This window comes from Cryptomeria japonica, chromosome 4 (genome assembly GCF_030272615.1).
Source record: "Cryptomeria japonica chromosome 4, Sugi_1.0, whole genome shotgun sequence".
Classification (NCBI taxonomy): Eukaryota; Viridiplantae; Streptophyta; class Pinopsida; order Cupressales; family Cupressaceae; genus Cryptomeria; species Cryptomeria japonica.
The window spans coordinates 722,887,254-723,031,432 of record NC_081408.1 but is presented as its reverse complement, the minus strand read 5'-3'; the positions used below and the strand labels follow the sequence as shown (position 1 = coordinate 723,031,432).

Sequence of the window (144,179 nt, the reverse complement as noted above, 5' to 3'; positions counted from 1 at the left end):
GAATCTCATGAGAGGTGAGATTGGGAAAAGTTGGAAAAAGAAGAAGAAGGGAGAGAGATATTTTGACTAGAGTTGGGACTTGGTAGGAGACTAGTGTCTTGACCTCATACATCAGAATTCTCTTTCCTTACCCTCAAAAGAATAATGGGGGAAGAGGAAGGACATTTCCTCCTTCTACCAACAACTGTCCAAGCTATGCTATCATATAACACCCCATTACAAGGGGGAACAAGAGGTGACCACCAGCGGGAGGATCAACAACAGCTGAAGGAGGGGCTACAAGGTTACAGGTGTTGGCATATGTGTAGAGTTGGTTGACATGATGATATTGTATGTTGTCATTGATATCAATATGTTGAAGTATGAACCGGTATATTGAAAAAAGCAAGTTGGCAAGAGAACCGGTATGATGGTATGAAGTGAACCGATATGATGATGTGAACCAGTATGATGATGTGAACTGGTATATGTGAAAAGGTGAACTGGTATATGTGAAAAGGTGAACCGGTCTGTTGGAATGTGAACCGGTATATGCAAAGTTTGTATCAAGGTTTCATTTGATATGACTACCAGCTGGTAGTCTCGGCTTCAGGGTTTCCGGTTGACGCATTCCAAGTCTGTGTGATTCGACCGATGATATCCTGTGATGAGTTAGCATTGAAATGAAGATTAGATCATGTTGCCACATCAACCTTGTGCGCATGAAGGATTTCCTTGAGGATCTTGCATGAAGAAGATTGATTCTATCTACCTCGGGAATGTGCGAAGTCTCAGTAAATAGTGGAGAGCGCGTGATGGGTTATTAGCTTCCAAAAGCGGCAAAGAATGAGCGATGGAGAACGTCTTGAGATGTGTTCAAGATTGTTTCACCCTATGCAATGTGACAGAACTGTAAGGATTGGACCGACTGTATTGTTAACCTAGATGCTTAGGGTTTTAATTTTTGGCTACCGACCTAATTGTTGTCTATAAGGTCGATGATGATTTGCATGGTGAAGTTGTTGGCAAATGTTATGTGTGTATCCAAGCGAAGAGATACTTGATTCTTTCCAGACCAGTGCAGTGAGTAGAGATCTGCAGAGTGTGATTGCAGATGTATAGGAACTGAAGTGGATATGCCTTGGCATTAAGTGATGTTATTAGATCAATGCTTTACCTGTTGACTTCTAACCATTTCAGCAGTTTGAAAATCCCTTTACCAGGTAGCTTTAACATGCTTTTTGTAAATCCTTTAATAGGGTGACTCAAAATCATTGAGTTCTTCAAATCCTCTTGTGAGGTAACCTTTAACAGGGTTCTAACCTTTAACAGGGTATTTAGCCATCCCTTAACCGGGTGATCCCTAGCAGGATCGGTTCCTAGCAGAACCTGTTGTAAAGTCCTTAACCAGACTAGGCTCCTAACAGAGCGGACTTCAGAAGAGTTCAAAGAACAACTTGTGGGTATTCATCCCCACCGTGGTTTTTTCCAATTGGGTTTCCACGTGAAAAATCAATGTGTTATGTGTGATGCTTTTCATGTGATGTCTTAGTGTTTTCTGTTAAGTGGTAAAGCATGTTGATCCAGTGGTCATTATATTCCTGATGATGTATTACTTGCTTATGCATATGGGTGAAGTGGAAATGAGATATTAGGTTGTGTGGAGATCTAAGTGTTACCGGTTTATGTCTTTCACAGTCTCACTGTGTTTTACCGGTAGTGCCCTGATTTAGATTGGTGATGTTGTTTACTAGTTAGTGTAGTCTTTGCAGTCAAAGTGGTTTAAGGAAGTTTTTGTCTATACTAATTCACCCCCCCTCTTAGTTTTAGTTGAGTATTTACTGCTCATCATTATTCATCAATAGGGCCTATCATTGAGCACCAAAGAAGATGAAAGTTGTAAGGGAATAGCTTGTGTGGCTAGATATGGAATGGGACTAGGTTTTAGCTACATGACAAAGAAACAAATCCTAGAAACTATAAAGAAAACCCTATTTTTTTCATAAGCACCATCAACACTATTGATATATCCTATATTTATTGCTACACATGGTTTTTATCCTAATAATGATCAAATTCCATGATTATATTTTGCATAATAGTTGTCACTGAGATTTATTTAAGCCTCAATGCCAACTACTTAAATTTTCCTCCACATCAAGGCAAGGGTGTGGTAGAGTATGTGATAGGGATGCATATTATTGCATAGATTGAAATCCTCCTACATATGGGAAATTGGTTGGTGATAGGATGCCCAAAATATCTCCCTCACTCACCAATATTGTTGATCATGTATTTATTGCTTCCCAAAGGAAATTAGTCAATAGCATTATTGATATTTCTTCACAAACTTAGATGATATCTTGATATCAAGTGGGGCAATACTTGATGAGGCACATATGTAGGTTGTCTATATCATGCAGACCACCATCAACTCACTCAAATCACTATCATGTTGTTGTTATCTCATATTCAGATGATCTTAACCATATTATAGATGATGGTCAAATTCATATGTTGACACACCTTTTGTCTTAGGACCTAATGAGGGCTTGTTGAGTGATATCATTACAATAGGGCATCCCTTTGTTAGATGTTGGTAGAAATGTAGATAACATCCTTGCAAATTCTAAGAGCCCAACACTTGACCCATAATATTTCGATACATATCTTAGAGGTAGACCCTCTACTGGGTAGGAGTTGCATACTAGAGCTACTCTCCTCTACAGTCTATGGAACTTGGTCCATTCATAGAGTAGCTTCCAAATACTATTAGTTTCATAAAGTCACTTTCTTTAGAATTTAGCCATATCACCTTCACAATCCATTACACACATATATTGATGAGAGATATTCAATAGAGGTAGATTCTATTGTGCATACAACAAGGACTTATGTGTCTACTTATGTATATTGGGCTAGAGATGATGTTCCTCTTAGTGCAACTACTACATAAGAATACATATTTTTTAAAGATTTTTCAGTCAACGTATTATATAAAATTTAAATTATGTTCTTTAATATCATAATTAAATTATGTTTGAATTTTTTTTTTATGTATACCTGCACACATGTCTAGGTTGAGATAGTGGGCATTATTCCTAGTTTGAGCATAGAGCATGTATCCATGCATTCTTCACTTGACAATAGTATACAAGTGAGATAAGTTATGTTATATATACATGTAGGCTATAAATATATATGTGCTATATGTATTCCATAAATTGTGTACATTTTGTAGGGCTCAATTCATCAATTAGAGTATGATTCTCCATTAGCGGGTCACACAACTAGGATTCATGTTGATGACCAAAACATCTAGTTAATATTATTGTGCACAAAATGCATTTATTTTATGTTTATATTTGACATGGAAATTTATAATTTATATTAGACTTATGGCACATATATCCACATTTGGTTAAGTTTGATAAATGACAAAACATGGACATCTACATGTAATTCAAATTTGATGTATGAGCATGTACAAAATTTTATATTTAATGTTTATATTATAGGTGACATGTTTATATTTGAAATATGGATTTTGATCTATTTTTTCAATTCACAATTTTTTTATATAAATGACACATGTGCATAAATAAATTCAAATATAACAAGTTATAAACAAATATATTTAAATCCTCGATCTCATTTTTTATAACTTTTAACAGGTCAACTTTATGTAATGAGCATAATTTGTTATTTAAATTTATAACTTAAATACATCTTTATTCTTTCTTAATATTGATTGCAATGATAAGTTTTGTCTAACGAGGTTAAAAAAATCATTTTGGCCCCATTTTCTCTATGACATGTAATTTTGAGGCCTGCAACATGACAATTGTAATGATTCTTTATGTGTCTTTGGCTTGGATGATGATATGGAAGATAAGATTATAACTCCCTTGTTACTTGTTAGAAAAAATGAATCCCTTGTACGAACATTTCTCACAAAATTATCACGAATTCTTTCAACAATTGGGATAACAAAGATATTGAATAAATATATGACATCAAGGATTTTATTATTTGTAACCCATTTACTATCTATGCCAGGGACTCTCCTAAATACACAAAGGAAAACACCTTAGATTTCCAGCTTTGTTCTTTCATAAATTAATGGGAATTGCAGATTTAAAGCCATACTTTAAATGCTTTAACCAAACGATTTGTCGTCATAGAGTTTTGAAACGAAAAGTACCATAAGGCACATGGAGATGAAGAATATGATGACATCTATGAAAGATAAATTTTAAGGCATTTTTTTTTAATTACCCATGCCTATAGAGCTTAATAAGAATGGTTGAGAAGGCTAAGGTAGGAAGGCAAATACCTATAGAGTTAAAATCAAATATTTGGAGCCATGCGTCATACATAAGGGTATAGCTAGAGAACTGAATGAGGATCGAGTTACAACCAATATTTTGTGCTTAAACCAAGAAAAATGAAGTCCTTAATGAGTGAGAATTATTTCAATATTAATTTCAAGCAATAAATCGATGGTAATTAGTACTTATAGGTATTCTTGCATGCATTAAATTGAGATTTATTTTCCCTCTTGCATAAAATCTGATCTAGTCCATGAATTTCCCTATAAATATCTTTTATAGAAGATGGGTTGTCTAACATGAAGCACAACATAGCCTCAAAAATCTTCTCCCTGTTTATTTTTGTAGTCTCTAGGTACATTTATTCGCTACATCCAAGTTTTTCCCTCTTTGTAGTAGCAATTGATAGTGTGTTTACATATAGAACCTCATCTTTTTGTACTTTCTTACCATTTTTTCTTATCTCCATAATTTATTTATTTTCTCGTAGTTTACTTTGGTTTATTTTCTTTTATAGATGTAATTTGTTTTCTTCTATTAGTTGATATTTATTTTGAGTTATCTTCTTTTGATCCTATTATATCTCATCTCCCCACTTTAATAATTCATTGTACTATAACAATCTCCTCTAAGCTTGATCTTTTGTATTTTGGATTTTTGTAGTGACCATTGTTCTACTTCCCTTTTTTGTTTGCTCATGTGTAATAGGGATTTGGTAGAAGATTTTATTAGTGACTCTAAAGTTTGGGGTATAGTTTATAGTAGTTTCCTTGCCACCATGTTTTTGTAATAGGTTAGATTCTTGTTTTCTTTTCCCTCTATCTATTAATTTATATTATGAAGATTTATTTTAAAGTTATCATTCACCCAAATTTTTTCTTTTTCTAGAAGTCCTTATTTTATTTACATATGTTTTAGCCCATTGGACTCAATCTTTCAAAATCTCTAGTAATCTTCACTTTTTCTCTATTATTTCTTCTTTAGTGTTTTATTAGTGTTGATTGTAATGGAAGGTATGGATTCATTTTACCTTGTATCCTATTTGACTTTTCCTTATTTTTAGTTCATTCCCTTGTGTGTTTTTATCAAAAAACCCTCTACATGTGTCAAATCTCCTATCTTTTGGATCCTTAGATATAACTAGAATATTTTAGTTAGTAGCACAACATTTTATTCATTAGGTAAGGGAGACACCTAAGAAGTCTTGGGTTCAACATATTCTAATTATTTATAGTTATTTTCTACTATGAAGCTTAATTTATTCTTGTATTTCCTAACTATCATGTAGAAAATTCTTCCTCTTTTTTTTGTTTGAATATTTGTGAAGCATTCATTAAAAATATTCATCTAATTCATTTCTACTAGAAAGGATCTTATATGAGTGATAATCTAAATCTCTACTAATCTACTTCTTCCCAAACTATAACCCCAACCCCAAGTAATCTTTGCATAAATTATAATGACATACAATGAAGGAACCATACCAAAATTCTAAAAGGAAGAAAAGGTGCACAAAAGGCTTCCTAAAACTAATATAGTGGGAAAGATAGCATAGATTTTCTTTACAAATCTTAACACATTCATACAGAGATAATAAAAATGCAAATAGAATACCACAATGAATACACAATATACATAGTGAAAACCCTTTTAGCATAAAAACCCTACACTCTAAAAGTGTAATTATTTGTATTTCTAGTAAACTTAGCATTTACAATATAATATTGTGCCTAGGCTTCTTCAACAAGAGTATTCAATTAAAAAACCCACAATCTAGATTAATTCCAATAGCATCACACTTCATTTGGAAAACATAAGATGCATAATGATGTCCAAGACAAATTTATATAGAGAAATACAACAAAGGAGGAAGCTTCTTGATGTAGAAGCATCCTTGGTTCTTGGCAATCTTGCATCAACCAAAAATATTTTCTTTATTTCTTGCTTTCTGTTTTGCAGTTTCAATATTTCTTTATGTGTTTCTTTGCATTTGCACACCGGACCTTGCGGAGCTGGATTTTGCTTGTGGACATGTTCATCTACCTTATCCTAAGTCCGTGGGACGTTTGGATCTTTTTCTGACAAGTTATCACTTCCAGAATCTAGGATAGTTTTCTAGCTTAGAGCACTGGAACTGCTCGGACCTATTTGCTAATGGATAATCTTGTGGATCTTTCTCGTAGCTTATGGAGCCTAATTTCATTGCTTCTAACGTTCCTTGGCTTGTGGTCAACCTTCCCTTGGGTTTGCACATCATTCTATGTTGTTTTTACAAGAATTCTCTTGATGGAGGCCGACCTAGCTGTTTTTCACGTTACACCTTCTTCATCAGCAATTGTTTTCATCTTAGGTTGACGCGAATCATACTAAAGCCATGGATATCCTATAAATCAATGTAATTAAGCATATGGAAGCCAAATATTTAGATAGATAAGAATAATCATAGGATTAGGAGGTCTGGATTTGGCTGACATTCTTGCTTGAGCATGGATCCTATATTTTGAGCATGTTGTATTCAAGATTGTGTGCCCAATCTTGTAAGCCCACATGTTGTTGACCAATTGTAATTGAATTCATGATATAATATAATTCAGATTCTGTAGGGCCTCCATGTTGATTTGTTTGTGTTGTGTTTCATTTGATGCACGGTCCAGGCCGTTCTCTTTGAGGACTTATTCTTTCCATGACTGCACCAAGTGGTATTAGAGCGAGTTTTCATTTCGGAGATTGCGGAATCCTGAAAGGATTTTTTGTGGGGTAGCGGTTGAGAATCTGACCTGCAGCTGCAGAGGGCTTGCATGAAGATGACTCGAAGAAATTTTAGAGGTGGTGGAGTGCATGGAAATGCAGACCCCGTTGTGATGGAAATGTTGAGAGGAATTGCAGCCCGATTGGAAGCTCTTGAAATGACCCAGAGAAGAGGTCGATACGTTGAAGATGTGAGCGATGAAGAAGAAGTGGGAGTGGGAGAAGTTGGAGAAAATTCATCAGCAAACGATCCAGATGAAGAGAGGTTCATAAGAGCCTTGATAAGAGTGAATACCAGACCGTATTTTAACCCACCAGATTATGATGACAAGTTAGATTCAGATGAATTGCTTGATTGGATTATGGAGATGGAAAAGTATTTTAATTTTGAGAACACTGCAGAATATAGGAAGGTTAAATATTCTTGTACTAAGTTGAAAGGACATGTGTCTCTTTGGTGGTAACACTTGTAGGTAGATAGATAGAGAGGAGGTAAAGAGAACAAATCTTGGGAGCGGATGGTTAACAAGTTGAAATCAAAGTTCACGCCTGTCGATTATCAAGTGAATTCGTTCTGGAAGTTGCAGAACCTGAAGCAGAAAGAGTCTAGTGTGAAGGAGTATACTGAAGCAATTTACAAGTTGAATATCAGATCTAGACATACTGATGATGAGATTGAACAAGATGCTAGATACCTGAATGGGTTGCAGATGTCTATACAGGATGAACTCAGTTTAATCAAGTTGTAGAGTGTTGAGGAAGCTTATCAATATGCCTTGAAGGCGGAAGAGAAGCCGAACAAAAGACATGAGCCAAAACAAAGAGGTAGAGGAGGAAGAGGACCTGGTGCGGATCAGAACAAAGAAAAGGAAGCTAGAAGAGATGGTAGTTCATACCGGAAGGATGACATAAAATTTTACCGAAGAAGAGAGCCTGATGGTTACCAGAATGAGGGTTATGAAAAGGGAGATGAAAGATAGGATAAAAGTTTGTTTAGAGGAACCCGCTTTAAGTGCGGAGGAGAAGGACATCATGCTTTTGAATGTAAGAAGGTAGATAAGGATAGAAGAGCAGCATTGGTGGAAGAAGAACCTACTGGATTAGCTAACAGATTGAAAGATGGAGAATTATTGGTGATGAGGAGAGCATTGTGCCACACCGAAGATGATCAGGAGCCCTTGTAGAGGAGGAATTTGTTCAAAATAAGATGTAAGGTAGCCAATAAGTGTTGTAAAGTTATAGTTGATAGTGGTAGTTCAGATAACCTTGTTTTAGAGGAGATGGTGAATAAGATGAAATTGGAGAGATTGAAGCACCCTAAGCCTTATTAGATCTAGCATGGATTCAGTATGATCATAAGATACTGGTAAGTGAACAATGTTTGGTAAAATTGAAGATTGAATCTTATCATGATGGAGTTTTGTGTGATATTATGCCTATGGATATATGTCGTATCTTGTTGGGTAGACCTTGGCAGTATGATAGATAGGCAATACATAATGGAAGGAAGAACATATACACTATTGTTGCAAATGGGATGAAGCAGACCTTGTTGCCCTTGGAGGAGCCATTTAAGAGTGAAGTTTGTACAAGTGCTAGGATTTGTTTGGTGAATGAGAGGAAATTCTTGGATGGGATGAGACATGAGAATGTGTGTTTTGATTTAGTTCCTAAGAAGACTGAAGATCCAGAGAATGAAGAAGAACAATTGGAGGAGATAAAGGAATTGCTGACAAAATATGGAGACATCATGTTGGATAATGTACCTGATGGATTACCACCTGTGAGAAGTATCAGTCATTGCATGGACCTGATTCCCGGAGCTAGTTTTCCTAATAAAGCAACACACTAGATGACACCAATAGAAAATAAGGAGTTAAATAGACAAGTATAGGAGTTGTTGAAGAAAGGTTTGACCAGATAAAGTTTGAGCCCTTGTGCAGTTCCAAAAATGTTAGCACCTAAGAAAAATAGAGAATGGAGGATGTGCACTGACTCTAGAGAAATAAATAAGATCACAGTGAAGTACACATTTCCCTTGCCTAGGATGGATGACATAATGGATTGTTTAAGTGGATCCAAATACTACACAAATATAGACTTGAAGAGTGGATACTATCAGATCAAAATTAGTGAAGGAGATGAGTGGAAGACAACATTCAAGACAAATGAAGGACTGTATGAATGGTTGGTGATGCCTTTTGGACTGACTAATGCATCGATTACTTTCATGAGGTTGATGGATGAGGTATTGAATAAATTCTTGGTTAAGTTTTTTATTGTGTACTTAGATGGCATCTTAATTTTCAGTAAGACAAAAGAAGAACATATGTTGCATTTGAGACAAGTTTTGCAGAGGTTGGGAAGAGAGAAGTTGTTGATAAAAATTAAGAAGTGTAGTTTCATGAAGGAGGAGTTAGTCTATTTTGGATTTGTGATATCTGTGGATGGATTGAAGATGTATCGTGAAAAGGTAAGAGCAATTGTTGAATGGCCTACACTAGAAAGAATTGGGGAGGTAAGATCATTTCATGGATTGACTAGTTTCTACCGAAAGTTCATTAGAAATTTTAGTTCAATTTGTAGTCCTATGACAAAAGCAATGAGGGAGATAGAAAGGATTTTAAGTGGACATATGGAGAAAATAGGAGTTTTGAGTTGTTGAAGCAGAAGGTGATAGGGAAGCTTGTGTTGGCTTTAACATATTTTAGCAAAGTATTTCAAGTAGATTGTGATGCCAGTGGGAATGCAATTGGAGTAGTGTTAAGCCGAGAAGGAATATCGGTAGCTTATTTCAGTGAGAAATTGAATGATGCGAGAAGGAGATATTCAATGTATGATCAAGAGTTTATGCCATAATTCAAGCATTGAAGAAGTGGAGACATTATTTGTTACCTAAGGAGTTTGTGTTGTATACCGATCATTAAGCTTTGCAACACTTGAACAATCAAGGTAAGTTGAATCAAAGACATATGAGATGGGTGGATTTATTGTAGAGTTATACCTTTGTTTTGAACCATAGAAGTGGTAAGTCAAATAAAGTTATTGATGCCCTAAGTAGAAGGAGGAACTTGTTGATAGAGATGAGAGTGGAAGTATTGGGTTTTGAGGAATTGAAGAATTTGTATCAAGATGACCCAAATTTTGCAACACCTTGGAAAGCTTGTAGAGAACTGGTTATGGTGGACTTGAGCAATTGGATAGATTATTTCATTCAAGATGAGATGTTGTTAAGAGGAACTCAATTGTGTATACCTAGGAGCTCCATGAGGGAGAATCTGATAAAGGAGAAGCATAGTGGAGGATTAGCAGGACACTTTGGTGTTGATAAGATAATAGCCTTGGTTAGCGAGATTTACTTTTGGTCTTGGATTCATAAGGATGTCAAGAAACTTGTGTAGAGCTATATAATTTGTCAACTTGCAAAAGGTAACAATCGAAATATTGGATTGTATAAGACTTTGATAGTTCCAGAGAGACCTTGGGAGGACATAAGCATGTATTTTATACTTGGATTGCCTAAGACACATAGTAAATGATTCTATATTTGTGGTGGTGGTGGATAGATCCTCAAAGATGGCATATTTCATACCCTATAAGAAGACAATAGATGCAATGCATATAGTTGACATATTCTTCAAAGAGGTGGTGAGACTACATGGATTACCTAAGAGCATAGTTTCTGACAGAGACACTAAGTTTGTTGGATATTTTTGGAGGACACTTTGGAAAAAGCTGAAGATAGATTTGAAATTCAATTCTACTTTTCACCCATTGACTGATGGACAGACAAAATTAGTAAACAAGAGTTTGGGAAATTTATTGAGATGTTTAGTTGGAGAGAAAACTGAAAGTTGGGACTTGATCCTTGCATAAGCAAAGTTTGCCTACAACAATTTAGTGAACAAGAGTATTGGAAGAACACCCTTTAAGATTGTTATTGAAATACACCCTAGAGGCATATCAAAGTTGAGAGACATCAGTATTGAGGATTATTTTGGCATTGCATGAAGATTGCATTGATGAAGTATAATGTTGTCATTGATGTCAATTGCAACCGGTAATGAAGATGTATTGCAATGAGTAATGATGCAGTAATGCAACCGGTAGTAAAGAAGTGAAGGCAAGTGATATTATTGAAGTTGAGCTCAATCGGTAACCCTAACCTATTGAGAAGAAGACCCTAACTGGTGAAGTTTGGAGAATCGGTTATGATGATCTATGACCGAATGGCGATCAGAGATGAAGATGCCACATATGCATGATGCACGTGATGAGTTTCAAAGTGGATTTAGCGTGTAGAGATAATTGTTTATCTTGGGAAAGATCAAATGCATAACATGAAGTAAAAAACGGGTGATGAGCTACAAGATCCAATGTGCAGTTATCCAGGAGTGGTTGAAGTTGTCTAAAACAATGTGTAGTTGATTACTATGTAATCTAATGGTCTAGATTGAACCAACATGTTTATAATCTCTATGAGATATGTAGGTTTTGTGTTGTGTTAGTGACCTATTGTATTTGCTTATAAGTCTGATGATTTGTTTCAATGATGTGTTGGTAAATTTGGTTAAGTGTGATTGTTGTCGAACTAGAAGGTGTGTCTGCAGAATGTTGTGAAGGCAGATAGGAGCAGAAAATGATTTGATTAAGCAAGGTAGTGCTATTTCCAGATCAACAAAGAACCTGTTGTTCTATAATCATTACAACAATTAAATCCCCTAACCGAGTAAGTTGTAATAGGATTGGTGTTGTTGAAATCCTCTAACAAGGTGATCCATTAGCTTGGATTTGAAATCCTCCTTTGAGTTTACCTTTAACAGGGTATTGTAGTCAATCCCTTAATTGGGTGGTCCTTAACCAGATCTATTCTTAACAGGACATTATTATATAAGCTTCTCACATGGCTTGGCTCCTAATAGGGAAAAATTCAGAAGAGTTCAGAATACTTGTGGGTATTCATCCCTGCCGTGGTTTTTCCCATTTGGGTTTCCACCTGAAAAATCATTGTGTCAAGTGGTGAATGATTTTGTGGATGTGTTTTGATATGGTTGATATGAATGACTGGTAAATAAACTTAGATATATTTAGATGATCAGAAATGATCTGAAATGAGTTATTATTGGTATTAAGTGAAGTGGTTTAATGTTTTGGTTAAATGGTATTTGAGTATCAAATCTGTTGTATTGTATCATTGATGTTTTGATCAACCGATAAAGTTTGACAATGCAATTGCAGTTTTTGATTCAGACACTAAATCGGTTAAGTTTAGTGATTTGATTCCGAGTTGAAAGTTTGTTTGGTGAAAGCTTAGTTTATTTTCTATCTACCGATTCACACCCCCCCCCTCTCAATAGTTGACCAGATCCTTATAGTTTCATCATATTATCAATTGGTATCAGTGATATCTAGGTCCTCTTGATTTTAAGCCTAATAGCTTTAGGAAAAGATCTAGGAGAACATGACGAAGAAATAAGGTCCAAAGTTTAATAGAGAAAATTACATAATCTGGAGTGATAGGATGAAGATCTATATCAAGAGCTTAGGAAGTCAATATTGGGAACATGTTGTTACTAAATATAACTTGCCTAGTGGGATTTTGTCAAATGATCAAAAGAAGGATCAACAGGAGAACAATCAAGCATTGGAGGCCATCATCAGCTCCTTGTCCGATTCAAAGTATTTTGATGTTCATGGATTGAAGACTGCATATGAAGTTTCAAAAAAACTGGAAGATATCTATAGTGGTGATAAGCATGTTAAGATTGCCAAGGAAGAGAGTCTTAGAGGTAAATTTGATGATATGCAGATGGCTGAAGGAGAAAACACTCAACAATATGGTCAGAGGATCAAGGAGATAGTCGAAGAAATCAAAAGTGTTGGAGGTACAATGGAGGATACCACAATGGTTAGCAAGGTGTTGAGAACCCTTCTACCCATCTATGTTATCCGAGTTGCAGCCATTCAAGAACTTAAATCTATTGATAAGACTAAGGTAACTCTTGACTCTATCATTGGTAAATTGATTGCTTTTGAATTAAAAGGTTTTGATGGAAGTGTTCAAAGATCAGAATCTGCATTTAAAGCCTCAATCTCAACCCCACCGGTAAGGAAAAGTAGAGAAGTGAGCTACGGTCATGAGTCTAGATCCAGTAGAGAGGTAGATGATGAAGATAGTCTGATAGAGCTTGAAGCATTGTTGGCCAAGCGGTTACCCAGAGGTACCAGTAAGTACAAAGGTAAAATACCATTGAAATGTTTTTCATGTAACTAGATTGGACATATTGCTGCTAATTGTCCAAATGGAGATAATGAGGGAAAATGAGAGAAGTATAGGAAGTATAAAGGCAAAGGTAAAAGAAATTTTAATTATTGATGAAGAATCTGAGGAAGATGCAAATGAGGACATTGTCTTTGTTGCTATCAAAGAAGAGATATCAGATCAGAAGGCATTGGTCTCTCACTTAGACAATTCAAATGACTAGATTATAGACAATGGTTGTTCACACCACATGACCGATGACCAGAGTAAGTTTCTTACTTTGAAAGAATTTGATGGAGGTGTTGTGAGATTTGGAAATGACTCTCCCTGCATGGTGAAAGGGAAAGGATCCATCTCTTTGAAGGGTAAGAGTAGTGAAGATGATGTCTACTGGGTTGAAGGTCTGAAACATAATCTTTTGAGTGTTGCTCAACTCAATGACAAAGGTTACCCACTGGAATTCAAGAATGGAGTGTGCAAGATTTATGGAAGCAAAGGTGAATTGATTGCAACTGACAAAGAGACAAGAGGTAACTTGTTTCACCTAAACTCTAAAGTCAATAGTTGTTTGATTACAAAAATTGAAGATAGTTGACTTTGGCATCAAATATTTTGTCACATAAACTTTGATAACATTGTAAGAGTCAGTAAGTTAAAATCTGTAAAAGGTTTGCCACAGTTGGACAAACCAGTGAATGCTTTGTGCAAGGAATGTCAGTTAGGCAAAATGACATCCTCAACCTTCAAGAGCAAATCTTTTTTCAGTTGAACATTTGCTAGATTTGGTTCATACTGAACTATGTGGACCAATGAGGACTAGGAGTATTCAAGGTGATCGGGACTTCATGATTTTTACCAATGACTTCTCAAGGATGATGTGGGTCACATTCTTGAAAGATAAGACATAAGCATTGAGAAAGTTTAAGGCATTCTGAGCCTTGGTTGAAAATGAAAGTGGAAGAAAGCTTAAGTCTTTAAGAACTGATCAAGGTGGTGAATTTACTTCAGAGGAATTCACTATATACTGTAAAAATAATGGAATTAAGAGGCAACTTTCTGCACCTAGGACACCACAGCAGAACGGTATTGCAGAAAGGAACAACCAGTCAGTTGTTGAAGCTGCTAGGACTATGCTAGTTCAAGGAGGTGTAGCTAAGACATTCTGGAGAGAGGTTGTCAGCACAACTGTTTATACAATGAACCATATATTGTTTAAAAGAGGTAAGGACAAAACACCCTATGAATGCTAGTATGGTAGATCACCTAATGTCAGTTACTTTAAAATATTTGGCAACATATGTTTTATCAAAATAGGTGATTATATTGGTAAGTTTGATGCCAAGAGTGATGAAGGCATATTTCTTGGTTACTCCAGCAAGAGCAAAGCTTACAAGTATTATAACAACTGGACTAAGAAGATCATTGAAAGTATCAATTTCTGAGTTGATGATTTTCCTGAGAAATCAAAACAAACCAACAAGGAGAAGGAAGAAGAAGAACCTTACACACTGTTTTTGAAACCGGAACCAGTAAAACCAGAAGTTGGAGAACAAAACAGAGAAGCCCCGATTCAATCAGAACAGAAAGGTCTAGCAGAAGATGAAGAAAGTGAAGAAGAACCTAAACACCAAGATCATGTTATTCCAAGGTATGTTAGACTCAATCATAGCCCCGATCAGATTATTGGAGACATGAATGTAGGTGTGTTAACTAGAAGAGGGATAAGAGAAAACTCTTGTATGATCTCCACCATTGAGCCTAGAACAATAAAAGAAGTCTTTGGAGATGAAAATTAGATCAAGGCAATGGAAGAAGAAATTGACCAGATAGAGAAGAACGATACTTGGTCATTGGTACCCAGACTAGAGAACAAGAATGTAATATGTAAAAAATGGGTATTCAGAAACAAACTGAATGAAGATGGACTAGTGGTCAGAAATAAAGCTAGACTGGTATGCAAAGGACATGCACAGGAGGAAGGTGAAGACTATGGTGAGACATTCACACTAGTAGCAAGATTGGAAGGAGTAAGGACTCTACTTGCATTTGTAGCATACAAAGGATTCAAGGTTTATCAAATGGATGTTAAATCAGCATTCCTAAATGGAATATTAGAAGAGGAAGTTTACATAGAACAACCATATGGTTATGCTTTGACTGGAGAAAAGGATATGGTGTGCAAATTACATAAAGCACTTTATGGATTGAAGCAAGCACCTAGAGAATGGTATGAAAGATTGCACTCTCACTTAGTGAAGATAGGTTTTCAAAGAACCAGTGAAGACAATAACATATATCTCAAGACGGAAGGAGATAAGATACTGGTATGCGAGGTATTTGTGGATGATATCATTTTTTGAGGTCATGATGACATGTGTCATGATTTTTCTAATGAAATGAAGAATGAGTTTGAGATGTCACTGGTAGGTGAGATAAAGAATTTCATAGGTTTGCAAATCCAAATGAAGGAAGGTATTTTCATCACACAGTCCAAGTATGTGAAGGAAATGTTAAGAAATTTTGGAATGGGAGACTGTAAACCACTTGGAACACCAATGGTTACAGGTTGTAAAATGTCAAAGGAGGATGATTCTGCACCGGTTGATGAAAATGAGTACAGATCCATGATAGATAAACTACATTATGTTGTCCACAACATACTAGACATTTCTCATGCAGTAGGATTGGTTGCCAGATTTAAGAAAAGTCTGAAGGAGACACACATGGTTGCAACCAAAAGAATTTTAGATACCTGAAAGGCACAATTGATTATGGATTATGGTATCCATATGCATGAGACTTTGATTTAAAAGTCTATACAAAAGTAGAATGGGTAGGCAATTTTGATGACATGAAGAGTACAACTGGAGTGGTGTTTTTTCTTGGAGGCAGACTAGTGTCTTGGAGCAACAAGAAACAAAGTTGTATCTCTCAATCAACTACAGAAGTTGAATATGTTGCAACTTACATGAATTGTACCCAAGCAATTGGATGAAACACATTTTGGAAGGTTTCAAGTTGAAGATATCGGATCTGGTAAGAATTTTCCGTGATAACACAAGTGCTATAAACATTTCTAAGAACCCAGTGTTGCATGCTAGAACAAAGCATATTGAGTTGAAGTATCATTTCCTGAGAGAAAAAGTGCAAAGAAAGGATGTGTCACTAGAGCATGTATCTACTAAAGAACAACTAGCAAATATCTTTGCTAAACCTCTACCTAAGGCTACATTTGAATATCTTAGAGGTAAGTTAGGGGTTGTACCCCTACATGAAGTCAATTAAGAAGATGTGGAAGACACCAGCCCCGGAGCCTATTGAAAATATTGAAGAAGGATTGGTGTAGAGTGGAGCTACTCCACAGGGGAGAAACTAATTGCAGATCGGTGAAGCATGCATGAGAACCATAATGGTTTACCTTCACTTTGGCATTACCATCAAAGGGGGAGAAGAACTGTATATGATTGATAGCCAGTTACCAACTGAAGATATGAAGATATAGTTGAAGGACTGAATATGATTGGAAAATGTAAACCAAGATTCCTATACCTATGTATGCGCTTTACTCTCAATCACGACAATCAATTGGTATTGATATTTGTATTACCATCAATGCCAAAGGGGAAGAATGTTGGCATTGCATGAAGATTGCATTGATGAAGTATAGTGTTGTCATTCATGTCAATTACAACCGATAATGAAGATATGTTGCAACCGGTAATGATGTAGTAATGCAACCGGTAGTAAAGCAGTGAAGGCAAGCGGTATTATTGAAGTTGAGCTCAACTGGTAACCCTAACCCATTAAGAAGCAGACCCTAACTGATGAATTTTGGAGAATTGGTTGTGATGATCTATGACTGAATGGTGATCAGAGATGAAGATGCCACGTATGCATGATGCACGTGATTAGTTTCAAAGTGGATTTGGCACGTAGAGATAACTATTTATCTTTGGAAAGATCAAATACATAGCATGAAGTAAAAAATGTGTGATGAGCTACAAGATCCAATGTGCAGTGATCTAGGAGCGATTGAAGTTGTCTAGAAAAATGTGTAGTTGATTACCATGTAATCAAACGGTCTAGATTGAACTGGCATGTTTGTAATCTCTATGACATCTGTAGCTTTTGTGTTGTTCTACCGACCTATTGCATTTTCTTATAGGGTCGATGATTTGTTTCAATGATGTGTTGGCAAATTTGGTTAAGTGTGATTGTTGCCGAACCAGAAGGTGTGTCTGCAGAATGTTGTGAAGGCAGATAGGAGCATAAAAGGATCTAATTAAGCAAGGTAGTTCTATTTCCATATCAACAAAGAACCTATTGTTCTCTAACCATTACAACAGTTAAATCCCCTAACCGGGTAAGCTTTAACAAGCTTGGTGTTGTTGAAATCCTCTAACAAGGTGATCCATTAGCTTGGATTTGAAATCCTCCTCCGAGGTTACCTTTAACAAGGTATTGTAGTCAATCCTTTAACTAGGTGGTCCTTAACCGGATCTTCTCTTAACAAGGCATTATTGTATAAGCTTCTAGCAGGGCTTGGCTCCTAACAGGGCGAACTTCAGAAGAGTTTAGAATACTTGTGGGTATTCATCCCCACAGTGGTTTTTCCCATTTGGGTTTCCACGTGAAAAGTCATTGTCAAGTGGTGAATGATTTTGTGGATAAATTTTGATATGGTTGATATGAATGACTGGTAAATCAGCTTAGATATATTTAGATGACCAAAAATGATCTGAAATGAGTTATTATTGATATTAAGTGAAGTGGTTTAATTTTTTGGTTAAATGGTATTTGAGTATCAGATCTATTGCATTGTATCATTGATGTTTTGATCAACTGGTAAAGTTTAACAGTGTAGTTGCAGTTTTTGATTCAGAGACTAAACCAGTTAAGTTTAGTGATTTGATTCTGAGTTGAAAGTTTGTTTGGTGAAAGTTTAGTTTATTTTCTATCTACTAATTCACCCTCTCCCCCCTTCTCAATAGTTGACCGGATCTTTATAGTTTCGTCATATTATCAGATAAGAGGAGTGGAGAAGTAGAAGTGTTTGGAGAACATATGAAGACAATACCTACTTAGGTCAAGCAACATTTGGAGTACGTGGACAACAAGTATAAGGAGAAGGTAGATGAAAAGAGGAGACATAAGGAGTTTGAAGTAGGAGATGAAGTGATGGTGTATCTGAGAAAAGAAAAATTCCTAGTTGGTACCTATAATAAGTTGAAGATGAGGAAGTTCGGACCTTGTAAAATCTTGAGGAAATTTAGTTCTGGAAATGCATATGAAGTGAAGTTACCTGATACCTTGGGTATTTCACCTATATTCAACATTGCAGACCTTCATCAATATCATGAGGCAAAATTTAGTGAAGATAGTGCAGCAAACCTGGAGAAACATATGCCCCAGAGGGTACCAGACTAGATTGAAGACATTTGGATAGTAGAAATGGGCGCAACACCCGAGGCAAATAATACATAGATTATCTTGTGAAGTGGAAGGGAAGACCGATAGAAGACTCATCATGGATTTATCAGGTAGAGGTAGACCGTCTTGGTTTTCCTCTGACCCCTACAAAGTGAGGGACTCACTTTTTTTCATCAACCCTAGATGTCTGATGCAGAAGCATCCCTAGTTCTTGGCAATCTTGCATCAACCAAAAATATTTTCTTTCTGTCTTGCTTTCTATTTTGTAGTTTCAGTATTCTTTTATGTGTTTCTTTTCATTTGCACATCGGACCTTACAGAGATGGATTATGCTTGTGGACATGTTCATCTACCTTATCCTAACTCTGTGAGACATTTGGATCTTTTTTTGATAAGTTATCGCTTCCAAAATCTGGGATAGTTTTCTGGCTCAAAGCATCGAAACCACTTGGACCTATTTGCTAATGGAGAATCTTCCATCTTTCCTATAGCTTGCAGAGCCTAATTTCGTTGCTTCCAATGTTTGTTATCTTGTGGCCGACCTTCCCTTGGGTCCACACATCATTCTATGCTATTTTCAAAGGAATTTTCTTGGTAGAGGCTGACCTAGCTATTTTTCACGTTACACCTTCTTCATCGACAATTGTTTTCATCTTGGGCCGACACATATCATCCTATAGCCACGAATATCATATAAACCAATGTAACTAAGCATATGGAAGACAAATCTTTAGATAAAGAAGAATAATTAGAGGATTAGGAGGTCCAAAGTTGGCTCACATTTTTGCTTGAGCTTGGATATTGTATTTTGAGCATGTTTTATTCAGGCCTGCGTGCTGAATCTTGTAAGCCCACATGTTACAGACCAATTGTAATTGAATTCATGATATAATATAATTTAGATTCTGCATTGCCTCCATCACGTTGAGTTGTTTGTGTTGTGTTTCATTTGTTGCATGGTCCAAAGTGTTCTCTTTGAAAACTTACTCTTGTCGTGACTACACCACTTCTAAACCAAGCCAAAAGAGACGGGAATCCAAATGACTCCTAATTTAAACTTCCAAAGTTGGGCATCCAAAATTTTCTATATGTAGGTATGAAAAATGCTCTTACAAATGTTATAGTTGTCATAAAAAATATCATATCTGATAACACTTATAGTTGTAAGATAATCCGTCATATTTAACTATTAGTAGCTAATCATTACTCAACTTGGGGCCCACCTTCTCCATGCAAAGGTGTCTCTAAACACTTGTCCATTCTATCATAGAATTTTCATAAGTTGTCATAGGTAGGTATGTAGATTATGTCATAAATTTGTCATTACATGACACATGACACCTACTTAACAATAATCCAAGATCCTCTAAGCGGGATTCCTACTTCCTCATGTGAGGACAAAAATCTCCATGTCACCTTCCCAGTAGGATGACAACTCCCACAAGATGACGAAATAAAATGTACAAATAAAAATGTCTAGTAGGCTCATAAATTAAATCAAATATTAAATAAATAAATCCAATTACCAATATTAGGACTTGCAAAGGTTGAGACACCTTAATCCCAATAAATTCATGAAGACTTTTTATGTTCTTGATGATGGTATCCATTAATTGCTACTATATAGTGTCCTTGCATAAATCAAATTATTTACAATGAACCGCCATCTCGTAAGTTGACATAATTATGATGTTAGCAGTTGAGTCTTCTTTGTTTATATAATATAATTTATACATGATTCCCTTTCTGGCATAATATTACCCCTACATCCTTAATTTGACTAACAATTGTATTCTACCCTCATATGTTGCTCCAATTATTGATGTTACATATTTTCTTTTGATTTTCTTCTTTGAGGCTAGTTCTACTTTGTCTAAAAGACCTACCATCACCTTTATAGCGTCATTTGTGATTTGATAGGGTCCATTAAACAATAAATCTTTATGAATTATACTAATCTAGATCTAGCTATGTTCATCCTTGAAGTTGAACAATATAACCAAACATCTAATTTCATCTCTCCTACCTATTTATACTATCGTAAGTACTCCTTTGTGTTATCATTATATTTTATCCTTCTTAATGTTTCCCTCTAGACTTCAAATCATAAATGGTCCATCTTAGTAAGATTGATGTGAATGTATTTTCCAATGTCTAATGCATATAATAACACTTATAAAAATAGAGAAAGCTCCTTGTGGATTTAATTTCATCTTCTATAGGTAGTCCTTGTATTTAGGCATTGAGATATTAAAGATTAAGTGCCTAATATGATATAATTAAATACACATCATGCTAAATAAAATTAAGTTCCTAAATAAAATAGTTGTTTCCTACTATGCTACAAACTTACAAAGATGCAAACCTACAATTAGATCTCAAAAACATAATTTCCTTCTCTTTGTATCTTTTCTTCATTTGATATCACGTCCTTTTGTCTTGAATATGAATACATAATTTTATTTTTGCTTGTCCTTTTATTTTCCATCTCCTCTTTAAAAAAGTATGTGCCAAAAATCCCAAAAATGCCTATACATTTTTTTCAAATATTCAAAGGTGAAAAAATCTAAAAAATTTGAATATATATTTTTTCTTTTGCAATAAATTGAGTTCTATTTATACAAATTTTGATTTTAATTTTTTTTTGGGTTATCTTTAGTGCCTTCATTCAAAAAGCCATAAATATTTTATTACTTTTCAGTTAGAATCAGTTTTGAAAGGCATCTTCAAGTGAAGGTGATTGGAAGGTCCTTCAAACAGAGGCCCTTGGATTTCCTTTTCTACCTTAGTGTTCATATTTTCATCAAAATTTTATGTTTCAATCCTTGGGTTGGTCTAGCAAATGGAATCAATATGACAAGATAATTGACAAGATCATAAACACTCAAAATAAGCTTTCCAACAAGTATGATTTTGAATATATTTAATTTGATTAGTATAATTATTTTCTAATTTCTAATGAACATAATTTTTTATAGGATTGTCAAGGTCATTGTTCCACACAAGTGGAAAAATAGTAAAATAGATTAAAAATATATACATGCGTTAGTTTGGATGTATACAAAAAAAAAAAGATACGCTATGGAATAAATATATGTCTAATTTATAATTCTTCCCATTTCAAAATATAATAAAAAGTAAAATATTAAAAAAAAATTATGAAAAAATATATGTGCATTAGATACTAGTATTATTCCTCTTTTTTTAAAATGTGTTATGGAATAAATGTCACCTTTCAAAAATGTTATTGACTATAAAAAAAACAAGATACTGAAATTTATGTAAAAAAATCATGAATAATTTTTATTTAAAAAAAAATAATCTACATACAAAATTTGAAATATCACTAATTCACATAATCTTAAAACTCTTAAAAGTTGAATTGTTATATATAAAAAAAGGTAAATTTTTGATTAAAAATTCATATTCTAATATTCTACTTTGACTAAAAAGTAGGACACACTATTCCGAAATCACCTTAATCACAATTTAGAAGTTTTTTCTATGGATTTTACACCCCTAGTGCTCAACAAACTACCTAGCTTTAGGGAGTCAAGACTTACAACTCCATACACCAACATGTGGGAGCACATACGACATTTAGATATATTTAGTTTAGCACAATACAGATCAAACAAATGGTCATGTCTATACCACATTTTATTAACCATACAAAATTAAGACGACACCATATGTATGAGTTCAATGCTGGTTACACTCACGTCCACATGTAAAGTATTCCACAAGCTTTTGACATCTATTGGCATATTTTTCAAGCCTAGTTGACAACCCCTATGGATAAATAGTTAGCATGTACAAAGTGTGAGTAGAGAAGTTCATTGCAACAACGGATACATGCATGTCATTACAAACATTTATTAATGAAATATAGTCACATTACAAAGTTTTTTGGTCTTCTTGAAAGTGTATACGCCTACTAGTCTAGAGTCTAATATGCATATTCTAAAAATTCTATAAAATATTACATTAGTTTGTAGGTTTATCTTTTAATCTTCTTGGGATTCAAATAATTGACATCTAAATAAGAAAACGTTTATTCTCAAAATATTTTCATTTTTATTCATCAAATAAAATAATTGCATTCCTAGTTAAAAATTTGATAAACCTTGTGAACACTGAGAACAAAGGAACAAATGCATTTGTACTTGTGGTTATAGAAGAAGCACAAGATCTACTTAATGTGGCTTTAGAAATATAACACCAATATTTTTTTGTAAAATTTTATAATTTAACTGTTAAGCATACTGATATACTGAGAAGGGGTGAACCAATATATGCTAGATATCAACTTCAAATGCAATTCATCACTAGGAACATTATTGAACCTTACTTTATCATTAGAGAAGCTAAATAAATGATAAACACAATCACACATCAACACATGGGAACACCAAATATATGTGGAAACCTAAAAGGAAAAAAAAAAACCATGGTGATAATAGTTGCTTGGATCTACTACGCAAATCCAATCTCACAATAAATATATCAAAGAAATTACAATATGAAGTAGGCACCAACCTACCAAAGACACCAATCCCTTGTTACATTGTAGGCATCAACATGTAGTAGACACTAATCCTCTAACCCAATATTTGAGCACCAACTCAACATATAAGACACCAACCTCAAATACAACAAGACATAAAAAATAAATGTTATGCATACCTTCAAAATTCAACCTTTGTCTGATCGGATATGCCTCAGAACACTCACTTAGTGTGTATATGATTCGCTCCTTGATTTTCACACTTAAATGTATCTTTGCTCTAGTCAGCTTGCACGACCTTTGCCACATCTGCCATACATACACACTTGAAATGAACCTAGATTAAAAATATGTGCATTATAATATTAATTACTTTTATATGTTAGCCTAGAACAAAATTACAATATCCGCAAGTCGGACACAAATAAATTCCTTAATTCAATCATCATGAAATGTGTAATTAGATCGATCAAATGCCAACACATTATACTAGAAGTATGAACATGCTATGTGTTACCCAACATGGAATCAATTAGTCCCAAATTATCTTCAAACACTTCCTCTAGTTGGCACACATTAAAATCCTCTGGTGCATTTAGCCAGAACATCAACACAGTCAACCAACACTATGAACATTCTATCATCTGTAACTTTCCATTTGCTTGACCAAATCCACTAAAACATTGGAATATGATACTTCATATGTATTTTTACTTTACTACCAAACCGTAAGCCATAACTCACAACTATGGTAGAATGTGGAGCCAAACATCATGACAATGCAATTAAGTGCACATATTGCTTCTAAGCAACAAACCTCAAAAAACCTAGAACAAATACTTCCAAACAACAACACATGTGCTAGACAGTTAGAAGAAACTAATTTGGGAGCATAATGATAACAATAAGATAGCTAAACATGCTTGTATATAGGTCCATCACCCTTGTTTTGCTACTTATTTTAATAAAAAACAATAAGATAGCTAAACATACTTGACTCTGCTCTAATACAACATGACAATAATTGCAATCTTCAGAATGTCTTGACATCAATGACAACATAGACTACACTTTTGACATGAATGACAATACTATGCTCAACATTACTCAACTTGAACCAATATTGCTAAATATTGACCAACCAACCGCAACACATCATCAAAATCCTTTAAAAATATAAATTAATTTCAGATTCTAGTCTTCAAGGACAAAATTGGTAGTATAGTTTTAGATAACTAGATTTGACAAATCAAGTCCTTTGTTTCCATCAAAAAGTTTAGTAACAAAAAAATGTCATTTGCAGCATTAAAAAGTTGATCACAATCCACCACTAGTGGAAAATACCTAGTGCACAATGGGGTAGAGAACACAATCCTATTCAAACCGAGAATGAATTTTTTAACACTTGCAAGATGAGTATTATCCTCTTAGTTATTATGAGGATGGATATATAAAGTTTTAACTTTTTGCATCAACATAGGGAGTAGACCATGGAGTCTTACACCAATGAGTTTCATTAGTACTCTACAAGTCCATTTGATAAAATGGTGTAAAAAATCTAAGTGCTTATATCAATGCACTTTCACCTCTTATCAATGTTAAGATGGAATTCTCTACAATAGATACTTTAGGTCAATCATTTCCCTTGATGCATGCAAAACTAAAGTAAAGGCAAAGATGACGTAAAAATATATATCTCCATGCAAAAGAAAAGTTATGCAAGAAAATATGCTAAACTAAAGACTACAAAATTATTTTTTACTATCATCACCTAACCCTCAATCCTCCAAGATTTTTGGACCAAACAAGGATAAAGGAAAGTGGCCATAAAATTCACAATGTTGTAACCACCATCATTCTTGCTCTCATAGTGACATTGACTAGTATGGATGACAAACTCTTGTTGCACAAGCCACACCAAATCATGTCGATGACAAGGTGACTAATCAATAATTTTAGTGATTCAACTTAAAACGCTATCTAATACATTTAGAGAACACAAATGATTAAATTTCACATGAAGTATTGGGTCAATTGTAAATTTACACATGTCATCATTGACAATGGTAGCCAAAAGAACATCATCACATAAATTATAGTGCAATGCCTTGATCTCCACACCATTGCTCATTTAGCTAACTACTCTTTAGGATGGCTATAACATGGCAAGGAAATACAAGTCACCAATGCACAATTAATTGTGTCATTAAAGGTAATATGATATTCACTTGGGAGTTTACAATATATTTTCTTGGCATATCATTTGTCTATGATCATGAGGGTATTTGCAATGAAAATCACAATGTTGGAGAATGCACATTGACAAATAATATTCTAAATTACACGAAATTCCATTCTTGTTGGAGTTTTATATGGTCTTAATTTTGAGGTCCAAATGCATCATACATGAAACATCAACATTGAAAAGTTTTGTAAGCCAAGAGATAACTAGTATACTAGTCTCCCAATTGAGGGTCAAAACCTAGCATTTCTAAACTAACTCTAAGTAGAGATGAAAAGAGATAGATGGAAATATACTAGAAGAAAAATATAAAAATTATAAAAGGCCATGAGCTAAGAATAGGCATCATTCTATTATACATGACCAAAGCTTTGAAGCGCACCATGTAAATGTCAATAAAAAAATCACACAACACAAACTTGCATTAGATGACCTAAAATATACAGAAAGGGAATTTTGTTTTTGGAATAATATCCTAATAGATTGCATAGCTTGAATAATAAATAGTATATATGCGTACAAAGTGAAGAATCGGCTACTAAGAAACATACATTGAGGCTCCCATGGAGCCAAATAACAAAAGAGTAGAGAAAATAAAATGATAAAGCAAACAATAGCTTGCGCAAGTAGCAGAGTTGGCTTGGATCGTGAGTTTTCTCCCCATTGGTCTTGGGTTCGACTCTGAGGCCCGAGATTACCTGATGCATGTGGTTATTGATGACGATGAAAATAATTTTGTTATAATGAACAAATGTTTTTACATTTTGCAAATCACACATATACTTCCAAAAGAGAAGAGAGAAAGAGGATGAAAAAGTAGAAGAAAAGAGAGGGAAAAGAAACCCATTGTAGATATTATTGTTGCCTTCATTAATTTGTAAGAGCCTTCTTTAATTTTATTTTTTTTAATCTATGTTAACTCTCTTCTCAAAATATATAAACAATGAAATAATAGATATTTTTAACAAATAACTAATATCATACTTGGTGCTGCTACTTGGTAGAGGGATGCTACAGCTGATCACTTGACTATCTTTGCTTCTGATTCTGATTCAGTTGGCTCTTCTCAAGAGGATGAGATCTCCTCCTGAGATGAAGTGCCTCTTACTGTTGTTGATACAGTTGTCGATATCACTGTTGTGGCCTTTCTATCCTTGTGGATTCAACTCCAGTTGCTACTATTCTGTTGTCTTGTTCTTCTCCTATTGATATTGTTGTTTTTGCTCCTGATGTTGTCCCTCTGCAACAACCTGTTGTGGTTCTGCAATAGCCTATTGCAGTTCTGCAGCACCACTCGGTTGGCACTAATAATTGTAACCCTACAGGGTCCTCCCCATTGGATCTCTCTCTTGATGGTCCTAATGACAGTATAGCCTGGACTGTGGTTTGCTGCAGGTGGAAGGGGAAGTCCTCCCCCATCCCCCAAACTCCTCCTTGTGAAGGCTCAGGGGTCTCCCCCCTTCCTTAAGGTGGGTTTGGGCAGTTGTTGATTTGACAGGTTTTTTTCCTTTTCACCTGTCTGACCTTGTGTTTTTGGGGCTTACTTCCTTGTTTTGTTGTATCTCTTACTACCCAAGGGTTGTTGTATTAAGGGTCAACACCCTTGTTCTTGTTGCTTTCTTAATCAAAAACTAATATCATACATCCCCACATTATCTCCTCTGTGAAAATATCTTTCTTATTTAAGTTATTCACGTACATTTTTCACCTTGCATGAATGATTATTTTATTTATCGATGACAAGCAAAATAAAAAAAATTCACTTGTACGTTTACCTTGAAATATTTCCAAGTTGCACTTTAGCTTTTGCCATTTGAAAATATTTCACATTCTCATGAAACATATCCACCACCTCTTACCTCTTACATTTTAATATATTCCTACATTTGATATAATCTTTTTGGTATGATGCAAATTTGATAGCGTGATAGATAATTCAATATGTTTGCACTACACAACCTTATAAAATTGTGTAGCTTTCTTACATGCCAATTTTTATTTAAGCTTTGTCCTTAGCTTTTCACATATGACTTGGTCACTTAACTAGATTGCATGTAACAAGGCAATGTTCAAGTGGACTCGTGCATAATAGTGCACCTGTGATTAACCAAAATATTGTTTAAATGTTATGTTCTCGTGTTGGCACTTCCAAACATTGCACTCTCATTTGAGATATGTACATATGAATCAAAATATGTTCCCCATGATCTACTACTTCAACATGGTGATCCATTTACCTATCACATAGAAACATTCAATGATTGTGTGTATCATTATTCTATTTACAAGAAGGAAATCTAGACAATAGTGTAGACTATCAAGCAATGGCATCAACATATCTCAACATAGAGAGTATTATTCACTCTAATCATCCACCACTTCAATTTCTATGCACAAAATAAAGTAAAACATATAAGGCATATGAAATAGATAATATATTTACAGCAATTTAAGTATCACAAGAAGTTTGTAGATTGTCTTAGCCAACTATCGATTCATGCACTTACCACCATATTGGAGCTCCATGGCTACATTCCTCTTATTGAGGATCATTGTACTTAGCAAAATAAGGATATTGTGTCAACCATTCAACATGTTGATGCAAGGTACATTCATGGGATATTTTTATATTTTCAATGGAATTCTTTACGAGTTTAGACATATGTGTCCCTATCAACAAACTCCTAGTAATGATTGATTTGAGAAGCACCTTATTCCAAAATAACAATTCATTTGACATTTCCAAAATAAATTTTGCACTTCAATAGCATTTCTTTTAGCCTCACATGCACACAAACATTGAGTGCTACCTCATGTCTTGCATATCATGTTGCATTGTAAATCCTTCAAATAAGATCTTGGGGTTCTATACTCCTCTAACAATACAGATCAATGTGGATTTTCCCAATGGCCTATCAACCACCAAATGCCAAAATGACTATCTTTTCTAGTTGACAGATTCTCTAAATGGCAATAATAATCACTTCCAGGAAGACAATTATAACACTCAAGAGGGCACACATCCTTTTCAAACGTGTTTGGCTTCATTTAAGGCTTCCAACCTCCATATCTTTGATAATGACCCCCAATTTAATGGTAAATCCTCTTGGCCATGTTAGACACAACTTTTCACCCATGGATTCATGGGAAGACAAAGGTGGTGTTTCATACATTGGTTTATCTTCTTTAAATTCATAATAGTGCACATCCACATACATGAGATGCTAGTATACCTTTCATCCAACATACTTACAACAAAACACTACACAAATATATAAGATAGTCCTTTCTAAACATGTCTTGGGTTCCAACTAGAGTCACTCCTTGACATATCATGTGCACTAACAATGTTTTTAGGAAAATAAATATAGCTCGACGATTCATCAAATGAACTCAAGACCTTCATCAACATGTCCGACAAAGTCTTCAATTCTAAAAAAAATATAAAGATTGCCATGACAGCTATCATGCACCAAAGTTGGCAACAAATTTTGTAGTCCATATTGCAATATTATACCCTTGTGTTGTACTTTGTACACCATACCATGCATAAAAATTGAGAATGCTTTCATTTTTCAAATTCCATAGTATTTGGGTCTACATCCCATTTTCAAAGCTACTCAAGCTGTACTTCCCTCCACTTTTAGTGTCAAGATAATCACAATATCCAACAAATTTGGACCATACACATCATTCTAGTGGTAAAGGATTTCATCATTGACATAGCTACAACTAGAAGTAGTTCAAGCAATTATCAACTATTTTTTATAGTCAAGACTAGGCAATAAGCTAGCCAAGCAATACGATGCAACTTGGAATAACTTTGCATGCTACACTTAGTTTTAAGGCAATGGATACCATTGCTTCTCAAGAAGGGGTAGATGATCCAAGCACACAACTTTAGTCTCACACATTCATTCAATTTGTGTGCTTGTGTTTACTCAACACACACCAAGCAACCACCATACAATTTTGCACATGACCTATCCACATGTTGCTTACCGCACAAATCCTATGCATATTTGCACAACTTTGTTTCCCCATATATTTTAGTCTAGCACATGGAAGCACACACATACATTTTGACATGTCCAATCCAACACCTTGTGTCCAACACATTATTGCACCTACACCATATGGTTTATCAACCATACATGATTGACACTTGGCATCAAATGAGTTCAACTTGTCACACTCTTGTCCATGTGTAGAGAATTCCATACACTTTTCACATTTGTTAGTGCATTGTTATAGGCCTCATTGGTGGTCCTTCTGTACAAATAGTTGTCATGCAAAGGTACCAACAAAGAAGTTCATATTAGCAATGGCTATGTTGTTCGTATCAGCAATGGCTATGTTGATGATATGTAAATATCATTATACAAATCTTCTTTCATGCAATATATTAACATTACAAAGTTTTCCACTCTTCTTGAATGTGCATGCACCTACTAGTCTAGAGTCTAATATGCATATTACACAAGTTTTGTAGGTTATACTCTAATTTGTAGGTTTTTTCTCTAATCCTCTTGAGGTTCAAATAATTGATCATCCCAATGGAATGTCCCATGTTCATCTGATTATAAATTATCCCTTAATTTCTTAAGTTAGGGATCCTTTGGCCAAAATTGGTATATTGTTCTCTAGTCCAAGTACCCTATAGTGTAAAATTTTGCAGTTCTAAAGTCTTATGTACCTCAATGTCTAAGTACATGTAAGGTCTATTATCTTTTCCATGTTGTGAATGGCTTCATAGCAAGGAATTTTTGGGGATGGGAGATTCATCTCTACAATCACATTGTTTGCTTATTATTTCTAATGGTGCAAATGTCAAAAAAATTCATTAATAATATGTGGGGTTGTTTGTTTACCTATCAATCACTAGCTTTGCAAATCTAGTTCGTTTTAGGTATGAGTTCCTTCAAATGCATCTCCCTTTGGGGAGATTAACTTGGCATTCATTCTTAATCACCTTTTAATATGATTTTTGTCTCTTGGATTAACACTCGCGTATGTTCTTATTTATCCCACTTAAAGATGGCTCACTTCACTCTTTCTAATGATTCTCCCGCCCTTGCTGGTTTGAATGTGTTGGCTCCCTCTGTGGGAGGATTCTACAACCCCCCCTCTTGTGTGTGCCGCAGTTGGTACCATCATCGACAGTGGAAGTTCTGCAGTTTGCATGGGTGCAAACGCTATTCTCATTTCCCAATTCGCTATTCCTCCTGCATCCACACACTCGGCGCTGGGTAGATGTCCCCCTCCTATCATTGGTGCATTTGCCCCGGTTGTGGGTGGTGTGGATGCCCTTCCTAAGGGGGTTGTTGCCATGGATGCTTGGGCTAATTGTGCCTCTCCTCTATCTAGTGATGCTGCTACTGATGGCGACCTTGTTGTGGGTGCTAATGCCTTGCACAGACCTCCTTTTGCTGGCAAGCGTAGATTTGCTCATGTGGTCAGATCTGCTGCCCAGCCCTCCTTTCGTCCTCTTCCTTGTGCCAAGTCCTCCCTTGTGGTGGTTTGTGGACAGGATGTTGTGGACAACATTGGTTTCTATCAATGTTGTGCTTTGGTTTTTAATGCAACCTCCTTGAGTTAAAGCTATATATCAACCTTCTACATGTAGTTATTACATTTGTATTAGCTTAGCTCAATTTCCTCATCTTCTTCATATTAAGTTCTCCTTACTGGCCAGATTGGGACTAATTATCTTTCTTACCCTCCTGATGCAATGCACTTAGCAGCAGCTTGCAATTAGGTTGAGTGCTGACTTACAAGTGACTGTTTTTACGGGCTTCATTTATTGGTAATCTGGTCACATTAAAATAACTTGACATAGATTTCACATTCTGTGGGATGTTTGATGAACCATGCTTGGCTGTGAGATCTTTTCAACATCTAGAAAACTTATTCAAGACACGATACAGAATTGAGCTACTATGTTATCTCTGCCATGTGCAAAATTATAATTATGAGCTTCTAACACTAATCAAATACATATTAAAGGACAAATTGCAGGAGTGGCTATCAATTAAAGACCCGACCAAGTTCATTAATATCTATAAATTGTTTTTCTTGACTTGAATCATCTAGCATTAACTACAGCACTGTCAATGAGCTCAGTATCTGCATCATTCTCTGCAGCCCCATTAGCGTCACACATCCTTTCATTAGGGATGCTAGCAGCTTTGGGTATGAGACCCAACACTTTGAACATTAGTTGATCAGCATCAAAATCATTATTAGGAGTGGTCAACAACTTCTCCCCTGTAAAAATGGAATTTGCCCCTGCTAAAAAGCATAGTGCTTGCTCTGGCATGGAGAAACGAACACGCCCAGCAGACAACCGCACCATGGCCTTTGGCATCACAATACGCGCTGTTGCTATCATGCGAATCATTTCCCATATTTCAACTGGCTGTAAAAGGATATATTTTACTTGTCATTAATCATAAACATTTAAGCCTCTTACCATCATCTTCATCCTAATAATTGAAGTAAAAAATAGAACAGTTTAAGAATGAACTGGCAACTAAAATTGGAAAAAACAATTACCTTTTGATCCTGAAGAGGTGTTCCTTTAACTGCTAGTAATGCATTTATAGGTACGCTCTCTGGGTGCTCTGGAAGTGTTGCTAAGGTATGTAGCAATCCAACACGATCTTCTGCTGCTTCTCCCAATCCTATTATTCCTCCTGTCAAGTTAAGTGAAATAGTACAGGTGTCAGAATTTTTACTCTTACCAAGTGGATTCTACATCAGGAGATTTCAAAAAAAATTGCATCACATGCTAATCCATATTAATGGCTGTGGCAATAAGCATGGTAGTAGCTTCAGGTGTAGCATAGCTGTGGCATCCATAGAATGTTGTAAAGGAAGGATCGATGAATGGTAAAATTGGTTGCTTAAGTAAAAGATAAATGACACATACATATTGTTAATAAAATACAAGCAGTCTTCTGTTTAATAAAGCAGAGTTTGTGCCATCCATCGATCTCTAAACTACTAGAACTTTGTGTAAAATTGAAACATGCATTTTTTTTACTACAAATAAATACTCCACGTCATTATAAAAATAATACGGTTAAGCTCAATATGAACAAAACAAGAAACCAGGAGTTTCTTGAAATCAAAAAAATATTTATTGCAAAAATGGCACTGTTATATTTTAATACATACGAAGTAAGTTTTAGCGGTCTCCTTGCCAATCTGTAAACAAGAGTGGAAATTCCACTTCACTGGTCATCAATTACAGATTTTATCTATCCATGTGTTGTTCCAATTTCTATGCTCAATTAAACAACACAAACTTGAATCTAGATGTTATTGAACCTCTCTAATGGTTGTCATCTACTACATTTACATGCTATACAACCCTTCACATAAATAAAAACATGCTCTGAACATTGTATGCCTTCTTGCTATGCCATAAATGTGCTTTGTGATTTAGGAGTCGACTGAATGCTTCCTCCCATTTCATTGCAAATCAAAATGAATAATATCTAGACAATTGCAAATATCCTCTGAAATATAGTGGAGAAGTGGTTAACATCAATTCACCAGCTTGCAATGTGCACATTCAATTAGCTGGTTCAAACTCCCAGGAATGCTCATTCTAAGCGCCAACGACTATTAAATTGGATAACAAAGGGCAAAAACATCTCCCTTTACCTCTAAGGAAATAACTTGCACCTTAAGACATGTTCTGAGCTTGGATGCCAAATTGTGAGAATATAGTCAAGAGCGCCTTCCCAATGCTTCCTCAATCTCAATTTCATGCAAATAGGTGATTCTAAAACCACCCCACTGGTTTTCAAACCACCACTAATGCAAATGAAATCAACACTTCATTTCTCAATTTGTCCTCTATCTTCCAAAAGCCATAACTTTTGCATACAAACTTGAAATGAGGTGCCCTTTTTTCAGGTACATAGTTTTTTGAGAGGAATTTAAACATGTAAAAAATATCCTGCTATCAATGTCATCAAAGTACTATTTATGCCCTTGCAATACAACTATTTTTTTATGAGGCCAAATAATGGCGAACCACTCCAAACATTCAGTGAACTAAAATGATTGACCTTGATGATGACCCAAGCCCATTTACGGATCACTTGCACAACCTCAAGATGATGGGGTGTACCTAGTGATCTATAATAAAACATGAAAAACTACATATAAGTGCACTAACAAGATGATGTACTAATAATATCTTTGCAAAGAATAAAGAGAGCTAGTTATAATCTTATAAAGGACTGCCTGAAGTCTTATCGTAATCATTGGTAAGCACAACTAATGCAGGAGCATCTTAGGGTCTAAACCTCAGCCATCAACATCAACCAAAAATATTTTTTTATTAAAAAATGTGGATTTTTGTGGTCTAACTTTGTTTTTCTATGCAAACAAACAAGGCAATCTCTACACTTCAAATGTTTTCCCTCTCACTTGGACATCCCCTTTGGTTGGAATCTTTTGAAAGGCCCCACTTAACACTTGTAAATGCTCAGGACTCCCCATGAATGTTGAAGAGTATCAATTTCTCATTAGGATCCTTGTGATGGTCAGCCACTTTGCATGCCAACAACTTTGAATGGCATGCCCATGTATGGGGTGGTTACAAATCAATGAAAGCTTGCATGCATGATCTTTTTCATCTTAACTAGGTAGAGGTTACACTTGACTTTTATCTCTATATTAATCCTTTATGAATAGCACCACATTTGGAGGAAGCATGGAGGGAGTTACAAAGTTGACTCCTTGACTTCAAACCTTGAACCCCTTGAAAGAATGAAGCCACATTTGGAGAGAGATTCATTCAGGGTTACATTGTTGACAACTTAACTAGAATCTTCTCGCCAGGAACCATATTTGAAGAGGTTATAAAAAGAGAAGGGAGCTGAGCATGGTTAGCTTTCCCAGTGATTTTCCTGCAGATTGAAAGTGGGTAAAGGCCTTTAAAGAGTTTGTTTGCAAAGTGGGGTCTCAAGGATGGAATTTTGGATGTGTTGATTGAAGATTGTGAAAGCTTGTGTACTAGGGTTTCTAGTTTTTCATCTAGAACTTGCATAGTGTTTTATATTTCAACTTTGATATCCATGGGGGTGTTATAATCAGTTGGTGATTAAGTTTTGTCAAGGGAAATGCTGTCCAATTTTCCCCGTAGAGATATAAATTTCTTAACTTAAAGTACTCGAAAACAGCACTTTCCTATTTGTCTTCAAATTAGAGTGTTAAGTGTAGGTTTTTATTTTGCTAGTGGATACTTATTTTTCTACTATCTAGGTTTCCCCTGCACTTTTTAATTAAGCTTGCCTAGGTTAATGAACTGAATATCAATGAGAGTGGTGTGAGGTATCAGCATCTTCCAAGGGAGTTACATTTACTATTCTTTGATAGTTTGGGTGTACTCTCTCTATTGGTTGTATTGCCACCTCCACCCTCTCACTTGGTCAATATAAATTGCTCTCCTTGCTTATAATTGCATCTTGTAGCTTCATGCTATTATGCTTTTCTAATGCTATTTTGCTTCTTGAGCGTTTTCCTTACTCTCTTGAAGACTACGTAATGTTATTCTGATTTCTTTAATCATATGTATTTATAGTTTTATAGTTGATATTTCTTGCAGTAGATCTTGGGTTATCATTTGTTTTGCAGATTTTAACATAGTATTAGAGCATTTGATGTTGGGTTAGATCATTTAGTTCCATATTTATATTTGGGAGATTTGAGGTGGGGAGGGGGGCTAATTTGCTTGCTTGTAGGTTTCCTAAAAGCCCAACTCTTGCATTTTCAAATTATTTGGAGAATAAAAATGTTTGACGAAAACTTTTTAGCCTCTAGGATTTTGAACTTATGTTTTTGAAATTTGCGCGATGCAACTTTTTGCTAAATCTTGCTAGCTTTTTCAGCTATTCCATCTCATCTAGTAGGCTCAACAAAGTCAAGTTTGGCTTTTGTTTCATCACGATTCGAGATTAGGGAGCCAATTTGTAAACAAGATTTGAATGGTGCAACTGACATGTTACTCATTTTGGAGGCATTTTGAAGTCAAATGTACCTTATTATTGCGCCCAAAAGGCCTAAAAACCCCTATTTCTATATAAAACTTCTCAATTTTTCTGTAGGTGTTTCTGGGGCAAAAAAAATTCTTGGCAATGCCGTACGGCCCTATGTAGTTGTATCGTACAATTGCTCACACGACCACCACCACCATAGCAGCAATGATTAGGCAACAATAGCCACCATTGACACCAACAACAACAACACTAACCACCAAGCCCTGCCACTACACAACCTATAGGCAGCAAATACTTGTTGTGCCACCAATAGCAGCCACTGCCACCCGAGCAACACCCTTTAGATCAGCTACACCATTCACCACTTTGCCCCAAGAATATACTAAGAATATTCCTCTGTAAAACCACCAGTTTTGCAAAAAGATTGTTTTCTTTTTTAAATGATGGTATTCTCGTATGAATGTGGTGTGCAAAAAGGAAGTTCTGTTTTTGAAAACGGTGGTATTCTTGTATGAATGTGGTTTCGAGCCAACCTAATGGCAATTTTGGGATTTTCATATCAAGGAGGAATATTTTAGCAAATCTAAAGTTTTCTGATGGATGATGCTATGCTGACGTTAGCATTATCTTCCCCCCAATCTACCCACTCTCCAATGCAATTTTGATTTTAGCGATCCATTTTCGAGAGGCTTGTTCTCAGCCATATGAAGACCTTTGTTAGGGCCAATTTTTAGAAGTCAGTAGAATTTTGTGCTCTTCATAATGGTGTTATTGGTTTTTTGATTTGATGCTTCAATTTTCTATAAATTGAAGATTCTTCCTAAATTCCCTGCATAGTTCCTATTTTGGGAACTTCTAAGGGCCATAATTTGTGCATATGGACTCTTTTTTGGGCACTTTTTTTTAGATTGCGTATTTTTCTACATACTCCAAACTGATACCCTCAAATTGTTCTCATATTTTTTACTAAAATTGTAGCTTTAGTATTCTTGCCCATTTTGGGTCTTGTAAGAGTCTAAAATCTTGCATTATAAATCACCGTAATCATTAAGTGTGACACATTGTACTTGTTGGGGTGATCATTTCAATAATTAGTAACAAGGGGCTTATACACAGGTATTTTGCAATAATGAATTGAGATAAAGTTCCATTTTGGGGAGGTTTTACATCGTGGATTTTGATATTAAATTACATCCTTCTATAGTCAGACTAAATTCAGAATACTATTTGTCCTAGAAACAAAGGGTAGTGAATGATTGCATTATGTAGGATCTATTGCCCTGTCTCCATGGACTTGTTCTTGAGCCAAGTGACCATGAATGAAAATATGCATAGTTTAACAACAATGACATGGACTATCGACTAATATGTCTCACTTTTTCTAAGGATACTCTACATCACATTGACTATCTAAGTGTCCTTGTATTCTGCTATACATGCTACTCTTGATACCCCATTTACAGTTGAGGACATCTCTCATATACCTATTGCTACTTTAGAGTTTAGAGCCACTTCATTGAGGGATTCTAGTAACTCTTTGCAATAGGGTTCTTCGTGTCTATAGGATCCACTTCATTGGGAGATCTAATTACCAAACATTGCACATCTATTTGTGGCCTTTCACCTTTCAAATCTTGGTGACACTATTGAGGATATTTGTCTTCTCTTTGATGATAGCTCACATCGAGTTGCATCATCTCCCATTCTAGACTCACTTGTTCTCTCTCCATAGTATCATATTACTCACTTGACACATCCTGAATCACATTGGTCTAGGTCTCACTTCAATGGTCACTGTTCTTGCATCTCATAATACATACATTCAATTCAAAATTAGTATAGAGAAACATGAACTGCTTCCAAATCCATTCTACACTCCACTTGAATGGAAATTTGGTAATTTGACAACTTCATAATTCTTTCTTCCAAAAGGTAGATGTATCATTTGTTGTAGAAGGACCTACTACAACATTCACCATAGGGCATTCTACGCTGATCTTCTCTATCTTCTTTGTGGAGGGGCACATGCACTGTATCTTGCAAGGATTCTAGGATACTCACTTTTGGGGACCTATCTTGTCCTCCTTTGCATACCTTTGTTAGGATGGAGTTTTGTCTTGCAAGAGGCTTCATCTTCTTAGAGGGCTACCTAGTCCTTCATTACTCTTGAGCTCTTTTCTCTCTCTATTTGGGGGAGGCTATATTCTCTTTTCTTTAGGGGGTGGAGGTGTCATGTCCCCTCCTTGATTGTTATATATATTTTAAATGAAGCAATTATTATTATTAATTAATATAATAATTACCAACGAATGAGTATTGGAAATTTATTTATTTATTACATATTATTAATTAATATTTATTACAAATAATATTCATGAAATATTCAAATAAAAATAAATTAATATTATAAACATAATTTATAATATATAAATTATAAACATAATTTACATATAATTAATTGTACAACACAATTTACATATTTAAAATAATAAATATATAATTTATATATATTTATATATCAATCACCGAATTCAAATAAATTAATGAAATGCAGCAATCTGTTGTGAAGAGACACGGTTAGGGAAAGAAATGTCTCTTACACATTCAAGGGATGCAACCATTTGGATTACAAGATATATAATATGAATCGAATCCCATTTTGAAGGGGGGCATCATGGAAAAAAGAAACGGATATAAGTTCAGTTTATAATATCAACGATCATCCTTGTAGGAGCAGAATATTATTTGACTGGCAGATTCCTATTATAAAAACATTCATTCATAAAGAGAAGGGAAAGTAAGACATGGAGAATACGGAAGAAAAGTAAATTTTAAGGAGAAGGAATAGGTGGTCAGGAAAAGGCATCGAACAATAAGGAAAGAAAGTGGTGATCGATGGATATAATCAGGTTGCTGTATATTGCTGCCATTGGTATGTTTTATTTACGAATTGTTATAGTAGCGATGCTTCTTTCTGAGAACTGTTCTGCAGTTATATTATTACGCAGTTATACATTTATAAGTGTCTGAAAAATTATATATATATATATAATGTCTTGATCAGAAAATAATAATATTAGATTGTAAAATCAGAAAGAACTCTTAAATAAACATTTAAGAAAATATGAATATATTATTCATTCTTGCTATTACTATCAATATTTAAGAAGATAGGATTGAGTTGTTTCCAAGGGAGAACAGTTATAAGGCTAGAAGCAGTAAAACATCCTTGTTCTTGGTGGTATGTACGGTGATGTGCTTAATATGAAGATGTAGAACTTAATAATAATATATATATAGAAAATAATATAATGATTATAATTATTATAATATTTTATAAGAACTGTTTTGCAGTAAAATATATATGATAATACTAACTGAAAATAAAATAGATATATATATAGACATAGTAATTTGAATGAACATTTACTGATTGAACTGTGGAATATCACTGACTGGATTCATGTTAAGATAGTTTTGTCTCCTAATCAATTTAGTTTATGCCATAAGTATGTTGAGATGGATTAATTATGGCTAAAATAGGCCTAAACTTAGTAGGGGACATTACAGGAGGTGCAGGGTTTCTTCTCTTTGGGGGGATTTTTATGTATGCAGGTACCTCACTAAGCTTCATTTGTTAGGAGTCAGGACCCATCTTTTCACCCACCCAAGATACACTAAAGGAGGGGTGTTAGTGTAGGTCTTCATTTTCTTATTATTTAAGTTTCTCCTACACTTTTCATTTTAAGCTTGCTTAGATTAATAAAGTGAGTACCAATGTGAGTGGTGTGAGGTGTTGGCATCTTCCATGGCAAATACATCTATTATTTTTCGATACTTTTGATGTGCTCTCCCTATTGGTTGTATTTATCACCTCCTCCCTTTCACTTAGTCTATATAAACTCACTCTACTTGCATCTTGTAGCTTCATGTTGTTATTCCTTCCTAATGCTATTTTGCTTCTTAAAAATTTGCATTATTCTCTTGGAGACTAACTCTGTAATGCTCTTTTGATTCATTTAATAATCTGTATTTACAGTTTTAACTTTTCTAGTTTCTATTTCTCACACTAGATCTTGAGTTATCATCTATTCTGCAGATTCTTATAGAGTGATTGAATATCAATCCATTTCTGTCCTAACTCTGTAATTTGGTGTGTTGTGGAGATGGCTATAGCATATGTTGGGTGGTTGGTTGTTGCAATTTCGATCTAGGTTTTAGACCTTGCGAGAAAGTCACCAATTACAATTTACCTTGAGTCTTAGGACCCTTCTCAATCTTATTATTGCATGTTGAGAAGTCTTGCTGCAAGAGAAAGACCAACATTCATTTGGCTCCCTACCCTTGACTGCATCAACTACTCTTTTCCATCCCAATATAACTAATTAGAATTGAGTTCAGATCACTTACTAGTTAAAAATTAAATAAGATAGTCCAAAATTGTTTTAGGCATCAATAGGGAATAAATAGTTGTTGATCTATGATTAGGAACTCTGTAAGGTGTTTGGGCAATGTCTAAGCTTATCTATATGCATATATTCACAGATTAAGCATCATTTGTGTGATATGAATGCAAAATATTTCATAATATATATTACTCTAAGCATCCAATCAGTAGTTTAAAACTCTAAAAGTAACTTTGCATACTTGCAAGCTACCATGCATGAAAAGTTACTCACTGTCAAGTATGCCAAAATTTGCTTATGGCCTGAAACTTAGGGAAAAAGAAAATTTCTTATTCTGATTTATGCTCACATCCTTCAATCCTTGATTTTTTTGCATAGATTTTAGGTGATTTTCCCTCATTTTGAATGATCTTGGACTGATTCAGCATATTTATTGACTGAATTTGAAAGGTATGTAGTTTTTTGGCAGGTTTTGTTATTCTCTCTTTCATTGTTGTGTTCTAGCACTGATGGGATTTCAATCATGTTTTATTTTTTTTGTTTTTCTCCTTTTTGTAGAGCTAGTGTTTACATAACCATCCCCATCCCAGTCCTGGGGACGTTTCAGGGACTTGGGGACGGCCAGGGGACGTTTCCCCCCGTCCCCAAATTGCCAAGAATTTAGAGCGGACGTCTGCCCTAGCTGGGGGCGGCATCTGTATGTCTCGGGGACGGCTCGGGATGGTTGGGACATCCCCAATCCATCCCAGGGACAGCGAGACGTCCCCCACATCTAAGACTATTAAAAAATATTTTTAAAAAAATGTCATATTTTCAATTTTTTATTTTTTATTTTCTAATATGGGCCCCTATTAATTCAAATTGTTATTAAAAAAATTAAAAGGCAACATTAATTAAATTTTAAATTAATTAAAATTTAATTCATATCAAACATTTAAAATTAATTCATATTATAAATAGAAAATATTAAATTGTTAAATTAATTGTTAAACATTTAAAAATTTAAAATTAGTAAATAATAAATTATAAATAGGAAATCAAAATAATAATATATTAATTCATTAGTACTATTTTGATTTTCATATCGTAATTGACAATGAAACTATATGGCAGCAGTGTAGCCTTTGGGCATTTTGACATTTTGTATGTTATTTCTTTAATATCTATTATGATATGCATATTGACAATGTGAATGAATTGAAATTCTGAATTATGAATGCATAATTGCATATCGAGTATTGACAATGTTGTATATTCAGAATTTACATTCTAAAATGTTTTCATAGTATCATACACATGCTATATCCATGTTTTCATATGAATATAATGTATATATGCATGCTATATCCATGTTTTCATATGAATATAATGTATATATGCATGCTTTATCCATGTTTTCATATGAACATTTAGAATTTTCCTATATATTTAAAATTTTCCCTAGATTTCATATAGTCGTCCCTCGCCATCCCCAAATTTGGCAAAAAAATTGCCGTCCTGGAAACGCGTCTCGCCGTCCCCGTCCCGGAACCTCGAGGTAACATAGCAATTTTCTTTTGCATTATTCCTATTTTGCTAGGGTTTCTATTTTCTAACTTTGCAAATAGAGATGGCTTCTACCAGTTACAATTGTAGTGGCAGGACCAAGGACCATGCATGGAGGCATAGCAAATTGGGTATAGAGGCAAGAATGGTAGTGTGCGATTATTGTGACCAAAGGATTAGAGGAGACATCAATTGTCTCAAATAGCACATTACTCAAATCGTTGGCTGAGATGTGCATTTGCGTGATTTGATGGGCCCGAAGCTTACATGGGAAACGAAGAAAGCCATTGATTTGTATGAGTTGAAGAAACTAGAAATGAACATAAAATGTAAGGCAATTGCTCTTGTGATGAATTCTCCTCTAGACTCAATGACTAATGTACTAAGCTCGTGTCTTGGCCCACAGATATAGTGCTTATCTACTAGAGATAGTTCTAACCAAGCACAACAGTACTCACAAGGGTTCTTTGTTCCTCATAATGCTCTTGAAGCACAACCTTCACTCAAAGCTACTATGTGGAACCAAGATAAGCATCATGAGGCAAGGATGGCATGTGCTAATTTTTGGTATTATAACAACATATCATTCCAAATCCATATAGGGAGCCATTGGTGTATACATTGACTATAAAATAAAAATGATTCAAGGCAATTAATCCATATAAATTTAGTGGGCCCTTGTTGAACAAAGCTATGAAAACACATTGAGGTCATGGTAGATGAACAAAAAAGCATTTGGTACAAAAAGGGCTGGACCATTTTGTTTCAATGATGGATGGATTAACTTCCTAGTGGCTTCAAGTGGATCATTGGTACTCCTAAATTCAAATGATGCTTCTTGAAAAGTAAAAAATGTTGAGACTATGTGCAACATGTTGGACAAGGTGGTCATGGAAGTGGATGTAGAGAATGTTGGTCAAGTTGTGACTAACAATGCTACAACATACTTAGCAGCAAAGAGAATTCTTGAAAAACATCTTATCATTTTGTAGAGCCTCCATTCATTACATTGATCTTCTTCTTAAACATATAGGCAAATTTGAATGGGTGAAAATTGTAGTGGAAGAAGCAAGGAACATTACTAAACACATCTGCAACCACTCAAGGGAAAGAAATTTGTGTGATTGAGAGCCACACAATTTGACACCAACTTCATCTCGCTGCCAAGCATTTCAAATCCAATAACATCTCTTATGCAAATGCTTGTGAAAACTACATTGTGGAATCTCCATAGCCAAAAAAGGTCAAGTGTAAAGGTTCATGAAGACCATAATCGTTGTTAGGTTTGCCAAGAGCATAGAAAAGATCCTCAAGTTAACTTTAAACTTAATGTTTAGGAACTTACAAAGTAATCAATTAAAATAACAGTTTTCATTCTAAAAATCCATACTATTTTGTTTTAGGGATGAACACTTTGGTAAGAGTTGTACATTTGGTGGATGGGGTAAAAAACCAATGGGTTATCTCTATAAGATCATGAACAAGGCAAGGAAGTTATTCGACTTTACCATGGGTCAAACAAAAGAAAATAAAAACTCTAGCCTATACTTCACTAGAGATGGAACAAGCAACTTCACCAGCACATACATGCAAAAACCTATTATTTGAATCCCAATTTTTCTTCTTCAAATCCTTCAAAGCCAATAAGGAAGTTTTAAATGGCCTCAACACATACATAGAGAGGATAAGCCCTAACGAAGCCCTTTGAGATACAATTCTTGATGAGTTGTAGATTTCCAAAGATGCAGAGAGGAAATTACTTTGTATCAAGTATATACATTCAAAGGAGTATGACCCAACAACTAAGCCAATAAAAATTCAGAAAACTGAGTCCTTCAAAGGTTAAATTGCAGTTTCAAAGTCACCTGAAAATATAAATATTTTCCTTATACATTTGTGGATGATAGATTGTGATGCAAATAAAAAAAATCTTCGAGCCTTTCCATCCACATTTATGCCAGCCTTGCAGTGCTTCTAGGTGTGATAAATTGGAGCATGTTTAAGGCCATTCACACAAAGAAGTGCAACAGGTTGACCCAAATGTACCTTAGTGATCTCATTTTTCTGTTGTACAATATTCATCAATATGTTGAGCTTTTTGTGAGTCTCGATTCCACATCAATATTTTGGCTTGCCAAGTTTTAATTTTAGAACAATGGATCTAATTGTGCACATGTCAAGTTCTTCATAAAAATAAATGCCAAAACCTAAATGAAAATCAAGGCTGAATCGTCTTTATAGAAATCTGGACTGAAGTTGAAACCAAGGGCTGAATCAGAGCTGAAGAACCTTGTGCCACTCATAAACAAGTAGTGAGTAGAGGTTGCCCGACAACTACCCCTTTCAGAGAACGGAAGTGCAGACCTTGCTGACTGAAGGATCCATGGATAAAGATAATAGCCAAAACACATATCCCTTGGTAATATATCATATCTTGTTTGAGCCTATTCCAATCACACATGGATACATTTTGAAAGGGTAAGCCATAATATGGAACTTTGAAATGTTATTTGAGTTATTTTAAGGTTCAAACTTCATTTCAATTACAAAACTAAAACTGGAAAATCTGTTATGCATCTCTTGACACTAAAGAACATCAAAAATACTATTTTTTCTAGAAAATTAATATCACATATTAACACCATCTCTTATTTTTGGACTTATACTGATCCTCCACTTCAAATAATGTAAGCTGTCTGAGGTCCCATATATGAACCATACCTAATAAATAATCTGCATATGTAAGAGTAACAAACTTATCCAAGCATTACATTTTTATTCTGTGTCCAGAAAAACTTGAACTTGGATGGCTGGCTTTTTAAATTCAAATTGTGTCTCGAAAAAAGTTCATTTATTCCAAATTGCAATGATAATATATTAAATGGGAAAACATAACAAAACAAGAAAATTACAATTAGACTTCATTAGAAATACTCTTTCTTCATTCCAAATCTTAGATATCACTTCCTTGTAATCTCAGATATCATTTTTGCATAGCCTTGAGAGAAAAAATAACGGGAAAAAAACACATGGATATGTTCATGCGTATTACATGTTTGTCAGGAGAATCCCAAAGCATTACTAAGAGAAAGGTAGCATGATGTAAAAACCTGAGCAGACACTTATTCCTGCTTCACGGACAAACTCAAGAGTTTGAAGCCTCTCATCATAAGTTCTGGTTGTTATAATGCTGGGGTAAAATTCTCTTGAAGTGTCCAAGTTATGGTTATAAGCTGTTAGCCCTGCCTTCTTAAGATCTTCTGCTTGTTGCTTCTCTAACATGCCTAAAGTGCAGCATACTTCCATTCCCATACCCCTGACAAACAGTTGTCGAGAAATATTTTAGGCAAGCCTTCACTAAACAAGCATCATATATTCCTTTAAACAACTCCAATTTTATTTGTAGAACAAAAAATCACTAAAACCAGGCAACATTTTCCATATCCATCACTCACGACAGTACAAAGAAATTTGATAAATGGAAATAAAATCTGTGATTATAATGGATATTTTGCACTGAAGGTGAACAGTATAAGTTGTTATCTCTGGCATTGTCTTACATGCATGATTACAGTCAAATCAAGATAACAGATAGTGACGAAGGCATAGTTGCATCAAAGGCATTTTGAAATCTTCATCATTTCACTTTTGACAAATTTATTCTTTTACATAAGATAGTAAGGAAACAAATCCATTATGGTGAAATTTTCATTTCGACAATATAAAGGGTTAAAAGCATGGCCACAGCATTTGTTTTTCACTTGGGATTAGTCATGGATCTCATGACTCATAAGTTAATTTCAACTAGTGTCAAAAAGAGAGGTAAGAAGTCAAGACCAGCCTTGACTCAGATTGAATCAGCAAGACTTGGCTAAACTCGGCATGTTAAAATACAAAAAAAAATATTCACAGTAATTTTTATTATTTTTTATAGACCTAATCATTTTCAAGTTCTAACCAAGTAGGGAGTCAATTTTTACTCTTCAGCTTGTCAAGTCATTCTCAAACCCAATATGTGCCACCATGTTTAGAAGGAGATAAATTTTAAATGCTATCATACAGGCCAAATTTGATTGTGCATATTACTTCCCTGAATTTTAGCTCTTATCTAAAAATAACCATCTTGAATTGCAATTCGGGATCTACGATAAGATAATGTGCAAGGTCAGCACAACCAACCCCATAAAGTTATACATGTAGCCATGCTTAATCAATTCTACCAAGGTGAAATCAACTACATTTATAATTTGTCAAATATAGTACATATGGTATACAAAAAATTGTAATTAGCATTTTGAAATAAGAACATCATTTGGGGTTTTGAATAGAACCTGATTTCTTTTACATAATCAAGAATTTGATTGAAATTTGTCTTCCTACCAACAGTATCCCTCCATGCGGCACCCATGCAGAAACGTGTGCTGCCTGCCTCTTTTGCCTTTAAGTAGAAATTATGATCAATAGGAAAAGGGAATGTAATCAGGTAAGCAATCTCTTGAAAAATGAACAAAAAATGCATAATGCTAAACAAAAGATCAAAGGCACCTAAAATATCGAAACCAATATGATGTTTTAAAACAACCATTATGAAAGCATTCAGGTCTTGCCATAGCTACATAGGACAATCCTATTTAATATAAAAGTATTCATCAACAATGTCCCTTTTAAAACATCCAGAATCTTGGTGGGTCAAATCTCAAAATTATAGAATAGCAAAGCAAAGAGCAAGGACCTTTTCAACTTAAGATAATGTAAGCACACTACCTAGCTATATCTTTATATACAACAGGGCCACACTACCTACCCATCAATAAAAACAACTAACATTGAGTATCTGTTACTTGATCACATGTTCAATAACCATCAAGATTCAAGAAAATACATATGACAAAATGGAATAAAATGTATTTTTTTGATAAATTCCATGAGACGCATAGGTCTATAAAATCATCCTACAAGAGTATGATACAAGAGCCAAACAAAAAGAATGACAGACTCTTAGGAAAGTTGCTACTTTTAGTAGACTAGATCTCTTGAAAGTGACACTTAATCTTGGGACAAAAGTTGCAGCCTTTAGTAGAGTAGATCTCTAGCTACTGATTTCAGTTAGAAGTACCCTGCCTTTACTCATCTCAAGCCCTGAAACAATGCATAAGTGAGTTAACCTTCAGATTGTCTACATACATCTCTAGAATGTTATGGTAACTACTCTGTAATATAGTGTCGCTTCGTCTGAAGTGCCCTTGAGGGGCAGAGTAAGCATTCATCTCACCGCATGGTAGCTTAGGTACTGTCCATCTGTCAGTTTTGCAGCATAATTGATGTGAACTGGTCTCTGTTGTGATGTAATCACACATCGCCCCATTGCAAATGGGGACCCCCACTTTTTTTTGGTAGTCTTAGGAGTCTCGGGTAGTTGGGCAACAATTAGGTCTCTCATGAGGCTAGCTCGGAGTTTTCTCAGCTCTAGTCTTAGGTATTAGATAGGAGTCAAGGTATTCATTCAGCAAGGCTTCACAATGCAACCTTTAGGTCAAGTCAAGACATGAGTTCCATGATAGATGAATAATCCTCAAAGTAAGTATAACATCATAGGGACCAGATGAGGAGGCAATAACCGATCAAGTCTAAGTGGATGATTATAAGTGAAGATGAGATGGATGGAAGGAATACAAGTGGAGTATCAGTTGTTTTCCTTGGATTTCTGAAACGAAATTCAAGGGTGAAACCCTCACCAAAGGCAAAATCCACATCATGAGGAGACACAGTCAAAATGCAATCAGAGATTCCATGACCTCAAGGAATCCACAACTTGCCAAAATCCATGACTTGGTGGAATCCCCGACCTTGAGGTGAAATGAAGGAATTTGTCCACAACTTGCTGGAATCCACGACTTGAACGACTCAATGCTCAAATAAGGTTAGAGGAGAAATGATCAATCAGTCCTTAACCTTCACAAATCCATGACTTCAAGACGAGGTGATCAATCTTTCAAAGGATAGAAATGCATGATTTGAGTGACTTAATACTTAGAGTGGATATGACAAGGAAAACATCGAGTCAGCCTTGCAATAATGCTATCCTTCACTTAGCGAATCCATGACTTGAGGTGGAGATCAAAATTTATCCATAAGGTTCAAGAATCCATGAACTTGATAAATCCATGACCTAAGGGTGGAAGGCAATGATTAATCCATGGAATTCAAAAATCCACGATCATGTGAAATCCATGACTTAGAATTGAGGTGCTTAAGTTTGTCCATGGGAAGCAAAAATACACGAAATTGAAGGGAGAGATCTATCCATAGGATGCTAAAATCCACGCTTAAGTGAAATCCACACCACTTTTAAAGTGTGTGAAGGTGGACTCAAAGATGAAACGTGTAAGGATAGGTCCTGGCCTAAATCAAAACGTGCAGACCTAAACTGAAATGTGTGGACTCAAACATGAAGCGTTTGGATTCAGAAGGCAACGTGAGAGATAAGGTAGACATAAGATGTAACGCGGAGATAAAGTGGTTCTAATTTGAAGCATATGGAGGGATAGGGCAAACAAATGCGGCATGGGCTCATAAGGATCGACCTAAAGGTTAAGACCCAAAACACAAGGCATGTGAAAGGAGAAATAGGGCCGACTTAAGGAATTAGAGTCAAGGAAACATGTGAAGACTTAAGGTGAAACATGGAATGAAGGAAATTCAAGATCAAACATGGGAGATCAATGCAAACAGGGCGACCTCATTTGAAGTAACTTGAATTTGAAAACAAACATGAGATTAGTTTCAGGTCGGCTTAATAGTGAAGGATTGTGACTTAAACACAAGTGCAAATGCCTATATTAGATTGATGAGCATTTCGTTTTCTCATCAATCTAATTCAATCCCTTTGAGAGCAATTGAATTGCAGGTCAAACTACAACCTGAGCAAATTTATCCAACAAGGGCGCCATTGACAGCACTTAGCATTAAGAGAGTGTGAATTCCTCCATCAGCACAAGTAAATTTCAATCGAACTCCTTCAGCATGAAATGAGAATATAAGAACAATCAGATCACAACAGAAAGACATGGAGCAGTCTGTTTATCAGATATTGAAGGTGATTTTTGTAAAGTTTTGAGATGATTTATGACAACTTGAGACGAGTTTCATCATAGCCAATCAAATTGCAAGAATTCAGACTCAAGATGCAAGTTGGTAAAAGGAGAAGGAGACATATGAGCAATTTCCATCTGAAAATGCCTTTCCAGAATTTCAAAGAACATTTCCAGATTATTAAGGATGAAATCAGAACTTGTTAACATTCATTTTTCTGGAAATAAGGCTAGATTTATGTGTTTATAATCAATTCACAATCATGAGTAAGTGTTTTCTCTGTCTTTTCAAGTCTGATGCAAAGGGTAATGCATGGAATGGTGGTGGATGCAAGAGAAGGATATCACAACTCCAATACAAGAATGATAATCAGGACACTCAAGTCAGAGGATGAACATTCGAAATAACAAAAGGATCGGACAAGGGTTTCATTCCAACCGAGCAAGAAACAAATATGTCAATGACGAGGTCAACAGTCAGCATCATCACGACCTCAAAAGGTGCAGCTAGAAGGGAGAACTTCACAAGGAACAATGGAGGACTCAAAATACCAAGATCCAAGCGACTTCAAGATAGAGCAGTGAAGAGGAGGAAATTTTGCAATTACCTTGAATTTCCTTCGGAGATCCAAGATTCAAGACTAGTACACCATCGAGATATTCCTATATCAATACAATGATCAAGGTCAAGGGCAGTCAAGGTGAAGGATTCTAACGTTGAAAGGTGAAACCATCATAAGGTGAATTCCAAAGTATGAAGAAGGATAAGTGAAAGTGATCAAATCAGATAAGATGATGCAATTTGGGAATATCTCTCACCATCATCACATTCATCAAGGAGAGTATCAAGAGATATTGCTCAACCACAAACACTTGTGATGAGTTACAAGGAGTAACCTGGGGTGGGGACAACTCACCTTCATCCACCAATTAAGGTCAACATGCCCAAGTTCAATGAACCTGATTCATTCAAAGATGGAGCAAGTGACACATGTCACTTCATCAAATATTGTTTATCTTACCGAACCTCGATTCCTATTGGTTAGAATTCAATGTTGGACATGTGTCCATTATAATGTAATTTTCTCACTGGCAGAGAATAAGTTAGTTTGTAATCTTTGCCATTGATTTCGATTTGATCCTGGCCATTCATTTGTAAAGAGAAGTCTATAAAAGGGCTTGCTCTCCTCATTTGTAAAAGTTAATAGTTCCGTAATACTTAATAGACAATTAGCAATTAGAAGTAGAAGTAGAAGTAGAGTAGGAGAAGGAAAGAAGGAATTGTTGCCAAGACTTGCTGAATCTAATACAAGTTTTTCATTTGAGTATGGTGGATCTCAATGTCTTGTTTCTTCATGTTGCATGGTTTCTTGTTACTTCTCAAGATTAATTAGAGTTCATTGGTCACGGTGGATGCTTATGAAGATATTGTGAAGAATTCCTTGGTTCATATTTTTTGTAGTTTGCTGATTGTAAGCTGCAGTGTAAAGTTAGCCTGAGCCTAATCATTGTGCTAAGTTCGATTGTGGGTGCTTGTTCAAATTGTGCTAGTATTGGGTATTTAAGTGATGTATTTGCCATATGAAAATCTTTCATTTCCTTAGAAGATTGCATCAAGTCAGCATAGTTGTTGTTACCATGGCGAAGCGAAGCTTGGTTTGAGGGAATTTGTATATATACGTATCATTCATCGTCATCATTGATCTTAGGAGTAGCGTAGTCTTTCTAAACCATTTGCCTCTTTTGTCTTTATTTTCCGAAGTTAAGTTAGTGTCCATGTTCCAACAGAGTTCAAACAAAACGTAAGTCCCCATGTGTTTCTAGCAATATCACATCATATATCACTGAGTCTATCCACAATGTAAAATCAAGACTTGACAGTATAAACCTTCGAGTCATCTCATTTGATCACAAAGATTAGCATTTGAGATGTCTTTGGTCGAGAGAGGATAGAGTACCTTGGTATTTTATTCTCTTGTAATGTCCCTTACTTGGCTCACTTGGAAAGTTGGGACAATTTCCTAGATTCTCCTCCTTACTTTATCAGATACTTATGCATAGATCCAATAATGGAAGATATGCCAAATGTTATGTCTGATATAAAAAATAAAATATGCAACTGATATGTATTACTGGCAGTGGTGTGATTGCAAATATGAATATAACTTTGAGCGATATGCTACTGTCTCAGATTTTGACCTCTAGGCTTGCAACTACAGTTATGGATACGTTGTCTAAAGGTTCCTTTTAATATATGCAATCATGACATGTATTGCTCCTTCTTGACTGTAACGTCTGATTTGCTAATTCTATAGACTGTAAGAGATTGTAATCTTTATACCACTCGCTGGTGATATATTGTCTCCTTTGATGATGTCTTATCTACTTGCACTTGACTGGGCTGTCTGAGATCTCTATATAATAATCAGCATCAGCAAATAGGAATGTATTTACATATAAGTCTAATGGCAGCCTGAAGTAAGCTACGAAATGATCTTCTCAACTTTCTGGAATTCTTGCCCGATATTGTAATCATCAAATATTTCCCATATTATTCCTCCTCCTCAATGAGCATGGGTTTTGTTTTAAATATCTCAAAAATCCAATCGGTTGCATCTCTTCATTTGGAGTAGACATAGCTCTTTCTTTAATCGTGGCTCTTCACAAAAACTAATCGCACCTTTAGTGTGTATTCACGTTATTAATTAAGGACAATTTGCTAAGGTCAATCGTTCATTATGTTAAAGCATAACAATTCAGTTTTGTCATATAAATAACAATGATCAGTTTATTATCACTGCCAATAAACACTAAAGCTGATTATCAGTCTATTGCTGAGGGGACAATCTCTGACACCTGCAGTCTATTTTTAATAATAATTTTTTATTATTTTGCAGGCTACCAATCAGGATGAATGCAGATCTATTAAATATAATTTTTTATTGAATATTTGTTAATAACGGTAAAATTGTTGTCTTAATCATTACTGCTTAATGTAATTATTAATAAAGGCATTAATGAATATTTGATACTAATAAAATGATTAATATGTGATACGTAATATTAATATGAAGGCATATTAGTGATCTGTTTATTGATGGGTTTGATTATTTAATACTAAGGAGGTTCGTTCATATCTTTAATTTGAATGAACAATAAATAATTGATGTATAAGCATATTCAGATAAATCACTATTATTTGATAATATGGGGACATCACTTCTCTGTTCAAGGTGCATAAAAAACACATCAACAGTTTCCATTTGGACCATGAGCATCTTTGTCTTCCATTTAATTTTGGCATAATTCAATTTTTATGGTTGTGTTTTTATCTAGTACAAGTTCCTTTGTCCACATTGAAATCTAATACCTCCCAATAATTTAAAGGGAGTTTATGTTCTTGGTTGTCTTAACAGAGCAGACACATTTTCTAATTGTACTGCCAATGTTTTGAGCTATCTGAGAGCTCATCCTCAGGGCACTGTGGCTAAGATTTAGAACGGAAATCAATTATAAATGCATTATCTTAATTTATTAATGATAGATCGTTTACATGTCACACAAACTTGGACATGTGATGGTGCTTTACAAACACGTCAAAGAAGACCCTCAAAGATTATACATTGATATTTTTAATAGTTTTTAAAACCATTCTCCAATCATCATGAAGCTCGAAGCCATCTGCTAATAGTTTTTCAGGCTGAAACATGAATTGCATGAGTGAGGCACCCATTTCAGCATAGTATAAGGCACTTTCTACTATAATAAAGAGCAATTAATTCACAACATCCAATTCAGTTAATAGAACTCTAAATTAGGACTAAGATCCATACCCTTTTTGCTGCCTGAATAACTTCATCTTTAGTCATAAGTTTTTGTGCTTTCACACCAGTGTCATACCGAGAGGACTGGGGACAATATGAACAATTTTCAGAACACCCCCCTGTCTTGATAGAAAGAAGAGTACATTGCTGCACCTCTCTAAATTTGTGAGAATGCCTATGCACCTGTGCCTGCATGAAGTCAACAATTTTATCCTTAGCTAGATAAATCAAAGCCTTGCAAGAAACAAATGGCACGCAAATAGTCTCACAAGAATGCCATGCCCCACAAAAAAAATTGACCTCCTATTTTCAGTTTTATAAAGATCATTAACCTCTTGACTTGATCTAATAACTACTTTCATAACAAAATAACCAATCAAAATAGGATTGTGTGTACTGCACAAATATTGAGAACAATATATAGAGAACTAATATAATTCTCAAATATTCATGTTCTATAGTAGAAAAATAAACTAGAACAAACTGACTAAAACTAAGATGTCCGTCCTTGGGGAGGAGAAGATCTTAGAAGCGGGAAGTGGATGAATGCTGTTTTGGGGTCCAAATTGCTTTAGGAGATGTACGAGAAAAAAAATAGAATTCGGAGTATAAATCTTCAAGACATGAACCTGCACAGTAATGATCCAGAAAGCCTTTTTATATCTACTTCTCTCAAGATTGCCTCAGCCATCAAGAACTTTTAAAAATCATTCAAAGATCTCATCAAGTCTTATATACCCTGGGCGATCAAATGGTTGAATAGCTGATGTCTAAGAGGATGCTTTGTTGAGCTCCTTGCCAAGAAGAATTCTAAGATTTAATTTACTATACAATGCTTCTTGGGGTCCAAAGGTCTGGAACTGCTTCAAAGCAGTCCAAGAAATCAAATTATGGTTAAACTTGGACTGCCCAGTAAATTTGGGGGATCCTCAGTAAACCAGAGCCATTTTAGAAACCATTTCTCTTCTTCAAGCTCCAAGAGAAGATATATAACCACAGACTTGCAACATCCGAGTTGCTTGGAGATAACCTAGAAGAAATCTCAGCCAAGCTCCACTAAAGACTTACAGACTTCAAACATGAGGAATTTATTGTGCCTTTCAAACAATAGCATATAGATCAAGAAGGGCCTCCAAAAAGGCCAACACCTTCTTTTGGGTCACAACCAACTGCAAGATTACTACATAGAGTGTGCTTGCAAGGAAAGAGTTCCATAGGCCATCAAGATGCAGTCTTTGTATCAGTGCAGAAGAATAAACAGGTAATCTTCTCCTTCACTACTAATGACCAGGAAGTATAGAACAAATTCTTGTGGAAACTTGTTGGATAGCGTGAGGGATCGTAAAAAATAGAATGTTTGCTTGGCACAGAAGACGCAAAGGATGATCTGGAAGGCAGGCCCAAAACCAAATAGCTGCTTGAAAGAAACCACAAAATGTTTGGGAATATTGCTTATCCCATTAGTCAGATATGGGATAGAATTAAATCTTACATTTCAGAAACATGATATTAACAGGAAACAAATATTTCTCTGTCAGTGGTTATTGATTAGACAGCTCCCCTGCCTTCATAGTTCATCCCACCCACACCCCCACTTAGAGTGGTTGGCTGTAGGAGTTAGAATAATAAATCGTAAGGCTAATGGAACCCACCTCCCAATGGGTTCAATAAGCTTAATTTCAGCAGTGCCATAAAGGGGAACCCAGGTGTAAAGTCCCAAATTTTAAAGGTGACAATTAATTAAATTGATTTTTATTAAGTTGTCAAAAATAGATAAAAAATCCAATGATGACTTAATATTAATTAATTTAATTAAATAAACAATAAAATAATATCATAATGTCACTTGATTAAATATATTTCTCCAACAAGCCAGCCTATCTTCTAGATACCTCCTAGATATCTTTGTAAGGGGGTTTTGGGTGATGTATTGGGCATGCTTTAAAATTGATATGATAATTTGTGATTTCTGGAAACGTAAACCTTCAGAAGTTCAGCAGAAGGGTTGGACGAAAACCTGACTCTTCCTGGGAATGGATTCACAACGGAGTCTACATCCTGGGAATGGATTTTCTGTACTTTTTCTAAGTTCAGTAATACTCAGAAATTTATTTCTATTAGCAGAAAAATCAAATCAATAATCTGATTATAAATCTGAGTTTTCTGAAGACATTCTTAGATGCAAATAAAATTCCAAAATTTTGTGTGCCCTAGTTTTGGAAATATAGTTATTTTTCTTTTATCCCTATTTGGGGATATTATAGCAATATTTTACAAGACAGTGACCTCTTCACTCTATGTGTTAAGAATTTGAAGACTGACTATTTACACCACCAAAATCTGATTGTGGTGATACATGGCCAAGGTCAAAGGATGGGCCTGTTGTAATCCACGTTCTAATAAACAGTTCAAAAAGGCAATGCTCAGTATTTTGCAGCATATTAGACCAAAGTGAACTAATGCTTTATGAAAAGAGGAATTTAATGATACTTGTTATCTAACTGATAAAAATACCAAAGATTACCATTTAAGTACCATCAGTTCTCCACGCACATTGCAACAGATTTATTTACGAAATAACAGAAGCCTTGGAGCTCATCGCATGAAGTATGGGAATGTAAGCTGAAAGCCTATAGCATATTTGAGTAACAACAAGGGTATCTGTATATGTTTTCTGATGCCCTAAGAGACTGGAATAATCTTTATGGGCCTTATCTATTTCATTCTCCTGTTGAAGCATCTAGCTCAGATGATTGGGAGAATGCTTTTATTGATTAGCCACACATGATTGATTGAGGATGTTGGTTTTTTGGTGAGAATATGGTGCTTATTCCTTAGAAAGAAGAATATTTGCAATTTATTGTTTACTCCAACTATCTGTTGCCTCATGTTTTGATAAGAGTAAATTATCTTAGAGTTACTCCATAGAGGGGGCTACCACTTCTAAGTTTACCATGAAGGCTAAAATTTGCATCAGTACCCTCCATAGACCTTTTGCACATGCATTTCTTTTACTCTCAACATCTTTTCATTTCTGGTATTAGGTTTCATAATTCATTACAATATACCAAGCATGTTTGTTATGCAACTGTGTCAAAAGCATTTTGTCTCTCTGCTACCTGACTAGAAATTGGAAATCCTTGTAAACCGAGCAGAGGCAACGATAAATTGGTGCTCAGTAACACTAGCAAACAAAAAGCAATCCAAAATGTTTAAGTGAAGCAAGTTATCTTAAAGTAGTTCACAGGGCTCCTTGAGAGAAAAAGAATCAGATACGTAATTTAAGTTATGTTTATTGGACCTTAACCTTGACAGATTTTGTTGACTTGCTGTGTTGCATCACAGCCATGAATAATGGCGAATCGTATGGAGGGATTTGCTTCTCCTGGTTTTCTATTCCAAGATAATCACATGAAAGTTGCACTTCAAAAAAAATTGAATCTTCACCTAAAAACCTCAAGCAGCTATTATTTTGCAAGAGACTTTGAGCAGACATTGCATAAGTGGCTGAGGTAGAAGCTATTGCTGGGAGATTGGAGGGCTACTTTGAAGTAAAATGGTCCCACGAAAGATAAAATGCCCCACCTTGACTACACTTTTCAGGAATTCTACACCCAAAACTTCTTATCCTAATAGACATTCACCACGTGCAGGCTGCTGGTTGGCAGAAATCTTCTTGAAATCTTTGTCCTAGTGCTGCAAACTTTTCTAAAGTTCTGGAGCTCTGGATTTTAATGTTAAGATTATTTGTATTGCCACTATTTGGTTTTGGATATCTCATGGACCACTGCTACAGCAAAAACAGGAGCCATGGTCCCCTCAATGGAACTGTGTTTTGAGAGTTTGCAGTAACAGCTTATGAAAGTTTTAAAAGTTTCATTGCTAAATAGCATGTACATGTGTTTAAGCTTTCTTTCAATAATTTTTCTTTTAAAAAGCTTAAACTAAGTAAAAGCTGATCTTACCCATATTCTTAAAATCACTGTCAAAAAGCAGAAATTTTTATTAGCATGGAGCCATTTTACCGAGAGCACATTGCTCAATTTTCTCAGAAACAAGACTTATTTGATGGTTATAAATTCAAACCCACGTCTCTACTGAAGCATTATTCTATTAAATCATGGTCTGCAGAAGCCTTAAAATTCTTTATAAAAAAAACTGCAAGTGCATCAACTAGCATTCCGACATGGTATTTTGATGTAAATTTACATTTACAAATAACTTAATAACACGTCAAGCAAGCTTAAAGCCTACAATAATAACACGTCAAGCAAGCTTAAAGCCTACAATAAATCTAAATAGAAAAAGGCTTCTGCCAAAAACTGCCTGCTGATTTTAAATTCAAGAGCATAAGTCTCTTCAAAGTGTATCAAGCATTTCTTTGAAGGAACGGTTTGGCTTGGAGACATTACTTTCTGAGAGGAATTTTTCTTTAGGCAATCCAAACATGAACAATTGACCGAGTCCCCGGCATCTTGAAGAACAGATGATTGAAGCTTTCACTTCATAAAAAGCAGATAAGAGACCATAATTTCCTTCAAAAATCTAGGGCTTGCCACTTGTTGTGGGCCTAAATGTACAAGGAAATATCTACAGTCTGCCTGAAAGAGGAATTGTCTCATTCAAGTGCAGCTGCTACAAGTTACCAAAGGACAAAAGGAGAAAATTCCTTTCGATAGATCACTAAATACTAAAAGATTGAACTCAATCTTCTCCATTGCGAAGAATAGGATCCAGTACTGGTAAAGGATCTGTTGGAAGAAGATAAATAGATCCATTGAAGAGAAGTGAAGAGCACAAATTCCTTTGTGGCATATTGAAATGATTATGTTTTCAATTTGGCTAGCAAAATCTTTGATAAGAATTTGTATTTTGGACAATGGAAGAGCTGCTGAAGGAATACAACCAGTTGAACTAGAAGGATCTTGACCTCATGTAGGAGGCTGCACTAAGTTACGATGGTCATCTAGGCTCTAGCAGGGGAGTGGCTAAATTGGATAACTTGGCTAGAGAGAACACAAAGTAGAGGGTGCCAAGGGAGCAAACCATCATGGCTAGCGTGGCATATTGAGATGACTATGTTTTCAATTTGGCTAGCAAAATTCTTGATAAGGATTTGTATTTTTGACAATGGATGAACTACTGAAGGAATACTACCAATTGAACTAGAAGGACCTTGACCTCATGTAGGATAACTTTACTAGAGAGGACACAAAATAGAGTCAGCCATGGGAGCAAGCCATCGTGGCTAGGGTTTCAACCCTTAAATTTCAAACCGTTGAAGAACCACACTATGGCCTTCATGAAATCCAATAAATTAAAACAAATTATGATTGCTCATGAGGGCAGCCTTCTTGTTTGATAGTGCCCTCTATCATCTGGTTTTTAAACAACCAGAGTGAAAGTAAGGCACCAATTCTTGCATAACAAAACCAATAATAGCTGTACCAGTACCTGTGTCCCTGCCCCCAGCTAGGCAAAATTTGACTAAGGAAATCCTACCCCAAGAACTGACATGGAAAGTGTACTGTGTCTTTACTTTTAAGGTCAAAATGGAACAAGAAATGTGAATCTCTCCTTGTGGGCCTTTGAGGCAAGAAGCCTTCTATTGATCTTTAAACAGAAATCCTCTCAGGCAGATACAGATGAGCAAGAGGTGGTACTGGCAAAGGTAAAGACTATTGAAGAAGAGGTTGTCGAGGCAAAGCATACTTAATCAGCACAATGATGTACAAGAAGATATGGTGGTGGATTAACAGACGATGGACATTGAGGATGATGTGGCAACAGGGCCCAGCACAAACTTGGGCTGAAATCACCAGGATGACCTCAATGAAAACAAATGGTTGGCTTAAGGACCCACCTCATCATGGACTCCTCTTGTTTTGTTTTGTTTTTAGTGTATGAGAAGTTTCTTTGTCTATGCTTGGATTTGCTTTTGTATAATCTTGTTGTAAAAGTGTATCTACCCTTTTAAGTTCAGCTATCAAATAGTATAATATTTGACGGTTTGATTCCGGCATTGCAGCTCAGACACATGTCAAGGCTTTTAAAGCCATAGGTACACTTAAAGGTGAGGATCCCTGAAAAAAATCTTCAATTATCCATCCAAAAAAAAAAATTGAGTACAATAACCTAACAGAATAGTAACCTTCACTACGGGCCAAATGTTTAATTATGGATGTTGGAAGCCATAAAAGCAAAAAACTTTTATCAGAAAATTAAGTAACTCACCCAATACTGGGGTACAGTACTATTATTAACTATTTAGGTGTAAATTTTTATTTCCAAGTAAACCGGTTCAAGTACTGAGGGCAATTGGTATGGCATTTAAGCTTTAAGATTAAGAACGATTACCTAAAAACCCTAAAAACTGATTGAATGTTAAAGCATGAACTGTGGGTGCCTTAAAACCTTTAATCAAAAAAGTGTGAGTACCTAACCAAACACCATGGTTGGTATTTGATGTAAATCTAAATTTACAAAACAAAATCGAGTACCAAGGAAAATTGATATGACATTTGAGCTTTAAGATTAAGGACAATAAACAGTGGTGTCCATATACATGATATTATGCCTGACTGAGAAAATCTAAAATATATAATTAAGGACAAAAACTTTATAACCTTAACGTACTTATCAAATGTCATATCACAAACTATGGGAGCTTTAAAAAGTGCATCATCCAGCACTACAGTAATGGCATTTGGTGTAAACTTACAATTGCAATTAAACCAATTTGAGTACCTGAGGACAATTGATATGGCATCTAAACTTTAAGATTAAGGAGAATAACCTAATGACCTTAAATACTGACAAGATGTTACGTTATGGACCTTGGAAGCCACAAAAATCTTGATTCATAATATTCTAAGTGCCTCGCCCAATATTCTGGTGTAAATTTGCATTCTAAACCGATTGGAGTACTGGGCAACTGATATGTGACTTCAGCTTTAGGATTAAGAAAGATAACCTAATAGCCCTCAATTATAGACTTGGACAGCAAAAACTTATTCTTAAAATTGTAAGTGCCTCATGCAACTGTTGTATGCATTTTAGACTAAATTTTAAAATTGCAATCAAACTGACTTGATTACTAACAGCAACTGATATGACATTGGAGCATTCAGATAAGGGACAATAACCTAATAACCTTAGAATACTAACCAAATGGTAAATGATGGACTGTGGAAACCTTGAAATTCGTAATAAATAAAAAAATTGCAAGTGCTTCACCCCAACATGGTGTATGGTGTTTTAGTGTATGTTATATTTACAAGCAGTTGCTATTTTGGTGTAAATTTCCATTTACAACTAACCCAAGTCTAGAACAGAGAACAAATGACGAGAAATTTGAACTCTAAGCTTAAGGACAATGACCTAAAACCCTTATATACCGATGAAATGTTGAATTATGGACTGTGGAAGCACTCTTAATCAAAGAACTTGTTAAATGTCTCACCCAAACATTGAACGGTATTTTGGTGTAAATTTCAATTTACAAGAAAACCGGTTCTAGAACCGACGACATTTGATACTTTGGTGTAGGTAAACAGATTCGAGTATCAAGGAAAACTGAAACAACATTTAAACTTTAAGATTGAGCTTGATAACCTAATAGCATTAAATACTAATCCAATGTGCCTGATCCACATGCGGGCTGAAATGGTAAAAACGAAACGATAAGAAAAACTTACTCCATGGAAAAGCAGGTCCATGAGGGGAGAATCATAAACCGACTGAATCTGTGGCCTTGTCCAGTCATATCTTGGGCCATTTGTGACGGCTTTCTCTGCCTCAATGCTAGCTGCAGATGAAAAATTTAACAATGGAGAAAAAGAAGAAGAAGTATTACTATTAGCGCATGCAATTGTTGATGTACTGCGACATAGTACTGAAGTCGTGGACTGGAACTTCAGAATTGCCTTTATCAGAGCCATTATCTTTTATTTTCTGCTGCAACTGCCGGCAGCCCCGAGGATCGATCCGTTGACCTGCAGAAAAAAAGAGTAAAAGAGAAAACGAAGAGCTCCTGTTTTCCGGAGCTCCCGAAGTAGTGTAATGAGAGGCTAAATGTCATTAAATCCCTGTCCGGAGAGTTTGTAATTTGTTTGTAATGAGAGAAATCTGCATTTGTTGTTATTTGATTGTACCTAGTGTTGTCGTGTTTTGCTTAGCTGCGAATTGTGTGTGTGGGTGGTAGATGAGCTTTCCCAACGACCATGAATTCAATTCCTTAATTTGTTGAGGGGTCGATGGAAAGGATGTGTCTGCATGGAGGTAGAGTGACATTACATTATGGAATGTAAGATATATGAGAATATTCGGTATAATTATATAAATATGTTATAAGTTAGCTTTTTAATGATTTAGTTTGAATAGGAGAAGATGGAAAAAATTGATAAAGTTATGTGACAAAATTTATAATAGAAGAAGTAAAATCAACAAAAAGTTAGAAATCGACAAGAAATCAATGGTGGGGTTGTCATGTGTTTTGGATGGTTTCAATTTCAATCTTTGATTTCTATAGATTGGTTGGTTTCATGAATGTCAATAAAAACTTTCATGTCAATGTCTTTAAAGATGACAAATCTAATTGAGATCTATATCATGTCAATGTCCTTCAAGACAACAAAGGGAAAATAAATAACACTTTAGATTAATTAAATTAATTAATTTAGATATATTAAAATGAATATAGATATATTAAAATGAATATATGGAAATAAAATAAGTGTATTTATTTGAAAATTTAATGTAGGTATGTTGTGATGGATGTTTAGAGGTGATTTGTTCATGTGAAGAAAAATTAAGCTTAATCAAATGAATGCCTTAGAATCTAGAGGATTATTATAAGTTTGTTTAGTTCACTTCTACAATTGTAGAAACAATCTTTGTGATTGTGCATTTTAACTTAGCCCACAACTTTCAACTTTAGTATATAGATTTCAACTCTACCAACTTCTTATATATGTTTTTAAAGTTTGTTTTGGTGTTTGTGATTTGTATTAGCCGATTAATGGTGTTTAGGAACACATTTGGGGAGTTTACTAGGCAATAATTTATTCTCTTTTTGTCACACCCCTAGTAACACTAATTTAATGGCTTTTAATAAATATGGAAGACAATAAGGCATGCATAGTATGCCCTGCATGTCGGTGTAAGCAAATAATGCAGTAATGATGCTCTATGATACTAAATATAGAAGTAGGAATGAGATCTCTTATGTGTCTTCAAATGGATTAGAGATAGTCCTTAAATACAACTATGCAAGGTGCAACTAAAATGTTTCATACATTAATTCAACACACAACAATTACTTTGGAAGGTGTCGATGCAAGTCTATTTTTAAACTTAAATTTTGAATTTATGCTTCCTTTTTGTAAATCACATGATTGACCTAGGTCAATCTTGCAAATTATGGATTTGAACTTAAGTGGAGGATGGGTGAATGAAGGTTAGGGAATGGGAACTAGGAGCGAGTGTAGATGGAATCAAGTAAGGATGAAGTTATATGAGAAGTTTTATGTATAAATCATGTCACATTGACACTAGTCATTGCATATATTTAATAATTAAGTCACAATAAGCCCAAAATAAATGGAAAATGTGCATGTATGCAATTTTCACCATTATATTTTGTCCTAACTTTGACTTGCATATGAACTACTATTAATATTCTTGTCAAAGTAAGAAAACTAATAGATATGAAAGAAAATATCTCAACCTAGAAAATGATACGGATATGGATATCAATACCACTTTTTGGTACATCCACCTTGTGATGAGTGTTTCGTCTTAGAAAACTAGAAAAAATAAAAAACTTAATGAGGAGCATTTGATAAGTATTTAAAATAGGTATGAGTTATCTATGACCAAAAGAAAGAAGTGAGAAGATTGCAATATTATACAACCTAGGTCAAAAGAATTAATAAGTATTGTTTGGAGTAACAAAAGCAATGTGATACCATATGAAATGGCCTTAATTGTACATTGGCTACTACAACCATACTCATGAAAGGAATGTTACTAACCTTATATTCCCCCCCTTAAAAAATTTGCATGCAAATAATCCAATAAACTTAGAAGAAAGGAGAAAAGATATGTAAATGAGGTAAGCCTTGAAAGTTGCAAAAATCATGATAAAATAAATAATGATAGGAACATGGTATCCCTAATTTGGTTCATAAATCAAGTGAAAGTAACAATGAATGTTAGGTCTAGTAAATAAGTGTGAGATGACATCATGATAAGCATGTATAAAGTGTACAATCATCATTAGCATGTTAAAATAAGATATAACCATGGTTAGGATAAACATGTGGTAGTCATAAGATATAATCATAGGATAAACCATGGTTAGCAAAAACATGTGATAGTCATAAGATATAACCATAACAAGAATAAAGGAAAACATGATCATCACAAGAAAAGATCATGTGACTGAAAATATACAACCAAGCATACTAATTGGTGGTAGATGTCATCATGAGAAGTATATAGATCATATAATGTGTAAACATACCATCATCAATATAGAAATATGTTGAATGTTATAGAGGATATATTCTCCAAGTGGGAGATATGCAATACAACATATGAAAATAAGCTAATGTATTTGGGTTGAGCATGGATACTCCAAGATTCAAATATGTGATTATCATCAATCAAATTATTGTCATCTTGATTATGTTCTTTGTAAACACCCTCTAGTAAGTGGCTTTCATTGTAATAGGAAAGTGTTTCCCTAGTAAAGATTGTTGAAATAGGTACAATGTGTGCTTTATCTTTCTTTACATAATGTTCTTGTCTTTTTGGATGTGACTCCATTGTAGTTTATTTTTTATTATCAATGGAATTTTGTTTTGGAACACATCTAGTAGAGTATTTAGAAGATGAAGCAATCAAGTTGTTAAATATTAATCTATTTTCTTTCCTGGAGGATAAGCATGAAATCTTCCTTTCTTTTCTTTTTGTGAAGGATGAGAAATGAAATCTTCTTATTTGTCTTCATGTGAAGGGTAAGAATTAAATTTTTTTTTTCTTCTCTTGTAATTGCATGTGAGAAATAAGGACATTCATTTTCCTCAAGAGGCTCATCAATATCAAAATTTTCTCTCTTAGGAAGGGTTCCAAATGCAATTTATTTTAGGCCTCACCTCTTGTTGTCATATAACTCATCATTGATTCTTCAGTTCTCATCAAAATGTATAGTATTTAATTCATGTTTTTTTTTCCTGAGCACTTATAAAAAAGCTTGTTAGAAGTCTCTATATGTGTATGTGTATGTGTATGTGTATGTGTATGTGTATGTGTATGTGTATGTGTATGTGTATGTGTATGTGTATGTGTATGTGTACGTGTACATGTACGTGTATGTGTATGTGTATGTGTATGTGTATATGTATGTGCATGTGTATGTGTGTGTGCATGTGTGTTCATGTGTGTGTGTGTGTGCATGTGTGTTCATGTGTGTGTGTGCGTGCATGTGCATGTGTATGTGTACATATGTGTAATGACTTATTCATAAACATATATTTAATAAATAAAATGACATTTCATAAGCAAGGACATATGGTTCTCTCTCTACTTTGACAATATTATCCCAATGAACATATTTCAAACATTTGTGTACCATATAAGGTACTTATTTTAGCTATTCAAGCCATAGTATACCACATGACATAAAGAATCTCCTAAAAAAAAGTGATACTTTGAATAAGATATTCGTCACTTTAAGACCCACTTGTATAAGAAAGATGATGTAACCCATAATAGGCATTGGTCATTTGAAATGAAATTCTATAATGTATATAGCTATATTGATGAAAATGATGGCCATGTAAAAAATCTATCATAAAATGCTATACGAATTTATTGGGTCAATAAAGATACTATCTGACCATACATGTACAATGATTCATATTATTTGTTATTTGGTATGTCATTATCATAAAAGGAAATCACCAAAGAAGAGGGATGAGAAAATCTCTATCATGCAACATACCCAAAAAAGAATTTATATAACTAAATGTTGGACAAATAACATTATATCAGATCCTTCTTGTTTCTATTTATATGCATATGTGTCATATTAGCAGTGAGGCACTCAAACAACTAAGGAATATATCCATATTGTGAGATTGATTATACAAAGTAAAAGGATTTGTATAAATTTATGTTTTGATTGGAAGTAGTTAACTTAAGGTTTTCCCCATCATTAACACTTTCAAATTAATTATATTATTGTTAATTGAGTCATATATTATTTAATACCATATAAATTTGTGTATGATTTCCACTGACTCTAAGATAACTAATGGATGAAATATCATTATAATACCAAGTACAACCCTCTAGACAGATCTAATTGGAAAGTAGGAAGAAGATTAATCAAGTTATAATTGAGTAAAGTCTATTAAAAACATAATTAATAGGTCTAGTCAACTTGGTAAACTTTGTAGAAATTCAAGGCATGAAACAAATAACTTTAGAAGTAGTGGCAATATAATGAGTACTTGGTTCACTCTCTTTCTTACTATACCCCTTTGAAAACTATTTGGATTTTAAATTTTTGATGGATAGGTAGGCATACCTTGGGCTTTCAAACATACCTAGAATTTTCAAAAGAAAAAGGAAGATGGGAACGAACAGGTAAGTGAACCATGTAATGCAAATGACAAACAAACACATGCCACAAAGAGGAAATGAATTGATGAAACACATAACTAATGAGAACACTTAGAAAGGTAGGATCGAATGAGGTAGGGTTTTAAAGAGAATTTGTAGAGAGATAGGATGTATCATAATCTTAATTATGGATGATTCCCTAAAAAATATATTTAATTACTAATAGGCCACAAACTCCTACATACCAAATGCAATTAATGCCCGACAAGCATGATAAATGCATCATCAGATAGTGATCATGACTTGAGGTGAAAATACATCATCATCATCATCATCATCATCGAGTAAATTAGGGATTAGGGTTTTTGTCTTTAGCATATTAAAATGAAGAACAATGATGCTCACAATGACAAGGCTAATGAGGTGAAGAGAGAGATTGAGGATTGGGGCTAATGCATTCGACATATCAAAATGATGAACACCAAATATTAAAAAAGAAACAAACAACAAGATTAAGAAAACAAAAACCAAAAAGGACCAAGACAAGAACAAACAAGAAAGGGGAATAAAAAATATGGGGAGTGGGGAACTCCCCCCCATCCCTCCACCCCACTTTGTCAAGGAAAGAACAAAATAATGTTTGGATGCAAGATACAACAATTATATTCTTCTCACATCACCATCCTCTAGCTTGGCTGAACACTTCTCTCTACACGTGTTTTTAAACATCCAATAATAACCTTACAAGGTGTTATAGAAGGAGACCTCACTTTTTATTTCCCTCTTTTGGGATCTTCCACTGACATTCCAATATAAGTGCTATTGAATAGAAACTATTCCCCAACACATATGCATTAAAAATATGTATTTTAAATCTACGTTTTCCTCCAATAAATAGCATTACAAATCCTCACAATGTCATATCTTATTCACACTTGAATCTAGCATTAAAAACTTCTCTTCTAATAGCATTCTTTATTCTTTTAAAAACTTTATGTTTTCACGATTATTTTGGATTGGCAACACTATCTTATGTGATATTTCACCAAATTAGTTGACACTCATCTATTCCCCGCTTTCTTTTAATAACTGAAACTTTTATTTGATTTTTTTGAAATAGAATTTGATAATTAACAATAACAATTAAAAGGTTGGAGATTAAATACAAACTCTTCAATTACCCAACCAAGAAATTAAACAATCAAATTAGAGCTTGATTATGCGAAACTTAGCGCCAAAAAGATTTTAAATTGCCTTCTATCATAGCTTTTGATCGAACGAACATCTTCTCATGAAAACTAATCACATTAAATGAATATTTTGTTATTTTTTTCAATTTTGACTTAATTGAAATCTATGAACACATACACACATACATATGCACATATACTTGTTGACATATATGTATATGTGCACATAACATATATTGTACACATATATGTAAAATGACATTTCATTAACTCTTGTCCACTATGAATGTTATTGAACTATTACCTAACACATATCGCATTAAAAAATTCTATTTTAAAATGACAATTTTCCTCTAATAAATGAGATTAGAAATCTTTATATATCATATCTTATTTACACTAAAAATCTTAACATTAAAAATTAAAAACTTCTAATGAATTATGAATTGTGTGTTCTTTTTAAGTAGGTAATAGTAGAAGAGAGAATCCAAATAGTTTTGGATCCTTTGTGCATCTCAATCTCCTAAGCTATCTCCTAATTAGCTTATTGAATGTTCACCGAAATTTTATCGTAAACAAGATTATGAGTATCAAAGATGTAGATATAATAGTTACACTTTGCTGAACTGTCCAAAAGCACACTTAAAAAAGAACCGTTCAAAACTTACACCAGTATCGCCCTATTAGTTACCATAGGGTGATTGTTCTTTTGATGACTTAAAATTAAAGTTAAAAGGAAAAGATCATTACTAACTACAGGTATAAAAAAGCACGGTTGAAAGAAATTTGAAACTCTTTGGAAATGCTAAAAAATGAATATTGAGATACATATTCAATTGACCGGGATCTAATAGTTACAAGTATAGCCTCTTGGGCTTGAAAATCGCTACAAAAAATGAATGAATAAAAGAATTGAATTAATGGATTTGGTGAAACTTGTTGTATCTCAATCCTTCGAACTCAGTCGAATGCCTAGCGAGTGCATTCAGCAGGGAAGCCCTGTGGAAACCTTTTACTGTCCGAACAGTAATTGTAAATCATGTAGTTTTCGCGCACCCATTCAAGTTTCTGCTGCTCACTCGACTCCAACGCCTCTGCACCATACCATGAATTCACAGAGCAATCAGAGGAGGCAGAGCATGTCTCTGCCTTGAAATTTCCATAAGACGCCACAAATGGAGATTTGCTCCAGTCGATCTTCACTGCACCGCCTCTGGTTGCCCAATTGTCTGCGTTCCACAGGCTTGAGTATATTCTCATCGCTTGATTCTTCGGATATGCGACGCCCAAATCTTCGCTGTTCTTGAACACTCTCACTGGAGTTCCATCCACAGAAAACCTGCACAATATCAGAAATACACATTATCAACTACAAAAATGATGTTAAAAGTAGAGGGCCAGGCCAGAGAGGACATTCAATAGCTGATTTGAAGTTGCAGGGATTATATTAACATTACTTACATAATTTGTTGGGGATTCCAGAGCAGGGAGTAAGTGTGGAAGTCTGCTGTTGGGTCGAACCAAAGGTAGAATTGCTGCTCCCGACCGCCTTTTCCTTGTGAGAAAACATTGGTGTGCATGATATAGGGATCTCCAGACAGATTTCCCAGGAACTCGAAGTCTATTTCATCGTGTTTATCCCCTTGTGACGAGAGCTGCAGCAGATCATCACCATTTTATTAGACCATACTCAACTTCCCACAACAATACTACTAGTACTACCCACTACTCATTTCAGGAGTGCAGAGTGAATCGAAGGGGCAAACTTACATAGTATGCAGTAACAGTACCGGCGGAGTTACCAGGCACCAGCTTGATTTGCATATCAATCTTGCCAAATAGATATTCATTCTTGGATTGGAACCCTGAACCTGTTTTCATACAGCAGAGGCAGAGGAGATAAGGATCCATTCAACATACCGTAAAAATCATATATATATATATATATATATATATATATATATATATATGCAGTAAACATATGAGATAAATACCTGAGGACTGATCGAGAGTAAGCTGCAAGCGTTGGCCATTGTCGAGTATCTTAGCCCGATCATTTCCCCATGTGATATCGAAGTCATTGTAAAAATTAGCAGAAACAAGGTGGGAGAATGCGAGCGCAAGGCTTAAGAGGAGAACACATAGAATGAGGTCCATTGACAACTGAAGACAAGAATGCAAGATGATGTGAATGTTGGATTGCAGAAGGAAATCGATGGAATTTGTATATATAGGCAGGGTCAGGTAAGAAATGGAAAGTAGCAAGAAATTTCACCTAGAGTTGTTAAAGTGGATGAGTTGGAGCGCGCTTTGTATTTACAGCGAGTAAAGGTTTTGGGATTCGTTGCACTCGGAGATCCAGCTGGAAGAGGGTAGTGTTGAGTACAGCTAGCATAGCTGTGTACATTATGCAACAGCTGGCGTAGGTGTGCGGATTATGAAAGAGGAGTTGTATTCCATAAGTGTGGGTGCAGTTCCGAGGCTACTTAAAATGTAGTTTCTTGGATGTCGACATCTCCCCTGTCCACAAAGCGGTCAAACGCCACATACCGCGTGTTTTTTTAATATTCTTCAAACATGTGAGGAGGACGCTGGTATACTTATTGGAATAGTATTTAATTGTAACGGTAGATTTTGTATACCAATGTCTCTCTTTTTTTTGAAGAATGGTTTAATAATTGATAGAATATTATATTTAGCTGATAGGTTCTCTGTTTGGGCTTTTGTCCATCAAAGTGTCAGCGTTCTGGTAATTATCGGACTTCTGACATCTTTCCGACCATTCTTCATTTTCAAACAATGACATGTTTTTGTTTGGGTAGTCACTTGATTTTATGTGTTTTATCATTTATTATCTAGCAGTGAAACTGTACGACTCCAACAGTTTGACAGTGACATTTATGTCGATTGGTGGTGTTTGTTAATATCTTAGGGTTCAGTGAAAGAAATTATGTGATTGTGCAAATTCTTTAGTTACTGCCTGAAATTTGTCATCCTACTTGCTTGGGTGTGTCTTCCTGGTGACAAGTAGTTCAATCATAAGCAACTCAAACCCTAGATGTTTTGCCACGTTCAAGGGTTGTGTGGTTGTTTGTTGGAGAATGTATCTATGCAGACATTGAGGTATGCCTGCTTCAAACCCTATCCCGAAGATTGTAGGTTATTGGGTTTCTTTTTATTTTGGTTTGGTGATGTTTTTGAACTCTAAGGATTCTAGCATGGTGGCATTTTGTTAACAGAAATAGGATTTAGGGTGAACTATTCTAGCCCCTTTATCCATCGCCATGAGGAGAAACAACGAATGCAAGAGATAAAAAGAGAAGTCTGGGTCAAGAGTGACAAAAAACATAAATTTTCACAAAGTGATTCTTCCAACTTTGAGCAGAGCCGTACATCAGGGGAACATGGGCACTTTTGGAGATTCGTATGTTTGCTTGAAACCCTACCTTGTAGATTTGTCGGTTGTTGGGTTTCTTTGTGTTTCATTTCTTTGTTGTTCTTGCAAGTAGGGTTTTATTTTCTAAATCAATGAAATATTCGATTTAAACATTGGTTTGCTTTCTCTATTTTGTCATTTTCCCCATGAAACAACTATATAGAAAAGGGTCACAGAGATAGATCCAAGTGTGCATGGCTTGTTTTGGGTATGGTGATTTTAGTTGTTGGATCGCCTTGAATAGAGAGGCCTCCAGGTTTGGTTGTTGTGTTGAACCTGCAGTCTCTTTTGTTTCTGTTAGAATAGTTGTTGAAGGAGTCCGCTCCCCTGAAATGGGGGCGCTTCCTTCTTTAATGTTTGTCTGAATCGATGATAAGTTGTCAGCTATAAGGGCTAGCATTCCAATATTGTGATTCCTATGAGCCAATAAAGGACTTGTGAGACAGGGAGTTGGGATCCCCATTGATCCCTGGCACGGTAGGATGTCCAACCCAGATAATGTGTCCAACTACAAGACCTAACAAGAATATTGCAAGCACTAACAATTATTTGCTTACCTAAAGCTTAAGCATTTGCATGCATGTAACAAATCCCAATGATATCTTCAAGAATGTCGTAAGTAAGAAATTTTGAGCATTGTTTAAACAGAGCATGCGATAATTAAATATTTAATTTGTGGTGTCTAAACTATATGGTATGTGTTTAAATTTCAACTTTGCCCACCTAACTTGCTATAAATATACTAGCGAATCTTTGTTTCTACAAAAGGTGTTTCTTGTATCTTCAAGATACACACTAATTTCTTAGGTTGAATATTTTATCAGCTTTGAAAAAGAGAGGTATAATGGTTTCAATTGATTTCAACAAGTCACCCAACTGGAGAAGATCTCTTATTCTAGTTGAGAGTGCTGAAGAATTGGCTAAAACACACCTTCAATAAGTTCCAGATAGATATGTGAACAGTGATGATGAGAGACGAGCAATCATTGAATTTGCATTTGATCTATTTGACTCAGAAAAATAATATTGTCATTGATATGTGTGAGATTGCACAAGAACACCATAGAGAAGAAGAGATCAGAAAAATGGCCAAGGCTTCTGAAGAATGGGGATTCTTTCACGTATTATAATATAGATTTTCCATAAAATCAATAAGATTTCCTAGATATTCCATTTCTGTCTTTATTGACTAAAAATAAATCTATACTAAGAATTTGTTTCAGAAACAAGACTAAAGTTTTTGTTTCATGTTTTAACAATCTGTAATGTGAGATCTATTGTGAGGAGTCATTTCTAGACAACTCTAATATCCTATCTTTTATTTTTATTATTATTTAACTATATTTAATATTATTAAACATTGATAGAGTTTTGAAAGGATTTAACAAACATTTTTTGCAAAGATAAGATCAATTAAATTTAGTCTAACAAATAATGGTGAAATTGTTACATGAATCAACAACACAAATATTGAAAAGCAGTAGGTACCACCAAAAAAATATATTAAATAGTACAAGACCAAGCACTCGACAAAAAAAAATACATGACAATAGATATCTGGAGAACTTTGAACCCTAGAAGCAGTCCTTCACACTAAATTTATAAAAAAAATATTCTTCTTAACCATTCTTTCATAGAACTTCAAATCTGAAAAACCATGTCTCCAAATCTCTTCCAACCTTATACTAAAATGCTTTTCGCCAATAAACCCTTCATTCCATATACTGAAAACATACTCTCATTCTGTCGTGAGTCGAAATCATCTAAATCTGAAATATTTATTACTAATATATTATTAATTTTAATTATATTAATAGTAAATAAAGTGAAGATGTATTGAGATAGTCAGAATCCTTATTTTGGTGAAATGTTTGGCAGTTCGTAATTAGTACAAACAAATTTCTATGTGTACAACACTATGTTGGCTACAACGTATTTGTCAAACACATGAAAATCAACTTGGATACAACCACTTCATTTCATCCTTTGCTATAATTTATCTTATTTTGTAATGTTGTTTGTTTGGTTTTCTAAGACCAATCATTTGATTTTCTCTGTCATCTCTTAGAATATGTGAACTAGGTGGAGAAAGCTATTATGAGAGGAGAGAGATATGTTGCTATCATGAGAGGAGCCACACAAGTTTATTCAAATATAAGTATTGGTGCCTCGGCATAATAAGTCATGCACTATTTTTCTCTTGCTATGGGTTTTGTAGTGTAGTATCAAACTTTTGCTAATGGTTTTTTTTTAAATTGAGGTAAAAGAGTGGTTTTTGAAAGAGTCTCAACTTGTTTATAAAAAAAATTAGATTCAAAATATTAATTTAAAAAAAAAAACTTCATCATTATCATCATTACAACCAACCTTTCATTAACAATTGACAATTTGAACACAACATACCTATAGTTTATGTGAGTGATACAATTGACAAGTTTTAATTATACATAGTCTTGTATTATGTTGTCTGATGAATTCAACATAGTCAAATGGTTTTGATGATACAACTGTTGTTATTCTAAAATGTTAGTCTGGTGTTCTGAAGTTCATGATGTTATTAAGGCTACCAAAAAGCCAAATAATCCACGCACCAATACCGGAAGTGGTTCACAACATGATAAAGTAGATTGGATGGATATTTTCTTTTTTTGATGAAATATATATACTAATAAATATTTTTTCTTGAAAAAAGTAAGCTTTTAGATTTGAAATCTTTATTTTTGTTGTTGCGCCAATGGTATCCTTAAGGGGCGAGTTGAGATTTGAAATCTTAATAATTATTAATTAAAAATAAAAAATAAATCTATGGATCATTATCTTCATTATAGTCCATCTCTCATAAATAATTGAGAAATTGACCACAACATACCTGCAATTTAAGTGTGTGATACAATTGTGGAACTTCTATATCATCATTTTTTCTTTAGATAATCTTTTATTAAGTTGTTTGATGAAATTAGCATTACCAAATGATTTTGATGATATAGCTAAGCACTATTATTCTAAAACTTTGGTTTGGTGTTTTGTGGTTCAGGCTTCTGTCAAGACTACCAAAGATACATAGAGTCCAGACACAAATCTAGGAAGTGGATCACAACATAATAAAATAACCACAAAGAAAATAGGAGCATAAAGCAAATAGAGGTATAATAAGTCAATGCATACAACAAATAGGAGAAGTATGGTAAATTTATGCATAGATTAGGGTAGTGAAAGCTTTGTATTCTGATTGCCTCGATGTTGGCACTCAGCTAGGGAAAATAAAAGTTGTATTCATGGCTTGCTTCACTTGTATCACATGTTTTCCCTTATCATCTTTGGTAATAGATCAAGATATTAATATGAAAATATGGTCGCAATGTGTTCAACTATAATTGCCATACACTAAAAGCTATTTGCTTTAAAAAATGTTTCTATGCTATTAGAAAGTGGGCAATAATAGTATAAAAGTTCGTAGTTCAATACATTGGTAGATGAAGTTTGAAATATGTTGTTGGGAGAATAAGAAATTTCAAGTAATCAGAGCATTCAATCTACACTCTATTTCAAATTTTGAAATTCAAAACCAACTCTTTCAATTTAAATTTCAATTTAATGGCCAAATTAAAATTTTGGAAAGGAAATCACATTGTGCGTCTATTGGCCACCTCAGTCCTCCCCGTGCCCATTACACTTACCATTCAAGCTCATCCTCAATGCCTGACTTGTGATGCATACACTCCTTTATGTCATGCAACTTGTCAAACTAACTTAAGATTAAAAACAAATGCAACAAACTAAAAAGTTTCAAAAGAATAAGGCAAAAGAACATACAACACACAATAAATATCCTTTAAAAACCAAAGCAGTTATAGAGGATTTGATTTATATTGTAACAAGATAGGTTCATTGAGATTTTCCTTCTTGTCTAAATTCCTTTGCTTCTCCCCGATCCACTCCTCATTTCCATCATTCCGTCTCAGTTATTGACCAATCGGAAAAAAGATTCAGAACTATTGTCTGATATTGTTTTCAAACTTTGCCAAGCTCTTCCGGTTAATTATTGGATTCACTTCTATAATTGTTACCATATTGAAGTACTGCATATTGGGGAACATATAATTTCACTTTTCTTTCCCTTGTTGTACTAATGCTAGAGGAACGCACTTCTAAAAAACTATATAAAAACTGAATGACAATGCACAATGGTTGCAAGGAATCAATTCAGTTAACAATTTTCAATAATATACTAAATTAATAGATTAAATAACTTTTCCATTAATCCCAGTCTATTTAAGACACTTAGTTTTCATCATTATGGATTTAGTATATATTTTCTCTATTTACTTTCAGCTTCTGATTTTCGGTTTACAAATACAAATGTTGATGGAATTGTTCATAGCTGTAGATTAAATGACTTTTTGCTAAAGTATAGTCTATGTAAGAATTTAAGTTATGGTATCAGATAGAAACATTGAAACATTTAAATGTTGAAGGAATTGCTCACAACAATAGTCAAATCCAAATACAAACATTGAAAGAGTTGTTCACAATATCACAAACATTGTAGCCATCAGAACAACAACTGCTTGTACTCCACCTCAAAACCGTATGCCAATTCTTCACCCATCTCTTTGCCTCTAGGGTAAGTGCACAAAGATGGTGGTCAAAAAGGGGGGTATAAGTGGACACTTTTTTTTTTTTTTTTTTTCTGAAATCAGGTGAACCTAAACTTGGAGGCAAAATTTGAAAGTCATCCACTCAAGATATGAAGATAATCAAAGAACAAATATTATATTACTCTAAATCTAGTTTCCAAACTACTAAACGTTTTCAAAATTGGATAAGATTAAGGGGGTCAAATCCTTCGCACACAAAAAACTGACCCTGATTTTTTTTGAAAAATATAACATAGTGTTTGACGTGCGCATCAAAAAATTCATAGTTAGATTTAGTATTTTGACAAATCCTTTGGCAGAAAGATAGTTAAGAGTGAGCACTAGAAGATGTGTGTTTTTTTGTAATTTTTTGTTGAGTATTTTTTTTTTTAATGATTTTTCCAATCGAGCACATCCTGAAAATTAGGTACTTGTTCGTGCACAAAGCATAAGTTGCACAAAACAAATCGAAAATACAATTTTTTTAAAAAAAATTGTAAAGAATAAAGTGCACTACAACAATGTATAAAGTTTTTTAAATTTGGATAAGTATATCAAAAGTTATTCAAAAAATGGTGCACCTATGTCTGTGAGAACTATGGAGACACTAGTAAAAGAAATTCAATAATAATATGTTGTTGTTGTTCAAATTGAAAACAAATTATATGGTTAGAAAGCTTAGAAGATGGGTGAAAATATGGTGGCAATTTTAGAAATACCCACTTTATGAAGTGTAAACTTGATGATGACAAAGTCGATAAACCAAGTTGATAAAATAAAACACGTCAAAAATGAGAGAAATGGAGGGAAATCAAACTTCCAATCCATAGCTTTGTCATCCAGGCCTATTTCCAAGCCTAAACAGTCAAAAGCACGTACGGGGTACTTATAGTGTAAGCAGCACATATACGCTTGTTTCCCTATAAATAGCGCGTACGCGCTACCTTTACTATAAACAGCACGTACGCGCTATTTTATAATATGATATTCTATGTATAATGTGTATAATATGACATTGTATGTATAATATGTGTATATACATATAATATGTGTATAATATGACATTGTATATATAATATGTTTATATACATATAATATATGTATATATATATAATATATTAAACATATATATACACATGTAAGTGTATTGTCTCTCCCTCTCAAACGCATACAAGGTCTCTCTCTCTCTCTCTCTCTCTCTCTCTCTCTCTCTCTCTCTCTCTCTCTCTCTCTCTCTCTCTCTCTCTCTCTCCATACCCCATCCCTCTTTCTCTTCTTCTCTTCCTCCATACCCCACTGCAACTATGTTTGCACTTCTATAGAAGTAAGTGAATTTATTTCTTGTCTGCAACTTCCTCTTTGATTTTTATCATGTATCCTCTCCTAAAAAAATTGACTGATGGATTTTTGTGTGTATATTGAATAGGAGGAATAGGGTTTGAAATTGAACCACGGGTGTATTACCGTGACAAACAAGGAAACCTGTAGGAATATTCTTCTCGAATGTGTTTTTAATGAGTAGAGCAGATGTGGAAAATAGTGTCAACAAAGCAACATGATGAGTCAGAGTACCTGCAATATGTTTTTCAGAAGAAAACAACAGGTAGGAAGAGAAAGAGGGAGAGTAACACAGATGATGTCCTGTAGAATGATAGTGGTGGGTATGCGAGAGTTCCCTTGTTGTTACACAACGCTTGTCACCTAAAGAAATTAAAGTTTGTTGTGAGCATGGTAGTGGTAGTATATGATGATCATCATGATAAGTGTGAGATGACATCATGATAAGCATGGATAAAGTGTAATCATCATTAACATGTTAAAATAAGATATAACCATGGTTAGGATAAATATGTGGCAGTCATAAGATATAATCATAAGATAAACCATGGTTATCAAAAAACATGTGATAGTCATAAGATATAACCATAACAAGAATAAAGGAAAACATAATCATCACAAGAAAAGATCATGTGATTGAAAATATACAACCAAGCATACTAATTGGTAGATGCAATCACGAGAATTATGTAGATCATATAATGTGTAAACATACCATCATCAATATAGAAATATGTTGAATGCTATAGAGGATATATTCTCCAAGTGGGAGATATGCAATATAACATATGAAAATAAGTTAATGTATTTGGGTTGAGCATGGATAATCCAAGATTCAAATATGTGATTATCATCAATCAAATTATCTTCATCTTGATTATGTTCTTTGTAAACACCCTCTAGGAAGTGGCTTTCATTGTGATAGGAAAGTGTTCTCTTAGTAAAGATTGTTGAAATAGGTGCAATGTGTACTTTATCTTTCTTTACATAATGTTTTTGGATGTGACTCCATGGATGTAGTTTGTTTTTTATTATCAATGGAATTTTGTTTTGGAACGCATGTAGTAGAATATTTAGAAGATGAAGCAATCAGGTTGTTAAATATTAGTTTATTTGCTTTTTGTGGAAGATAAGGATGAAATCTTCCTTGCTTTTCTTTTGTGATTAATGAGAAATGAAATATTCTTATTTGTCTTCATGTGAAGGGTAAGAATTAAATTTTTGTTTTTTTTCTTCTCTTGTAATTGTATGTGAGAAATAAGGACATCCATTGTCCTCAAGAGGCTCATCAATATCAAAATTTTCTCTCTTAGGAAGGGTTCCAAATGCAATTTATTTTAGGCCTCGCGTCTTTCTTTCATATAACTCATCATTGATTCTTCAGTTCTCATCAAAATGTATAGTATTTAAATCATGTTTTTTTTTTTTTGAGCACTTATAAATAAGCTTGTTAGAAGTCTCTATATGTGTATGTGTGTGTGGATGGGTGTGTGCATGTGTGTGCATGTGTGTGCGTGTGTGTGTGCGTGTGCGTGTGCGTGTGTATGTGTATGTGTACGTATGTATAATGACTTATTCATAAACATATATTTAATAAATAAAATGATATTTCATAAGCAAGGACATATGGTTCTCTCTCTACTTTGACAATATTATCCCAATGAACATATTTCAAACATTAGTGTACCATATAAGATACTTATTTTAACTATTCAAGCCATAGTATACCACATGACATAAATAATCTACTAAAAAAAAGTGATAATTTGAATAAGATATTCGTCACTTTAAGACCCACTTGTATAGGAAAGATGATGTAACCCATAATAGGCATTGGTCATTTGAAATGAAATTCTATAATGTATATAGCTATATTGATGAAAATGATGGTCATGCAAAAAATCTATCATAAAATGTTATACGAATTTATTGGGTCAATAAAGATACTATCCGACCATACACGTACAATGATTCATATTATTTGTTATTTGGTATGTCATTATCATAAAAGGAAATCACCGAAGAAGAGGGAGGAAAAAATCTCTATCATGCGACATACCCACAAAAGAATTTACGTAACTAGATATGTTGAAAAATTAACATTATATCAGATCCTTCTTGTTTCTATTTATATGCATATGTGTCATATTAGCAGTGAGGCACTCAAACAACTAAAGAATATATCCATATTGTGAGATTGATTATACAAAGTAAAAGGATTTGTATACAAATATGTTTTGATTGGAAGTAGTTAACTTAAGGTTTTCCCATCATTAACACTTTCAAATTAATCATATTATTGTTAATTGAGTCATATATTATTTAATACCATATAAATTTGTGTATGATTTCCATTGACTCTAAGATAACTAATGGATGAATTATCATTATAATATCAAGTACAACCCTCTAGACAGATCTAATTGGAAAATAGGAAGAAGATTAATCAAGTTAGAATTAAGTAAAGTCTATTAAAGAACATAATTAATAGGTCTAGTCAACTTGGTAAACTTTGTAGAAATTCAAGGCATGAAACAAATAACTTTATAGAAGTAGTGACAATATAATGAGTACTTGGTTCACTCTCTTTCTTACTATACCCCTTTGAAAACTATTTGGATCTCTTTTTCTTACTATACCCCTTTGGAAACTATTTGGATTTTAAAATTTTGATGGATAGATAAGCATACCTTGGGCTATGCCATTTCAAACATACCTAGAATTTTCAAAAGAAAAAGGAAGATGAGAACGACGGGTAAATGAACCATGGAATGCAAATGACAAACAAACACATGCCACGAAGAGGAAATGAATTGATGAAACACATAACTGATGAGAACACTTAGAAAGGTAGGATCAAACAAGGTAGGGTTTTAAAGAGAATTTGTAGAGATAGGATTTATCATAATGTTAATTATGAATGATTCCCTAAAAAACATGTTTAATTACTAATAGGCCACAAACTCTTAAAAGCCAAATGCAATTAATGCTCAACAAGCATGATAAATGCATCATCGGATAGTGTTCATGTAGATATAATAGTTTAGACTCTGCTAAACTGTCCAAAAGAACACTTAAAAAAGAACCGTTCAAAAATTACAATAGTATCGCCCTATTAGTTACCATAGGGTGATTGTTCTTTTGATATGAATTAAAATTAAAGTTAAAAGAAAAGATCATTACTAACTATAGCCACAAAAAAGTCCACGGTTGAAAGAAATTTGAAACTGTTGGATTTTGCCAAGATCAAGAAGTCATTGAAATGTACATGAAAGAGACATAATATGGGATAAGAATAAACTGTATTCTCATCAATAGAAAATGATCAATAATTGTTGTTCAATAGTTACATACAATGTAGATGAGCCTACTTATATAGGCAAGGCTAGGGATATGTATGAGCACACAAACATGACATGTGGCTCAATAAGAAACAAGGGTAGGTAGGAAATAGGTGTGGGTAGGTAGGAGAAATAATATAATATTCCACATGAGGTGGATCACCCACCGAAGGTGGAATTATCACTCCACAATAAGTGGATATGATAGTGTAATAACAAGATCAACACCATAAGAGGTGGAATTTCTCCTACACACACTATCCCAATGTGGCACAAACACCCAAGTGTCTCATATCCAAACTACTATGAAATGCATTATCCTAAGTAAACTTAAGTAAGTGTAATAATATCCATGATGAATAATTATTTACACCAACACCCCCCCTTAAGTGCAACTTAGGGGAATGCACTTAAGTCTACAATGCAACTAAGCAATGCAAGATGGGTCCCGGCTACGAGGCCATGTTAGGTACCCATGCACAAATGCAAATGCATGCAAACCAATGCAATAAAATCTCTCACAAAGTGGGGAAAGAGAGAAAAACCCAATGGGAAAAAACCCTCCCCCAAAAAGAGAGATGAAAGCTATACAAGAGAACTCTCAAGGAGTATGTGAGGAACAAAACCCCATGTGAGGAAATAGTCCCCCCCATACGAGAGAAGAAGAGAAGTCAAACTGTGATCATCCCTCAATGAAGAATCTGCACCAAAGATAGAAGCTCGATGTATGAAGAAACTGCTCCATGAACGTCGAACAACATTCCTCCCCTTAGGAAGAAACAAAACCAAAGGTGTATCCATGAAGTCTCCCCAATCATGAAGGGAAGATGTATGAAGAAAACTCATGATGAAAGGAATCTCTGAAAACTGCTCAAGTGTCCCCATGTCGATGCTAAAAGATGCCCCTTCCAAAGATGGTAAACTGTGCCATACTGCTGAAAAAGGAACTCCAACATCTAGTGGAGATGGATGTAGAACAATGTCCAAAGACTCATGTGTCTCCTCAAAGCATAAAGAGACCTCCTCCAACTGCTGTACATAAGTATCCACAATCATGTCAACCTCGAAAGAATGATCATGTAGAGAATGAACAAGAGGGTCAGAGTGTGCCCTCGCAACAATCGAAGAAGGATCATCTTCATCAAAGAGAAGATGTATGTCATCAATGATGTCTCCCAAATCTGCAATGTAGGATTCCACAAACAAACCTGCAATATTTGTCATGTAATCATCCCATGAATCTGAAGCTGGAAGACAATGTATATCCTGCTGCACTGAATCACATGAAGGCAAAACTGTCGCACTATCTGGATCATCAGGTACAATAGGTGATGAGATATCAATATGAGAAGATGAAGTACAAGACTCAAGAACTGGGTTACATGTGAGAATCCCCATGTGCAAGTGTCCAAAGTTCTCCTCAAAATCTGAATCATCACAATAAGTGTGATCATCATGTGTAGAATCATCAAATGTGAAATCATCATCATCAACAAAATCTGAAAAGGAGTATAACCGAGATGCATGATCAACCACCCCAGTTGCAATGATAGCTCTAGTCTCCATGTCTCTAATAAAAACTGAGTCAGGTGTGAACTCCACAACTCTCTTAGTAGCGCCATGTGTGATTTGATAGATAGAAAGGAGATTGTTTGTCAAGTGGGGTACACACAACACATCATTGAAGGAGTTATCCCCAATGTCAATAGATCCTTTCCCAATCACATCCATGTATGTATGATTGCCCATCAAAATCTGTGGCATGGTGCAAGGCTCAAATGTAGAGAACATAGATTGTGAAGATGCCATATGATGAGAAGCCCCTGAATCTAGAAGCCATCTCTCTGAAGTATGATTTGTTGTAGCACATAGAGCTTGTCCTTTTCTTGTTCCAAAAGAGTGAGTCTTTCCACTTGTAGAAGCCATGAATGCTTGCCCTTTTCCTTTTGAATGTGAGGAAGTGGAAGTTGATGAATCATCCTTCTTGTAGACTTTAGGCAAATCAATGTTATGCTTTTTGATGATATGTGTGAGCTCATCAATCTTCTTAGTATGGCAACGATGTTCCTCATGACCAATCTTTTTACAATAAGCACAAGTAGGTCTCTCTCTCTTTGGTGAATTATCTTTCTTGGAAGAAGATGAATCTCCTTGTTGTGGAGAAGATGATGCTTTATCCTTAGGCTTTGATTGCCATTTCTTCTTGTTTGAGTTGTCCTTTCCTTGATTTCCTTTGTTTCCTTGATTTGCCACTAATGCTTGAGACTTAGAAGAAGTCTTAAGAATGCCCATGCTTATCAACTTAGTTTGTTCCATCATCAACATTTCATTGAAAGCATCAAATGTAGGCATTTTGTAGCTTGAACCCATTGTCATCCTATGAGTTTGGAAACTAGAAACAAATGCTGCATATTCTTGTGGAAGCTTCCCTATCAAGTTGAATATCAATTGAGTATCCTTTTTATCAATGCCACAATCTTTGAGTTGTGCCCTCAACTCATTTGCCTTAGTGACATAATCTTGTATAGTATCAAAGTTCTTGGGATCTAACATGGTGAGATCACTATCAATTTGATATCCCCTAATCTCATCAACTTGACCATACAAGTCTTGAAACTTTTGCCAAGCATCCTTGATTAGAGTGCATTTCTCAATATGAAAAATGAGATCCTTTGATACATACTTTCTTAAGGTACCAATTGCCATGATATTTTTAGTGAGCCAATCTAAGTGACCAACTGGATCAGCCTTAGGATCAGCTGGAGCAACAATAGTTCCATCAATGTAATGAGTGAGTCCTTTTTCCATAAGTTTACTCCATGCATCAATTTTCCAAGTAGCATAATTATGTGGAGTTAAGAGAGGAAACTTAGAAGAACCCATAGCAGCAAAAAGGAAAGAACACAAGAGCAAAAAAGCACAAGAGACACCCCCCAAATCCAATCAATCAAAGTACCCCCCCTAAAGTGATGATTTTGGCACTTTATACTTAGTGCGATTACAATGAGCCACTTGCAAAACAAGGCAAAGTGGGTTTATGATGCAGATTTTACAACTTCTCAAATGAGATACAAGAGACTTCAATCAATAGTGCAATGAATCTAACTGAGATTCAAGCAAATATACAAGTACCAAGAGAGCCAAAAAAAGGCCTAGATCTGAAAGTACAATTTCTACTTACAATGACATCAATCTGATAGTATCATGTGAAAGTAGATGAAAAAATACGCACTTTCAAAAAAAACGGCACCTAAAAAGGAGGTCGGATGACCCCAAACGAAGCCTCTGAAGTTGCAAAAATTGGGATTACTCAGGGACAGTCACCAAAAACTGCATTTTCTGAAAAATCCGTGCATCAAAATCAAAAAATTATTTCACCACTGCGGAGAGCACGAAATTCTAGCCCATTTCAAAAAAAATTGCACCCAAAAAGGAGCAAAAATGAGCAAGTTACGGCCATTTGAAGTTGAACTGCAAAATCAAAAATGCAAATGAGAGGGGGTCAAAAAATTTCCAAACCCTGCTGATGTGGCGCTGACGTCAGCAAAACACGGGGTTAAATTTGACGGCCGTATGACCGTCGCCAAAACTTCGCTGCCTGGCTGACTGAGCGTCTGTACCGTACGGACAACTGCGTGGATAGCTGACTGGATGTTCCGTACTGTACGGAATCGATGATATGGCAGGTTACGTGTCTGTTGACGTGGCGTCCGTATGGAAGACGCGTGGCAGTACGGAAAAAGCTGATTGTCTGTACGGAGTGTACGGAGGGTCTGATGTGTCTGTCGTGGCAGTCCGCGTGGCGGACGAGCTGGCTGTTCCAGGTGTCGCTGATGTGTCCGAGTGACGTGGCACCTGCAGGTGGGAGGCGGTGCAAGCAGGGAGCGTCGCCCGAGCTCGGAGCGGCGCCGGAGCTGCGGGAGGCGGAGAGAGCTTGTGTGCGCTTCGGCTGCGAGCGGAGCAAGGACGCCGGAGGGTGGACGGGGGAGCTGCCGGCGCCGGGTTCGTGCACGGCAGGGAGGACGCAGCTGCGGGCGTCAGGTGGTACCGGTACGGCCTCTGCGCGTTGGACAGTCAGGTACGTTGCGCGCTTTCTAACCTGCAAACTGGTACAAAAGGCACAGGGGGGGGTCTGCGGACCCCCCAAAAACCAAAAAATTTTTTTTTGATTTTTTTTGATTTCTTTTTCGTTTTTTTTTGCTTTTCAATTTTTTGATTTTTTTTTGATTTTTTTGATTTTTCAAAAACAAATTCAGAAAAATGAAATTTTTTTTGTGAATATTAAAAAAAATTTCGAAATCCGTACGATATAGGCAAAAATGGAGAAAAAAATTTTCTCACCAAAATAGGCCAACTTTATAACCAAAATTCATGGAAACGGCCTTCCGGACGCAATGGAGAGGTCGGATCTGGTCTAGGACGCCTCCAAATGATAATGCTCCTCAGATCTGCCTCTTAACGTCGCAATAATGCCTCTTCAAGACGAATCAATGAGACTCCAATAACTCTGATACCATGTTGGATTTTGCCAAGATCAAGAAGTCATTGAAATGTACATGAAAGAGACATAATATGGGATAAGAATAAACTGTATTCTCATCAATAGAAAATGATCAATAATTGTTGTTCAATAGTTACATACAATGTAGATGAGCCTACTTATATAGGCAAGGCTAGGGATATGTATGAGCACACAAACATGACATGTGGCTCAATAAGAAACAAGGGTAGGTAGGAAATAGGTGTGGGTAGGTAGAAGAAATAATATAATATTCCACATGAGGTGGATCACCCACCGAAGGTGGAATTATCACTCCACAATAAGTGGATATGATAGTGTAATAACAAGATCAACACCATAAGAGGTGAAATTTCTCCTACACACACTATCCCAATGTGGCACAAACACCCAAGTGTCTCATATCCAAACTACTATGAAATGCATTATCCTAAGTAAACTTAAGTAAGTGTAATAATATCCATGATGAATAATTATTTACACCAACAGAAACTCTTTGGAAATGCTAAAAAATGAATATTGAGATACATATTCAATTGACCGGGATCTAATAGTTACAAGTATAGCCTCTTGGGCTTGAAAATCGCTACAAAAAATGAATGAATAAAAGAATTGAATTAATGGATTTGGTGAAACTTGTTGTATCTCAATCCTTCGAACTCAGTCGAATGCCTAGCGAGTGCATTCAGCAGGGAAGCCCTGTGGAAACCTTTTACTGTCCGAACAGTAATTGTAAATCATGTAGTTTTCGCGCACCCATTCAAGTTTCTGCTGCTCACTCGACTCCAACGCCTCTGCACCATACCATGAATTCACAGAGCAATCAGAGGAGGCAGAGCATGTCTCTGCCTTGAAATTTCCATAAGACGCCACAAATGGAGATTTGCTCCAGTCGATCTTCACTGCACCGCCTCTGGTTGCCCAATTGTCTGCGTTCCACAGGCTTGAGTATATTCTCATCGCTTGATTCTTCGGATATGCGACGCCCAAATCTTCGCTGTTCTTGAACACTCTCACTGGAGTTCCATCCACAGAAAACCTGCACAATATCAGAAATACACATTATCAACTACAAAAATGATGTTAAAAGTAGAGGGCCAGGCCAGAGAGGACATTCAATAGCTGATTTGAAGTTGCAGGGATTATATTAACATTACTTACATAATTTGTTGGGGATTCCAGAGCAGGGAGTAAGTGTGGAAGTCTGCTGTTGGGTCGAACCAAAGGTAGAATTGCTGCTCCCGACCGCCTTTTCCTTGTGAGAAAACATTGGTGTGCATGATATAGGGATCTCCAGACAGATTTCCCAGGAACTCGAAGTCTATTTCATCGTGTTTATCCCCTTGTGACGAGAGCTGCAGCAGATCATCACCATTTTATTAGACCATACTCAACTTCCCACAACAATACTACTAGTACTACCCACTACTCATTTCAGGAGTGCAGAGTGAATCGAAGGGGCAAACTTACATAGTATGCAGTAACAGTACCGGCGGAGTTACCAGGCACCAGCTTGATTTGCATATCAATCTTGCCAAATAGATATTCATTCTTGGATTGGAACCCTGAACCTGTTTTCATACAGCAGAGGCAGAGGAGATAAGGATCCATTCAACATACCGTAAAAATCATATATATATATATATATATATATATATGCAGTAAACATATGAGATAAATACCTGAGGACTGATCGAGAGTAAGCTGCAAGCGTTGGCCATTGTCGAGTATCTTAGCCCGATCATTTCCCCATGTGATATCGAAGTCATTGTAAAAATTAGCAGAAACAAGGTGGGAGAATGCGAGCGCAAGGCTTAAGAGGAGAACACATAGAATGAGGTCCATTGACAACTGAAGACAAGAATGCAAGATGATGTGAATGTTGGATTGCAGAAGGAAATCGATGGAATTTGTATATATAGGCAGGGTCAGGTAAGAAATGGAAAGTAGCAAGAAATTTCACCTAGAGTTGTTAAAGTGGATGAGTTGGAGCGCGCTTTGTATTTACAGCGAGTAAAGGTTTTGGGATTTGTTGCACTCGGAGATCCAGCTGGAAGAGGGTAGTGTTGAGTACAGCTAGCATAGCTGTGTACATTATGCAACAGCTGGCGTAGGTGTGCGGATTATGAAAGAGGAGTTGTATTCCATAAGTGTGGGTGCAGTTCCGAGGCTACTTAAAATGTAGTTTCTTGGATGTCGACATCTCACCTGTCCACGGAGCGGTCAAACGCCACATACCGCGTGTTTTTTTTAATATTCTTCAAACATATGAGGAGGACCATTTGGTGGGCCGGTATACTTATTGGAATAGTATTTAATTGTAACGGTAGATTTTGTATACCAATGTCTCTCTTTTTTTGAAGAATGGTTTAATAATTGATAAAATATTATATTTAGCTGATAGGTTCTCCCTCTCGGCTTTTGCCCATCAAAGTTTCAGCGTTCTTCAAAGTTTCAGCGTTCTGGTAATTATCGGACTTCCGACATCTTTCCGACCACTCTTCGTTTTCAGGCAATGACATGTTTTTGTTTGGGTAGTCACTTGATTTTATGTGTTTCATCATTTATTATCTAGCAGTGAAACTGTACGACTCCAGCAGTTTGACAGTGGCATTTATGTCGATTGGTGGCGTTTGTTAATATCTTAGGGTTCAATGGAAGAAATTATGTGATTGTGCAAATTCTTCAGTTACTGCTTGAAATTTGTCATCCTACTTGCTTGGGTGTGTCTTCTCGACGACAAGTAGTTGAATCATAAGCGACTCAAACCCTAGACGTTTTGCCACGTTCAAGGGCTGTGCGGTTGTTTGTTGGAGAATGTATCTATGCAGACTGTGAGGTATACCTGCTTCAAACCCTATCCCGGAGATTATAGGTTATTGGGTTTCTTTTTATTTTGGTTTGGTGGTGTTTTTGAACTCAAAGGATTCTAGCATGGTGGATTTTTGTCAATGGAAATCAGATTTAGGGTGAACTATTCTAGCCCCTTTATCCATCTCCATGAAGAGAAACAACAAATGAAAGAGATAAAAAGAGAAGTCCGGGTCAAGAGTGGCAAAAACATTTTTTTTCACAAAGTGATTCTTCCAACTTTGAGCAGAGCCATACAATAGGGGAACATGGGCACTTTTGGAGATTCGTATGTTTGCTTGAAACCCTACCTTGTAGATTTGTCAGTTGTTGGGTTTCTTTGTGTTTCATTTCTTTGTTGTTCTTGCAAGTAGGGTTTTGTTTGCTAAATCAATGAAATATTCGATTTAAACATTTGTTTGCTTCCTCTATTTTGTCATTTTCCCCACAAAACAACTATATAAAAAAGGGTCGCAGAGGCAGATCCAAGTGTGCATGGCTTATTTTGGGTATGGTGATTTTAGTTGCTGGATCGCCTTGAATAGAGAGGCCTCCAGGTTTGGTTGTTGTGATGAACCTGCAGTCTCTTTTGTTTATGTTGGAATAGTTGTCGAAGGAGCCTGCTCCCCTAAAATGGGGGCACTTCCTTCTTTAATGTCTGGCTGAATCGATGTTAAGTTGTCAACTATAAGGGCTAGCATTCCAATATTATGATTCCTATGATCCAATAAAGGACTTGTGAGATGGGGAGTTCGGATCTCCATTGATCCCTAGCGCAGTAGGATGGCCAACCTAGATAATGTGTCCAACTACAAGACCTAACAAGAATATTGCAAGCACTAACAATTATTTGCTTACCTAAAGCTCAAGCATTTGCATGCATGCAACAAATCCCAATGATATCTTCAAGAATGTCGTAAGTAAGAAATTTTGAGCATTGTTTAAACAGAGCATGCGATAATTAAATATTTAATTTGTGGTGTCTAAACTACATGTTTTTTAGAATTCCTCATTGTTATGTGTTTAAATTTCAACTTTGCCCACCTAACTTGCTATAAATATACTAGCGAACCTCTGTTTCCACAAAAGGTGTTTCTTGTATCTTCAAGATACACACTAATTTCTTAGGTTGAATATTTTATCAGCTTTGAAAAAGAGAGCTATAATGGTTTCAATTGATTTGGGTAGCTCACCCAACTGGAGAAGATCTCTTATTCTAGTTGAGAGTGCTGAAGAATTGGCTAAAACACACCTTCAATAAGTTCCAGATAGATATGTGAAAAGTGATGAAGAGAGACGAGCAATCATTGAATTTGCATTTGATCTATTTGACTCGGAAAAATAATATTGTCATTGATATGTGTAAGATTGCACAAGAACACCATAGAGAAGAAGAGATCAGAAAATGGGCCAAGGCTTGTGAAGAATGGGGATTCTTTCACGTATTATAATATAGATTTTTCCATAAAATCAATAAGATTTCCTAGATATTCCATTTCTGTCTTTATTGAATAAAAATAAATCTATACTAAGAATTTGTTTCAGAAACAAGACCAAGAGTTTCTGTTTCATGTTTTAATAATATGTAATGTGAGATCTATTGCGAGGAGTCATTTCTAGACAGCTCTAATATCCTATCTTTTATTTTTATTATTATTTAACTATATTTAATATTATTAAACATTGATAGAGTTTTGATAAGATTTAACAAACATTTTTTGCAAAGATAAGATCAATTAAATGTAGTCTAACAAATAATGATGAAATTGTTACATGAATCAACAACACAAATATTAAAAAATAGTAGGTATTGTAGTCACATAAATCTGTCCACTTAATTAAATGAATATTTAGTATTTATTTGATTATTTAACCATCAATCAATAATTAATTAAATTAATATTTAATTAATTCATCTTAACCCTCTTCTCCTATTAATTAAATAAATTATTCAATTTATTTGATTTAATTCACTTAACCAAATTCAAACCATTAATTAAATAAACTAATCATATTTGTTTAATTAAATCTTCTCTCACATTTAAATAAAATAATATTTATTTAAATCCCCCAAAATCCCATCTCACATTTATATAAATTAATATTTATTTAAATCACCTTTATCCTCTACCCACTTGCATTTGCCTACAAATGCAAGTTGCACAACTATTTTAAATAAATAAATTATTTATTTAAAATCCTATTTATCCTCACCCACTTGAAACCTTTAATGGCTTCCCTTAAAGTCTTCAAACTTAATGGCTTCCTTCTAGAGTCTTCTCAAGCCTTTAATGGTTTCCCTTAAAGTCTTCAAACTCAATGGCTTCCTTCTAGAGTCTTCTTAAGCCTTTAATGGTTTCCCTCAAAGTCTTCAAGCATTTTAATGCTTTATCTTCCTTTTTTCTCATGTAAATAAATTAAGATTTATTTAAATAAAATCCAAAATTCATATTCACATTTAAATAAATTAATATTTATTTAAATATCTATCCAAATGCAAATTACACCATTTAATTGAAATAAATGATTTTATTTTAATTGAAAATCTCAAAATTCCTCCCACTTGCATTCTCCTGCAAAATCCACTTGCATGCCTAAATCCCTTCTAGATTCTTCTAACTCCTTCTAATTAGCCTAATCCTATCCTAATCATTGTCACATTCCTAAATAAAAGGAAGCCACTTCTCAAAAACCTCCAAAGTCTTCAATAACCATTAAAGGCTTTATGTCTTCAAATGGTTAACCTCTAAAGTCTTCCAAACCATTAAAGGCTCTTACATAACCATTTATGGTTAACTCACCTTTTACCTTTGGTTAGAGACTTTCCTCTAACTTAACCATCATTTTGACTCATGGGTCTCTTCAAAGCATTTATTTCTTTGACTAAGGTAACCATTTTACCCTTGGATAAAAAGAATATCCATTAAACTAACCCTAACCCAACCCCCTAGGGTAACCATCATGTCCCCTCAAACATTTAATGCTCCTTATCTCTCCTCTCAAGCCTCCTCATAGTGACACTTGTCAACATGGGATTGGGTTGAAAGTGTCACATGGATTGAATATCTTTCAATCCTAACCCTTGTTAAGATTGCTCAATCTTAACCCTTCATTTCCCCATTTATTCTATAAATAGAACCCTTCTCCTCAAGCAAAGAAGGAAGCATTAGAGTATTGTTGTTATACTGGTATTAGCATAGAGCTTTTTCATAGCATCACTATCTACACTTGCATAACATTTGTTTATCATATTCAACCATCTTGAATCTCCATATGGCATTGATGGCTAGTGCTAAAAGCTGAGGAACTTGGAGATGAGAGGAACAAGGGAGGAGCAATTATGAGCATCTTGATTAGCATTTGGAGGAGTATAGTTTATCTATTCTATGTTTGTATGCTTAATATCTCTCTTGATATGCCTGTTTAGGATAATCTTTTGTTGCTAACACTAACGTTTGTTTCTTGTGCTCTTGTGTGTGTTGTCATCGAACAAATTTTCTAATCCTTTTTGCAGAGCATCAGGTACCACCAAAAAAAAAATTAAATAGTACAAGACCAAGCACTCGACAAAAAAAATACATGACAATAGTTATCTGGAGAACTTTGAACCCTAGAAGCAATCCTTCACACTAAATTTATAAAACAAATATTCTTCTTAACCATTCTTTCATAGAACTTCAAATCTAAAAAACCATGCCTCCAAATCTCTTCCAACCTTACACTAAAATGCTTTTGTCCAATAAACCCTTCATTCCATATACTGACAACATACTCTCATTTCGTCGTGAGTCGAAATCATCTAAATCTGAAATATTTATTACTAATATATTATTAATTTTAATTATATTAATAATAAATAAAGTGACGATGTATTGAGAGAGTCAGAGTCCTTAGTTTGGTGAAATGTTTCGCAGTTCGTAATTAGTACAAACAATTTTCTATGTGTACAACACTATGTTGGCTACAACGTATTTGTCAAACATAGGAAAATCAACTTGGATACAACCACTTCATTTCATCCTTTGCTATAATTTATTTTAGGTTGTAATGTTGTTTGTTTGGTTTTCTAAGACCAATCATTTGATTTTCTCTGTCATCTCTTAGATTATGTGAACTAGGTGGAGAAAGCTATTATGAGAGGAGAGAGATAAGTTTCTATCATGAGAGGAGCCATACACGTTTATTCAATTGTAAGTATTGGTGCCCTGACATAATAAGTCATGCACTATTTTTCTCTTGCTATGGGTTTTGTAGTGTAGTATCAGACTTTTGCTAATGATTATTTTTAAAATTGAGGTAAAAGAGTGGTTTTTGAAAGAGTCTCAACTTGTTTATAAAAAAATTTAGATTTAAAATATTAATTTGAAAAAAAAACTTCGTCATTATCATCATTACAATCAACCTTTCAATAACAGTTGACAATTTGAACACAACATACCTACAATTTATGTGAGTGATACAATTGACAAGTTTTAATTATACATAATCTTGTATTATGTTGTTTGATGAATTCAACATAGTCAAATGGTTTTGATGATACAACTATTGTTATTCTAAAATGTTAGTTTGGTGTTCTGAAGTTCATGATGTTGTTAAGGCTAACAAAAAGCCAAAGAATCCATGCACCAATACCGGAAGTGGTTCACAACATGATAAAGTAGATTGGATGAATTTTTTTTTTTTGATGAAATATATACTAATAAATATTTTTTCTTGAAAAAAGTAAGCTTTTAGAACTGAAATCATTTTTGCTGTTGTTGCGCCAATGGTATCCATAAGGGGCAAGTTGAGATTTGAAATCTTAATAATTATTAATTAAAAATAAAAATAAATCTTTGGATCATTATCTTCATTATAGTCCATCTCTCATAAACAACTAAGAAATTGACCACAACATACCTAGAATTTAAGTGTGTGATACAATTGTGGAACTTCTATATCACCGTTTTTTCTTTAGATAATCTTTTATTATGTTGTTTGATAAAATTAACATTACCAATTGATTTTGATGATATAGCTAAGCACTATTATTCTAAAACTTTGGTTTGGTGTTCTGTGGTTAAGGCTTCTGTCAAGACTACCAAAGATCCATAGAGTCCAGGCACAAATCTAGGAAGTGGATCACAACATAATAAATTAACCACATAGAAAATAGGAGCATAAAGAAAATAGAAGTATAATAAATCAATGCATAAAACAAATAGGAGAAATATGGTAAATGTATGCATAGATTAGGGTAGTGAAATCTCTGTGTTTTGATTGCCTCGATGTTGGCACTCAGTTGGGGAAAATAAAAGTTGTATTCATGGCTTGCTTCACTTGTATCACATGTTTTCCCTTACCATCTTTGGTAATAGATCAAGATATTAATATGAAAATATGGTCGCAATGTGTTTTGGAGTTACAAGAAATGAATGCAACCATAATTTCCATACATTAAAAGCTAATTGCTTTAAAAAATGTTTCTATGCTATTAGAAAGTGGGTAATAATAGTATAAAAGTTCATAGTTCAATACATTGGCAGATGAAGTTTGAAATACGTTGTTGGGAGAATAAGAAATTGCAAGCAATCAAAGCATTCAATCTACACTCTGTTTCAAATTTTAAAATTCAAAACCAACTCTTTCAATTTAAATTTTAATTTAATGGCCAGAAAGGAAATCACATTGTGCTTCTATTGGCCACCTCAGTCCTCCCCGTGCCCATTACACTTACCATTCAACCTCATCCTCAATGCCAGACTTGTGGTGCATACACTCCTTTATGTCGTGCAACTTGTCAAACTAACTTAAGATTAAAAACAAATGCAATAGACTAAAAAGATTCAAAAGAATAAGGCAGAAGAACATACAACACACAATAAATATCCTTTAAAAACCAAAGCAGTTATAGAGGATTTGATTTATATTGTAACAAGATAGGTTCATTGTGATTTTCCTTCTTTTCCAAATTCCTCTGCTTCTCTCCGCTCCGCTCCTCATTTCCATCATTTCGTCTCAGTTATTGCCCAATCGAAAAAAAGATTCAGAATTGTTGTCTGATATTGTTTTCAAACTTTGCCAAGCTCTTCCGGTTAATTATTGGATTCACTTCTATAGCTATTACCATATCAAAGTACTGCATATTGGGGAGCATATAATTTCACTTTTCTTTCCCTTGTTTGTACTAATGCTAGAGGAACGTACTTCTAGAAAACTATATAAAAACTGAATGACAATGCACAATGGCTGCAAGGAATCAATTCAGTTAACAATTTTAGATATTATACTAAATTATTAGATTAATTAACTTTTCCATAAATCCCATTCTATTTAAGACTTTTAGTTTTCATCATTATGGATTTAGTATATATTTTCTCTATTTACTTTCAGCTTCTGATTTTCGGTTTACAAATACAAATGTTGATGGAATTGTTCACAGCTGTAGATTAAATGACTTTTTTTTCTAAAGTATAGTCTATGTAAGACTTTAAGTTATGGTATCAGATAAAAACATTGAAACATTTAAATGTTGAAGGAATTGCTCACAACAATAGTCAAATCCAAATACAAACATTGAAAGAGTTGTTCACAATATCACAAACATTGTAGCCATCAGAACAACAACTGCTTGTACTCCACCTCAAAACCGTATGCCAATTATTCACCTATCTCTTTGCCTCCATGTATGCTAGTTCATACCACACACCATGGGAAGAAGTATTGCCAAACCTATGTAGTCTCATGTGACTCTAGATGTTATAGCTCAAATCATTTTTTCTTTTCTAGATGGTATGGTCTTTAACTTGGTATGGTTGGGGGCCCACTAGTTCACACAGATCATTGTTATGCTTCCCTGAACTGTACTGTGTTTAAGAGTTTCAATTTCCAGCATTATGAGCTGCAAATACAATTTAATTTTAATTTTTTATTTAGTTACACTTTTATGTGGAATTAATTATATTTGATCCTCATGTATTAGACCACACATGGTCATAGTTTGTTGTACTGTAATAATCTTCTAAATAAACTAATATCATGTTGTCCCATTTCATACTGATATTTTAATGATTCAACGAATAACCATAATGTGTAAAAAAATGACATATAAAATCATGCACTGCTTCTCTATTAGCTATTAATGTGTTGCTTTAGAACCATTAATTACTTCATCATCATAAAATTTTTGATATGGGAGATCCCTTGCATTGGAAAGAAATAACAAATCAAATTATTGACATTTTTTTTTGTTGTTTTAATATTGTCAAAGAATAAATAAATTTTAAGTTTTGTGGCATAAAGAGAATTTTGAATCCATAGGCATGTAGTCTTACTTGTCATTACAAGAATCTTTCTTTTATATCATAAATCTATTTTGGATATGAACAATATTTTATGGATTTTTCAAACAAAATCTCTATACTCTATGTGTATTTGTTTTCACGATTTCAAGATAAAAGACATGGAGTGAATCATTCTAGAACAAACTTCTCTATTTACCATGTTTACAAAAATCTTACAAGACAATATTTACATGCTTAGTAAGATCTAATATTGCTAGCGAACTTTTAACTTATAGATTGAGGATTAGAACGAATTGAATTTTGTATAGTGAGAAATTGTCTGAAGATAATGTTGTCACCAACACACCTAAATTGTTGGAAAGTGTGCATTTGGTTTTTACTCGGAGGAACAATAATTTGCTTAAGCTTCCTTGATGTGCCTAGCCATTATGGCTTTCACAAACAATTGAGGAACAAAGAAGTGAATATCATATTAGGGTAGTGAGCCCAACCATTTAAAAAAGAGTTAAAAATTCCATTATGGAATTGTGTTGGTGTATCTATGAGTATATAGTTGCCTTTTATACGTGAGTCTGTTATGACATCTTGGTCATTCTCATTGCAACCTTTCCAATACATCCCGCTTCTTCTTTTAATCTTTCTAAACCTTTTATGATTTGATTTAATTTTAATTCTTATTTAATTTCTACAATAATGAAAATTACTTAGTTATTCCACTACTATCATCATCTTTAGATGGATTTACCAAATTAAATTATGGTTTTCCATTTGATGGATTTGAATCCATTTTCATTACAAAAGTGTGCAGAGAGAAATCTTTTTATCAAAATTATTGAATTCTATGTTCATATTAGATGTTGGCATCTCAACTTACATAGACACCTAACCCAAATAAAATATTACTAATTTGCATTGAGTTTGGAAAATAAACCTACTGGCTCACTGTTGCATGAAAAAAAGCATGCAACTGCTAGTTATGTGAATGAGGGAGTATTTTTTATCAAACAAAATTTTGGTCATATAATTTGTAATAAATATATTGTTGTGACATGGAACCTTGTCATGCTATGAAAAATCTAAAATCTTTCTTTTTAATGTATGGAAAATATCTCGACCTTATATTTATTACATTTAAAAAGTTTTAATTAAATAATCATAAATGATGAGGAGTAAGATATTAAGCTTACATTTATTTTTCTATTCAATTTATTTATTTTAGATTAAGATAAGAACGCTTTAATCTTCACATAAATAAACACATTTTATTTTTAGTCACTTGTTGCATTTTTTCATTATTGAGGAAATGTGTAAATTAAGTGTAATTGTATTATTTGTGTTATTAAATGATGTCCAACCATATTGGTGTTTGTACTCTATGAAATGGCATGATAATTTCTATACTCATTCATGACTGGATATTTTCATAGATACATTGTGGGTGAGTTCATGATCATTTGAGCCTATAAGCACATGTTAAATGTGTTCGAATCACAAGCTATTAAATAACCAATGTTTTAGGCCCATGTTGCATTGCAAAATGTCTTATAGTCATAAACATGAAATGTGATATTTCCTTCTATTTTATTATGTGTAGGAGTATGTAATATCTAAGCACCCTACAACTTTTATTTCTTCATAAGTGTAAGTGGGTGATAAAATTCTTAATATCTAAGCACCCTACAACTTTTATTTCTTCATAAGTGTAAGTGGGTGATAGAATTCTTTTAATCATATGGTATATTCATCGAATAACCACACAATGAGAAAATTACAAGTAGATAAAATATAATTTCTTACAAAATCAGAGAGAGAGAGAGAGAGAGAGAGAGAGAGAGAGAGAGAGAGAGAGAGAGAGAGAGAGAGAGAGAGAGAGAGTATAACCATATAAGGGTATGTGCAAGCTAATGAGTCACAAATTCATGGAAGTCTGTGCGTTGGAAAACGCGCTCCGCAAAACGGGCCCCCGTTTTTAAAAAACGGGGGCCCGTTAATGGTTCGGCCTCCCGAGCCGAAAGGTCACGGGGTGCCGAAGCCAAATAAAACAGGCCCCCGTTTATGGACAAAACGGGCCCCCGTTTATGGACAAAACGGGCCCCCGTTTATAAACAAAACGGGGGCCCGTTTTGAAATGCTATTTTTATCATTTTTTTGGACAATTTTTCATTTTCACTATTACAGTTAGTTGACAAGAGGAGATAAAAAACGGGCCCCCGTGATGTGGTTTCCACTTCAAGCCTCCACCACTATCCCAGGTACACATTCAGTCATCTATTTTCACATTTCATAATTTTTTTTTTTTTTTGTGTATTATTTAGTTTTTTTTTTATTATTTTAGTTTTTTTTAATAGTAGCATATAAATAAATTATTTTTTATATTTGTAAATTCTTGATTTTGATCTAAAATATTTTTGAACAGTTAACCCTAAACCGTAATCATCAAATTTAGAAACCAAAACCAAACCTAGATAATTAACAAAATGAAATCAACACAAAGAAAAAACCGAAAATGAAATGGAAACAAAAACAAAAACAAAAACGTTCGAAAATGAAATCGACACAAACAAAAAACCGAAAATGAAATGGAAACAAAAACAAAAACGTTCGAAAATGAAATCGACACAAACAAAAAACCGAAAACGAAATGGAAACAAAAACAAAAACGTTCGAAAATGAAATCGACACAAACAAAAAACCGAAAATGAAATGGAAACAAAAACAAAAACGTTCGAAAATGAAATTGAAATAAAACCGAACATATGTACCTAAATTGTTCTTAATCCTCATTAGGCAATACAAAAGTTACCACTAAATTAGTATAACCTTAAAAGTAATTAACATTAAGTTCTTCAAATTTTAGATATGAAAGTTTAGGCTTAGGTTTATACCATGTCATGGCATAAAGGTCCTATTATGGTCCTATTATGTCATGTGATGGTATAAAAGGATCAATTATGGACACAATTTTAGAGCAAAGCTAGATAAGTTACTAAAATTGGAGTTTGGTTTACATAGGTTCACAAAGGAAGCTAATATGCCAAATATATAATTCATTAATACAAAATAAAAAATATTCTTGATTTATAATGTTGATTGATAATGAGTTTTCTAAATGGGGTGCTAATTATATATACATCCGAAAGATTTGAAAAATATAATTCCCAAGAAGTATTTTGAATATCTTTAGAAGTATATTGGTATATCTAGAATGTAATTTATATTATAAAAGATTTAATATATGATTTGAAGTTGGTAGATATTTTGAGGAAGATTTATTAGATTATGTTATGATTAAGCTAATATTAGAAGAATGGTTTTAACAACATCTTTTGGTTTTAAAAGGTGCACAAGGTTTGAAGTTGAAATCATATTCGATTGTATATAATATTAAATTGTTAAGGAGCTATTTTTTTTTTAAATAGTTAATTTTAAGATATTAGTTGAAGCTATTTGAGAACGTGAGATAGTCTTAATGAACACATGAATTAAATTAATGAACCTAAGACAATCACAATGAACATATGATAGTCCCAATGAGCCTCAAATGATCCTAATGAATGTAGGGCAGTCTTAATGAACCTAAGAAAGTCCTAATGAGCCTAAGAAAGCAATAATGAACTTGGGACAATCCTAATGAACCTAGGATAGTCCTAATGAACCTACGATAGTGTAAACAAGCCTAGGATAGTGTAAGAAAAAAATACTACAAAAAAGACCTCAAATGCGTTAAATGAATTTCCCAATAACGCACTTGTGTTTATCTTTTTTTGGTCATTTGGCTACCTTTTTTTACAACATCTTGGTGTATACGCCCCTAAGAAGACCTTTTCCTCAAAAATTTCTTGGATCATGAACTCCTCATGTGCACCAAACATTTAAGTTGCCACTTGGAAGCTTCTAATGCACACAATCCTTTCAATCAATCTACTCCATTGATCTCTCAAAACAATCTTAGTATTTAATCCTCTATCCTTCATTTCTTATTCAACTTTGTAAGAGAATTTGTGTATGGATTGACATCTTAAATTTTATAGAAAGATTATATATGAAAACAAATGATTGCGGAGTTTTATAATAAATGATTTATAGGAAATAATATTTTTTGAAGGTTTTGTAAATTATAATCTTGTGTAGATTTGATTATGGGAGAAATTTAATGGTGAAATATGCTTAACTCTTCAAAAGTTTTGATGTTTTGTCTTTACATGACAACCACTTAGAATATAATATGTTTTAAGTATGTCATTTATAGTCATGGGAGATTAGTTTTTTTTTAAGATTGTCTGAAGACTAATCAATGTAATATGAATTGATGGCAATTATCTCAAAACTATGTAATTGAATTCTAATAAATTATCATGTGTACACTAAAACACTAGAAATATGGAGCATCCAAACACACACGTGCATTTTTCAAAATAACTTTAAGTTAAAGTTAACAAAATATTATGTTGTCTTAGTAATATTGTTTCCATGCTATATATTCTTACACTAGAAGGAGGATCATCTTATTTCTCACTTCTTTATTGATCTTATGTATGAAATATTTTATATTGATTTTAATAGTTGATGCATTTTACAAGAAATGAATTTATTAAATTGAATATATAATAGATTTATGATGTTTCATTGAAAGTTTTTATTAAGTTTTATGCGCAAATTTTATATTTCAAGATTCAATAGTATGTACATGTATATTTTTTTAAGTTCAATATTATATTATATATTTCATGTGTATCTCATTCAACAACATAGAAATGTTACTATTTATAAATGTTTTTTTTTTAATTTAGTAAAATAGATTCTTCTTTGACATAGAGTTGTATATAATTCATGTATATCTTTATATATGCAGGAGCTCTTTGCTATCATGGATGTCTTTGACATAGATGAACTATTAGGTGAAAATCCCCCACCACAACCCCCTCCTCCTCCTCCTCCACCACCACCACCACCACCACCCCCCCTAGATTGGATGAAATTCGTTTAAGAGAACGAATTAATGAAAACCTACAAGTGATTGAACAAAACATTGCTACTATCCAAAATGAGCAAGTCACGCCACCCCATCTTGTAGAGTTTGCAAAATCAATGCAAACTGTTGTCGAGTCAGTTAGATCTGTTGATTCTCAATTAGATCAATTTCATAGACGACGACAAGAGTTGCATGATTTTTATGCCAATGGTTTAACTTATAGACAAATCACAGATTTGAAAATAACCAAAGCTCATTTATGTCCATATTTTACCAACCCAAAAACAAGAGAACCAATGCAACCTAACCAGAAAAGAATTTCAATTAGGTGGTGTGTGCATCCAGAAATGGCTAGATACTTTTGGGATAGATGGTGGATGGTTTTTGATTATCCACCACATCGTAATTATGAGGTCCCTTTTTATTTTTTGAAGAAATTATACTGTGAGTTTGTAATGAACCAAAAACCAAATTATTTTGATATTAAGTCATTCCAGGGTGTTGGTCGTGGAATGCCACAGCATAGATTAGGGGCACAGAGTAATAATCCCCTACCGGATCCACCCATAGTTCCACTTGTTGCTCCATCGATTCCTGCAGATGTCCAAAATACATCATTCATTTCGACATTAGATGCTTTGACTTCCCTCACAGGTAACCTGAGTGAGCAAGCTGCTCACATGGCATTTGCTCCTCAATGGATGCCACATATGTGTTCGAGTTTTCATGAGACGTGTGTAGGTCCTACTATTGCTGCAGGATCTACTTCAGTTCCAGATGAGCATGATGCAACAGATGATAGTATGATGACATCTTATATGGATTTTCTTTGCTCGGATGTTCATCTTGACTAGTTATAGATATATATACATGTACATGTCAATCTTTTTATGTACTTCATTAAATATAGGTATAAACTAAGTGCATCTCTTTTTTTATACAATCTAATACTTCATTAAATAAATTTTGTTTATGTAGATAAGGACTACGCCTAATATTAGAGTCAATATTGCATCTACTGGAAGACAATTCGGCACACCTTATGGGGTATAGTATAAATTTCTATCTAGACATTGTACTAGATCTTTTAAAGTTAATATGTTATCATCGTATATTATATAAATTTTCATGTTGATACATTGAATGCTTCTTTCTCCAGGATTCAGGTCATGAGGGACCCTCTACATCACATCGAGAAGAGGGTCTGACTATTGTGACACCATCTATGGTATGTATCTTATAATTCTTAACTTAAATATGAACTCTTACAATATTGTAACTTAACTTGAAATTATTTAGTACACATATATATGTTCACTAAATATGATTTCATTAAATGCATGTATGCAGGTGGACACTACCATTAGGATAGGTTATCCTCATAATTTTGATCAAAGCCAATTTGAACGCACATCGACATCCTTTGAGGTATTAATATGTAATACTTAATTTGATCTTATTTTGACTCTTAATTTAAGATTTAATTGGACACTTTGAATTTGACCTTGTACAGGAGTTAGCTAGCACTGCATTTGGTGTTGATACTGCACAAGATACTGCTAGAGGAGATACTGCTAGAGGGTTTGATGAGCATATGGTAAGTTTGTAACTTAATTTATGAATTCTACTATATTTGATAAATGATTCTTTTAATAGTTAATTTCAAGTAATATTTTAATATTATTTTTTTATTGTACAACATGAGACAGGTGGATCTGGACCACGTCCTGGGGACAAGAGAGATACTGCTACAGGATCTGATGAGCATATGGTAAGTTTGTAACTTAATTTACGAATTCTACTATATTTGATAAATGATTCTTTTAATAGTTAACTTCAAGTAATATTTTAATATTATTTTTTTATTGTACAGCATGAGACAGGTGGATCTGGACCATGTCCTGGGGACAAGAGACCACGAGATGTTATTGATGATAGCACTTAGATTTTACTATTTATTTGGCTTTGATATGTACTTTTTTATGCACTTTACACATTTGTTTACACGTGCACAATACTTTATATATATGGATAGTTGCATAATAGGATTAGATCATATATATTTTGTGCATACTTTATATATTTTGTGCACGTTAGATATTATGTGGAGTGAACATCATGTTACCATCTAGACATATATATGGATTAGATATTATATGGATTATGTGGACTTGAAATTTTACTGTTTATTTGGCTCTGATATGTACTATTTTACGGGCTTTACATATTTGTTTACACGTGCACACACATACTTTATATATATGGATAGTTTCATAATAGGATTAGATCATATATATTATGTGCATACTTTATGTGTATTGTGCGCATTAGATATTATGTGGACTTGAAATTATGTGCACATTAGATCATATATATTGACTTGAAATTATGTGGACTTGAAATTTTGCGCATACTTTATATATTATGTGGACTTGAAATTTTATTTATGGAAGTTGTGCTTAAACAACTTTATAGGCATTATGTGGACTTGTAATTTTATTTTTGGAATTTCATTTAAATAGTTCTTGTGATTAGATAAACTAAATGTGCATACATCATGAACTAAGTATCGAAACATATCTTATAATTATAACATATTCTAAATTAAAAAGTATCATTTAACAAATATAATGAATAGAACTTGATTAAAACATAATTATCTCATTCATAGATTTGACCAGTAGTCTCTCATTTATGTATATTGTACACAAAATGTAATCAAGAAGACATATCTAAAATAAAATAAACAGTCTATTTAAATAACTTTGTTTTCATTGATGCCTTCTACTTGTGGTAGACCTGAAACAAAATTTTACTAGATTCATTCCGTTATACCATCTGCATCCTCTCTCTCTTTTGCAAAGCATCTATAATTGTCTCGTGCTCTTCCATAGAGAGAGTCCATAATTGTTTATTAGCAGGCCTGCCATGATATCTATCCAATTTTATATTAGTTGCCACTACCAAATGCGAGTAATGTATAATCTTTTTCTCTAATTCATAATCTTCAAATGCGGGCAATCCATTCTTTCTTGTTAGATATTTGCGTAGCCAAGTGCCAACAACAACCACAGATCCTGTTGGATAGTCATAACCATCATCATCTACTCGAGGAGTAGTTAGCTTATGTTTTGGCTCTACACATCGAGCCAACCAATACTCTGTCCCCTCTTCATTGTCCTCTGGTGCAACAACAACATAGACATGTCCTGTGCACAAAACAATTTTATTTTAATATTTAATGAGAAATAAAAACAAAAATATACACTGTAAGATTTCATAAATTTATGTACTATTTAATAAATCAAAACAAATTTAAAAATAATTTTACCTTGTTGTATAAGATCTGAAATGCGATCATAGTCATTTGATGCAAACATTTGATCCATATCTTCATCAGTTCTTTCATGCGGATCATTTGCATCTATGGGTGTCAATGATCTTTGTTGCCATTCTTCAACCCATTCTTTATTCTCACAAAATTCCCAATCTCCGGAAACACAAAACTGACAAAAGCAAGCAAGTTGCCTTGTGAATATAGTCCATGCGTTTGAATTAGAACTCTTAAACGAATGCCATTTAGCTGATCCAATGATGGTATTACAATCATGCCGAATAGGAATACTATCTTCCTCTATCAACCAGAAGAAACGTCGAATTGCAGAGTTTTCAGTTGATCCTTTTGACAACTTTGAATTGCACCAATCTACAACTGCACGAGCATCTCTGAATTTCACTGCATCCTCGAATTTCAATTGTTCTCTAGCAAGAGCTCTTTTTATACAGGCACCAGCTCCATCGTGTTCCCCCTTACCATGTCCCGCTTCAAAAAAACTCCATAAATGTTGGACATTGGTTATCTTGTGAACTTTGCATAGCCAATAAAACATTCTTGCATTTTTGAATTGTCCAGTGCAGTTATCTAACCATATCATATGTTGTTTCATGTCAATTTCTCTTTCCTTAAGATTATCATAAAATACCTCGAAGCAATGTTGGACAAACTCTGAAGAGTGTAATCGATTATCACTAACATAGAAATGATACTCCCTCAAAATTTTTCTGTTATCTTCTGTACTGTCATGGTCATGTCTATATATAATGTGCACAAATATGGCCACTTGCACTGAGTTGTAGTATTGTGATTGAGTTTCCTCTTGTGGTTTTAGAGTATAATTTTCTGCAAAATCCACAACTGATACTATTGTTCCAATTGGAAATGTGTTCTTGCATATGCGAAACTGTCCATCAAGCATCGGGCATGTTGGGAATGTTTCACATATTTTGGAACAATATGAGTTTTAAACTCACTAATAAATGCATTCACACTATTCTGTTCTGTAATCAATTCTAAACGTTTCCCCATCTTTCCATCCTTTAGAGGGTATTCTATATTTTTAAATCTCCTAACATCAACCATTTTTTGTCCAAACTCAGATGAAACATGTTCATGCAAACATTCACCTATCGAAGAATAGTTCCCACATAAATTGCAAAGACCATAAATGCATGAACTGGAAAGAAATAATTGTTCATTAGGTGGTTTACAAAATAAACTTCCAATAAAATCTTTTATAGTTTCAGGTGGAACATAAACACCACAATCCTGCACAAGATCATTACCATGCAACATACAACGAATATATCGAAAAACATCATAATAGTAACGAAACTGGACATGAGTTTTACAACAACAAGATATTCTTTGTTTATTTATTTTAACATACCAGGGTTTGCATTTTTCAAATGATCTTTGACTAATTCGTAAATTCATTAACACAGATTCATCACTAAATTTTTTAAAGAATTCAGTTTGAGTCATGTCAAGAAGATGTTTTGGATGAGGATCACGAATTTTTGATCCCACCCTTAACTTTAAAACATCTCTAACATTTGATGAAACTCTAGTGTTATCATGCCAAAATTTTGTAATTAATTGTTTAGTTTCATCATTTAATTTCATGTTCGACCTTTGAAGTCTACCACTAAAACTCCAACAATGGTTTAGTGGATCAATTTCAATTGTGTCTCTTCTTTTGGCCGCTCTTGACAAGGTTCTATGATGTAAGTTCAAATAGCCACTTATATCACTTAACATTCTTTTATTAACAATCATTTTGTCAACTATAGCAGTCGTTATAACTCTACGTGCTACATTCTTATCTTTAGATCAACTTGTTTTTCCTATAGAATCGATGGCACTGGCAACAGTAGATACAACTTGCTTATATGATTCATCTTTTCTTTTTGGTTTTGCATAAATACCTATTTTTTTCATGACTTTACGCATTTTTAACATTTTTATTAATTGTAGCATTAATTGACATTGGAATCCTAACTTTTTATTATAGAAAAATTGTTTATATAATCTGTTTGCATGTGTTCTGATTTGTCTCCAAGAAACTAACCCATTAAGATTATCTAGCACATTGCTATCAATAGTAAACAAATTACATTCATTTTCTTTTAGAGATGGTGGTGTAATATTTTCAATTTTTATTTCTTTTCGTATTGGTGTATGAAATTTATATCCAGCTTCATTTAAATCAGCAATTTGATTGGCATCATAGTCATCAGGATTTAAAAATATACCAGGATTCGCATCCACATCAACATTTGCATCAACAGTCATACCCGTGTGTGGTTCTACATTTCTTGCATCCATCATGATGTCTTCAATGGTCTCATCTACAACGGGCACTGAACTAGATGCTTCAGAAGTGTTATTCAATTGCCGTTGTTGTGATCTTCGATCTCTTTGGCGTTTTGCCTCCTTCTCTCTTTGTGCTTGAATTTCATCCACTGTCATTGTCCTCTTTTTTTTCTTTTGACGTTGCTTAAAACCCATTTTTACAAACTCGTCTTCAAAAAATCGCGTAAAAAATATTAAAAAGTACTGCCAAATGATGTAAAAAATCTTTGTCAGTACGGATTTCAATGATAGTGTGGTAAATCGATGCAATCTGTTTTTTTTTACAGCAACAGTTATTTAGAAATGGGGGCCCGTTATTTTAATAACGGGCCCCCGTTTTAATAACGGGGGCCCGTTATTTAAATAATGGGCCTCCGTTATTAAAACGGGGGCCTGTTATTTAAATAATGGGCCCCTGTTATTAAAACGGGGGCCCGTTGTTAAATCCAATGGGCAAAAAATGAAACGGGCCCCTGTTTTATGCAAAATTTGAATTCACAACCTGCCACTTGCCTCGGGATTAGGCCCGGGATAGGCCTGGGATGGCCACACCTGAGACATGAACCTGCAAATTCAAAGCTCCATGAATGAAAGCACAAATATGATGAAATGAAATAGTTTACGTGCCTCTAATCAAAGAATTTTTATACGGAATTGAAACCCATTTCAGATTATACTGTCTAGATTCTAAATATGTAAATTAATTTAAAAATTGATTATTTTAACTATTTTTCATTTAATTTATACTAAATCAGGGTCATAAATTTGAAATATTAACTAATTTTCTTAATTTAATAACTTATTTATTTTAATGAATTTTGAAAAAAAAATTATGTCATCAATCTACACAAAATTCTTTTCAATTTAAAAAAAAAAAATTCAAAAAATACTAAGTTTACGTCAAATTATGTGGGTCGTACACGTCAAATTTTTAAAAAGATAATTACGGCCATTAAAAAATTAATTAAAAAAAAAATATTTGAAAAAAAAATACAGAAAAATATGCTCATCAATCTTCAGTGTGTTATAAACCATTTCCCAAAACGGTTTGAGAAAATAATTTTAATTGTGTCAAAAAGTGTGGGTCATACACATGCATGGTATGGTCCTGAAACAGGCATTTTTAAAACATAGTTTTTAGAACTTCATTCAAAAAGTTATTTTTTATTATGTGGGTATTAAAATAAATTACATATTTGAAAAGTACACTCAGAGAGCTATCTTTTATATTATTGACTTTTTCCAAGATTCAATCTCTAAGTGTTTCAAAATTTAAGCTCAAGTGAGACAAAATCTGAAAAACAAGGAAAACACTTCCACTTTTTGGCCAAAAAGTGGACTCATCTTCTTGCACTGACCCATAATCCAGTCATTCAATCACAATACAATGAAAGAATTAAAAGGAGATAACATATGACTTTTATTGTGGAAATTATTCTATTTTTTAAGGATTGTGCATGTCCTCAAATTGGTAAAATTACACATGTTTTCATTTTCTTGAAAAAACATGATAGAAGAATTAATAGAATCTTATTATTTTTTGAGGAAACAATTTAAGATTTTATTATTATAGAAGCCCACATGGCAACGTAGTTGGCTAAGGGCTTTAGGTTCTTCTCATATATGTCCTGAGGTTGATTCTCGCTAGCCTGATTAAACCTATGTGTGTGATTTTTGGGCGACTACACACATCTCTAGGGGATTAGTCTTGTCTCCTCTCGCCCCACTAACACCCCAACTTGACAAAAAGTAAGCCCAAGGCAAGGTTTGGTGGGAAATTCTAGGATGAGTCACGAGGATACCTCTACGGAAAACAAAAAAAAGATTATATTCTTATAGAAAATAAATTATGTGATTTTACATTTTGATTTCACAAGCTAGAATCTCCAATTTGGTTCAATTATCAGAATTATCTATTTATCTTTATCAAATTCTATTAATTATAACAATAAATTCACCATCTTTGATTCCAATGGAGATCTTCTCTTTAGAATGAACATACATTCTCTCGCTTCCAACCACCTTATTTTCCTATACAATAAGAGCATACCATTTCTCTTTTTATGTCACAAGGTGTAAACATCATTCACATATTTCGTTATGCATATTTTAATTATTTAATTGATCATATGTTTGCATACCTTCCTTTATAGCTTCTTGGGTTACACCAAAGATGGGAAGGCTATCTTGGAGATGATAAGATGGATCCATGATAAAAAACACTCCTCGATATGTTGTAGTCTTTGGTTTTACCAACAAAAGAGTACCTTACCTTTTCCCTTTCTTTATTGTTTTTGCCAAAAAAATATCTATTAAGAGGATTTTGTGTATGTGAAAAAAGAAGCGTTGATGCAAGAACATAGGGATATTTTCAACCTATGTAGTGAGCCCATCTTCAATTAAGATTTAACGATGAAATTATATGTCATGCTTGAAAAAATTCCTTGGTGACACTGACCTTTCTTATGTGAGAGGATCACAAAGATGAGGAGACAACCACACCACCCTCCTCTATTGTCCTATACCAAAAAAGTGTGACACTTTTATTTGATTTTTTTGCAATTATGCTTGGCCTAATGATAGCTCAATTTTATAAAGATTTGCATAAACCCAAAATTTTCTTTCAATGTTTTTGTTGTCTCCAATTTCCTTCACATCACCAAATCTTTATTTCAGAGTTTTCTTGTTTGCTATCATCCTTTCTTGCAAGTTCTCGATCTTACTCTTGAGTTTGTATTTAGGTGTGAAAAAAAGTTTAGATTTTGTTATTTAAATCTTTTGTTTATGTGTTAGATTGAATTGCACACAATATTGATAAATGATTTTGACAATTTAATGTTATATTAACTTCCTTCTCAACTTTAATATTCTTTGGTATTGTACTAACTTTGTTCTCAAATTTAATATTATTTAAAATATTGAAAGGATTATTTTAATTTTGTTTTTAAGTTATGACCCAAAGATTAAGATACCATTTTTGAGTATATTTCTTTAAATTAGCCATTTTATGTTACCATGCCAATCACAATATAAACATAATACAATATTTAGAGAGGTTTTCTGCACAAAGTGTCCCATCTATCTACACTTTAATTGAACATTATGCTTTTCAATGGTCAATTGGTCAATAGCAATTTTACACTTCATCTCTAACAAAATGTGGTGATTAATGAAGTCCATTTCTCTCTTAAACATTGAATGGACTAACATTCACTCAAGGAGCTCAAAGTACTAAACAATTTAAAGGTATATATTTACTCCCAATTTTGGAGTGAATGTACATTGTCATGTAAACAATAGTTATTGGGACCCTTTTCAATGATAATGATTATATGTATTTCTACAAGGAAATATATGTGCATTAATGAGAATATTGAATGCCCTAACCTTCAAACTTAGAACTCACTCATGTGGCTGGTAAAATTATCCACCACCAAGCCACTTGTCCCTTCATGATGAAAAATTTCAAATTTTATCAACATGCATTTCAATTCCAACATAGACTTTAAGGTACATTCATGTTGAGATGAACCATGATACCGAATTTAAAATTATATAATTGATAAAATTGAATTCTAATAAATGTTATATGAGATAGAAAATTAGCTATGTTACATGATTTTAGTTCTAATTAGTTTTTTATTGTTCTGTAATAAAATTTATTTCATTTATTTCTATTCTATAATCAATTGAAGCATTTAATGGACTACATATATTTTGTATCAAGTTTTATATGCAATTAAGGATTTGACTATAAAAAAATAAGAATTTTTTATTATAATTATTTATTTTATCAACATGCATTTTTTTATTGGTAATTGAAATATTTCATTAAAAATATAAGTATAAAGATTACCAAAATTTCCAAAAAGAAAGACATTTTAACTCTTAACTGTCTATCATGCTTACCTACCACCCGAAACCACCAATTTACTTGAACTACCATCATGATATGCAAATTTCACCATTACAATTACATACATAATTGATTTACAAACGTTTTCCATATATTATTAATTGACTTCCAAATTACTACTTAATAATACTTCTTCGTTAAGCAAATATAATTATGTCTTTTTTAAAAAGACTTTCACCATCACAAAAATTATTGCAAATACCTCAAGTGCAACATACATAATATTTTACCATCATAAAACTTCTTTTCAATTGTAACATATAGAATTTCATATTACACCTATTAATAGCTAGTATATGTTTTTCTCTTTGAAATTAATAGCTCAACCTTTGGGTAATAGTAGGGAAGAGAATCAAATAGTTTTGCATCCTAACTGATCAATCTCCAATTAACTTATTTAATATTCACCAAATTTTTTTACATCTTTATATGTAACTTATGAGCTTAAAACTATTCTTTAAGATTATGTATATCAAAGATGTACATATATTAATTAAGCTTTGCTAAACTAACCAAATAAATACTTTAAAAAATAGTTCAAAAAATGTGTTACCATCATCGTATAAGTTAGGATAGGGGAAAGGACCCAGTAGTTGAGCATGTACCAATTGTTGTGAGGGTTGTTGATACCTTTTGTTCCAAAAATTGAACAAATAAAACCTATTGTTTGAAACAAATGTACCAACAGTTGTTAGGAAATGTACCAATAGTTGTTAAGAAATGTACTAATATTGTAAAAAGTAACCGATTAGGTGATGCCATGTCAGCTGCACAACTATTGGGGTCTCTTTTGCAGCGTATTGGTCTCACTTTTTTTTGGGGCTGTTTTGGGCACCTTGGCAAAAAGCATGCTGATGTGGCCCTGAAACCTTAGTTATAAGCAAGGGACTTGCCAAGTAAGTTGCTGTAAAAAAATCGGAGTGATTTGAAATTTCCAAGTAAGATTTTGAGAAGCGCGAAGTTAGGGTGCACAACTAATGGATCCTTTCCCCTATATAGATTTTTCCTTAATCATAATTGACTTCAAGCAAACGTCATTACTCACGACAACAACAAAATTCAAAAAAAGAGGTCCACAGTAGAAAAAATTCTGAATCTCTTCAAATGCTAACAAAATGAATATTGAGCTACATATTCAATTGATTGGGATCCAATCGTTACATATATAGCTTCCTTGACTTCAAAATCGCCACAAAATTTGAAAGAATATAAGAATTTGAATTAATGAATTTGGTTAAAGTACTTGTCCTTTGAGCTCAGTTGGACCGCTGGCGACTGTAATCGTAAATCATATAATTTTTGTGCACCCATTCAAGTTTCTGCTACTCACTTGACTCTAATGCCTCTGCAGCATACCATGAATTCACAGAGCAATTAGAGGAGGCAGAGCATGTCTCTGCTTTGAAATTTCCATAAGATGCCACAAATGGGGATTTGCTCCAATCGATCTTTACTGCACCGCCTCTGTTGCCCAATCGTCTGATTCTTTGGATATGCAACGCCCAGGTCCTCACTGTTCTTGAACACTCTCACCGGAGTTCCATCCACAGAAAACCTGCACACTATCAGAAATACACAATATAAGTACAACAATGATGTTAAAACTGGAGGGCTAGGCAAAAGAGGACATTCAGTAGCTGATTTGAAGTTGTAGGGACAATACTAACTTACATAATTTGTTGGGGATTCCAGAGCAGAGAGTAACTGTGAAAGTCTGCAGTGGGGTCGAACCAGAGGTAGAATTGTTGCTCGCGGTTGCCTTCGCCTTGAGAGAAAATATTAGTGTGCATAATGTAGGGATCTCCAGACAGATTTCCCAGAAACTCAAAGTCTATTTCGTCGTGTGTATTCCCTTGTGAAGAGAGCTGCGACAGAACATCACCATTTTATTAGACCATGCTCAACTTCCCACAACAATACTAGTACTACCCACTACTAATTTTAGGGCTACAAAATGAAATGGAGGGAGAGACTTACATAGCATGCAGTAACAGTACCAGCCGAGTTACCAGGAACCAGCTTGATTTGCATATCAATATTGCCAGAGAGATATTCATTCTTGGATTGGAACCCTGAACCTGTTTTCATACAGCAGAGGCAGGGGAGGAGATAAGCATCGGTTCAGCATACTATTAAAATCATATAAATGAAGTAGGCAAAAGAGATGAATATACCTGAGGATTGATCGAGAGTAAGCTGCAAACGTTGGCCATCGTCAAGTATCTTAGCACGATCATTTCCCCATGTGATGTCAAAGTCATTGTAAAAATTTGCAGAAACAAGGTGGGAGGATGAGAGTGCAAGGCTTAAGAGGAGGAAACATAAAATGGGTGCCACTGGGAAGTGGGATCAATGATGTAAAATGTAGGAAAGAGTATTGATAGATAGATGTAAAGATGATGTGAATGTTGGATTGCGCATTGAAAATCGATGGGATTTATGTAGCCAGGGTTAGAAAAAGGATGGAAAGTAGCAAGAAATTTCCCCAAAATTTGATGATTTGGGGTGCACTTGCTTTTCACAGTGAGACAAGGTTGGCAATGGCTACGCAGCGGACAAAACGGCCCGCCCCATGCCATGCCTTCCCTTCTCCATGCCCCATGCCATGACGCCACCGACGCCACCGTCCACTCGAACGGTCCAATCAAACCGTACATCACCAATCTGCACCGATCTGCTGGCCATTAATCCTCGGCAATGCGCGGTTTACCTGGTCTCTCTGCCTGCCATTAATCCTCAACGCGCGGTTTACCTCCTCTTTCGTTAATGCACTGCGCGCCTAAATTTCCCCCTCTGGACGGCAATGGCTACGCAGCGGCAGTTTGTTGCAACATAAGAACCAGCTCGTTTAGACACATTGAGGACTCTGCATATCCTGCCTTGGAAAAAATGGCTATTTGAACACGAGATGAGCATATGGCGTTGTGAATGGCAGATGTAATAGAATCCCCCCCTTCACGGTCTAGAAATGCCTTGCGTTCTCTTTCCTTAAGAAGTTCATAGAGTTGCTTAGCAAGGTTATCCTTGACGTCAGGGCCTCGATGACTGATGAATATATCATATAGCTTAGGAGAGACAATCGATCTTGACTGAGACGAGGAGCAGGAAGCCATGAAATTAGAACTAGACCTGCAAAATGTATGAAACGCTCTAAAGCACAGTGGGCTGGATTTGATATATTTCTTGGAGACGACGAAGAAAAAAGGGAAGATGGTCCAGCAGCGGCCACCGGCAAAAAGAATATTGGACTTGACTTCACTCGACAATAGGTTACAGGTAGGTAAGTGGGAAAATTTCTAACCAGCGAAAAGAAGAGTCTAAATTGCAGGGAAAGATGTAAATTTATCAGTGTGCTCGTTGAATTTGTTGGAAAGCGTTTCCAGTTTTTCAATAATTGAGTTATTGTTCTTTCTTTTCACTGTCCTGCTATTCTGTAAATGTGAAAAACTAAGCTATTTTCGATTGTAAAGGCTACCTCCAATGTTTAAATCTGAATGTCTGGGTGTTTTTTTCTGCTAATTCGTCAAATATGAAATAAGCTATTGAAAATGGAGATTCAGATTCAGAATTGACACAAGTTCTTGGTTTCATAGATTTTTAATTATTGTTATATATATATATATATATATATATATATATATATATATATATATATATATATATATATATATATATATATATATATGTATATATCATATAATAATTTTTGTATTTATATTATTTGATTTTTGTTTACACTTACTTTTTTTAATGATTAATTATTGTTTAAACTTATGTTAATAAATTTTAAATTACTAATCAATTATATTTTTAAATATTTGTAGGCAACTAAAATCTATTTCCAAATTAGACGTGGTGAAGCAAGGCCATACCTACATATTGTACATCAAAAATCAGGTAAGTTTGTTCATAGTAGCTTTCTTCTTCAATATTTAAAATGCATTAACTTTCATGTAATAACCCCATTTTCTATGAATTTTTTTTTAAAAATGTTAATTTTTTTATAAGGAGTTCAATGGTTTGGTTAATTTTTTAGTTTGATGTCTTATAAATTGTATGTTTTTAATTTGTCATTTAATCCAACTTACTCTTGTCTTCGAAGTGTCATATCATAACTTGATCACATCAGTGTAGATATTTATATCATAGGTTTGATCACCATCCATATTGTTGCCATCCTTTTGTCCTATGAAAAGGGCATCATGTATTCATTGGCATCCATATCTTAAGATATAGACATCATAACATGTTATGTCTGCATCCTTATACACTTCCATTATTATTCTTTTTGCAAATTAGGTTGAAACCTCCATAAACACTTATCTCCTAGGTATAGACCCATCAGAGTATTTAACGATATTCTATAATTTCAATAGATCTTACATCCGCTTGTAACACTTACTCTAAATAATTTTGACAATATATATGAAATTCTATATTATCGAGGATTTAATGATATTTCTATAATTTCAATATTAGTAAATTATTTTTTATGATTTCTATTTCTATGATTTTTGCAACATGCCATTGAATTTCATTCTAATATTATTTTGAAACTCAAAAGAAAGTGTGAACACTAAGGCAAAGAGAATTGTGTTATGGAGTGATTAGAAAAATTAATATAATTGTTCCAACATATATGAATAAGATAGAGGGTCACTAACTAAATATTGTTCTCAATGGGTAAAAACAAAAAACAACAAATGGAAATCACTTATCGAACTAGGTGTCCAAGATACTCCAAACCAAGAAAATCATTTCTCAAGTGATGACCTTGAATGGACACCTATTGGAGTTGGTGGTCAAATGGATTTATGTGTTGCAATCCCTCTTGAAAGGCTCCCTCACTTTGTCAAACAAGAAGGTTTGTTGGATAGCATAAAGACACACTTTGTACGCAAGAAGCATAGAGAGTCCAATTCAAATAATCCTACCGATCACACTACCAAGACATATTCAAGGTTTTCCTTTATTTAGTATAATAATTGAACATGTCACAACTTATATTTTTCATTTATTATGTCAAGTAATATATATTTTTTGGAAATTTATAAACACTTATTGGTGTGCTTTTGGCCCTGAGGACAATAGAGAAAAAAATAGAAATTTAAGAAAAGGATACGAAAGTTCATCCAAAAAAGGGGTTGTCAGGGTCATTTTCTTGTCAGGGTTATGTATGGTAGACCAGATGTTGCTATTATTACATATAATGAACTTACCCATTGTGATGCTAATGGTGAATTTTGTCATGGAAAGGATGATCCTTCTAGTGATCCAAAAAGTAATTTTGCACCAAGATTATCAAATGAGTGTAAGTCGTATATTGAAACCTTATTACTAATGGGTGTGGGGATTGACACATTATGCGAGCAACACTTCTTAGATCATGGTTTGACTAAATTGATGAATAATAGGGACACATGTTTGTTGAGAAAAGATGTATTGAATTCATGGAAAAGAGTATGCTCCTTTCGATCTCAGAAAAATGAAGATGATGCAAAAAGTGTAAGCTTGTGGCATGTAGAGGAGAAATATAATTTTTTCTACTATAAAATACCAAACAATGTGGAAAATATTCCATTTATCATGGGTATTCAAACACCATGGATGCGAGAAATTATGGTGAAACATTCACATAACTCAATCATTGCAATGGATTCCACATTCTCAACAAATAAATATGGTGTAAGTAAAATAATGTTGCCCATATTTATGTATCTTAAATTAATCTTTGATACTTATTTTCTATGTATTTCTTCATAGATATCTTTTATTTATTGATATAGTTTATTCATGTGCAGTATGAGTTAGATATGTTGCTTGTATTCGATGAACAAGAGGCAAACATACCTATTGCATGTGCCATATCCTCAAGAAATAAAGTTAAGGATATAATGAATGGCTTACAGAGGTATATAAAAGAGGAAAAAAGTGTAAAGAAGATTGGCATGTCAATGCATTCATGATAGATGATGCTAGTGCTGAGATCAAGGCAATTAGGTTTTTATTGACTTTAATTTTTTTTTAATTTAAAATAACTTCAACCCATTTTAATTACTTAATATTTAGTTTGAATGTTACTTGTAGTCACATAAACCTGTCCATTTAATTAAATGAATATTTAGTATTTATTTGATTATTTAACCATCAATCAATAATTGATTAAATTAATATTTAATTAATTTACCTTAACCCTCTTCTCCTATTAATTAAATAAATTATTCAATTTATTTGATTTAATTCACTTAACCAAATTCAGACCATTAATTAAATAAATAAATCATATTTGTTTAACTAAAATCTTCTCTCACATTTAAATAAATTAATATTTATTTAAATCCCCCAAAATCCCATCTCTCACATTTAAATAAATTAACATTTACATTTATTTAAATCACCTTTATCCTCCACCCACTTGCATTTTCCTACAAATGCAAGTTGCACAACTATTTTAAATAAATAAATTATTTATTTAAAATCCTATTTATCCTCACCCACTTGAAACCTTTAATGGTTTCCCTTAAAGTCTTCAAACTTAATGGCTTCCTTCTAGAGTCTTCTCAAGCCTTTAATGGTTTCCCTTAAAGTCTTCAAACTCAATGGCTTCCTTCTAGAGTCTTCTTAAGCCTTTAATGGTTTCCCTTAAAGTCTTCAAAATTAATGGCTTCCTTCTAGAGTCTTCTCAAGCTTTGAATGGTTTCCCTCAAAGTCTTCAAGCATTTAATGCTTTATCTTCCCTTTTCTCATGTAAATAAATTAAGATTTATTTAAATAAAATCCAAAATTCACATTCACATTTAAATAAATTAATATTTATTTAAATATCTATCCAAATGCAAATTACACCATTTAATTGAAATAAATGATTTTATTTCAATTGAAAATCCCAAAATTCCTCCCACTTGCATTCTCCTACAAAATCCACTTGCATGCCTAAATCCCTTCTAGATTCTTCTAACTCCTTCTAATTAGCCTAATCTATCCTAATCATTGTCACATTCCTAAATAAAAGGAAGTCACTTCTCAAAAACCTCCAAAGTCTTTAATAAGCATTAAAGGCTTTATGTCTTCAAATGGTTAACCTCTAAAGTTTTCCAAACCATTAAAGACTCTTACATAACCATTTATGGTTAACTCACCTTTTACCTTTGGTTAGAGACTTTCCTCTAACTTAACCATCCTTTTGACTCATGGGTCTCTTCAAAGCATTTATTTATTTTACTAAGGTAACCATTTAACCCTTGCACATTCATTTATCCCTTGGATAAAAGGAATATCCATTAATCTAACCCTAACCCAACCCCCTAGGGTAACCATCATGTCCCCTCAAGCATTATCTCTCTTCTCAAGCCTCCTCATGGTGACACTTGTCAACATAGGATTGGGTTGAAAGTCTCACATGGATTGAATATCTTTCAATCCTAATCCTTGTTAAGATTTCTCAATCTTGACCCTTCATTTCCCCATTTCCTCTATAAATAGAACCCTTCCCATCAAGCAAAGGAGGAAGCATTAGAGTATTATTGTTATACTGGTATTAGCATAGAGATTTTTCATAGCATCACTATCTACACTTGCATAACATTTGCTTATCATATTCAACCATCTTGAATCTCCATATGGCATCCATGGCTAGTGCTAAAAGATGAGAGCTACACTCATTTGGGACTTGGAGAGGGGAGAAACAAGGGAGAAGCATCAAAAGGCATCATGGAAGCATCTTAGGGAGGCTCTTCTCCTTTCTTTTGTTTTGTTAAACTTCTTTCATGCTCTTTTGAAATCTCTTTTGATATGTTTGGAATTGTTTTTAGTTCTTTGTTTTGGTTTTATGGTTGAAACTAACTTATTAACATTGAACTTTGTTGTTGCCTTGTCGCCATTTCCATGACATCATTACTTATGAACAATAAATTTTGTTTGAATTCTACTTATGAACTTTTATAATGTAACTTGTAGATTATCCTTTAATTGTCGGATACTTTTATGTATTTGGCATGTGCGAAGGGCATGGTTCAAGAATGTGTATAGGTAAGTCAATCTTCAATTAAAATATGTCGAATATTACATAGTGCAAAATGATATCTAAGTGATTTTTTTATAATTTAGGTATGTCAGCGATAAGGATATTGCAACAAGTATGTTCAATAGATTGGGTGAAATAATGTACACAAAGAGTGATGATGAAGGCATTATTACTCAGTCGATAAATTTTTTTTATTGATTACTTTCAAAAAAACTTGGTGTCATGATGAGAGGCGTATTGGTAAGCTCACCAAATTATTCATTATGGTTTCTATGTATTTACATCATTTAAGTTGATTTTTATTTGACATCATTATATCTGTTTGTTTAGCAATGTGGGCCAAAAAATTTCGAAGCTTTCCTCATGCAAATCAAGAAACTAATGCTTCCATAGAATCGTACCACTTTCATATCAAGAGTCACCATTTAAGTGATCGTGTTATTTTCTTTGGGTCATGTTATTTTTGCATGATACTTAAATTATTTTTTGACATTTAACATGTCATGTGTTGTGTAAAATTTTAATGATTTTGAGGTGTGTACACCAAAGAAATTGTCACTCGATTAAGATTGCAAAACTATAAAAAATCACCAAAACTAATAGAGACATGAACTAACTTGTCTAGAACTCTTGATGGTAAACAAGTCAATAAAACACTAGGCTAGATATATTCTATATTAACAAATATTCCTGCTATTTTGAGAGATTTTCATAAGGGAACAATGTTAAATTCTACATTAGCATTATCTACACTCACCATTTGATTGAAGCCAAAATTGGGTCAACAAATAGTAAAGAGATAAGTGAGATTAGAAGAGGAAGTGTGTTTAAGTTGAATACTGGTATCCTTAAGATTAATTTTTTTAATGGAGCTATATCTACTATTAGAGAAATTAATAGAATAATGATGAAGAACTTATCATTTATTGGCTAGTGGAATAATAATGTGAGCAAATGAAAAAGTTTCTTTCAAACCGTAAGAATTTTTTTTTACTTTGGACAATAGGTATATTGAGAACAATATTCAAGAAGAACTTCTCTCTTTTGAGATACTTCTATAAAGTCATCCTAATAATGACTTGCTTGTTGGGAAATTGAACAATGTTAAACATGAGATCAAAAGATTCAAACCAAAAAAATATGGGGCTTGAATAGTAGAGCCAAATTAAAATAGATTAAGCAAGGTGATCATGGTTAAAAATTTCCTTTTAATTATTTAAATACATTGGCCCTATCAACACCGTCAATGTGCTAATTATAGAAGATATAGATAGTATGAAGAAAAAAATTGAGAATTTTTATAAGAATATTTTCTCCATTGAGGATGATAATATTGATTATAAGACTACTTAGAAGATTTGTAAGAAAATTATTTCAAAGAAGATTGAAGAGGAGGATGTTGAATTCTTAAATAGAAATATTGGTAGAGAAGAAATTTTGATGACAATTAATTCATTAAAAAAAATAAATATCTAAGAATTGATGGATTGCTTGCAAACTTTTACAAAAAAATGATTTCTATTAGATTACTCAAGTGGTCCTATTATCTACACAGAAGCAACCAATAAAGGGTCTCTAGGTAATGAAATTAATAGAGGTGTGTAATTTAAGCTATATTCAAAATTTAAACTATATATAATAAATATATGTTAAATTTTCAATCTATATACAATATTTACATAATTTGAATTTACTTTTTTTACTTGTGTGTAATTTATATACATTCTATGTTGTAAATTTGAGCAAAAATTTATAGTTTGAATAAATTTTTTATTTATGTACAACTTTTAGTTATGTGTAATTTTCCCTGAAAAATAACATCTTCTAAAGTTCAATTTTCCTTTATTCTTAATTTTTTTAGAATAATTAACATATAATATATGATTAAAACATATTATGGACCGTTTGAGTGGACGGTGGCGTCATGGCATGGGGGCATGGAGAAGGGAAGATATCCAAGAAACTGCGTTTTAAGTAAAGCCTCGAAACTGGGATGCACCCACAGTTCTGGAATACAACTCTACTGTTTCATAATGCACACACCTCTTCCAGCTGTACTCAACAATAATCTCCTCTCGCTGGAACTCCGCGTTCAATAAAATCCCACGCCTTATCTCGCTGTAAATACAAAGCACGCTCCAACTCATCCACTTTGACTGCTGAATGTACTCGCCAGGCGTCCAACTGAGCTCAAAGGATCAACATGCACGCGGTCTCATCAAATTCCTTAATTCAAATTCTTTTATTCTTTCATTTTTTGTAGCGATTTCCAAGCCCAAGAGGCTACATTTGTAAGAAATGCGATCCAACACAATTTAATATATATCTCAAATTTGACTTGTTATCCGATTTTGGAATTTCCTTTTTAACTGTAGACGACTGTGTGAGGTTCTGTAAGATCTATGGGAAGTCAGACTTATTAAAGTTTCTTGGCATCCACGTCTGAAGGGTCATATTTTGGTCATTGAAGACACTTGTAATCATCGTTCCATTAAAGAAACAGAATTTCCTAAAGACACTCAAATTTCCCGTTAGCATTTTGTACGGGATAGTCAATATGTACTCCAAACTCCCTAGAATGAATCTACACCTTACACGTCTGTCAGTTTGAGCTCGTTTAGTGAACGCCAAAGGGAACAACTGGCTGTTAAATTTGTTCTTGATAAATTTTCTGTTATGGTGAAAAATACGAGTAATGAAGAAGATTGCAGGTCTCAAATGTTTTGACTTAATGTAATGAAGGTATCTTATGAAGATTCAATTTAATTATCGAATGATATTAAAGGGTTCTATAATAAATAATTCACGAGGCACAACACTTGTAGCGATTTGCAAGGACTTGGGAGTTGCCTCGTAAACTTGATAGTTGATTTTGGAATTATCACCATGTTCAAAACTATCATCGATTGATATTGTCTCGAAATAGTTTGATGAATGTTGTCAGTGATTATAAAAGAAATAAATGAGAATCAAATCTAAGCATTCTTGATCATGAAATTGAACCGAAATTATTGGACGGAATTAGGTGGGCACTCGTGTGCATTTGTTCATACAAGATTTTACATCCACATAATCTGCCAAGGTGTGAAGCCCTCTTTTCTTCCATGTTGAAAGAAATAATACATTGAAATTGTGGCAAAGTTGAAAGAATGAAAGAGTATGAATATTGTACAATTAAAGAATAGTGAGAAACTTGCTGTTGTGGATTGACTCAGCGTTTGATGTCTAATGGGTGCATTCAGTAGGAAGGCCCTGTGGAAACCTTTTGGTGTCCGAACAGTAATCATATACCATATAGTTCTTGCGCACCCATCGAAGCTGCTGCTGCTCACCCGAATCCAATGATGCTTGACTGTACCACGCATTTGCAGAGCAGTCAGAGGAAGAAGTGCACACCTGTGCATTAAAATTTTGGTATGAGGCGACGAAGGGGGCTTTGCTCCAGTCGATCTTCACAAGCCCACCTCTAGTTGCCCAATCGTCTCCGTTCCACAGACTCGAATATATTCTCATGCCTTGATTCTTCGGATACGCCACACCCACATTCTCATTGTTCTTAAACACTCTCACGGGAGTTCCATCCACAGAAAATCTGCTCAATACCATGGCATCAGCATAGTTTATGTTATTAGAACGGACACGTTAATACTTCAGAGCCTTAGACCGGAAGGTTGTTAAGCACTTAAGTTGAAGGGTTAACCGTAAATTTAATATTACTTACAAAATTTGTTGGGGATTCCAGAGAACAGAATAAGTGTGGAAGTCTGCAGTGGGATCAAACCAGAGATAGATTCGCTGTTCTCGAATGCCTTGGCCTTGTGAGAAAACATTTGTCTGCACGATATAGGGATCTCCACACAGGTTTCCCAGAAACTCAAAGTCTATTTCGTCGTGCTTATCTCCTTGAGAAGACATCTGCACCCATCAAAGATAAATACATTCAGTAGATGAGTTTACATGCAATACTCAGTTCGGAAGCAGTAAAATTCAACGTATTAGTTTGACAACTAGAGTATATTGAAGAGAGAGGGAGAGGGAGAGAGAGTTACATAGTAAGCTGTAACAGTGCCTGCCGAGTTACCGGGCACCAACTTGATTTGCATATCAATTTTTGCAAACAGATATTCATTCTTCGATTGGAACCCTGAACCTGTTTCAATTAGCAAAGGTTAGTCATATTCTTTGAATCGAACAGCGAAACATGGATGGATTAAATTATAAATTGCAAATGTATATACCTGAGGACTGATCCAGAGTAAGCTGCAACTGCTGGCCGTTGTCAAGTATCTTAGCCTGGTCATTACCCCACGTGATGTCAAAATTGCTGTAAAAATTTGCAGAGACATTCTGCAAATAGGCAAGGTGTGTTAAGACTAAACATAAGAAGAGCAGCGCCATGGATAATTTGAAGCTGTTAATTTCGAATATTAATGTGATAGAGCAGAAAGCAAAGGGCGATGGAAATTATGAGGCAAAGGGAAGATATATATATACAAGCAAAAAGCCATTGAGAGAAAATTTCCGGGAAGTCGATTTAGCTGTGGTAGGCGGAAGCCGCGGTGTATAGCTGTCAGCTGTTTTGGCGAGAGGAAACGAAATCAACGTGGAAACGAAACGAGTTTGTGCGTGACAGAGGCTTCACAGCTGTGAATAGCATCAACTTTTTTTGGTACATACAACTTCTGGCGCCGCCCATAGGATAATTGTATTGTGAGGATGATATTGAGTCATCTCTTCTGCTTATCCATCAATGCGCAATTTCTGACCTGCTCGTTGGGTCCCGAGAGTCTTAAAATTGAATTTTCTTATTTAAGATTTTTCAATTTATGAGTTTGAGTTTGAGGTTGAATTTTTTTTCATTGGAGATTTAAGGGTTGTCTTGTACATATTTTTGATCTCAATCTCTTATGAATTTGGGGTCTTGCACTCAACATGATTTGTCAAATGCAAGCAATTGATATTGGAGTTAATTCATTAAGAAAATTAAAAAACACAATCTCACTTTTTTAATTACACATTATTAAATGATTTTTCAATTTCTTCATTATATTATCTTTGAACCCAATTTAAAGTGATTTCATCTCTGTGCTTTGTAGAATACAATCTATCTAGGGGAAGTGTACCAGTAATGGTTATCTTAGCTAACTTCGCACACCCACAAATTCTAAACGGTACATCGGATTTCAACAATTTTTTGTTGTTGTATGTGAACTAACTACTTATAGATAAGGTTTTGGTTTCTAGGTAACAATGATGCATGTTGTGCAATCAGTTATATGCACAAGGGTCAAAAAGTACACATTTCAAAGTGTTGTCCGATCCCTACTTAAAGATGTTCCAGTAATCGTCCACTCAAAATTGCCAATACTTGTGGACAAATGTCCTAGTAGTTGTGCACAAATGTCCTAGTAGTTGTGCACAAATGGACCAATTATGGATCAAAAAAGCTAAAAAGTTATCAACTATTGGTACATGTGAATCTTATTAAATGAACTTTTCATTATCATTTCTGTGGCTCCTTCAAATTTAGTAATTGGGGGGTTGGGTGCACAAAGGAGTAATTGGTTATTGGTGATCGATCCACTACTAGTGCTCTTCCCCTATATGCATAATATAAAATATATAGAAACGTATAATAGATGAGCTATATAAAAAAAATGCTACACTATTATAGTCGATACACATTTGCTTAATAAATGAAACAAAACTGTCATAAAACAAGTAAATAGAAGATGTGGATATGAATCTCAATTCTCTTCCTAGAAGATAATGGTAAATGACGATGAAATTCATAGCATATGCATGCTTCGTTGGCAATTTACATGGCCAACGTCGTCTCCTTACACATGGAAATGTCTTTTTCAAATCTTTAATCACCAAAGTATTGCATAATGTGATTTTGGATGCGTTGTAATAATAAGAATTCATCATATGGAAATGCATTTGCATAGTCCAATGCTTCTCTTAAAAAAACTTTAGATGGATTCTTGAACTCTTCCACACAATGTCTTCTCTTTGTACAAAGTTAATAGCTTTTTGTGGCCTTTTAAGACATGTCTCCATCTCAGATTTATGCCCTGTTCTTGCCTTGTACACACACCCTTATATTCTAATGCCTTTCACCTCTAATCGCACCTAACATAAATAATTGTCATCCTTGTTGAAGCAATGATCTACCCCACTACTAGGTATTCTTTGATACCAAATAATGAAGAAACCTTGATTGGTTGATTATTGATGAATAGTACATGGTTATAAAGGAAAAATGGTTGCAAGGAATAATTGCCTAAGTATAACCCCTTGCATCAATAGCATTGTAGTAACTAATAGTTTCTAACATTCCTTGGTAAGCCTATTATTGTTACGAGATTTATGTCTTTTTTATAGACAATTACAAAAAATTTTACACACAAATTCAAATTATTTAGAAATTTAATATTAACGAAGAGGTTCAAAATAATTAAATGATATATTTTTTGAAAACTAGATACTCAATAGCTATTCTTTATCAAAGGAAGGAGTGCCTCATTTTTTATAGCTATGGGACATCTTTATGAGAGGAGGGATTACCTCATTCTTTAGAGCTATGAAGTGAAAATATGAGGAAATATCATCACAATTTTTGAATAGATAAAGGGATGGTATAGTCTCGGTGGATAGAATAAAAATTGCAGTTGCAAAGGAACTAATTTCTTAGGTGATCGGCCTAAGTTATGAAAGAGAGAAAGATCCCTACCTAAACTAGAAACATGTGTATGAAGATTATATGTAGATGTTCTTGGAGGTGGGTAAAAAGATTAAGTGCCAACAAAATGGGTATAGAAGAGACAATTTGTCTCCTCTCGTGGGTGTTGTGAGTTACCATTTAATTAAGTAGTTCACACTTGAGGACAAGTTTGTGATGGTTCATGAGTATTGCTCTCTACTCCATAAACAATTTAGGTGTAACAAATATATAATATTTCCTTATTTTTTACTATCCTTAATGAATACATGTACTACTAAAGGAGTTTATCCCCTTTACACTAGGGGTTAATTTACACTATTTATATTTTCTATTTAGAAACAACCACTACTTTGAATCACACGCCTATGAAGAATGTGTTTCCCTCGAGTTCAAGTCCTAATCCTCCATAGAGTGAAATAGATAAAATAAAATTTGCCTTTTTATAGGATGTCCCTTCTTCATCCAAAGTCATTTTCCTAAATACAACTATGTTCTATTTACCTAAAAATTAAAATTGAAGTCTAGGAAATGATACAAAGCCTCAATTATGAAATTGGGTCCAAACACTACACCCAAGAAAGGGAAAAAAGTGCTTACTCCACAAAAAATTAGCAAAAAGTATAAAGTTGGTAAGGAGAAATTTGTAAAAAATTCTAGTGAAAATAGCCCAGCTGCCTCACCCCCCATAATCCTCCATTAATATTTCAAAATGTGATAAGGGAGATATTACGACCTCCTCAAGTGCTAGGAGGTCTATTAGACTTGATAATATTACAATGATAAATATTGATGCCACACTTGGGAAAACCCCCCTCAAAGAAGGAAAGGAAACCCAATTGAAAGAATCAACTTCTAGTGAGAAAGATAACGATGATAGTAAAAATACTTTGGAGGAACCACTAAATCTAATTCATGAAAAATCCCTTTTCTTATGCCCACCCTATGAGAATCGATCAAAGGAAGCTCTTGAAGGACTCAATATCCTCAAAAATTATGGGTATGAGGAAGAAGAGGAACATGAGGATATAAGGACCACTAAAAGGGATAATGCTGTGCAACTTGAATACCTTTTATCTAGGGTTGAGAATTTAAAAACCCAACAAAATTGCAATGGTTGTAAGAAGAACATAGAAATATTATTCAACCTAGTGGAAGCCATGGAACAACTTGTAAGAATCGATAGAAATCTTATGCACAAAAAGATTATTGGGATCCTCATGATGGGGAGAAAACTTAAGAGAAAGGTGAGGAAGAATGGAGAAGATAACAAGATTGGAGACAAAAAGAAAGAAAAGAAGTTGGCATCTATTATGGTTTAGGATGCTACTCTAGAACAAATGTCCAAAGAATAGGACTTTATATTTTAGATTCAATTGTGTTTAAAATTCTATTCTAATTTTTGTTTACTGCGGTTTCTACTTTTCTCTAGACTTTGTTATTATGGGTTTATTGTATGAAGTGTTAATTGTTAACTATTTTGCATTGTGTTTTTTGTTGCCTTGCCCTTCAAGCCTGTAGTTTACATGGTCTTTTTTGAAACTTATTTTTAAGGGTTGGAAGCCGTTCCTCCACTTATCTTAATAAAAAATAGAAGACCATGATATTTTGTTAATGATTTTTTTTTGGAAAACTTTCAATTAAAGAACATTGAATGAAAATGGAAGCTTGAAAATATTAATTATATCAAGTAATTATTTTATGAGAAAAATAAATTATTTTAGTATCAATTTTGATGTATTTAAATTTAGTTTGTAAGTATCAAGTATTCTTAAGAAAACATCTAAAGAAAAAAAGTCTTAGAATTATAAAAATCATGTTTATATTGATCGTCTTAAGAGAAGAACACTCTTAAGTTCTATAAGGGTTTTTAGAGGAGACACATGTTTCTCAGCTAGAGATAATTTAGCTATCTTTAAAGTGATATTTGAAGAAGTTTTATTCAAATAAGTATTTAAAATATCATCTTCCTTAGTCAAAATTGATCAACCAGGGTTGTGGCTTGGCTCGTTTTCACAAGTTGGCTTATCTCAAGAAGGCATAATGGTGAACCAAGTGAGAGGAATTCAAATAGTTTATGTATACACCTAAAAATTGGCTATGAGCAATTAAATAAATATTTTATATTTATTTAATATTTATTCTTCTATTAAATAGTTAATTCAAAAAGATTAATTAATTTAATTCATTTTCATATCTTTCTATTAATTAATTCATTATCCTATTCTTCCAAGTTAATTAAATATCTAATATTTAATTATCTTATTCCTCTAATTAATTAAATATCTAATATTTAATTATTCCTCTAATCAAGTTAATTAAATATCCAATATTTAATTATCTCCTCCAAGCAATTAAATATCTAATATTTAATAATTATTCTCCTATCATATAGTCTCAAATATTAAATAATTATTAAAATTATTTAATATCTCTTTTCCAACTCACCCTCCATCTCCACTTCATCTTCCCTTTACCAACTCATTAAATATGTGGCTAAGGAAATTAATATTCCTTAAATATTAATTCATGATTTATCTCCAACTTCCAAACTTAATGAAAATTGTGTACGTACACATATTTTATAATCATTTCCTATATTCTCTCCAACACCCTCTGCATCTTAGGAAGGACTTGAGTCCACTTGTCCTACCATGTCTAAATTTCCTCCAACCATCCCTAGATTCCCTCAGTCAGCAACCCAGTCAAGGTGAGATGAGTGACACTTGTCTTCTCCTTCCCCCTTTCTCTCAACCTCCACCTTTGCTCATAGCCATTCAAATTTGTAGATCTGATCATGACCGTTGATCTAAGCCACATCATCTAATCCTCTCAAAGTCTATAAAATCAAGAGCTTCAGTTGAGAGGAAGTGAGTCTTCAAAATAGTTTTCAATCAATCATATGCATCAGTGAGTTTTTGAAGCAAATAGCAAATATCATTTTAGCAATATTATCATATAGTATCATTTTAGCATAATCATGTAGCACTTGCATATCATAATATCAGTTAACTGCAAGTTATTAGTCCATTCTTCATATGCCATCTTGGAAGCCAACAGTGCATTGTCTGAGAGCACACCATCTGCAACCAGGAATAGTGGAGTTAGGACACAATGAGACATAAGCCATGAAGGTAAAATAATATTTAATTTTAATATGTATTTCATGTAGTTTCATTGGTGGATTTTGGATTTCTTGTATGCATTTCCATTGTATTTTATGAAACTAATTTATTACAGGTAACATTCTGAGGATGAAATTCAAGCTCACACATTTTGGTGCCCATCGTGGGGCTGGACCTCGCATATACCTTTAAAAAAACTTGTAAAAATAAAATTAACATATTTGTAATGCAGATTCATGCATATGTCAATTTTGATAGTGCTTTTGCATTATAGGTTAGCACTTTTGCATCATAGGTTAATGCATATGTCATGTAGGTTAGCGCTTTTGTTAGAAAATTAGCGCTTTTGCACAATAGGTTAGCACATATGTCATGTAGGTTAGCACTTTTGTAACGCAGGTTAGCACTTTTGTAATGAAGGTTAGCGATTTTGTAACGCAGGTTAGCGCGTTTGTAATGCAGGTTAGCGCTTTCGAATCGTAGGATAGCGCATTTGACAAAAAGTTTGTAACTGATTTGAAATTAGGCTTGTGGAAGCCCACCTAAGGTTTTTCACTAACTTTTTACTATTATGCAGATTTCTAACAATTTCTTGCAGGTTTGGAGAAGATAATTTAGGATTTAGTGATTTCTTTTCTAGATTTTTCAAAGTTGGTTAAAAAGAACTCATATTTCCTTTTGGATAAAAAGAACTTCATTTTTCAATTTGGTGTTCTAAAAAGTACCTCACTTGTTTTTGGGCTCTAAAAATAATCACATTTGCAAGGTAAAAAGAACAACAAATCAAACATTTACTTTGTTGCAAAGTTAGGACATTCACACTTCAAATCTTGGAATCTAAAAAGAACAACAATCTTTTATTTTCTTGCAAAGGTAAAAAGCACAATCAATCTTATATTTTGCAAGTTAAAAAGAACAATCAACTTGTCCATTTTTATAAAGCAAGTTACTTTTTGCAACGATTTTCATTTTGTTGACCAAGATTTCCAATTCCTAGTTTAGAAAATCATTTGCTATGTGGGGCTAAAATAAACACCATGCTTGTTGGAGCAACATCTCCAAATACGACTTAGCCAACAAATTGCTTTGAAAAAGTTAAAAAGAACGCTTGTATTCCATGTCTCAAAAGTGGTAGGTATATGCTCTCCCCGTAATTGGGTGATCAAAAAGCCAAACCCACTCTTTTACGCTTTCTTTACTTTCAAGCAATTAATCCAGTAGAGGGCCTGCCTTCCCGAGCTGCCTTGAGGGGGCCAGTGAGAGGGGAACGACCTAAAGTGGAAATGGGCTAATACCGAGTCCTTCCAATCCACTCTAAATAAATTGTGTTTGTGACGAAAGTTCAAACAACATGTGCTGATAAGTTCATACCGACACTATGTTTCCCCATAAACCTTATGGAGTGTAACCTCTATAGGCTGGGAACCTTCTGTATTTACAGAACTGAAAGTGCCACATGTATGGCCACATGACCGGAAGCCTTTACTAAAAACTATTTGCACTAGTTGCCAAAAAAACCTTCTAGTTGTTGGCGCAGGAGGTCGGACCTCTGAAGTGGCTCACACACATACGGTTCTTAGTAGAGATATAAAGTTTGCCATGAGGAGATTTCATGGAAACTGATGCATGGCTGCCCCGAAGAAGTGAGTGCCGAGGGTGGAGCCAGTGGGGTCAAGCATCTAAATATCCGCTTTGAATAGCATAGCCTTGGGGGAAACTCTATGTGAGATTCAACAACTATTGTCTCAGCCTGCCATAGGGATTTGTACTTGCTTGTGTTTTTCATTTATTAAAAATTGTGTCTTCTATGTCTGTAACATGTTCCAAATGGTCAAAAATTGAAGAAAATTATCATCTACAAGCGATTGATAATCAACAAATTTATGAAAAAGGATAAAACAAAAAGCATTCCAACACTTGAAGCACCAACTCATAATCAAAGTATCAAAACATCAAGATATCAAAATAATCCTTGAAGTAGGTTTGTCTCTAAACCATCACATATTTTCAAGATAGCTCAACACAACTAGGTTGCTAATCCTATAGGTTATTCCAAAAAGGTTCTATAAACATCAACATTAAGCAAACTATTGATTCAAACATCTTAAGTGCAAAAATCAACATCCTTGTCAAGACTCTCATCAGGATAATCAAATCCTCTATCATGAAGCTTGATCAATCTATACTAGGTTCCTAATCTTGGATATATCTTTCCTATTTTGAACCTAGGTTACACCAAAACCAAAATTGCACCAACATTGGAATCAAACTTGTAAACTGTCAAATGCTTATATGACTTTTAAGTATCACCTTAAGAAAAGAAAACCCAGTTACAAAGTGTAGCATCCTAAAATTGCGACACTTGCAATTTCGACTGCATTTCGGTCTTCACGATGGCGACGCAACACGCAACTTGAATGGAGACCCCGAAACCTGATTATGACACTAAAAATTGCATTTTTCAAGCACCCTGGCCTGAACCTCCTTTGCACCTCGCTGTCCCGGAGGTGGGACCAGAGCGCCCAGCGCCCTGGTCCCTGGGTCCTATTTTGGGCCCGGTCTCTTTTGGACTTCGTGTCTTTTTGTTTGCAATTTGGAAATTAACTTTCCTGGTCGGCCTAAGGTCGGGAAAATCAGTCTATTAACCCTAATTGGCAAGTATATAAACTACATTTTCTCTCCCATTTTGGGTAGATGAAAATAAGGACATATGTGTACAAGCGTGGAAACTATACTCAAGCATTCAAGCATTCATTTCAAGTCTCCATTCAAGGCGAAGTGTTGCATTCAAGACAAGGATTCAACCATTGAAGAGGAGATCACTTACTACATACTACTACAACATACAACAAACAACAACATCTATACCTTCGCACATAAGGATACAAACATCCTTACAACAAGGTATTAGTACTTGTTTTACATTACATACATTTACATTTACAGCATTTCTCATTTCTTGGTTAATTCCAAAACCGGGGTTTGACCTAAAGGCAAACCCCTAATCCCTAACCCCCCAATCGTCTTCGCTTTTCTGTGTGTAGGTTGCAGGTACGCGGCTGAAATTGAAGATCTGGAATCCTTGTGCAGAGACGAACAGATCCCCCTTCGTTTCGCGGATTTTGCGGAGGACCGTGGCACCGGGCGCCATCGTCCTGACAACTTTTGCTCAAATTTGCAGGACAGCGCCGTATCGACATTTTACTGCTAATTCCAGGTCCGCAGCTTCATCCTATATCCCTATCTCGGTTTATAAGCGAATCTTTGTCACTTTCTATGCATTCCTAGCTTAATTCTTCTATCAACATTCTTTACAAAAGAGGGTAGTCTTGCTTTCCTAACCCTTGAAACACATTTAGCATCCAATCTTGCATTGTGTGGGATTGGATCTTGTGGGTTTCAACCCTTCTTTTGAATGTAAAGTCTCTCCCTTAAGTGAAAACCATCAACCCTAGCAATCTCCCTTCTCTCTCCTCGGAGTTGGAAGAGGGGAGAGCAACTAGGGTTCGATCGCGATTTTCCGCTTTACATTTTGGTGAACCCGACATGAACATCCTTTCTGATTATTCATGATTAGATCTGAAAATTGGCTTCCTTGCTTACATTTCCATGTTTGATCTTTTGCAAAATTTTAGAGGTTAATTGCATAAAAACCCTAAAATTTCTTTTTAGTAATTGAACTTGTGAAATATTTAATTGTTAATGCTTGTTTCAGATCTGCCCTTCTATAACAAATTATCAATTCATGTTTGTGCCTTAATTTTGAAAATTAAGTGGTTAAGTGTCAAAACCCTAATTTTTGAAACCCTCTTGATTCAACCTTTGTCCGACAATTTCACTGATCAAAACATCTCCAAATCAGCTGTAACTTTGGATTCCGCAATAAAATCACAATATCTTTCATCCCTGAAAATTTGGAAAAAAGTTGCGAGGACCATGTGCACTCCGAGCGCCATCGTCCTCGACATTTTTTTCGAAATTTCGGGAGCAAGTTCTTACTGTATTTTCCTGCTAAAATCCAGAATTTTGGCCGATTTTATCAAATCTAACACTTTCAAAATTACAGTCAAAGTTGGTCTTGTGATTGCTTGGTTTAGGGCTTCTAATTATTCAAAAATCATTGAAATTGAAATTTTGTGTCAAAATTGTGTTCTTACTGTCCTAAATCTGAAAAGTGTGTTTGCATTCATTCGAAATTTCAGTGCTTTATTCAAATTCTTGCAATTTGTGACTTTTTGAAATTAAGTGCTTAATTACAACAACTTTGACTTCCGCTTTCAAAATTGAATTTTGTGTGAAATTGAGTCAATTTTTAAATTTCAAAATTTGCATTGCTTTTGGTATTCCCTCTAAAATCATAAAATTCAAAATTTCAGTTTCCCTCTCTTTTTCAAAATTCAAATTTTGCATTTTTCGACAATCTTGATAGGGTTCAATTTTGAGATTGCAACTTTAATTTGGCCTATCTAGAGATCGTAAAATCACTCAATTTTTTCAGATTAGCTCTAAAATCATCATACCTTTCATCCCTGCAAATTTCAAAAAAAGTTGCCGGGACCGTGTGCACTCCGAGCGCCACGGTCCCTGACATTTTTTTCGAAATTTCGGGAGACTGTCGTGATTGCATTTAACAGCTTAAATCTAGAAGATTGGCTGATTTTACTGAAAATTGCTACCTTTAAATTCAAAATCTTCTCTCCCTCTCTAGTGCATGAGTTTTACAACAATAAGCCCTACTTCCACTATTCCCGTTAGATGAAGCCGTCGAATTAAGTCTTTCTGAGGTTTAATTACTGAGGAGATGGAACCTAATTTGAATAGCCTTTTTAACGAGGATATGGGTAATTCCTCTAATCCTCCTAATGATGAAGAAGCTCTCCATGAGGTTTCTGTAGAACAACTTACGAAATTGGATAATCAATTTGATGATTTTCACCAATGGATGTCTCATGAGTATCCCGATAGTCAAGCTCTTCCTTTAATTGAGGGTCTAAAACATATGCTTCAAAGTGATAGGAATGGAATTGATATCTTGCGTGGTATTTCACACATTGTGAATTCGAATGTGATGCCTATAAAGAGTTGTGCTGAATCTTTAGGTTATACACAACCTCCCACTCAAGTCAATCATTCTATTCCTTTGACAACTTCTATTGCTAGCATACCTACCTTTACATCAAACATAATGACTACTTCTATACAAGACATTCCTCCTGTGATCACTAGTCATGGGGGCAACCCTTCTTCTTCAATTAACCCTATTCCTTCATTCAATCCGACTTCTTCATTCATTCCTTCAATGAGTGTTCCTATTACATCTTCACAAATGAACATGACGCAAGGGGGCAATTCGTTTAACCATTCCATTCCTCCTTGTAGTGTTCCTCTTGTCCAATCATCTCCTATGACTAACTATCATAGAGTCCCACCACCTTACTCTTTACCTTCTTTCAATAACATAACACCTCCATCTCAATCTAACACATCTAATATGAATTCTTCGACTGAAGCGACCATTAACAATCTTGCACAAACTGTCTCTTCTTTACAGCAACAAATTGCCTCTATGAATCAATCTAAGTTTAGTGTGCCCACATTTGATGTTGCGAGCCCACTTTCTCTTGACATTGTTCGAGCTATCCCTCCTAAACATGTTGAAATCCCGCATTTGGAGCTTTATAATGGTAAAGGAGATCCTCTAACACATGTTAAGACTTTTCAAACAATATGTACTGATTTTGCTTATGACCAAAGGTTGCTTGCAAAACTATTTACTAGAACATTAAGAGATAAAGCCCTACAATGGTATTGCTCATTGCCTTCTTATTCTATTACTTCTTTCGAACAACTTGCAAATGCTTTTATTCAACAATTTCAAAACAATATAAGTCCTAAAGTTACTTTGATTGATTTAATGCATTGTAAACAAGGTGTTAAAGAAAAAGTGACTGATTTCATTGGTAGATATAAGCATTTGTATGCTCAAATTTCTTTTCCAGTGCCTGATAATGATATTCAAAGAATCTTTATTTCTAATTTACAAAAAGATATTTGAGACAAACTTCTGTTTTCTGAGTTTACTTCTTTCCAACAGTTGTGTGCAACTCTTCACAATTATCAACTGACTGTGAGTCAAATGGAACAATCACATCCTATGGCTCCAAGTGATAAGGGTGATAGCAGTCAACAACCATTTGGGAAGTTTAAACCGAATAGAGATTCCATCAAATTCAATGAAAACATCATCAACAACAATGTGAATGCAGCATCAGGTGTGCCTCCTATTTCTAAATTTTTCAAGAAAGAAAGAAAGTATACTCCTTTGAATGAATCATTGCATAGTATTATGAATAAGTTATTGGAACAAAATGTGCTTACTCTTCCTCCTATAAGGCAAATTGATCCTGCAAAGATTACTTCACCTTATTTTGATAACAAAGCTTTTTGTCATTTTCATCGTCAGCCTGGGCATGATACTGAAAAATGTTTTTCTTTAAAGGGTAAAATTCAAGATTTGATTGATAATAATACTATTTCTGTGTCTGGAGTGAATGATAAAGGCAACACATCTGTAGCTTTTCTTAACCAAAATCTTCAGATTTTTACTGATCCATTACCTTCTCATACCTCTAATGCGATTGAGACTAATGATTCCTCTCTCTCATCTGATGGTCTTGTGTCTATGACTCCGAATGTGATTAACTTTGTAGAGCAGCAAGAAAACCCTAAAGAACCTTCCATCACATTTGATCCTAGTGAAACCATTAGGGCACCTGATGGTCCTTTATACATAGTTGCAAAAGTCAAGAATACACCTTGCCGTGGAGTGCTTATTGATCCTTCATGCATGGTTAATGTTATTACTGAAGAATTTCTTTTTACTTTGCAATTGAATCAAGTGATCTATGACAAAACAGATGTGATTGTGAAATTATTTGATGCATTTTCTTCTCCTGCAATTGGTTCTATTACATTGCCTATTGAGGTCCATAACAAATCTCTTGATGTGAACTTTGCTATTATTCCTTCGTCCGAACAATTTTGTGTGAAGCTTGGCTATCCTTGGCTATCTTCCACGAAAGCTATTGCTTCTCCTATTCATAAGTGTTTGAAATTTCCCCATAATGGTGAAGTTGTTACTGTTAATCATAGTCTCTTTAAACCAGCTGAAAGAACTTCTAGCGTTCCTATTGATTATTTTTGGCCTAAACAATTCCAATCTCTTCCACCGCGAAGTGATCATCTTTTCAAATCTTATCAAAAATGGAAAACAGATATGATCCTATCTTTAAGTGAACCTAGAACACCTAAACTTGACATTCCTATCGTTCTTGAGAAGGAAGTTCTTCCTTTGAAAGATAAAACTAATGTCTTTCCTCAAGAAGATTCTCAACCCATCCCTATGGATGTGACTATGTCTATACCTAATAAACCTTCTAAAAGTAGACCTATACCTCCTCGTCATGATGGATTTGGTCTTCTTCCTAAACCAAAAATTCCTCCTTTATATGGAGCAGTTCCTCCTCCTTCCTTTTATAGAGAGAAGAGACCTTCTTCTTCTCCTATTATCCAGCCTAAGAGACCACAACCTAAACACCCAAGTGATAAGGATGAGAACATTCCTCCTCCTCAATCTTCTCCACTTCCTACTAAGACTAGACGAAATCGTTCTGCATGTGAACGCCGACGAAAGCGTCGTCTTAGGGCTCAAGAAGCTGCTTCTCAAACTTTACAATCTCCAAAAACACCTTCAACAAGCATTATTCCATTTTCTCCTCAGCCGGACATTGAGCCTAAATCTCCTAAACATAAGATGCATGATGGTCTTGATCCTGTGCGAGTTAAAGATCCTATTTTTATAAATCTTGATGATGATATAGATGAAAATGTTATTCATGATGAAAATGCTACTCCTCTTGCTTCTGATAGTGAATATGAACTTGTTGATGTTGATAACCATTTATCTAATGAATTTTCTAAAGCACTTATCCTAGCTCCTAGACAAGAACAACGTGGCTCGGAACATGAACATAGCCCGTGTTTGGATCTTGTGATAGCTCCATCTGCCGTGTTGGATGTTCCTCCTCTAGCGTGTTCCCTGCCTTCCTGAAACATTGATCAGCAAGATCGGGGGGTAGATGACGTGCTAGACTAGTTACATTAGCATAGTAGATTCTCTCCCCCTCTCTTTTGTTACTTCTTCTATATGTTATTCTCATTCTTCTATTTTTTGTCCTTAGTGTTGTCTACTTGAGGACGATGCAAAGCTTTGAGATCTCTTTTGGTCTCTCTCATGTTGACTCAAAAGACACATGTGTTCCCTTCTTCTAGGTGACCTTCCTTGATTGGGGAATGAAGAACAATTATGCATACATACATATGATATATATACATGAATTATCATACAACATACTAACCCCGAGGAAAGCGAAGTCACCTTGTGCTTTGTGTTTCGTATCTATTATCCTTGGGTTTATCTCACACTTGGGGGCTAAATCTTTGTGATAACGTGCTCCTTTCCTTTCTCATTTCTTATGTGTATCACTACGTTAAAACAATCACCCCCGTTGAGGCGTGTGTGATCGCTTTAACGTAGGGGGGCATACACCCTATCTATCTTTTAAGGATACTTGAAAATTTCTTGGCGAACGTAGCTTTGCCTTGAAAATTTTTGGTATTTTTCTTGCATGACTCATAGTGAGGGAACCTTACTACTGACAGTCATGGTTCTCCCTCGTGATCTTCCCTTTTACTTTGTCAATCAAAGTCGTAAGATCCTTAGTCCACTGAGGGCTTGGTGTGTCTTGCCTCCTTGACGTGGTGAAAGTCTTTCAATGTTGTTTCCTTGTACTTTACCGGAAGTATGAGCATACATACTCCCGCTAAAGTGGGGGCTAAATGTAGCGTCCTAAAATTGCGACACTTGCAATTTCGACTGCATTTCGGTCTTCACGATGGCGACGCAACACGCAACCTGAATGGAGACCCCGAAACCTGATTATGACACTAAAAACTGTATTTTTCAAGCACCCTGGCCTGAACCTCCTTTGCACCCCGCTGTCCTGGAGGTGGGACCAGAGCGCCCAGCGCCCTGGTCCCCCAGGACCATGGCGCCCAGCGCCCTGGTCCCTGGGTCCTATTTTGGGCCCGGTCTCTTTTGGACTTCGGGTTTTTTTGTTTGCAATTTGGAAGTTAACTTTCTTGGTCGGCCTAAGGTCAGGAAAATCAGTCTATTAACCCTAATTGGCAAGTATATAAACTACATTTTCTCTCCCATTTTGGGTAGATGAAAATAAGAAGGACATATGTGTACAAGTGTGGAAACTATACTCAAGCATTCAAGCATTCAAGCATTCATTTCAAGTCTCCATTCAAGGCTAAGTGTTGCATTCAAGACAAGGATTCAACCATTGAAGAGGAGATCACTTACTACATACTACTACAACATACAACAAACAACAACATCTATACCTTCGCACATAAGGATACAAACATCCTTACAACAAGGTATTAGTACTTGTTTTACATTACATACATTTACATTTACAACATTTCTCATTTCTTGGTTAATTCCAAAACTGGGGTTTGACCTAAAGGCAAACCCCTAATCCCTAACCCCCCAATCGTCTTCGCTTTTCTGTGTGTAGGTTGCAGGTACGCGGCTGAAATTGAAGATCTGGAATCCTTGTGCAGAGACGAACAGATCCCCCTTCGTTTCGCGGATTTTGCGGAGGACTGTGGCGCCGGGCGCCATCGTCCTGACAACTTTTGCTCAAATTTGCAGGACAACACCGTATCGACATTTTACTACTAATTCCAGGTCCGCAGCTTCATCCTATATCCCTATCTCGGTTTATAAGCGAATCTTTGTCACTTTCTATGCATTCCTAGCTTAATTCTTCTATCAACATTCTTTACAAAAGAGGGTAGTCTTGCTTTCCTAACCCTTGAAACACATTTAGCATCCAATCTTGCATTGTGTGGGATTGGATCTTGTGGGTTTCAACCCCTCTTTTGAATGTAAAGTCTCTCCCTTAAGTGAAAACCATCAACCCTAGCAATCTCCCTTCTCTCTCCTCGGAGTTGGAAGAGGGGAGAGCAACTAGGGTTCAATCGTGATTTTCCGCTTTACACAAAGCTACTTAGAAGAGAATAAGATTCTTTTATATCAATTGTAAGATCTTACTGAAACATAGGACATTCCTACACCATTTTTGTCACTACTTATGTGGCTGCGGTATAGAATTTGATAGTGAAACTCTACAAAGATGTTCTTTTCAACAAAGAGATGCTTTATCCCAACGAACAAAAAATAGTGGTAAGATCAATAAAGCATATCTTCCTAAACCAATAATCACTTATTGACCTTGTCCTTGGGAATTTTTTGACAACTTTGAGATAAACACATGCCAATTTGGACTAGAGCCCAATACGAACAACCTAGAAAACAACAACAAATGGAGGAAGAAGATACCACTTTTGGATTTACCGCTGTCGATGAAGAAGCTATCAATAGAATGATTAGAGACCTTGAACAAGATTTCAAATTTGATAGGCTAATGGAAAAATTATTGACAAAACAAAAAGAGAAACATCTCTTGATATTGGCAAAATCTGGAGCTAAACTACCACAAGGATTTAATATAGAAAGCTTAAAACAAGATGCGGAAACAAGTAACACCCAAAACACAAATGAGAAAAACAATGAAGATATGAACAAAGAAAGTAGCGAAGAAACAAGGAAAGAAAGGGATGACAAAAGAAAAGAACGTAATGATAAAAGAAGCAATGTGGATAATCCATTTTCAAACTTTACTCAACAAATACAAACTCTACAATAGCAGATACAAGACATGCAAAATGGGACAAGTTCCAAGAAGTATTCATTAGAAGACATATGTCCATATCCCTTTGATAAAAAGCTAAATATGATACCATTTCTGCAACATTGCGAGATTCCTAAATATGACAAATACGATGGAAGATGTGATCCTCAAGATCACATTAGGGAGTTTTGTACTATGAGCATGGAATTTGCTCATGATAAGACTTACCTTATGCATATTTTTCCTAGGAGTTTAAATGGACAATCAATGGAATGGTTTTCAAGATTACCATCTAGAATCAAATCCTTTGAAGAACTTGTGAATAGGTTTATTTCACAATATTCCTACAATATAAGGAATGAAATAACAATGCTAGATCTTTGCAATGTTAAACAAAAGAATGGTGAATCCTTTATGATCTTTTTACAACGATGGAAATGCATGTTTAATAGGTATCCTCGGGATGTACCTGATCAAGAAAAAATGGACATATTCATTGATAATCTTATCAGTGAAATAAGTTATCGACTAAGGATGCAATGTCCTCCCTCTTTTGCCAAAATGATCGAAAATGGTCTGAAAATAGAGAACAAAATGGTAAATAAAGGAGAACTAAAACTTTACAATAATTCATACAACAACAACAACAACAACAACAACAACAACAACAACAACAACAATGATAAACCCAAGTTCTGGTCAAAGAATAGGAATGCCAGCAATGAAGGAAATGATGATAACAATACTGCAAAACAACAACAACCAATTTTCAATCTATCAAGTCAAATCCCAAGCAACAACAATATGGAAAACAAGAAAGTCAAGTCCTTTTTCTCTAATCCTTGGAGAAAATTCACAAATATTGGAGAATCTTTAGAATCAGCTCTAAAAACTTTGCTTGCTAATAAATTGATTGTTTTACCCGAAGCAAGAATTTATGAACCACCAGTTAAGCCAAATTGGTGGAATGACAATCATTTTTGCAATTATCATCAGAATAAAGGACACCTAACAAATGACTGTCAAAGATTGAAACACATTATCCAATATCTAATTGATAATGGAACCATTACGGTGGATAGCCATAAGACGAATGAATCACACTTGGCTTTTAAAACTCCACTTCCAAACTATGATAAAGGTGAATCATCCCAATTGGAAAATGACAAATGGAAAGCCAAAGTGAATTACACTTATACATATGATGATGTAGTAAATGTGATAATTGTTAATGAAAATCCATCTTCAGAACCAATCAACGTTATCACAAGAAGCAAAGCAAAGGTTACCTTTCCAGGTATAGTAAAAGACTCAACATCCACATCACAACAATACAATTTAGTAGAGCAATTACAATGAATACTAGCTCAAATATCAATTCTGGAACTTCTCAAGATTTCACCTATGCATAAAGAAATTTTGGAGAAAGATTTAGTGGAAACAACGGTTTCAAAAGATTTGGATATAGATTAGTTCCAAAACATGGTAGGACATCTTATAGCTCCTCATTTCTTATCATTTTCTGAAAAATGATGATGCGTCCTTACAACATCCTCACAATGCTCCTTTACATTTTGAAGTCTCCTTTAATAAAAATCATGTCAAAGGTGTACTCATAGACGGAGGAGCTAGTTTAAACATTTGTGCATTAAGTTTGATAAAAGCTTTGGGGTATTCAGAGAATGCAGTGGACCCGAAAAAGAAAATAACCATCAAGGCTTACGATGAAGCAGAACGTTCTTCTAAAGGATTTATTATGCTCCCAATAAGGATAGGACCTGTGGAAAAGGATATATTATGTCAAGTTTTAGACTTAAATCTCTCCTACAACATTTTTCTGGGAAGACCCTGGATTCACAAGATGCAAGCAATTCCTTCTACATATCATCAATGTCTAAAATTTCCCCATAAAGGAAAAGAAATCACTATAATTGCAGATTCTTTTCAGTATTGCAACAATTTGAAGCCAACACAAGATACCACAGTTCCACATAACAAAGAATCAGTATATCCTACCAAGGAAATTCAAGCGAAGTTATGGGAAACTTTTGAAGAAAAGCTCAAGTTAAATGATGAAGGAATGGGAAAATATTCTTTGAATAATTTTCCACTTTCCCCCAAGTCATATGGAAAACCTACAGATATTCAATCAAAATCAGCAAGCAAATCAAAACATATTTTTACAGGAACCTTTGTTAGTGTTGGAACCCTTAAAGAGGAAAATGAAGACAAAAGTATTCTTGATTGGTTATACATGGATGAAGATAAAACTATAGCAACAACAACAAAAGTCAATATTCCCATAAAACAATATGGCAAAGGATATGAAATCATGCAAAAGATGGGATATGAAGGGAAAGGACCAAATGGTAAGAAACATCAAGGTATTTCAGAACCTATTTGTCTGCATTCACAATCCACAAAAGATAAATCTGGGTTAGGATATCTGAAGTCTAATCAAAAGCAACACAATACTCAACAGCAAAAATGGAGAAAGAAATCAGTTTCTCAAGGACACAATTGGCAAGAAAGGCTACATCAAGTAGCCAATAAACAAAAGAAGCAAGAAGAACATGAAAAGAAAGAAGAAGAAACTACTATCAAAGGTGAAGAAAAATCTTGTCAACAAGTTCTGAAAATACAAACAAAAGAAAAATCTGAACAAAATATTCCAGAAGCAATAAAAATAGAAATGAAAGAAATCAAAGAACTTTTTGCACCATACGACATTCCAGTATGGTATAGTGGAGTAATCTTAGATCAGAATTCAGAAACAGATTTCAATGAGTATGAATGGGGACCAGATGCCTTATCTACTACATCAAGTAACGAACACAATGAAGATCAAGCAGCCATTACAAAAGAAGACTTGTCCATTACAAAACAAAAGATAAAATTAGAAAGGAGACAAGAGAAACTCAGAATTCAGAGAAAAGAGGCGTATGCAAAAAGAAAAGAGAATGACAAAAACAACGATACAATGCCACAAGAAGTGCAAACAAGAATCAGATATGCAAGAACCATAGAAGAAATAAGAGATAGTCAAGTTGGATTAACTATTAGTCCAGAAGAAGATGAGTTTGAAAGGAGACAAAATTTGTTAAAAGAATCCTCTTTAACATGTACACAAGTCTATAAACTCCAAACTACAAATGGAGTCAATCAGGAAGAAATTTGCAATACCAAAGACGTGTGTGTTGATATAATCCATTCATTTAAGGGACAAACGTCAATTGAAGAACCACTTGAGTGTGAACTACAAAATGCTAATATTAATCTTGTTAAGACTAATTTGGAAATTCTTGAGAAAGACAATCCTCAAAAACATTCAATCTATGACAATACCTCTTCTATGATAAATTATGATCATTATGTCATGAACGTTGAAACACCTAATGATGACAGTGACTATGATTCACCCCTTCTTCATCCTGAACTAATTGATTGGGATAATTTAGACAACCCTGAACTAAATGTCTTTTCCAATGATCATGACTTAGCTATGTACCTTAATGCTATTGAACCCATCCCACCTAAGATATCTTCTACTACAGATTCAAGTAAAGTTTTTCATAGTCAGGAGAATGCCAAACTTTTTAGTCACAAAAGTAAAATAAAACAAGGAAAGAGACCTATTGTTGAAAACCATTTCATGGCAACATTAGATCAATCAAAAGAGAAAATAAAGTACGTATCTGATGATGAAAATCTCCTTGAGGCGTCAGATGATGGAAAGTTTGACATTTTTCCTGCATATTTTCAAGAAAGATCTGCTATAAAGATAGAACCAACAAAAGCAGTAAACATTGATACATCAAAGGATCCTAAAATACTTCATTTTGCTACCTCATTATCAGAAAAAGAGAGGAAGGAATACATGGAATTCTTTAAGCAACGACAAATAAATTTTGCTTGGTCTTATGCAGATATGCTAGGGCTTAACCCAGATCTTATCATGCATCATCTTAATGTGGATTTAAAAGAAAAACCTGTTAAGTAGAAGCTAAGAAAGATGCACCCACATATTGCTCTCCTTGTCAAAATAGAGCTCACGAAATTATTATAAGTGCGATTCATAAGACCAGTTTCTTATCCAGAATGGGTTTCAAGTATTGTACCAATATCAAAATCAGATAAGAGCATAAGAATATGCACAGATTTCAGAGATCTAAATAAAGCATGTCCAAAAGATGATTTCCCACTACCAAACATTGATATCATAGTAGACTTGTCAGCAGGGCATGAGATGTTTTCATTAATGGATGGCTTCTCAGGATATAATCAAATAAGAATCGCACCTGAAGATCAAGAGAAGACAAATTTCACTTGTGCATGGGGAACATACTGTTGGAATGTTATGCCATTTGGGCTTAAGAATGCAGGAGCGACTTATCAAAGGGCTATGACGACAATTTTCCATGACATGATGCATACATTTATGGAAGATTATGTCGATGACATACTTGCAAAATCTCACACAAGAAAAGAACATTTGAACATTCTAAGCAAGATTTTTGATAGGCTAGAAAGATATCAATTGAGATTAAATCCAAAGAAATGTGCATTTGGGGTAACCTCTGGAAAACTCCTTGGGTACATTATATCAGCTCGTGGCATTGAAGTCGATCCTAGAAAAGTTAAAGCTATCATGGAGATGGAATCACCTAAGAACATAAGTCAATTGCAATCTTTACAAGGAAGGTTGCAATCAATCAGGAGATTTGTGTCCCAATTGGCCGATAGATGTCTTCCCTTTACACATCTTCTACATAAAAATGTTCCATTCAAATGGGATCTAACACGTGAAGAAGCTTTCTTGCAAATAAAAGAATATCTTATGAGTCCTCCAGTACTGATATCACCAACCAAAGGGAAACCCTTGTTACTCTATGTATCAGCAACAAGTGTATCATTAGGCGCTCTCCTAGCTCAACACGATGATGAAGGAAAAGAAAGAGCAGTTTATTATATCAGCAGAACACTTGTTGGATACGAGTTAAATTATTCATCAATTGAAAAGATATGTTTCGCAGTTGTATTTGCAACTCAGAAGCTATGACATTATATGTTGATTCATTCTGTAAAACTAATAGCAAAGATAGATCCTCTCAAATATTTATTGAGTAAGTCAACATTAATAGGGAGACTAGCTAAATGGGTTATGATACTAAGTGAATTCGAAATAGAATATGTTGACCAGAAAGCCATCAAGGGACAAGTCATTGCTGATCAATGAGTTGATGCACCTCTACAAAATGACATGCCTTTGCACATCGAATTTCCTGATGCAGATATCTTGACAATAAGTACAAACTTTTGGGAATTGTACTTTGATGGTTCTTATACTCAATATGGATCAGGTGCAGGAATATTTTTTATCACACCTCAAGGACATACAATACCGAAATCATATAGACTAAGATTTCCATGCACCAATAATACTGCAGAGTATGAAGCATTGGCTATAGGGCTCAAAATGGCCATTCAGGAATGTCAAAGAACTACATGTCTATGGTGATTCACAACTTGTCATTAATCAAATAAATGATGAATATCAAACAAAGGATGATAAGCTTATGTCGTACAAACAGCTAGTGGAAGAATTTAAAGGACATTTTAAAGAAATCACATTCACCCAGATTCCTAGAAATGAAAATAAAGTAGCAAAAGATATCTTAACCCCTACCATTCAATCCCAGCATACCTATCAAATTTGCCATATATCAGGAACTAGTCAATCCTTATACGGTCAAACCTACCAATATTTAAAAGATCATATCCTTCCTTTGGAATTATCTCGTAATCAATGAAGAAAATTTATCCGTTAGTCCTCTCGCTATACCATTATTGCTGATATCCTATATAGGCGTGGTCTAGATGGTATATTATTGAGATGTCTGGAAAAAGATGAATCTGAAAGATTTCTTAATGACTTTCATGTGGGTATTTGTGGTACACACTCAAGTGGTTTAACATTGGCTAAGAAACTTATTCGTATGGGTTACTTTTGGCCTACTATGGAAAGAGACTCATTCACCTATGCTAAAAAGTGTAAACAATGTCAAATTCATGGAAATCTAATTCATGCACCAGCACAAGAGTTATATCCTATGACAGGGTCATGGCCATTTTCACAGTGGGGCCTGGATTCGGTAGGAAAGATCACTCCCTCATCTTCTAACGGCCATAAATTCATTCTAGTTGCTACTGAATATTTTACTAAGTGGATTGAAGTAGTGCCTTTAACAATAGTGATAGGAAAACAAATATCATCATTCATCTTGAATTACATAATCTGTCGCTATGGAGTTCCCATGACCATTATCACTGATAATGGAAGACCATTCAAAAATCAAGATGTAAAAGAGCTATGTGAAAAATTTCATATCCAACATAGGTTCTCTACTCCATATTATCCACATGGTAATGGTCAAGCTGAGGCATCAAACAAAACTATTTAAAAAATCTTGAAGAAAACAGTCTTGATGAAGCTGGAAAAGATTGGCACATTCAACTGAATCCTACTCTTTGGGCATATCGAACTAGTGTCCGCACTCCAATAGGGGAAACTCCATATTGTTTGGTCTATGGATCAGAAGCGATATTACATATAGAAGTAGAGATACCTTCTCTATGAGTATCCTTGCATGGTCTTATACTAGAAGAAGAACAAAGAGTCTCTCGACTCCAGGAACTAGAACTAATTTAGGAACGTCACCAAAATGCAACAGATCATTTACAAGTATACCAACAAAGAATGACAAGAAGCTATAACCACAGAGTCAAGCCGCACATTTTCTAGATTGGAGACATAGTTCTAAGGGAGAATCCAAGAAATCAACAAGATCGAGAAAAGAAGGGCAAATTTGAACCAAATTGGCTAGGACCTTTTGTCATAGTAGCAACATATGGATCAGGAGCATACAAATTATCTACCCCAGAAGGTGATTGGTTTGATGAACCTATCAATTTTGTCCATCTTAAGAAATTCTATGCTTGAGATACAAAGTCCTGGAAAAATCAATAAAAGGCATATAAAGTCCTGAAGAAATCAGTAAAAATCAGAAAAGCAGAAAATCTCTAAAAAGTATAAAACAACAAAAATGCAATAAATTTAGATGGTGAAAACCTAGTAAATAGGCACTATCTAAAAAAGTGAAATCCTCCATCCATGAGATCGCTTTGCACGCCTATCCACTCCACCCTCTCGCATTTATCACTTCCATCTATCTTAGCTTATCCATTCCATCTTTCATATCCATTGCTCTGAACCATTTAGCAAACAAATATGCAACT

General features: G+C 34.4%; 5 protein-coding genes across 5 annotated transcripts; all 5 read right to left on the bottom strand.

The window, feature by feature from the left end:
• Window positions 1-31,420: 31,420 nt before the first annotated feature.
• LOC131057090 (biotin synthase, mitochondrial) lies at window positions 31,421-60,546 on the bottom strand. Its single transcript, XM_057991278.2, has 6 exons — window positions 60,079-60,546; window positions 52,391-52,570; window positions 45,798-45,904; window positions 44,577-44,782; window positions 32,055-32,194; window positions 31,421-31,917 (listed from the first exon to the last, which is right to left on the bottom strand). The coding sequence occupies exons 1-6, from the start codon at window positions 60,319-60,321 to the stop codon at window positions 31,585-31,587; spliced, it is 1,209 nt and encodes a 402-aa protein (XP_057847261.2). The 5' UTR covers window positions 60,322-60,546; the 3' UTR covers window positions 31,421-31,584.
• Window positions 60,547-67,004: 6,458 nt separating this feature from the next.
• Window positions 67,005-68,412, bottom strand: LOC131875530 (xyloglucan endotransglucosylase protein 1-like). Its single transcript, XM_059220112.1, has 4 exons — window positions 68,196-68,412; window positions 67,972-68,072; window positions 67,663-67,856; window positions 67,005-67,540 (listed from the first exon to the last, which is right to left on the bottom strand). The coding sequence occupies exons 1-4, from the start codon at window positions 68,356-68,358 to the stop codon at window positions 67,174-67,176; spliced, it is 825 nt and encodes a 274-aa protein (XP_059076095.1). The 5' UTR covers window positions 68,359-68,412; the 3' UTR covers window positions 67,005-67,173.
• Window positions 68,413-83,975: 15,563 nt separating this feature from the next.
• On the bottom strand, window positions 83,976-85,371 carry LOC131875529 (xyloglucan endotransglucosylase protein 1-like). Its single transcript, XM_059220111.1, has 4 exons — window positions 85,155-85,371; window positions 84,943-85,043; window positions 84,634-84,827; window positions 83,976-84,511 (listed from the first exon to the last, which is right to left on the bottom strand). The coding sequence occupies exons 1-4, from the start codon at window positions 85,315-85,317 to the stop codon at window positions 84,145-84,147; spliced, it is 825 nt and encodes a 274-aa protein (XP_059076094.1). The 5' UTR covers window positions 85,318-85,371; the 3' UTR covers window positions 83,976-84,144.
• Window positions 85,372-109,559: 24,188 nt separating this feature from the next.
• Window positions 109,560-110,870, bottom strand: LOC131875346 (xyloglucan endotransglucosylase protein 1-like). The gene is made up of 5 exons (XM_059219444.1): window positions 110,734-110,870; window positions 110,360-110,529; window positions 110,163-110,263; window positions 109,857-110,050; window positions 109,560-109,740 (listed from the first exon to the last, which is right to left on the bottom strand). Exons 1-5 carry the CDS (start codon window positions 110,868-110,870, stop codon window positions 109,560-109,562), a joined length of 783 nt encoding a protein of 260 aa, XP_059075427.1.
• Window positions 110,871-119,171: 8,301 nt separating this feature from the next.
• LOC131875528 (xyloglucan endotransglucosylase protein 1-like) lies at window positions 119,172-120,661 on the bottom strand. The gene is made up of 4 exons (XM_059220110.1): window positions 120,447-120,661; window positions 120,258-120,358; window positions 119,930-120,123; window positions 119,172-119,800 (listed from the first exon to the last, which is right to left on the bottom strand). Exons 1-4 carry the CDS (start codon window positions 120,604-120,606, stop codon window positions 119,434-119,436), a joined length of 822 nt encoding a protein of 273 aa, XP_059076093.1. The 5' UTR covers window positions 120,607-120,661; the 3' UTR covers window positions 119,172-119,433.
• Between the last annotated feature and the right edge of the window lie 23,518 nt (window positions 120,662-144,179).

Coding starts and splice junctions, on each gene's coding strand:
- LOC131057090 (XM_057991278.2), bottom strand. CDS start 60,321: ATGGCTCTGATAAAGGCAATTCTGAAGTTCCAGTCCACGACTTCAGTA. Junction 45,905..52,390: donor TTATTCAGGCAGCAAAAAGG/GTATGGATCTTA, acceptor TTCTACTTAAAG/GCAAAAGAGGCAGGCAGCAC. Junction 31,918..32,054: donor CACCTCTTCAGGATCAAAAG/GTAATTGTTTTT, acceptor ATCCTTTTACAG/CCAGTTGAAATATGGGAAAT.
- LOC131875530 (XM_059220112.1), bottom strand. CDS start 68,358: ATGGACCTCATTCTATGTGTTCTCCTCTTAAGCCTTGCGCTCGCATTC. Junction 68,073..68,195: donor TACTCTCGATCAGTCCTCAG/GTATTTATCTCA, acceptor GTATGAAAACAG/GTTCAGGGTTCCAATCCAAG. Junction 67,857..67,971: donor GTACTGTTACTGCATACTAT/GTAAGTTTGCCC, acceptor GATCTGCTGCAG/CTCTCGTCACAAGGGGATAA.
- LOC131875529 (XM_059220111.1), bottom strand. CDS start 85,317: ATGGACCTCATTCTATGTGTTCTCCTCTTAAGCCTTGCGCTCGCATTC. Junction 85,044..85,154: donor TACTCTCGATCAGTCCTCAG/GTATTTATCTCA, acceptor GTATGAAAACAG/GTTCAGGGTTCCAATCCAAG. Junction 84,828..84,942: donor GTACTGTTACTGCATACTAT/GTAAGTTTGCCC, acceptor GATCTGCTGCAG/CTCTCGTCACAAGGGGATAA.
- LOC131875346 (XM_059219444.1), bottom strand. CDS start 110,870: ATGGCCAGCAGATCGGTGCAGATTGGTGATGTACGGTTTGATTGGACC. Junction 110,530..110,733: donor CGGGCCGTTTTGTCCGCTGC/GTAGCCATTGCC, acceptor TCATTGATCCCA/CTTCCCAGTGGCACCCATTT. Junction 109,741..109,856: donor TGGAATCCCCAACAAATTAT/GTAAGTTAGTAT, acceptor GATAGTGTGCAG/GTTTTCTGTGGATGGAACTC.
- LOC131875528 (XM_059220110.1), bottom strand. CDS start 120,606: ATGGCGCTGCTCTTCTTATGTTTAGTCTTAACACACCTTGCCTATTTG. Junction 120,359..120,446: donor TACTCTGGATCAGTCCTCAG/GTATATACATTT, acceptor TAATTGAAACAG/GTTCAGGGTTCCAATCGAAG. Junction 119,801..119,929: donor TGGAATCCCCAACAAATTTT/GTAAGTAATATT, acceptor GGTATTGAGCAG/ATTTTCTGTGGATGGAACTC.